General features: G+C 44.5%; 1 protein-coding gene across 3 annotated transcripts; it reads right to left on the bottom strand.

The window, feature by feature from the left end:
* Positions 1-11,068: 11,068 nt before the first annotated feature.
* Positions 11,069-125,288, bottom strand: slc44a2 (solute carrier family 44 member 2). 3 transcript variants are annotated; one of them, XM_039772526.1, is made up of 22 exons: positions 125,121-125,285; positions 67,718-67,766; positions 63,901-63,974; positions 63,646-63,730; positions 63,418-63,502; positions 61,341-61,454; positions 59,031-59,091; positions 55,929-56,052; positions 55,665-55,748; positions 54,073-54,185; positions 51,821-51,952; positions 48,137-48,236; positions 47,940-48,032; positions 41,349-41,436; positions 40,738-41,000; positions 38,669-38,763; positions 37,797-37,900; positions 36,887-36,960; positions 32,533-32,603; positions 31,929-32,017; positions 30,916-31,000; positions 11,069-12,574 (listed from the first exon to the last, which is right to left on the bottom strand). In XM_039772526.1, the coding sequence occupies exons 1-22, from the start codon at positions 125,158-125,160 to the stop codon at positions 12,465-12,467; spliced, it is 2,133 nt and encodes a 710-aa protein (XP_039628460.1). In that variant the 5' UTR covers positions 125,161-125,285; the 3' UTR covers positions 11,069-12,464. The 3 variants fall into 3 exon arrangements, with proteins under 3 accessions (XP_039628460.1, XP_039628458.1, XP_039628459.1); XM_039772524.1 differs by lacking the exon at positions 11,069-12,574 and adding an exon at positions 25,582-25,721 and having other exon boundaries at positions 125,121-125,288; XM_039772525.1 differs by lacking the exons at positions 11,069-12,574; positions 125,121-125,285 and adding exons at positions 25,582-25,721; positions 87,897-88,224.
* Between the last annotated feature and the right edge of the window lie 2,698 nt (positions 125,289-127,986).

The raw sequence follows: 127,986 nt of genomic DNA, 5'->3' as shown, positions 1-127,986 counted from the left end.
CTCCGATGATTTTCGAACGAGCCAACCGTACTTTAGCTATGACCTTAATCACGGGTTGACTCCAACGGTTATGCTACCATAGGCGAAATTGTAAGTGGCGTCAGATTATCCCGTTTAGTTCGAGTAGAATCATCACTGCCAGAGCAGACACGAGGGGGGTGCCGGGGCTGGGGAGAGCAAAATAGGGAAGGTTTGGATACAAAACAGTGGATTGACGATGTGAGAATGTCGTGGATGGGGCATTTGATTACCTACAGCAATGTCTGTTCACAAGAATGTCTCAAAAAAAAATCTCTCTCTCTAGAGAGAGAGCAGTGGTCACGTTAGGAGAGGGGCTTTACATCCTCATCTCCGGGGTCCAGCACCTGATCACCTACCACTCTGCTCGCACGAAACCTCAAATGGGAGACCAAGCCCTTAGGTCGCATATACTGTCGTGGGCAAAAGTTTTGAGAATGACAAAAATATGAATTTGGAGGATCGTCGGGTAGACGGGCCCTTTCATCGGACTGGCTGGCTCATCTATGGAATGGCCAATAGGGGGAGGCATCATGATGGCCGCGGTCTCCAGGGACTATAAACAAATCCAAATCATAATATGTGATATCATCTACTGTTACATTCTGCTCTGTACTTGTAACATTTTTATTTTACTATCACTAGGGAGCTATGCCCTCTGCTCGCCAACTCCCGGGCGGATGCTACGTGCTACCCACTTCGCGGCTCTGCCACTCACATACGGGGAAGCGGACGTACAATTTAAACAGATTGTTATTTTCATGGGAATTGTTTCATATGCATAATAAAATTAACTATTTTACATTACAGCGAGTAATTAACCATATTAAAAAATAGTAAAACGTAATAAATTGAAAGCAAATTATGTTTCATGTTGCGTTGGAGGTATTCGTTGCGTAATATGTTTTCATTCTGTTTGGCTTTGAAATTAACATGCAAATACTTTTTAGACTGTAAAACTTCAGTAAAAACCATTTTATGGAATGAACATTTCGTCTGTCGCATTGAATTTTGATTCTGTGTTAGGAGTTACATCGTGACAACGCAACGTATGACTGCCCGCGAGTGGATTTCGTTTCTTTCTCTCTAATAAATAAAATGACTCTTTCGAATGTTTGTCCCCGAGATTTGTTAATTGCCATTGTAAAAGCTATTTTAACGGGAAACTGTAAACGTTTTAATACGAATGGCATATCGAGATCTCCTTTGGTGTCTCATGTTATCCCCCGAAGATGAACTACATGACCTTTCTTGTTAAAATTTTATATTTTAGAATTCTTCGACCAATTTTGAATCCTACTCATCTTGTCCAATTGCATAGCCCATCACTCAGACATAAATTACACAATAACATTACGATACGTCCTTCTATCAACAGTAATGGAAGACCAGAAGGTGTTAACAGTTGTCGATATTCTTCGTGACATTGTAAGTTGATGTTTTCATCTTCCTCACCATCACCACTAGCTGTGTCAGCAGAGTCTATTGATACGCATTTAACGAATCTGCCGTGTAACTGATCGACAATTTTCTCGTGACTTCATTTCACTCCATCGTTTCTCGCTGCTAGGATTGCCAGTGTACTCATTTCTTTTGTTGATGACCCTTCGGGATTAAATTCTTCAATAAGATTTGGACACAAAACGTCTTCTTTAATTGGGAACTTAAAGTGAGGAAAACGTAGAAATGTATAAGAGGTGAGAGCGCTGGAACTGAGTCTGGCAAAAGCATTCACACACCAATGAGAGGTTAGAGGACGGTGGGCGTGGCTGAGAGGAGGGCGGGACTTGAATAAAATCTCTTGGCAATAGTCTCGTCTGACGATTTTCTTTTATAACAGAGAGGTATTGTATTGAGGACCTGTGGTGGGCTGGCGCCCTGTGTTGGCTGGGATTGGCTCCAGCAGACAATACAATACAATTTATTTTTTGTGTAGCCCAAAATCACATAAGAAGTGCAGCAATGGGCTTTAACAAGCAATGGTCTTTTGACCGACTCTCTACGAAGACAAGAAAAAACTCCCAAAAAAGCCTAGTAGGGGGAAAAAAATGGAAGAATCCTTGGGAAAGGAAGTTAAAGAGAGACCCCTTTTCAGGTAGGTTGGGCGTGCAGTGGGTGTCAAAAAGAAGGAGAGTCAATACAATAAAACAGAATACACAGAACAGATCCTCAATACAGTATAAAGATAACAATGTTAGAATTACAGAGTAGAATTTAACAGTAGATGACATCCCATGATAGGATTTGGATTTGTTTAGAGTTCTGGAGACCTCATCCATCAAGCTGCCTCTCCCATTTGGCCATTCCACAGCTGAAACAGCGCTAATCCGATGAAAGGACCCCTCTTTCCCACGATTCCTGCGATCCTTCATCAGGGATGACATTACCTTAGGCAGGCAAAACAGCTTGGCAGGTGGGCTGTGGCACCAGACCCCCGTGACCGTGTAGTTAGGATATAGCGGGTTGGATAATGTATTGAGGATGACTTGTGTTCTCTTCTGTGTATTGTATTGTATTTATTTATTTTGAACCCCACTGCACACCAAACCTACCTGGAAAGGGGGTCTCTCTTTAAACTGCCTTTCCTGAGGTTTCTTCCATTTTTCTTTGGGAGTTTTTTTTTTCTTGTCTTCTTAAAGAGTCAAATCTGGGAGATGATTGTCAAAAGGCAGGGTCTGTTAAAGCCCATTGTGACCCTCTCCTTGTGTAACTTTGGGTTATACAGAAATAAATTGTATTGTATTGTATGAATTTTCACAAAGTTTGCTGCCTCAGTTTGGTAATCTGCATTGACTCCAGAATGTTATGCGAGTGATTAGATGGATTACAATTCACTGCTGAGTTCCTCTTTGCCATGAAAATGAACTTCACCCCCAAAAAAACAAACATTTCAACTGCTGTCAGAGTGCCCAAGAAAGTCCAGCAAGTGCCAGGAGTGCCTCCTAAAGCTGCGGGCACCGCCAGGGCAGAGCTTGCTCAGGAATGGCAGCAGGCAGATGTGAGTGAGGCAACGGACCTTTGGAGGCCTAGCTTGGTGGGTATCAAGAAGGGCAGCAAAGAACCCATTCGGGACAGACTGATATTCTGGGATTGGACTGCTGGGATCAAATCATCTTCTCTGATGAATCCCATTTCTGATTGTTTGGGGCATCCGGAAAAAAGAAAAGGTGAGTGGCGCTACCATTAACGTTCATGGGTGTCGGTAAAGGCAGGCGTCCCAATACTTTTGGCAGTGCCTTACACTGACGGTGACAGTCTAGTGATAATCTTACCAAAGCAGCTCCATAACATTCATAAATTAACATAATCAGAAAATTCAATGAAATTTGAGTATAATGATCATCTTTAAGCGGCTACTGTATGTTGTCAATGCCACACTGGCTGGAAAGGAAGCAGACCCGGAAGGAAGAACTGGACGGACAGCTCCTATAGATTAGAGATCGCTAGAGAACTGTTATTCCCCCAGTACACTAGATGGCACCAGTCCTCGATATCTCCACCCAGTGGGAAGCCAGCTGGGTATGCTGGGAAATGTAGTCTGGCAGGGCAGCCCTGCTTGAGTCCCGGGGTGTCGCAAGAGGGCATTCCAGGGAAACAAGCTTCCTATGCAAATAATAAAACTTCCATGTGACCCGGAAGTACTTCCGTCGGGCAATCACCCTGGCACCCATGGGCGCCGGCAGGGGGGTGCAAGTAGGTGCACGTGCACCCCCCTAGCTTTTGAATAAAAAGGAAATGGAGAAAAAAAATAAATCTTTCAATAATAAGAAAAAACGCGAAAAAATAGTTTTTATTTTAAATTTTTAAATTACAATTAGACGTTTACATTTTACAACTATACATAAACAATCATTCACTTTGTTTCTAAAAGAGCATCTCAAGCCTTCTTTTTTGTTGTCCAAACATGTCTACAACTTTGTCGATAAATTTTGGACAATTATTTATTCTTTTTTTGTGTACACTAAGCATACATAATCCACTTAATCTATTGTCACTCATTGTAGATCGGTTCCAAGTTTTGACGCGCCGTAATGTGCTAAAAGATCTTTCAATACTGCAGGTTGTTGCAGGAAGTGTCATGCCAATCTTGAGTGCCTCGGAAACAGCCGGATAAAACTTCGTAGCCTCTTATAGTGTACAGCTAGATCTCTTTTTACGCCGGTTAATAGTTCCGATTTATGGGAGAACAGTACGCTTTAGAGAAAATATTTATCATAAAAGTTGTAGAACTTATCAATGTCTACAATTTTTATTTGAAATATTTTTCTCTAAAGTGTACTGTTCTCCCAGAAATCGAACTATTAACCGCGTAAAAGAGGTCTAGCTGTATGTAAGTGCTTACAAAATTACATTAAAAACTTAAGGAAAAAAGCACTACCCATGCCACTGAATACATCAATAACATTTTTAACTATATTCCAGTGATCATATGATAACAAAAAAAAGTCGATGATTTTTTGTCAGAAAATTAAAAATTAGGTCATGCCTTAAGTGGTTAATCTATCTATGCAAAAACTGACTGCTCTGTACTGTTCAGAGATAGCGACTGTATTGGCAGGTATTTAATGGCACATACATATACAAAAAGTTTTTGTTGGGGAGCGTAGAAAGAAAAAAATCTCTTTATGCACCCCCCTGAATTAAATCCTGGCGGCGGTAATGCTGGCACCGGAAATACTCCTGGGTCTGTAATAAAAGGGACCGCACTCCCTTACTCAGGCGAGTCGGAGCTGGGAGGTAGAGAGGCAACACTTGACTGGAGGAGGGCAGTACGGTGGTGAGAGGAAAAGGACCAGTGTTTTGAGAGTACTGGTGATGTTTTTGGAGGTATTTAAATAAGATCTTCGTTTATTTTGTTTTTGGGGGTCACAGTCGCCCAGAGTTTATCACAACGTGTATGCAAACAATGCAATATCACCATCCCATCAGTGCACACCCTGTGAAACTGCTCTGCTGCGGGTGACCAATGACTTGCTTATGGCAGCAGACTCTGGACAGACCAGCATATTAATTCTGTTAGGCCTCAGTGCAGCATTTGACACTCGGGTCAGACATGACATTCCACTGTCCAGAATGGAGAACATGCTGGGTATCTCTGGCACTGCCCTCCTGTGGTTCAAGTCCTATCTGACTGATAGGCAACAGCAGGTCCAGCTCAGCGCCAGTCACACAAGGAGCTCCTCAGGGCTCTGTCCTCGGCCCTCTTCTCTTCTCTTCTGTATTTATATGCGTCCCCTCTGCCATATTCTTCGTAGCTATGGACTGGGTTATCATTTTTATGCAGATGACACTCAACTCTACTTCAATGTTAAAAGTGCAACTTCATCAGAACTCTCTCAGCTCACAACCTGCCTCAGTGAAATTAAAACCTGGATGGAGCAAAACTCTTTAAAAATGAAACTGCAACAAAACTGAACTCACTAAGTGCAACTTAATAAAATGAGCTCCTTCCCAGTCCATCGTGGCGGTGATCTCATCAGACCTGCCTCTACTGTAAAGAATCTCGGTGTCATCTTTGATTCCTCCCTTTCTTATTCCGCCGACATAAATCACATTAAGAAACTTTCTTACTTTCACCTCCGTCACGTATCCCGTGTTCGCTCCTTCCTCTCCTTTTCGCTTGTCTCTCTTTTATCACATCCCACATCGATTATTGTAACTCGCTGCTGGCAGGCGCCCCTTCTAATCTTACATCACAGCTCCAGCTTATTTAAAACTCGGCTGCAAGAGTCCTGACTCGAACCAACAGCAGCGAGCACATCACACCATCCTGCTCCACCTTCACTGGCTCCCCGTGTCTTACAGAATCGAATATCAAATCCTACTAATAACCTACAAGGCCTTAAATGAACTGCGCCAAACCACATCAGTGCCCTTCTCCATCACTATGTGCCCGTCCGCCCACTAAGGTCCTCTGGTTCTGTGCCCCACCCTAATCTATACTCCATGGGTGACAGCAGGGCCTTCAGCTGTTTAGCGCCCAGACCTCAGCTGACTCCATGAACTCCTTTAAAATAACAACTCAAACCTCATCTGTTCAGGAAGCTCTCAGCACTGCTCATCACTTGTCCAATACAGTCCCCACAGTGAAGCATGGCAGTGGCAGCATCATGCTGATGGGGTGTTTTTCAGCTGCAGGGACAGGACGACTGGTTGCAATCGAGGGAAAGATGAATGTGGCAAGTACAGGGATATCCTGGACAAAAACCTTCTCCAGAGTGCTAAGGACCTCAGACTGGGACCTTCCAACAAGACAATGACCCTAAGCACACAGCTAAAATAACGAAGGAGTGGCTTCACAACAACTCCAGGACTGTTCTTGAATGGCCCAGCCAGAGCCCTGACTTAAACCCAATTGAGCATCTCTGGAGAGACCTAAAAATGGCCGTCCACCAACGTTTACCATCCAACCTGACAGAACTGGAGAGGATCTGCAAGGAGGAATGGCAGAGGATCCCCAAATCCAGGTGTGAAAAACTTGTTGCATCTTTCCCAAGAAGACTCCTGGCTGTATGAGCTCAAAAGGGGGCTTCTACTAAATACTGAGGGTTCAAAGGGTCTGAATACTTAGGACCAGGTGAGATTTCAGTTTTTCTTTTTTAATAAATCGGCAACAATTTTAAAAATCTTTATTTTTTCGTCTGTCAATATGGGGTGCTGTGTGTACATTGATTAATTTAAATGATTTTAGCAAATGGCTGCAATATAACAAAGAGTGAAAAATTGAAGGGGGTCTGAATACTTTCTGTACCCACTGTATATCACGGATTTTTCGCTGGTTCGTGGATTTCTGCGGACAATGGGTCTTTTAATTTATGGTACATGCTTCCTCAGTTTGTTTGCCCAGTTGATTTCATACAAGGGACGCTATTGGCGGATGGCTTAGAAGCTACCCAATCAGAGCATGTATTACATATTAACTAAAACTCCCCAATGATATACGATATGCTCGATTGTTTGCTTGTCTCTGTCTCTCTCACCCTCTCTGACATTCTCTGCGCCTGACGGAGGGGCTGTTTGCACAGAGGCTGTTTGCTTAGAAGATATGGATGCTCCTCTAAAAAATGCCGCTTTGTCGTGGTGCTTCCACATACTTAAAAGCCCCAAAGCACATATTGATTTTTTGATTGTTTGCTTTTCTCTCTCTCTCTCCGACATTCTCCGCTCCTGACACACATTCTTTGAAGAGGAAGATACGTTTGCATTCTTTTAATTGTGAGAAAGAACTGCCATCTCTGTCTTGTCATGGAGCACAGTTTAAACTTTTGACTAAAGGGTGTTATTTCATGTCTAGAGGGCTCTAATAATGTTAACCGTGTGGGAGAGTTTATAAGGGCTTAAAATATATAAAAATAACCATACAAACATATGGTTTCTACTTCGCGGATTTTCACCTATCGCGGGGGGTTCTGGAACGTAACCCCTGTGATCGAGGAGGGATTACTGTAGTTCTAATTATTTAGGTGAATAACAACACAGAAATGGGCCTTTGATATTTAACGCTAACGTGTCCTAAAGCTTGGTCACTTCCATTTGATTGATTTATTGTAGGATTTGTGTGGGCCACTCCAGTGTCGTCTTGGTGGTATGCGTCACATTATTGAACTGGCACCCCAGGAGGCACACTGGGGCAAGTCTTCTCCAAGGACCTCCCTGTATTTGATGGCTTTTATCTGCGTCTCTACACCTCGCCGTTGCGTGACGCTGCCATCACCAAGCTTCACCATAGGGTTGGTATTAGGCAGGTGATGATAGTGTTAGGTCCTCAGCAGACATAATGCAAAGAGATCGAGGACCCTCACTGCCCCTGCGGCTTAAGGGCTCAGGGGAGAGGGGGTAGGAATTACCCGTTAAAGGTCAGCAGGGGGTCAGCGCCGTCTTCTCATACCATCTCTCTCTCTTCCTACCTCTGCAAAAAAAAACAACAGAAGATCGACGGCCATTTCACCGCTGCCATCAGAAGTATCCAAAAAAATGGACCCGCCCCTTCCTGCCTGGAAGCCACATGACCCGGAAGTTCGGCCATTTTGGAGTCCATTCACTTCTGTGCTCCCCTCTGAAGGGCCGCGTGTTTCTCGTTTCCTAATTTTAAAACGAGTCAGTGAGTCTGCTGACGTCACAATCACCAATGACGGGACACCTGGCCCTCCGTGAAAGTGGCTGAATTGAGTCATTAAAAAAAATCAATCAATCAATCAATCAATGAACTTGAGATTATTTCATGGATTAATTTAATGAGCTGCCTACCATGCAAAAGAAAAAAAAAAAACAAAAACTCAACATTAAGTGATAAAAATGAAAGTCCTCGTCAGAAAAACATGGCATCTACAAATCACGCTCATTGAACATTAAAAAACATGAAATATTAAAAACAAAAAGAGAGAGAGTCTCCTTGGTGGTCACAGCGAGATTAAATGAAACCAGATGACCAGAGAGGACAGGTGACAGTGCCATCAAGTCCACCAATTCCACTTTGGGTTCACTGGGGCGGAGCCAATGCCAGTCGCACACACACCCTGTACTGGGCACCAAGGGAATAAAGCTTGAAAAAGGATAAAAAGAGGCAAAAAGAAAGTAGAGGGCTTGTGAAAACGATGGAATTGACGAGAGTTCATGGGGTAAAGAGAGAGACTGAGGATGGCAGCAGGCGGAGCTCAAAAAGAGTCGAAGGCCTCGTTTATACTCGACGCTCAAAACGCATGCACATCATGGCTGCCACGTGTTCCTTTGACGCGTCCTCAGAAATGAACGCGAGTTGCAGTACCAACAAAAAGTCGGACTGTGACGTCAGAGTCTCTGTCTACTATCGACGTGTGACAGAAAGCCGCTTTGCGGATCCTACGAGATCGATGTGCTCGCTTCGAATTTTGATTAATGGTTCGATGTGGTGGAGCAAAATGACCAACATACAGATGGATTCGTGGTGCGTTTAATATTCAAGCGTCGCATATTCCCCATCATAATGACACGATACGTTTTAAAAGTCTCATATACCGTCTTCTGCGATGTCTTTTTTTTTTTTTGTTTGCACCTTCACAACAGCAACAGAACATACGGCAACGTATTTGAGCCACAGAGAAAAAAAAAATTAAGGACACGGTGAAAATTCTGTTTTGTGATTAAAGTGGAAATTTCAGGCTTATATCTCGAGATGTCCACTTAAACCTCGTAGTTTACTTCATCATTAAAAGCAGACCGTCGTAAACGTCATCCCAGTTGTTAATCGCTAGGAGCTTCCTCCTGACCGGACAGCAGTACATCACCACACAGAACACGTTACACGTCTGATATTCCAACTCCCTGCACATTTAGAATCCTTAGATTTATACTTGAAATGCATTAGCGTATGTATGTGACATTTTACAGATAAATCGATCATTTCAATTAAATAATGAATACCGTTAATAATTACACAGGGTGGCGGAGCGGTAGGGCTGCCGTCTCACAGGGAGTCACGTCGCTGGTGTTCCCTGCCGAGTTTCCACCATCTGCTCCGGTGTCCTTCCAAAGATATGCAGAGTTGCTGCCACTTAAATGACGCCAGTGTATGCGAGTGTGTGCTTGTATTCACCTTGCAATGAGCTGATGCCCGTCTAGGGATTATTTCACCTTGGTGCCCAATGCTTGCTGGAATGGACACATCCCTGCATTGATGGATTTAATCATTAAACATCCTATTCAGAGATATTGCGGTGAGGTGTTCTCAGAATTTATTGGATGTTCCAGGCAATTCACAACACAGTGAAGTCAAACCTGTTCTCACCATGATGATATCTCGCACTGACACCTGGTGGATTCTTCCAGATTGATGTAAAAGTACGTGCGCAAGTATAAGCAGTACAACGCTTGCATAGCAGGAGCGTCCGCTGGAACACGTGCCGTGTCGCGTGAAGTATAAACCTGGCCTAACAGAGCCGAGCAACCGGCAAAACAATGAAAAGAAAATTCTGCCATCAAAAGGGTGGACATCATGTAGACTCCCCGGTAAGAAGCAAACGAGAGGACAGTTACAAAGCAGTTTTGATTTTCTTCTCGAGTTGGCGCCACCTTCATCAGCGGTCGTTCCCGGAAGCCAAAGCTAGCGCTCCCTGCCTGTGACTTTATTAAAAAACTCTTCATATTTTGGATTGTGTTTCGTTTCTGCTCATCTTCTGGTATTCCTACTCCTGGTAGCTTCCCTGTTGCTTGGGGGTGTATCCAGGGTCGTGACCCACATGTATTTACAGCGTTGGCTTTGAAAGGTAACCCAGCTCACAACGTTCCTCATCCGAGCTGTAGGTAACAGACCTTCTTTCGTGCCTTTCCATAGAATATTCATTTTTTGATCTCCGGTTTTCCGACTCGAGCTACGTTCATGGACTCGTTCTCGTTTTGGCGTTTCGGTTTTCTCAATCTCCCCGTTCCGATCCTTTTTTTCTGTCTGGTCACGTTCCTGAGCATGTGGAGACAGCTTAGGGGCTCTGGTGATGGCACCGCGTTCGAATGCCTTCTCTCTCTTCCACCCCTTCATGCCTGGAACCCATATGACCTGAAAAGTTTGGCCATTTTTGAGTCTGTTCACGTCTGAGCTCCCGCCTTTAAGGATGTTATCTGCAACGCATGCCGTGTTTTTCCTCGTTTTCTTATTTTAGTTATAGGGTGGTGCCCCCAACAGTGTGACATTGTTAGTCTCCTCTTCGCAGTCCAATCTCCATTTTAAGAACGAGTCGACTTCCTGACATAACAATTACCAATTTAGAGAGAGCAGACCACCTGACCTGCATGTCCCTGGATTGGTGTGGGGAGGACATGCAAGGACACGGGACGTCCGGACGACTACGACTGCGCCTCCCCTCTAACAAGCCGTCAAACGAGTTAAGGATTGGTTTAAATTCAACACTCGGGTTTGGACTTGTAGAAGACCCCTGCTACAAAACTACAGCCTCTCTCCAAAGGAACGGAAACCAGATGAATGAGACAAGCGCCCATGTCAAGAGAGTTCTAGAAATTTAAAACAAACCCAACATACAATAATACAACTTTGCAACGAGTAACCCATTCCCTTTACATGTAATAATGAAATCTGGATCCCAAATTTGTACATTTTATTTCAGACATTACGAGAACCGGATTTTTTATTCTTCATACTAATATCGCAATTGGGCACTGGAGTGTCCTGAAATGGTAAAAACGCATTTTTTTAAAAAGAAAACAAGGATACACAGAAATTCTGCACAACAAAACATGGATGACGCGAAACGTCACTTAAAAAAAAAAAAAAAGAAAATGAAACCCAGCACAACATTCAGACTTTGTACCCCAGGAGTCGACGTTTTCCTTTAAACATGAAATGCTCAGAACTTTTAAAAGGATTTTTTTTTTTTTACCCAGCATTCACCACATCACAAAATGTTTACAGTTGTTTTTATGCCCACCCGCCATCTAAAGTGCCCAAACCAGTTTGTTTGCTTAGCTGCCGCTACCCTCGTCATCCCGTTTGGGCGGCTCCATCTTTAACGCTTGTGTTCCCATTTTCTCAAAAGTGGTCATTTGCTTGAAGCAAGCTAAGCCGTGTGGCTCCAAGTACGTTAAAGACATTTGAAATGTGCTAATTTACGCATATTCTGCACTAGACACAGTAAAACACAAAGTTAATTGGAAAAAAAAATAAAAATGAAAATTGCAGTACAGCAGAGTTATTCCCACCGACAAAGAAGAAGAGCAGAAAAACCCAAAGCTTCAGTGACACCAACACTGGGGGTACCCACCCTGACCCCCAATGCCCCCACCCACGGTCAAGGAGTCCGTCTCGGGCACAACCATCAAAAGCCCTTCCAGGGTGTAAACTGCCCGATAAAAGGTTTCCCAGTCTGAGGGTTGGGTTCACTTTGAACAGAATATTAGCAAAGTCTTGAAAAGTCAACAGAGTAGAAAACGGGCCATCGTAACAAAAACGTGGGCCAAACCTTCAAAAAGGCAGAAAATAAAGTACGTCAAAATGAAAAAAAAAAAAATATATATATAAGCTTCATGCTTGTGATATAATCCTCTAGGCTTTACTAGAAATATAGACGCCTCAAACAATTTGAAACTCTACACAAGGGGAGCAGGCCACGCCGTAACACGCGATCCTGAGCACATTTCTGCGAGCTTCATAGAATTTCTTTGGCTTGCTAGGAAGGAGATAAAAAAAACAAAATCAGAAGAGTCAAAAACGAGAACAGAAAATCATCTCCGCTTCTGAATCCTGCTGCCAAGATATGCGCGTCCTCATTCGGAGACAAAAAGGAGCACAGAATGACATTTTGGGAATGTCTCAGCTGTGCATTCATAACTTCTATTACGGCCAAAATGGAGTATGTGAGTGGTCATTCATTGGTCATGAACCCCCCCCCGTATTCATCCTGCGTGGTGCCGGGCCTCCCTGGCAGAGCAGTTGGGTCGTTGGGGGGAGATGTCGACGGGTCTTATTTGCTGGTCGCATTTCCTTCGTTTTTCTTTTTGAGGACGCGGAGGAGGGATTCGGGCATGAAGTAGGGTTTTTCAGATGAGCCGTCGTTCCGTTCAAGATCTTCCACTGTTGGGAGGAAATTGATAAAAAGAAGAAGAATTAACAAATTGGGCACAATAAAACATGAAAGAACAACATTTACTTCGAGGTCATTTGTTAGCCTCTGTTCCTATTCTCCCAAAACTACAGTGACAAGAAAGCGTTTGTGAACCCTTTGGAATGACCTGGTTTTGGTATCAACGGGTCATAAAATGAGATGTGATGTTCACGAAAGTCGCACTTACGCCAACGCGAGTAGCACACAATTCTAATCTCTCGTGTCTTTATTGAACACACCCATCAAACACTCACAATGTGCCACCCCTTGACTTTCACAACTGGCAGAACATCCTCGACCTCCAACAAGCAGATGAGATCTGCACAACGTTCAGGAGGAATTCTGGGCCGTTATTCTTTACAGAAGCGCTTCAGCTCAGCCATATTCTAAGGATGCCTGGTGTGAACAGCTCTCCTGAGGTGTTCTCCATTGAGTCTCGTATCTCCCACCCTTTCTGTTCGCCCTCAACACCAGCGCCAGACAATTCTCAGAGGACTCCTCCTCCATCATAGGCTGCATTCATAATGGGAGAGGAGTTGGAACACAGGAGGTCTTAATGATATGGAGTTGCAGTTGGTCCTCCCCGTTATCACAGGACAAAAAAAAGAGTTGGTGGCAGATGTCCTGCATGTCAAACAGCCGTTGAGACTGGTCACCATTCAGCAGGAGACCATGGAAGTGGTGCGGAGTTACAAGTACCTTCATGGGGGTCTCGCATAAACAGCAAACTGGACTGACCGGACAACACTGTGGCACTGCACAAAAGAGACTCGGGTCTTTTGATGTATCTGTAGCAAACTGCTGGGAATGTTCTACCAGTCCATAGTAGACAGTGTGGTATCTCTACTGGGGAAGCAGTCTGAGCTCCAAAGGCTCAAATAAAAAATGTATCAGGAAAGCCTCCTCCATCACAGGGTGAACGCTGTAGTTGCTGGGATGGGGGACAAAATCGGATGAAAATTCCCTTCCTTTCCCTCTAGGAGGCGCTCTCTTGGAGCACTTTTAGCTACGGCCCTTTTTCTGCCCACTGCTGTCAAGTAATTCAATGCTTCCTCCCGACGACCCAAACTAAATGCTGGCACTCAAAGTTTTTTGTAATTTCAGCTCAATACACATTTATTTGATTCAGGAATTGTACTACTTGTCTGGATCTTTGTTTTTCTGGTCTAATTTTCCCCTTGGGATTAATAAAGTTTATCTAATTCTTCATCGTAGCTCTTCTGAGGTCTCTTTCTTATGAGGGACGCTTCCCACCTGCTGATACTTCTTTTGAATAGAAAGCTCCAGATGTCCGAGTCTTCATTTATTGGTCAAAGTAGCTCTAAACCACACCCCCAATCTCGTTTCATTGGTTGGACTGGCGTTTTTGGGCAGTCATTGGCCGGGGGGTTCGCCTACAATGAAAGTGAATGTTTGACAAAAATACAAAACAGTGTCACGCATGTGCGAGGAGGAGGAGGAGGGTGTATGGACCAAGTGAAGGGAATTCCACGCCAGGCTAGGGGGTGACGGAGGGCACTAAACCTTCTCCTGTTGTCTCTGCAGACCAGCCGCGGGAAAACCTGTCTGACTCAGCGTTGAAGACGTCATTTCCGGTTTCCCGGCGCCCATTATGGCGTCAGAAGGAGGGTCACTTCCACTTTGAGCACTTAAAACCGCCATCTTGCCAAACCCTCAGCAGTTCATGTCCGGACTCCCAAGAGAGACACTTCTGCATAAAACCAAACCCACTGCAGCCAGGGATAACATACGGGTGGCTGCCCCAAATCTTTTTAAGTGTGTCGAGTCTGATCTTTTCACAACGGTGAATATTATTAGTTTAAACCAGACTGTGTGTGTGTGTGTTCGTTATTTTCATTTCGATGGAGATCAGAGCACACTTTAAGACCAATTTATCAAAACGCAGTCATTTCCAAAGGGCTCACACTCGCTGTAAGTGTCGCATCCATTCAGATATTAACTTGAGACAAAACAGGCTCTGATTAAATCAAAGAGCGATTCCGCCCAAATCCAGAAGGCCCTCCGAGTTTAGCAAATCCAAACCAATGAAGATCACGATAAAAGCCAACAGATGACCTGCGACGTACACCAGGTGCCATTAGAAACATGCAAAGTGGGAAAAGATGCAAGAGGACACTCGCTCAGATGGCCCTGGGGCAGGGTCCGGGTACAACACAATGCAGGAGGGTAGGGGGGTCCAGCAAACAAGTAAAATCAATATGTCTGGGCAGTTGTATGGAAAAATCTGAATACGTAACACTTGTGATGAAAGATTGCCTTAATAGCAACAGAAAATAAATGGATCCAATGAATGAAATAATAGACAATAAAATACAAAACAAAATAAAAAAAAGACACAAAAGCCGAATTCATAAAACAGACGGCAACGACTTGCAAAAAGGAGCAACACAAAATAAACACGACAGGAACTCCAATCCCAGGAGCGTCCGGCCCAACAGACTTACGATTCAAATGTCCGACAGTCTCCGCCATCCACAGGTCCCTGCAGTCGCTTCTTTCGAATGAAGAGCTCAAAAGGTTGGACTTGTCACCAAAGTCCCTTTTGCCACCAGCGGCGAAGTCAACAATGGCCTACCTTTGGACTCTCAGGTTTTTGCGAGGATGGACGAGGCAGCGAGGAAGTCTTTGAGTGAGTAAATGAGGCGGCCATTTACAGGCGGGATATCCCTTTGAGAGTGCGGCTGACCTGACCTGACCAGTCAGACATTGCATTTCCTGTATTCAGCGTCTAAAATAAAGTCTTCACCTCCTTGGAGGTTTTCACATTGGATTGTTATACTGCACTGATACCCAGTGCACTGAATTGGACATTAAAGAGTCGTTTTTTCTGTTGATCTGTTGTGCCAAAGTGAAAACATTGCTCTACAAAAGTGAATTACAAATATGAAACACGATACCATCGATTGTGTAAGTCTTCACCCCCCTTTAACAGGGCACCCTTAAAATCGTCACTGGTAGGGCCAGCTGGTTTTAGAAGTCCCTTCATTGATTAAATGGAGATCAACAGTCTGGGGTTTCAGTGGATTGTGTCTGAAGGTCCACCTTGTGGTCAGTTAGTGTGGTGGCCTAACCAACACAATGAGGGCAAAACAAAACACGCTAAGCAACTCCATGAAAAGCACAATTCTGGGGTGGAGACACAAAAATCTCCCAGTCATGAAGAAATGGAAAGAGTACGGCATAGTGGTAGATCTGCTAGAGCAGGCCGTCTACAAAAACCGAAGATAGAGAGGCCATCAAGAGACCTCTGAAGGTGTCACAAGCTACGGTGGCGGACATTGGAGAGACCGTGTAGACAGCAGCTGCGCCCGGGTGCTTCACCAGTCACACTTTACAAGAGAGTGGCAAAGAGAAGAAACTCGCAGAACATCTCGGCAGAAAGCACATTGGAGACTCGGCTGAAGTCAACCTGAAGGAGATTCTGCGGTCTGAGGAGACCAAAACAGAGCTGCTTTATGGCCAGCAGACTAAAACGCCACATTAAACTGGAAGTCAACCTGATGAAGCCTGAAAGGACCCTACGCCCAGGCATAAAGACAATGTCCTGGAGTGGCCGAGTCAGGGGTCCAGATCTCAATCCGACTGAGCATGTGTGTGGCTGGACTGGACAATGGTGGCTGACCCGCCATCACTGTCACACCCGACAGAGTGAAAAAGAATGGGGAGAAATGGCCGAGATGATCGAGAGAAAGAGAGACCTGAGCATCCAGACTGAAACCGTCATGGCTGCCAGCCACTACATACTGACTTGAATACGTACGAGAGCAATTCTTTAGTGTTCCATCCATCATCCAACCCGCTATATCCTAACACAGGGTCTGCTGGAGCCAATCCCAGCCAACACAGGGTGCAAGGCAGGAACAAACCCGGGCAGCGTGCCAGCCCCACCACAGGGCACACGCACACAGCCAGCACACACTAGGGACAATTTAGGATCGCCAATGCACCTAACCTGCATGTCTTTGGACTGTGGGAAGAAACTCATGCAGACAAGGGGAGAACATGCAAACTCCACACAGGGAGGACCTGTGAAGTGAACCCGGGACTCCTTACTGCGAGGCAGCAGCGCCACCACTGCGCCACCATGCCACCCCTTTGTAATTCATTTAGACCACTTTGCAGTCATCCGTTTCCACTTTGGCTTTTTACCACTGAGCCGAGGAAGAAGACTCTTTAGTGTCAACTTCAAGCCACGGTGTTTCAATGTTGTAGAGCAATAAAATGTGAAAACTTCCAAGGCGGTGAGGACTTTTATCAAGCACTGCATTTTTGTGGGCATTGCTTTTTGTATCTCTGTCTTACTATCAGAGACGTTCAAAATGTTTCCGCCCTTTTATACTTTCATTGGAAATGGTGAAGGCGGGAGGGAGGAGCAGTGATTGGTCGTTTCTGGGAGTGTCATGTGACTAGTTCTGTCCAGCAAGCCGGCTGCCCTTGCAGTTTAGTATAAGAGTTGCCACCCTGTGGTGAAGATGGCTACAAAACTTAGAAATTCCACCACAGGGGAACTTGTTGTAGGCTTTTTGTGGGCAGAAGGTGTGCCAGGAGCAGAAATTCACCTCTGCATGTGTGCTCAGTATGGAGATCAAGTTCTCTCTTTTCTTTTCGAGTCATCCAGGAGTGGATTGAAATGTTTGAAAATGGCCGTACTGGTGTGACGGATGCAGAGAGAGATCCTGACGGGAAGAAGATTTTCATGTGATGATGATGATGATGTGAAAGCAGCGGTACATCAGTGGCTATGTGTTCAACCAAAAACATTTTTTTGCTGATGGCGTTAAAAAGTTGGTACGATGCTGAGAAAAATCGCACGGCAAAGAAAGGTGACCATGAAGGAAAGTGACATCATGGAGTTAAAAAAAAGTGCGGAAACTTTGAGCGTCCCTCGTACTGCGTTTATAAATATTGTATCATGAGCAGAGCTATAATCCAATCCAGCTTATTCTCAATAAACTCATTCATGCTTACAAACCCAGCGTGTATATGCATTATTTACAAATATGAAAAATGAAATTCAAAATAAAATCCAAATTTTATAATTAACACCGTGCAATATATTCAAAATATACACACACACATTAGTGCAAATGTGCTCAATGAAAATAAACTGAAGTGAAGAAGGACGAGCCGTAGCCCTTTTATTGCCAGCGCTCTGTCCATTAGGATGAAAGTGCAGCTGCCACACCACACGTCTTCACCGTCTCCTTTCATCTCGCTGTCCCCTTTGGTTTTTTTTTGCTGCTATTTTATCCACACAGTTGTTTCTAATTCTAGTTATCCCAGGGGTATAAGAAATGCGATTTGTGTTTTATTCTTTAAAAATAGTCACACACATCAAGAAATAAAGTTCTACATGGAAAACACTAAGATTAATGAGAGAAATTTTACTGGAAATTAAGGACAGAGGTCACCGTCTCAGAAGTGCCACACGCTTGGCGCCCATCTGTAGACCAAAGCTAACTTGTAAGAAGAACGGAAACCCCAACAACCTCTAAGAAGGATCCGGATGAGATTTTAGGACATCACAATTAGGAAAACAACCTTGATGGACTGAATGGAGTCCTCATTTGTCAAAAAAATGTATGTTCTTAAGGTTATGCAGTCTAAAAATGAAAAAATATAAAAATCGCTGGAAAATTTGTGTAATGTGACATGGCCTTCACTTAAACATTCTGTGTTAACACTGTAGAAATGCGGGAGCAATAATGGCTAATGGCCACTGCAAGTCAGGTCAATAAATATCAATAAATACAACCGATAAAAATGGGAATGACCAGGCTTCCAGTATTTCTCTCTGTCCCCCATTCAGCCATGTTCACATTGGCTTGTTCTCCTGAACAATTCGACATCACAGCTTTGCATTTCAGCTACTTTATACATCTTGCTGTTAGTATGGTTGGTGGTCTTTTTACTAATACTGGAATGAACTGTGGTGCATAGATAGATAGATAGATAGATAGATAGATAGATAGATAGATAGATAGATAGATAGATAGATAGATAGATAGATAGATAGATAATGATTGGCAGGATTAGATATTTTAGTGTAGTCCGCAGGATCACACAATTACATAGATAGTTTTGGTATAGTTGGCAGGATTAGATAGATATTTTAGTATACAGTAGACCCCCGCGAAGTCGCGGTTCAGAGTTTGCGGCCTCAGTCATTTGCAGATTTTTCCTTAGAGCTAATAATTGTTAGCGGAAACTGCAAATATCCTCCGCAATTTTTATGGCTTTTTTCGTGGCAATACTGTACTGTAGTGAGAACAGGAAGCAACTGTAGAGAAAACCGCGACTTGGAATGGTGAAAATAGCCAATAGAATTTCAAACTGCAACTCCCAGCATTCCTTGCAGTTGGTCTTCTGCTGAGGGTGCTGGGGCTGTTGAGGTCAAAGGGCTGGTGACCAAAAGCAAAAAAAAAAAAAAAGGTTTTTGTAATTTGTGTTTCAAGTTCCTGTCTGCCTGCCTTCTGTTGGGTTACCTGTACCTGATCGTTTCGTACGTCTGGCTTGTCTGCCGTCTGCCTGTATACATGAGGACTGTAAATGGATTAATGGCCATCCTGTAGAGGAGTGCTCCTGAACCCATCCACCCAGCTTCACCATTTCAGGAACTACCGGTAGGCCTAAGCGGTACATTCCCATTCAATGTGCGGATCTCTGGACTTTTTAATTTTCATCATTACATGTCATCCGTTGCCGTTTTTCATGACTTACTGTGTGTGTTTTGTTTGTGCTTTGCTGTATTTAATGTGTAGTTGCCGTAAGGGTGATATCGTTGTTTTCTTATTTCATTTGTTTTCATTACATTCTTTATTTGCGGTTTGATTACCGGTTTGCTTTGTCTTTGTCCCTGTTTGTGAGTGTGTGCGGGTTGGGCCAAGGCTGTGTGCGTCCCTGGAATCTCCACCATAAAAATAAATCAACGGTGTGAAATCTTAGCGGCAGCCCCTTGTGAGCAGAGGGGCTGAACGCACCCCTAGAAGACAGACGCTCCTCAAAAACCCCCTCTTAAACAACGCTGATTGATTACTTTCACATTGCTCCCTTACTTGTGGTTTCTCACGCGACACAACAGCACCTGTCCTTTTTGGCCGATTGCTTTGTTTCTCTCTCCTCCCCCAGACATACTCTGCTCCTGTTAGGGGTCCCGCTCCCCTATGAGGTTTGTCTATTCTTTAAATCGATAACTAACTGCATACGGAGCTCCTTTTAAGTCTGAAAGTGACGTGTTTGTTTGAATAAAGTTCCTGTCTCTACAACCTCCTGTGTCTCTGTGCAATTCTGTGACCCAAGTGTCACACCCTGCAGCCGCATTGTCCTTGGGATTGAGCCGCTGCACTAAGACTAGCCTGGTAAGCATCAGCGTTGGCCTGTGTGTGCTTGAGTGCAGCCAGTTCAAGCGCAGTCGAGTTTCATGCATGGCGTCAGTTGCACCTTCTACATATTGTTCCAGTAGTTTTTTTTGTTTTTTAAATCGTTTTTACAGTCTCATTAGCAGTGTGTATAACGATTAGTGTTACAGTAATTGTGATGCTCTTTGCATGAAAAAAAAAAAAAATGTGTTCCATTAAACTTTCACTTTCTTTTTGTTAATTGTGATGTTTACTTAAAGTGCAGGAAAAAAGTATGCGGCGTCCAGGGATGCATTAACCCCCAAGTATGTGGCAGTTTAAGGGTTAAAGCCCCCAAGATGCCGCAGAAACCCCCTGCACCTTCTAAGGCATTCTGGCAATGAAAATGCGCTTGCGTGAATTACAGTACATATAACGGGAACATCGGTGTTTTACAGTCTAGCACTGTGGGACACATAGCAGTACAGTATACAGGTTTACCTTTCATTTCAAACTCACCTTAATACATTACCTAAAAATAAAGAATGTAAAGTGTTTTGGGGGCGGGCGGCACGGTGGCGCAGTGGGTAGTGATGCTGCCTCACATTTAGGAGTTTGCATGTTCTCCCCGTGTCTGCGTGGGTTTCCTCCCACAGTCTAATGACATGCAGGTCAGGTGCGTTGGCGATTCGAAATTGTGCTTGGCGTGTGCGCCCTGCAGTGGACTGGCGCCCTGCCCGGGGTTTGTTTCCTGCCTTGTGCCCTGTGTTGGCTGGGATTGGCTCCAGCAGACCCCCCGTGACCCTGTAGTTAGGACATAGCAGGTTGGATACTGGATGGATGGATGTTTTGGGGACATATTTAGGGTTTAAACTATGACAATAGGAATTTATTTTTTAACCACAAACAAAATTCACGGGTGTTCTAGGAACACAAGCCCTGCAAATTTTGGGGGTGTGCTGTAGTCGGCAGGATAACAAAATTAGATACACAGACAGGAAAGGCACAGTATTATAGATATACAGTATATTTTACATATATATATATATATATATGCAGATTAACAGTTTGATAATAAAAAAACACCATATAATAGAATGAGGACACTGTCGGATGTCTGTCTGTCTATCTACCAATTCCCCAGCCTACCTTTCAATAGAAGTGCGCACAATTCAGAGAGATGCATAATCTTGCATATCAAATCCTGGTACAAAGACACAATGTTGACCCCTTCAGCCTCGAGGAGGGCAAGTCGGACTGAAGGGGCTGCAGCAGCGTTATTGGGCAGATGGGTGGCTGAACCGCTGCTGGACCGCTGGACTCTACCCTTACAGGTCTTTCTCTGGGTTTTCTTAGATAAGAAACGTCATTACAGCAATCTTCCAAGCATTACGTAGACAAATAGAAATTCTTTCTCCATCTTGTATCTGATATAATGGTAACAAACTTCATTAAAGTATCCAATGAATTCACAAAGCATTCAGATGCGGTCGCTTTTTTCGCATTTTGTGATGTTGCAGCGTTTTGGAGTTTATAAATAACGATTTTAGCACAAGGTGACAACATCACAAAGGGTGGAAAGAGTGACGGGGTCCGAATGCTCTCGGAGCCCACTGTATATTGTAAAATGCGATGGTCTCAGTGAGGAGGTAAAGGATCGGAGTGAACACAGAAGCAGTTTACTCGTAAGACGAAACCAAATCCACATGGAGGCCGTTTACATTGTCTTGGCAGGCACAGGAGCAGGTACAGGAGCAGGCCGGGTTTGGATTACAGCAAACGACGCAGAAGAGGTAGTTCGACTGTACAGTTCTAACACTGTGACAGAGTGCAGAGTGGTACGGTCAGAATTAGGCACATTTGAAAGTTGCATAAACGCAGTTCAGTGTTCTTTTTTATTTTATAAAGGGAATCTTCCCAAATGCTGGACATTATAGTGGCCTTCAGAGTGTAAAACAAACTTGTAAGTAGGAAACCTACATTAAGAGGCATAGTGGCAAACTGTGGGACGGAAATCCCAAGAGAAGACATCAACCAAAAGCAGCAGAACCGCCACTCGAGGCATTCAAACGGCCATTTTGGTGTTGTATTTTAGATCACGACCACCGTTAATACGCAGTCTGGCTGAGCAGCGAGCACAACTCTCCTCTTCTCTGCTCCCTCATTGTCACCACTGGTTTGGTTTCAAAATGACCCAGAAGCAGATTAACAACAATGGTCCATTATCACGGTGCCACCATCCTTCTACTCGTGTCGTCTACTAGGGTTTGCTCGGTTGGTTTTTAACTAAATGGCCAACAATGTAATCACAAAAAGAATCCCAAGGGGAGTCGACCAATCAGACAAAACACGACCTGCGTTGTGAAATCAAATAGTGGGAAACCACAAATTCAAAAATATCATGAAATGGAGTCGTTCTTTAGTTTTATTTGTACCGTGGGCCTGCTTTCTTTCTGAAATCTGTTTCCCCTGGAGAACGTTTGATGACAAAACCTGCAGTTTTATTATTGATGGACGCCATTTTCGGGGCTTGGCACAGGTGTAGCATTTGGATTGCATTTACCCAGAATGCACTTTTCACTGGATTTGGATTCTTGTCCCATGCCTGCTTGTTCGTGTGGTTTTCGCCCGGCTTGGGGGTCTTCACTGAACAGGCCAATCTCACCATACTGAACTTCTCGGGATGCTGCTCAACGAGTACACGTCACCCACCCATCCTTGGATCTGTAAGCGTTCATGGTTTATTGCCTGGCGATTTCTCCGTTCTCTTTGGTATTTGTATCTATTTAATTGTCACTGTCTGGGTTTATTCAGGTGGGTTTCTAGATGCACGTTATTTGTTTGCTTCTGCCTTCATTTATTTATTTAATGCATTCTTTATCAGGATTTATTTAACTGCTGCGTTACAGGTCTCTGTGTGTGAGCCGAATCAATGTGGGGGGCACTCTGGACGTCCCTGAAATACAATAAACCGTGAGAATCGGAGCACGTCGTGCCCACTACACGGGTAAGCAAAGTCGCTCCTCACAGTGGGTTCAGTCAGTGAAAATTTGGTTCGGAGAAAGAGGAGTTTGTTTAGCGACCTCGCCTGCACTTTATTCCACCCCAGAGAGCACCAAGGTACCCCCGTTAGTAAAATAAATGGAAATTAAAATGACAGGGAATCCAGACCTGGAGTGAATATTGTAAAAGATCCAAAAAGGGCTGACCTCAATAATATAGTGCCCTACAAATACGAAATCAGTCCGCACTTACTCAACCCCACACCGTAACCCCCTGTGGCTGTAAGCGCCAACATAATTCAGATATTTAAAATGAGACTAAAATGGGCTGAAAGGTTAAAAAAAAAACCCAACGCTGTGGTCCTTGCATTTTGAGACACGGCCATTACTGCTTGATTGTCCATATGGATACACTAAAGTATTGGGACCCCCCCCCAAATCATTGAATTCAGGAGTTCCAATCACTTCCATGGTGTGTAACATCGAGCACCTCGGCATGCAGACTGCTGGCTTCTACACACATTTGTGACAGAACGGGTCGCTCTCAGGAGCTCAGTGATTCAAGCCTGGCACCGTGATAGGATGCCACCTGTGCAGTAAGTCCATTCATGCTGGCTACTAAATACTCCCCAGTCAACTGTCAGTGGTCTTATAACAAAGAGGACGCAATTGGGAACAACAAAGTGGTAGGCCACGTCAAGTCACAGAGCGGGGACAGCACATGCTGAGGTGAGCAGAACTCGCCAACTTTCTGCAAGGTCCATAGCTACAGAGCACCAAAAGCTCAAGAACAGTGCGGCGTAGAGAGAGAGCTTCATGGAATGAATGAGTCTTCATGGCCGAGCAGCTCACGTCACCAAGTGCAGTGCGTCCGATGCAGCGGTGTAAAGCCCACCAGGCGCCACTGGACTCGAGAGCAGTGCAGACGTGACGAATCACACAATCCGATGGACGAGTCCGGCCAGGAGAACGGGACTCACCTGACGGCATTGTAAAGTTTGGTGGAGGGGGGATTATGGTGTGGGGTTGGGCCCCTTAGTTCCAGTGAAAGGACCTCTTAATGCTTCAGCATACAAAGCCATTTTGGACAATTTCATGCTCCCAACTTTGTGGGGATGGCAACATGACCTGCGCACACACACACACACACACCAGGGCACAAATCAAGGTCTATAAAGAAATGGAGGAACCCTGACCTCCACCTGATAGGACTGCGAGCGAGTGAGCCAGCCAGGCCTTCTCGTCCACCCTCGGTGCCTGACCTCCCAGAGGCTCTCCTGGTCCAACATTCCCATCAACACACTCAGTCCTACACCTCGTGGAGAGCCTTCCCAGAAGCTGTTAGAGCTGTAAAGGGTGGGCCGACTCCATATTGAGGGGCCTTTGTAGTTCTAGCAACAATAGTTATGGAATGCTCTGCCAACTGAAATTAGGTTAGCGTCATCAACTCAAATGTTTAAATCAAGACTTAACACACTCTTGGTTTCGATTGCTTTAAACTGTTGGTGAGTAACTCAGGTATCAATTCATTAATCTTTTCATATCCATTGTTTTTCTGTAAATTGTTTATCCTCGAGGCGGCATGGTGGCGCAGTGGGTAGCGCTGCTACCCGGGTTCGCTTCCCTGCATGTTCTCCCAGTGTCTGTGTGGGGTTTCCTCCCACAGTCTAAAGACTGCATTGGCGATCCTAAATTGTCCCTAGTGTGTGCCCTGTGGTGGGCTGGCGCCCTGCCCAGGGATTTGTTCCTGCCTTGCGCCCTGTGTTGGCTGGGATTGACTCCAGCAGACCCCCCCGTGACCCTGTAGTTAGGATATAGCGTGCTGGATAATGGATGGATGGATGTTTATCCACTAACTCAGTTCCTTTGACTTATTTTAGTGTTTATGTAATTTTTGTTCTTTGTTTAATGATTATTGATATTTGTTTGATTTTATTGTACAGCACATTGGTTTACACCTATGGTGTGTTTAAATTGTGCTTTACAAATACATTTGGACTTGATTAGATATTAAAGCCAGTGTTTGAAGAATGGGATGTCATTGAAGTTCACGTGTGTGTAAAGGCAGGCGTCCCAATACTTTTGGCAGTAGAGTGCATCTTGGGAGAAGCGTCCTCAGATCAGCGACTTCATGAGTGCGTTGTGTTAAACCTCGAGCCACAAGTGATGTCAGACAAGGCAAACTCAAGAGAAATATTATTCACTACAGGCTGCTATAAAGCCCACGTTTCAGTCTGGTTAGATTTAGGGGACCGCGGCCTGTCGCGATTCATACCGAGGCTTATGATCCTAAATGGCCGGTGGACTTTCAGAATAATCTGTCTGGCCTCCGTTATCCTTCTCTTTTTAAATTTGTTTTCACATCAGAGCTGTGACTTACTGGTCTCAGGTAACGAGTGGGTGCCCAAGCTCTTAATGGCCTTCTGCCACTCAAGGTGTACGCTTAGGCGACATCAAACGTTCAGAACACAGTCCTTGATCAGTTACATAGCGAGAGAGGAAGCGAGGGTGGCAAACCCTGAACCAGTCGTCAAAAACAGTAAAAGGACACAAATATGGCTTTCTCTTCTCAACAGAGCATTCGGCCTTCTCCACACTGCGCCCACACCCCACAAATGCCCCTCTCCCTTATTCTTCAATTGGCTCGTTCTTTTCCTCTGGTTCCTCAGATGGATTCTTCAGCAGGATTTCACGAAGTTCAGGAGTTATATAGTAGGGTCTTTCTGGAGAGCCGTCATTCCGCTCTAGATCCTCGCCTTTTGTCAAGCACATCAACATCGCAAAGACAGAGCGGGGGTGCCGCGAAAAACAAACCAGAAGGTGGCCCACCATGATGGACGCAAAAGGCAATTAAAATGAGTTTTGGGAGTGGAGTAACAAAAATTGAGTGGGAAAGGGGGGGGAAGAGAGAAAAAAAAGAGACAGAAAAAGAGAAAATGTTAAGAGAGAATAAGTGAACATCATGTTATATAATATTCCATACTTGCACATTAAAAACAGGAAGAACATAGCAAGGCCTAGAAATTACAGACAGAAAGCAAGAGAAAGCATTTTGTCAAAGAAAAACCATCGCCATGGCGGACGGGATGTCCATCAATGTCAGAACTGCACATGCAGCCGAGCGCTCCTGAACGCCGACACCGTCCACCAGTCGTCGGGGCTCAGCCCACCAGAGTGTAGTGGCAGACCGCAGTACCTACGCCCCAACATTACAAGATGCCCTTGACGTCAGTCACGTTACACCCGTCGCAGTTAACATTAGGGCCCCGTTACACGGTGGTTAAGATTAGGGTTGTATGGGGGTATCAGAGTCAAAAGGTACTGCAGGCTGCAGCTAGACCCTTCTCGTGGGGCTCCTTCCTGGGCTTCTCTTTAAAATTCTTTGCTCTGTTCATTCTTCATTCCATTCTCCATTTTCTATCATTTCTGATAATGAGGGACGTTCAAAGTTTCCGTCCTTTTATATTTTCGTTGGACAACGGTGAAGGCGGGAGGGAGCAGTAGTAATTGGCTGTGTCCGTGAGTGTCATGTGACTTCGTAGAAAAGGGACAGGATTTGTTTTTGAAATTCTTATCAAACAGAGTTAGGGAGGAAACTTTTTGAACGTCCCTCTTCTTATTATTATTAAATCAATTTATTATTTGTCTGATTGTGTTTTGTGTGCATTTCATTCTAATTGGTTATTATGAACCGTCTCGCTCTCTCTGTGCGTTTTGTTGTGCTCTTATTTTGTGAGTGGATTCCCAAGGGGCGGGGCCATCCATACATCAAGCAACATTAAGGGACCGCCTCCAGCTAAAAACGGCAGGCTGGGAAGTGAAGTCCCTTCGCAGGAGAAAGGAGGTTAAACCTAATAGAGCAGGTATCTTCACAGACTCGTGATCATCTTGGAGAGCCACAGATTTGGGAAGAACTTCAGATGGACAGAATCTTTTATTGGAAGGAAAATTGCCTTGGATATGAATATTAAGTGTGAAATTTTCAGGGAGTTCTGCACAAAAAGCAGAGTATGGAAATGAAAGAGCAGATAAGTTAGTTAGACAAACATTGTAAAAGAATGAAAGAGACTTTGAGGACGAGAGAGAGAGAGAGAGAGAGGGGGAGATAGAGAGAAGGAGAGAGGAAGAGAGAGGGAGAGAGAAAGGGGGATAGAGAGAAGGAGAGAGAGAGAGAGAGAGAGAGAGAGAGAGAGAGAGAGAGATTCATAGCATTTGTAGTCCAAGTCCCGATCTGATTGTATCGGTGGTTACCTATCAGGTAACGCATGTACTTGGTCTGCAAGTCGGCAAACATCTGCCACGCCCTCTCAGTCGCGAGAAGCAGATCATAGAAGGTTATATAGTTTTACTGTCAAATAATGCAAAAAGTACGCGACACGTGTTTCGCCCTTACTTGGGCTCATTAGGCGCACACACTCACTGCACCCCTCGCAGGGATCGAACCTTGGACGTCAGTGTCAGAGGCGAATGCTATGAATGTACTCCGATCTCCAGGCTGGTTATATATATATATAACTCATCACAAAATCTACCGGACCATGAGCACTTGAGACTTGAAATTTAGAATGTAGGTTACCCATAGGTGTTCGCTAAGAAACCGTTTTAAAAATGTTGTGGTCCAGGTGCGAAATTTCTTGTAGTTTTTTTAGACCCGTTTGTATGTCTGTCCGCTTTCCACGAGAGAACTACTTCACGGATTTACAGTACAGGCCAAAAGTTTGGACACACCTCCTCATTCAATGTGTTTTCTTTATTTTCATGGTAGATTCTCACTGAAGTCATCAAAACTATGAATGAACACATGTGGAGTTATGGACTTAACAAAAAAAGGTGAAATAACTGAAAACATGTTTTATATTCTAGTTTCTTCAAAATAGCCACCCTTTGCACACTCTTGGCATTCTCTCGATGAGCTTCAACAGGTAGTCACCTGAAATGGTTTTCACTTCACGGGTGTGCCTTATCAGGTTATTTAGTGGAATTTCTTGCTTTATCAATGGGGTTGGGACCAGCAGTTGTGTTGTGCAGAAGTCAGGTTAGTTGGACGATCATTTATTTTTCAACAGAACAATGACCCCAAACACACCTCCAGGCTGTGTAAGGGCTATTTGACCAAGAAGGAGAGTGATGGAGTGCTGGAAATGGTCATGAAAATAAAGAAAACACGTTGAATGAGGAGGTGTCTCCAAACTTTTGGCCTGTACTGTAGATTTTTTTCTCCAATTTGCTTGAACATTCCGGTTGATTTTGCAACTTCTCTCATCACGCTAAGAATCAAGAGTTCGCTTGTGGTACCGATTTATTAGCACAAATCCGAGAGAGACTCATTGGGCTGCGGGACCCTCCTCACTCACACATCTGCCTTGGGGCGTAACCTTAACTCCGCTTAGTTGGCGAACGATTGAATTACTTGGTGGATTTAAATCGATCATTTGCTTGAACATTCTGGTTGATTTTGCGACTTCTCTCATCGCGCCAAGTGTCAGAGTTCGCTTGCAGGAGCGATATATTCGCGCTAATCCGAGAGAGAGGCCGCGGGCTGAGGGGGAAGCGTGACGTCAGAAGTAGAGAGCTGGGCGGGGCCTCCTCACTGTCCTGTTTCACTAATACGCGGGGGGGTGGTTAGTCTTATATATAAATGTCTATGCGTGGAAGTGTGTGTGTGTGCGCGCGTGTGTCTGTTTGTCTGTCCGGCCCGGAACTGAGGCTACAGCCTGAAGCTCAAAGAGCCAGCAAGGTGGCCGCAAGTTAACAAGTCGAAAGAAGAAAGAAGTGCGAGGTTACAGCATGAAGCTGAAAGAAAGCGACTGTCGCCAAAGAGAAACCGGCGAGGAAAGACAAAACGAGAGAGAAACTCGCTTAGTCACCGATAGGCAAGGAGAGGCGAGCACGTCCGCAAAAACGTAAGTGCCGACCCTGCGTTTCACGATTTCAATAGTTTCTAGGAGCCTGGGCTTTTTACAGCATAGCCAGTGTGAATATAAATGTTTATTTGAAAATGTAGGTTTTTAGAGAATGGCAAAACATGTAGAAGCCTGGCGATAAAGGAAGATGGTTGTTTCGGTTAAAGCCTCTAGTATGGGGTAAGAATATATGGGATCCTTGAGTTAGAAAGGAGGAAAATTTTTTTTTTAATAGATTAAGACTTGGGCGTGGAGGTCTGAAGCAACGTTGTCATACTGGAAAAGCATAAAACAGGGACATGTGAACAACGTGCTACTAAAGGAACAGTAGAACACTTGATGGACTGCTGCTAATTGAAAATATAGAAGGGCAAGACAAAAGTGAATTGGAAAATTTAAACAAAAGCTAATTAAAATATTTAAATTAAATGAGCCCCCTTTAGTAGCTTGAATAAGCTAATAATGTAAATCAGGATTAGGAGTCTTTTTAAAGTGTTTACTACATATTTAAAGATACTTCAACGCATCAAATTCTAGTAGTAACTCGTATCGATAAAGGTAGCGTCTCCAATCCAGCAGATGGCAGCCTTGGACGATTACTGGATTTCCTGGCTTTTGACCCCCCGCTCACATTTGCGGATTTCTTAGGATTTGTTTGCTTTTAGGCTGCTCCCTCTCGCTCCCGTTTTATTTTACGATTCTCTTTACGATATTTTTCAGAGGCAAATGGCCTGGTATGCCAAGTTCGGTTAGAAGTCTGTGAATTATCTGGAATGTACCGTTTGGCGAGTGCAGGTTGAGCAAACAGACACACACGGGCACACTGCATGGTGAAAATGTCACCTTAAGAGAAGAAGTCATGCCCCCCCATTCTAACGGGTGCCCCTAGGCCAGGATCTCTGGCGGGCCCTTCACCTAAGGTTAAGGAAGACGCGATACCCAATAGGACTTCAATGTGGGTCTACAATTTAGTTGAAGTTTTTCCATGTACTCCAGCATTTTTGATATACTTTTCTAATGGAGGGTTTCCTATAGGAAATTTTCTGACTAAAATAATGGCGGTTGTCGCAGGCCTCAATTTTCTTGCAAAAAGCCGGAAATTACGTCCTTTTGAAAATGGCGGCAATTTTGAAAAAAATCAAAACTAACTCTTTATATCTGCAGAAATACGTGATGTAAATGTTTAATTTTTTTTGTGTAGTATTTCTTATTTAATTGTGTTTAAAGCCAAGTTTACGGTTTATAATATTTATAAATAAAGAATATATAAAACTATATTATACCAAATCGGCAATTAATATCAAACTTTTTGACCAGTGGAGAGGTCTACGTTTTATGTGGAATCGTAAAATGTCAAAGCGAGAAAGTTGTAGAAAAATGTATGTAGAAATTTTTTTTTTTATCTGAAACTTTTTTTGATATTGTTTTTAGTTTTCAAAATATTTTATGCTGAAGTTGACACTCAACACTGTAGGATCAATTCTTGCGTTTTGTTTGTGCATAATATCTACTCATCCCACGCTGGGCCCTGTGATCCCGGGACCCCTGGCTAGAGCCCTGTCAGCCCCTTGTGGGAGTCATGAGTGAAGTCCCTCTTTATTAAATATGGACAAAATGGGGGGGGGGTCTAAGAAATACCCAAGATCTTTCTACTTGGATTTGAAGTTTTTGTAAAAGGAAAAAAGTAAGCATAAGCTCCAAAACCTACATGAGAGGGACGAGGGAAGCGTGCGGGGCACAGAGCTGAACCTCCGATTGCTGTGACCACAGGAGGAATGGGACACACACCTATGCAGGTTTCCATCATGTAGTCGTAGCTTTGAAAGAGATTTCCACAAAAAGATCCGACTTGGTCTTCAGAAGTAAATGAAACGGGTGCGCCCAACGATAAACCGGACTACGTAACCCGTCATTTACCACTGTGTGCCAGTGTCACTGCGATTCACCAGTCACTTTTTGTCACACACAAAGAGCTCCTTCTCAAACATCGAATATAAAGTACAGAAAATGTTCACATTTAAAATATGTAATGAAAACAGAAACTTACAGAAGCAAAGGAACAGGGTGTCAATACACATTCCATAGACGCTGAAGAAGCCGTGAGCAATGAAGTAGGATGCCACGATTACGGTCTGCACAGAACAAAAAAACAAAATCAAGTTAAGAGTGGGATCATGGGGAGACCCCGAAACAAACAATCCAGCACACCAACACTTCCTCAAGCAGGCAGTTAGGGTAACAAAGCCACGTGTCCTGTAAGAAAAAGAACAGTCTTCTCCAAGTCAGTCTGACTCAATTGTAATTCTTGTTTGTTATTCAGGTCTCATTAACCCAAATTAATGTGACATTAAACAGAAGTCTCCCTGGTCACGTATCATCCCTGCCAGTGCAGTGCGTTGGTCTGCTCACGTCCGCACTAAACTCGCAGAGCCGTGGCAGAAGATGGCCATATTAACACTCCCCTGACCCAGAAAGTGTCCACTAGAGTCGAAACCACGGGGGTTCATTTGGTTACAGAAACACTTCTACCCTGTAAGACAGCAGGCACCGACTGGCATCCTGGCCGGGTAAGTTTATTGGAAGGAATTCCCAATACACTAGGTGGCAGCCTTATTAGGCTAGGATCCCCAACACAGACACCTGCAGTGCATGCTGGGAACTGTAGTCCCATGAGGCAGCCCTGCTGGGTTCCATGGGAGCGACCATGAGGAGCCGATGAGATTTCCAATCCCTACATTTTGAGACTTCCAATTGACCTGGAAGCTATGCCCGCCCTAGCACCACAAGTACTGCAGGGTCCAAGATAAAGAGAGAGACCCCTCAAACTCAAGCAGGCGAGTGGAGGTCGGGTAGAAGAGGAGAGGGGACAAAGGAGAAGAATTGTGTTGATTTATGTCACTTTTGAAGCCTGTGTAGAAGGCATTTGGTGATAGGAAACCTTTTATTTATACCAGAACTGGCACCTGTGAGGTTGTGTCCGAGGTTTGGGGTCGGGGTGGGGGTGTTGCTAAAAAAAAAAAACAAACACATCTAAGATGACATTCATGAAAGAAAACTCACCAGAATTGGGACCCAGTAATAATTAAGCTGGGGTGCTGTATCCTTGACCAAAGATATCCGTCCGGAGAAGAAGAAGAAAGACAGCACTCCTGGAAGACAAGTTTAACAAGATTTGTAAGAAACAACAGGATTACAATTACTGAACACATCCCTCAGTGTGAGTTGTACAAAGAAGATGGATACACTTTCTGAATACGTTTACCATACGAGGTACACCTCTCAAAGTCTGTCCGATCTCCTGATTCAAATTAATAAGCTTACAGAGAGAGAGAGAGGTTACATCCATCACGTTGGAAAAAACTGTGAGCACGACCAAGCGGTAAAGCAGCTGTGCTGAATACTCAACGCCAGCACAGAGTGCTCGACATATGCAGTACAACGATTTACGTATTTCTACAATACGAGCACAGAGAGGAGACGGCGCTCATGGAAGGTAACACTGGCAAGTCAGAAAAAGAATAGGAACTCGCCATGCAGGAAGTTCAGGTCCATCTCCTTCCTGGCAAGTGCTCGTCCACTAGGACTTTGCTTTAGAGTTCACAAGGTAAGTGTGCTGCAGGATGAGCCTTAAATAAAAATGCAACCCGTTCTCAGGTGAACCTACCCACACTTCCAACGATAAGCAACTTCCCCAAGAAGAACAGGAAGTCTGTGACTTTATCGAGAACCACCACCCTGCAAAGACAGAGAAAACAAAATTCTGATGAGTTCAGCACTTGACTTGCTCTACATAAAGCACTGAGACTATTGCAGGCCAATGTGAACAAAGACGACAAAGTCCTTATTGTCCCTGCGGAGCAAATCCAGTGGAGCAATAAAATCGCTCACAATCAACAGGCGTCCTGCATTTTACAAAGCCCATAACCGCTTCAGGTTTCATTTGGAATGAGGGATTCTATTCTGAGCTGCCATATCCGATATGCAGCCATCACTCCAAAGTGGTCCCATTGTACCCCAGGATACCTAAAAAACGTGCCGTCAAAAGTTTCGACCAGATCATAATGAATTTCACATTTTTAATGTTCTGTATATGTATATAAACATAGGTCTGTGCACACATATCTGATCCATGTCATTCTCCCTGTAGGTGGAGTCTGTTGATGGACTTACCATTTTAGTTTGTTGCGTCAGTCTGCACCAGATTTAAGTGGCCGTGGCGTTTATTGGAGTGATCACATCCTGACATGCACACACCACTCTACACGTTGTCCAACCAGTGCTCTGCAAATCTCACAGTCCAAGTTCTGAGCCTGTCACAATACTTTCCCCACACGTATACATAGATAGACAGAGAAAGTAAGATTCGATCTCTCTATATTATATTATATCTATACTAATAAAAGGCAAAGCCCTCACTCACTCACTCACTCACTGACTCACTCATCACTAATTCTCCAACTTCCCGTGTAGGTAGAAGGCTGAAATTTGGCAGGCTCATTCCTTTAACTTTTGTAAGTAAGCTGTGACAGGTTTCATTTTGAAATTCTACGCGTAACGGTCAAAACTGGAACCTACTTATGTACATATATACGGCCATAGCCTGCAGCTCGGTCGCCATGTCAGGTGGAGTCGCGTCCCTCATCGTCGCGCCTCCTACATAATTGAGTGCCTGCCCATATAAGGCCGTCCGTCAGCGGAAATCCAAGAGAAACACTCTGCCGCTAAATATTCGCGGGTGAAGGACTGTGCTTATGCAGACGAAGATGAGATGGTCAGGGTGGTGTTTGGCACAAACTCGGCGAAACTGCGGAAGAAACGTTTAAGTGCCCGCCCGGTCTTAGCTAACATTAAATAAAGCCGTGGACATCGCAAGATCACACAAGAAAGTGGCTCGCGTGACCTGACTGTGAACGCAGTACGTAGAGAACAAGGAAGAGCTCCAAGGAACGCTGAACAGAAAAACGCATTACACAATTGAGAAGGCGGCAAAAGAATATGAAGCGAGTGACGCATACAAGCATATTCATAAGTGCAGATACTGCGGAAACAAAGCACACGGTGTAAACCGCAAGTTTAAATTAAGTTTATAGACACGCTGCCACTGGCGTTTCTACGACGAATAGAAGTTTAATGAGAAGACACGAGGTATAAACGAGACTTTGGATCACTTTGTATCAGAGTTAAACTTGCGGGTGAACGACTGTACTTATGCAAATGAATAGAAAAGCAAGGGGTAAAGCTTAACTTTAAGTTCCTAGACACGCTGCCGATTGCGTTTGTCATGCCGAAGACGAATACGATATTCACGAGATACAAGTTTACTGAGAGGACCCCAGGGTATAAATGAGACTTTGGATCACTTTGTAACTGCGTTAAAATTGCTGGTGAAGGACTGTGCTTATTGCAAACGAAAATGAGATGGTCAGGGATAGACTAGTGTTTGGCACAAACTCCGCAAAAGTGCGAGAGAAACTTTTAAAGTGCCGGGTCTGAGCCAACATTAAATAATTGCGGGTGAAGGACTGTGCTTATGCAAACGAATAGAAAGCAAATGTTACGTTATTTTTAAAATGTTTCCTTTTCCTTTTCAGAACTTCAACACACTTCTCCGCTGCGAAGCGCGGGTATTTTGCTAGTTGTGTATATATATATATATATATATATACATATATGTCTGTCTGTCCGCTTTTCACGAGAGAACTACTTCACGGCTTTACTGTAAATTGGGTTTGTTTCTATGATTTACTTGAAAATTCCAGTTAATTTTGCGACTTCTCTCGCAGTGTCTAAGTGTCATAGTTCGCTTGCAGGAGCGATTTCTTCGCGCTAATCTGAGAGAGAGGCTGCTGCAGGCCGAGGGGAGGGCGAAGTAAGGTGTCAGGAGTGTGTTGAGGCGCACCCTGCCTGCACTTCAGCTAGCAAAACTGGCTTATTGATTCTTTTGTCCTCTTTCACTACTACATGGCTGGAGCCGCAGCAGACAGCTAGTATTTTATACACATTAATATTTGCGAGTATGCAAGTAAGAATTTATTCTTCTATTTTTTTTTTATTAATTATTGTATCACTAGGGGGCTCAGCCCCCGTGGTCGCTTTGCTCGTCAGCCCCCTACGCGCTAGTCACTTTCCGGATCTGGCACTGTGCTTTTGGATAAACACGAATATCAACTCTGTCTTTGATATCTCCGTCCTTCGAAACGATTATCGCTGACAATTTGTCACATGTTGTATTATTATATACGTATGCAAGCGTGATCTTTCAGATTCATATAGAAATCCAAGAAAAATTCTTTGTGCGTGTTTTTCAGATCAATTTTGTGTAAAGTGCGACACTTTTGGACGTATGGATTTGTATCCATTATTAGCTGTAGAATTTCTAATATGTCCAACTCTTTCGATTGTATGTAAACCTGACCGAATTGCGGTTTCTTTGAAATTAAACCGGTCGTAGCTTTAACTGATGCGGGGCCACAGATTCTCATAGCGTAGGGTCCTGAATCGTGTAAATCGCGTTCACATCATTCAATGCTCAAAATGTCGAACAGATTATTGTAGATGCGGATATTTTGCCTGTAGTGTTTGTGGATTTCACTTTCACCAAATAACAAATCTTTTAATTCTCATGGATACGCCCCTTCATTGGGAGGAAACCCCACTTTTCCCTGATGGGAACATGAATTAGACGATCTACATGTCCCCGACTTAAACTTTAAAGCCAAACGATATTGTGGTAGCAGCAGTGCTAGTATTGTTACACGGAGAGTGCGTCTGACAAACAGGCAACACGCTGTCACAATCTGGCACAGATTCATTTTTGTGGTTCTTTGATAACGCGCTCAGAACCGCATGTTTTTAAGGATCAGGTAAAGTCATCCTGAAAAGGAACAAAAGCTTTAGTTGGCTTCAGTCGAAAGGCATTTTACAACCTCAGGGAGAGCTGGGATGTTCAGCGTGAAAGCCAATGCCACCTTACGGGACTTCTAGTCATTGGGCATATCAGACAAATGCGGATCTCGTCACCGGACCGTGTCGATTTAAAAGACTGAAACTCGCCGGCCATGTTACATGTGGAAGGAATCCCCCGAGGAAGACAGGAAAAGTTCAATCAATCAATTCGATTTTTATTCAGTCACAGATGAGTACATGGATTCTACATTACAAGGCAGAAGAGCAAAGTTCCATTTTTCGATCCACTTTTTATATTTTCTTCTTTCTCCCCGTTCCCCTTAATTTATAAAAAAAAAAAAAAAGTAACATTGTTTAATTAAGCATTCGATTTTATTATGCAAATTTGACATCTGTCCTTCTTATTTATTTTTTTTACTTGTCAGATCGACCCTAAAGAAGGAAAGGTCATCTTTCCTGTGTCAAATAGACCAGGCGTTCCTTAAAGAAACTGGTCAGCTTACTGCACCGTGTCTTATGACAGACGCCTGTATGGATCCTGCCATTTCAGCAGAACGGCTTTGTCAGCCATTAGCCCCAAGTAGCTTGCAAGCAGTTCATTTTTCTTTCACACACATTTAGTGGCTGAGCGCTGATCTTCCAGTAGAGTCCGGCCTGCTCCGTTTTGTGCTTCCTGATGGAGCTTGTGCCGTACGAAGGGCTAACAGGTACGGCAAGCTCGCTAACAATATTCTCCATTGTGTCTGGATACGTAAGACATGAGACATCAGACAGACCGGTTTAGTGAGGCCTACAATGCCCACACTCCTTATTCCTCATCGCTGTAATGCATGCATCAGATTTCTGGATTGAGCACTCATTGGTTGTCAGCTCTCACGCACACCGTGCTTACCCTGTGACCCCCATTTACGAGTCGTGGACTAGTCAGAGAGAGTCATGGGGACATCAGACGACACAAACGGCCTTCAAAAAGGAGCCACCGACTGCCTTCAGCTCCCTGACGTTAAGTAAATAAAGGCAATGACTGAAAAGGTCACCGAACGTGGCATGGCCTGCACACACACACACACACACACGCGCACACTCCATGGTTACTTTAACTTGCGACTCACCTGATAATGTTCCTCATCAGAAGGAAAAAGGCATCTTTGGCAGCAGTGCAAAAATTCTTTCCGTAGATTGCAATCTAAAGTAAAAAAAGGGCAAAACAGGACGTTAAGACAGAAAGATTAGGAACCATTCATAAAACTCTCTCAGCCATTACCGTCTAGTATGTGGAGGTGTGAAGATCTAAGAGCTTATCTGGATGAATGTACTGCAGTGACACACAGTGTGTTACGCTGGGCATCTCACCAAAACCAGGCCCGTAAAATAATCGTGTTCAAAGTGGTGGGTGCGAACATTATGGAGGTTGAAGCTCACAGTGCGAGTGTCACCCTGGAATGTTCTTTATAGAGCCACCGAACAAAAGCAAAGTGACGCTGAACAAATCAGAAGCACCCCCACTAAAATAAATACCTCCATCTGGGCCCTTCACAATGGGACTCCAGCCGGGCTTGAGAATGTATGTGTGATTTCAGTGGAGTGGTGGCCCCGAGGTTAGGGATCTGTGCCGGTAATGGGTTCGAATCCCGTAAAATGCCAGAAGTGACTCCATCCTGGGTATGACGTTAATCTGCATGCAGGTCCTCCGATTTACAGGGAGAACTTGGGGGTTGGTGGCAGTAAAAACCTCAGTGTCCCAAGTGTGGTGCTGAGGTGCCACCCACTGCACTCGGGGTCCCAACCCAGGTGGTTCAGCAACGTGCCATCAGCATGTGCTCCCAAACCTCTCTTTCTCTCTCTCCTCTTCTCAGGCCCACTTGGTCCTATACATAATCACTGTGGGGGCTGGCAGCCTATCCTGGCAGCACTGGGCACAAAGCAGGTAGCAAGCCTGCAGAGGGCACTAGTCTATCTCAGGGGGGCTTTTGAAATTCATGAACTGAAGGCAGGTGTACGTGGCATTTGATAGATCCTTACCATGATGTAAGCGTTTCTGTTCAGGAACTTAATAAACTTCTCCAGACACCAGAAACAGCACTTAAGACATGCCAGGAGGAACTTGGTAAATTTGTTTTGGGTACCTGGGAGTAACAAAAAACAAAACAGAAAGTCTTGTAAGACGTGACAAATGGAAGTCTATTAATTAGACAATGACTGCATCACATGGTTTCTTTTACAGAGATAAGCCACCATAAGGCACATTACAGAGCAACTATGCATAAAAATGAGAGGAAGTCACTATGGTTATACGAGTCTTCATAGTGGAGAAGGGCACTCGCTTCAAAATGTCACGGGAGGTTCGCCATGTGTGGCATAAAACTGCTTCTTCAACAGCAGAAGTGATGCCTTTGGCACAGCATTGGCCATGTCATAAAAACAGTCATATATCTCCATCTATAGCACCACTGAAAACCCTTTAATGTTTGGCAATTCCTCTCATTTTAAATTTGCTTTCAAAATTTTAAACAGGGACACAAGTGGTGCAGATGGCAGTCAAAGGGCATCCGAGAGGATCGGGCCGCAAAGTATCGTGACCGTTTCTCTTTTAATTTTTGTGGTAATGCGAAATCCCCAGTGAATCAAGTCGCAGACACGACTGAGATGTCACACCGGGACTGGCAATGCCAATTGGGTCGTGGGGCTCTTTATTCAGATCAGAACCAAAAAGTTTGTTCTTGGATTATAAATTGGCTGCTTGTTAAATATGTACAAGGAAGACAGATGACACAGTATGGCAGTGGCTACCTTACAGATCCTGTGCCCTGGGTGCCCACTTGTTGAAGGTGTTTACTGTGCATGTGACCCCCCATGTCTCCAGTTCTGCTGTGCCCAACCAACACCACTCATACCTTTGAGCTTGTGGTCCAGGTATTCCAGCAACACTCGGATGGTCTGCACGATAGCCAGAATGAGGGAGCCAAATGCCAAGGAGCCTGTGTGATACCTGAAAAGACAAATTAACAAAGGACACCCACTCAAGTTTCTTCAGACAGCTTCTCATGCTAGGCATACTCATGTTTGAAAGACGTAAAAACCTTAATGAAAATGAGCCATACTCGTCTTCAGGTTGGACCCAAAACAGAACCCATTGAAATTGTTAATTGTCTGTAGATTTAAACTCAATTATGTGTCACGGAGCAAATTCTAAAGACCAGCTAATTAAATATACGTCACTATCATACATAACACACACTGAATTACTAGGAAAACTCGCTGTGCTACCCGTCTAAGTGGTCAACATTGGCATTCGGGTTAATACAGTATATGCAGTGCACCACCTATTGAACGTATGTATGGTATAAGGCATGTTAATTAATAAAATACATTACTACAAATGCTGCGGTGGGTTGGCACCCTGCCCAGGATTGGTTTATGCCTTGTGCCCTGTGTTGGCTGGGATTGGCTCCAGCAGACCCCCGTGACCCTGTATTCGGATTCAGCGGGATAGAAAATGGATGGCTGGCATTACTACAAATGTTTGTTATGCGCCATCTGTTGAAATGGCACACAGACACATCGCAGCTGGATTGGCACACAGATACACAAACATTTATCCTTTAATTGAGTTGAACTAGCTGTGCTACCAGTCTAAGTCGGGTTGAAATCAAAGTAATCAACATGGACCTCCATTAACGCTTGCAGTGCACCATGCAAGCCATAGGTTTCTGTTATATGCCATTTGGTATGGGGTTCATAAAAGCAGTGTGGATGTTTGTAGCACGTCGCCTGTAGGAATGACAAATGTAATGGATTTTACTACTACAAATCTTTGTGAAGTGCCATCTGTGGGAATGATAAATGAAATGCATAGGTCTCTGTTATATGTCATTTGTTATGGGAATCATAAAAGCAATGTTATTGGCTTATGGATGTGCCACCTGTTGGAATGATAAATGTAATGGAGGTTATTCCTTCAAATGTGTGTGATGCATCATCTGTTGGAATGATAAATGCAATGCATACACGGTTCTGCTATATGTCATTTGGTTTGGGAATTGTAGAAGCAGTGTTAGTGTTTGTGATGCGCCACCTGTTGGAATGACAAATACAATGCATTTTATTACTAAAAAGGCGTGTGATGCGCCACCGTTCAGAATGACAGAGAAATAGTAACCGGACAGATACAGAGACACTGGATATTTATCTGGTGGTCTTATTCTTATTCAAAATTTGTAGAGGCAACCTTGTTGGGTCATTGTGGTACGGCAACACTACTGCTATGGACCACAAACACCTGCCGAGAAGATCACCAGGACTCCACTGCCCTCTCTGCAGAGTCCAAAGGAGAACTGCCTCGATCCTCAGGGACCCCCAACACATGCTGTAGATACAGATGATAGGTATAGAGTATGAAATGCAGGACTTCCAGGCTAAAGAACTCTTTCCTCCAAGGCCATTAGACTCGTAAATAGCTTCATTCTATTGAGCTCACACAACTAACTCTACTTGACTTGCCCATCACATTACACTTTATACTTCTGTTCTGTTTTTATACTTTATGCTGCCTTTGTTGCTTATTATTATCTATTTGCTTCTTATTATTTAGGTTTATCTTTATACGTTGGTTTTGCTGCGGTTGGCTGGCGTCCTGCCCGGGGTTTGTTTCCTGCCTTGCGCCCCGTGTTGGCTGGGATTGGCTCCAGCAGACCCCCTGTGACCCTGTACTTAGGATAATGGATGGATTTATAGGTTGGTCATTTGGTGCGGACAGCAAAGAAAGAATGTCAAGGTACAGGGAAACGCGTATCCTTACTGTGCACATGACAGATTTTGAACGATCGTTCCACGCCGTGTAGATTTGTAAAATCGAATACGATCTGAGAAGGAGTTTGAACCGTTCTACCAGGGTGCATTTGATGCGTGTCACACGTGTGTCATCGTGCTGTTCCTTTTAGAGATATTTTTCGTTTTTTGGTACCTCAAAGCTCTTCCCATCGAGGAGAAGATTGGGGTCGAGGGGAGGTCATCGGGTTTCTTGAACGCCCAGTAGTAAGACGCAAAGGCTCCTGCCAGAGTCACCTGTCCAAGTGCAATGACAAAGTTGCAGCACCAAAAGAACATGAAGACATTGTAGAATTGGAAGAAGATGAGAAATCTGTGGTAAGGCGTCTCGCCACCGTAGAATGCAAACAAACACTGTGCCAGGGGACACTGCTTGCTAATGTCAGAGGTGTTGAAGGTCTATAAAATAAAACAAAAAGAAAAAGAAAAAGGGAGTGAAAAATAAAGAGATTTAAAGGCCTGCAAATTGATTGCCCCCCCGAGCTCAGCACTGGCTCCTGCTTTGTGTCCGATGCTGCTGGAATTGGCACTTTCCACCGAAGTCCATTTAATAGATAAAAATAATAAATAATAACTTTTCAGCAGATTGCGGCCAACAGAAATAATGATTTTGACACTTTTGTGCACACAATGTTTGACAGTTTCATGTTGGGAGAGCAATCTGCTGGACAGGCTGTAGAAGACGTTAATAGGACACGTTCCTCAAATCACATTTCGTACGTCATTCGGGTGTTTGCCTCTACTCACCTCGGGATCACAGGTGGTCCGGGTGTAGTTGCACAGAGTCTCGTTGTCAAACACTTTGTAGACGGCTTCATTTGAGGTGGACAGAAAGCTGGCAAAGAAAAGGTCAAGGACGGTGGCACAAAACGGTCATTTCACCAAAGCCCACATTTTACTTCGAAGTTTGCTACGTTTGCACGGGAACGATATCCGAGAAGCAATCAAAAACGTTTTGATCCGGACCATTTAAGAGACACGGCCAGTAAAACCAAGCTGGTTCGTCAAGATAATCCCAGTAAAAGCGAACTCGCTTGTTAGGACGGCCGCACATTCAATTAAATGCTTTACCTTTAACTCTTTGGGGGCTGAATATTTTTTCCAGTCTTCTGAAAAGCACACAGAGCAATGGTTTCACACCGAAAATCGATATAAAGCGTGTCGTGGCTGGGGTCGGCGCCCGCCTGGCGATTCTGGCAGCAGCTCATTGACCAGCAGGGATACGCGACGGACCGGCTGCCTTCACGTAGCGGTGGGACACAATCTGGCTTGTCGTCGTAAGAGGGGGTCCTCCCGGGTGAGCGTTGGCATAGGCGCATTGGCCACACGGACACGTTCAGCACCACAATCGCCGGACGCTGGTCCATTCACTTTCGATCTCCGGATCTCTTACATCAAAATCCGACAACTCAGAGTCCGACTCGGCGATACGATATGCCAATTACAATTGTTACTAGTCCGTAGATTTAAACTCAATTATGTGTCCCGGAGCAAATTCATAAAGACCAGCTAATTAAATATACGTCACTATCATGCATAACACACACTGAATTACTAGGAAAACTCGCTGTGCTACCCGTCTACCCGTCAACATTGGCATTCGGGTTAATACAGTATATGCAGGGCACCACCTATTGAACGTATGTATGGTATAAGGCATGTTAATTAATAAAATACATTACTACAAATGTGTGTTATGCGCCATCTGTTGAAATGGCACACAGACACATCGCAGCTGGATTGGCACACAGATACACAAACATTTATCCTTTAATTGAGTTGAACCAGCTGTGCTACCAGTCTAAGTCGGGTTGAAATCAAAGTAATCAACATGGACCTCCATTAACGCTTGCAGTGCACCATGCAAGCCATAGGTTTGTGTTATATGCCATTTGGTATGGGGTTCATAAAAGCAGTGTGGATGTTTGTAGCACGTCGCCTGTAGGAATGACAAATGTAATGGATTTTACTACTACAAATCTTTAAGCTGCGTCATCAGTGGGAATGATAAATGAAATGCATAGGTCTCTGTTATATGTCATTTGTTATGGGAATCATAAAAGCAATGTTATTGGTTTATGGATGTGCCACCTGTTGGAATGATAAATGTAATGGAGGTTATTCCTTCAAATGTGTGTGATGCATCATCTGTTGGAATGATAAATGCAATGCATACACGGTTCTGCTATATGTCATTTGGTTTGGGAATTGTAGAAGCAGTGTTAGTGTTTGTGATGCGCCACCTGTTGGAATGACAAATACAATGCATTTTATTACTAAAAAGGCGTGTGATGCGCCACCGTTCAGAATGACACAGAAATAGCAACCAGACAGATACAGAGAGAGAGATTTAAAGGCCTGCAATCGGCGGACGCTGGTCCCCTCACTTTCGTTTTCGATCGATCTCCGGATCACTTACATCAAAATCCGACAACTCAGAGTCCGACTCGGCGCCATGATATGCCAACGGAGTATTTTGCTTTGTGCATTCGCTTTGGTCTCTCGTCAGATGTCGGCGCCACGTGAAGGGGTCGTTTGCTCTTTGCTACTCACACAGGAGCAAGAAATCGCGATCAAAATCAACAAAGCGAACTTTACAGAGAGTCGAACTAAAACAGAACGGCGAGATTTGTCACAGTTTACAGCCGATTGCCGTCCTCTACGCCTGAATTTCGACAAAAGTCAAGATCCGCCCTGAAAGAGCTCATGTAACTTCACCCTGCAGTAGCAAACCCAAAACCCTCATCATCAGCAACGCGCAGCCAATCAGAATGGTAGTCACATGGGGTGCGGGCTGGAGGGCAGGCCAAGCGTGGCATCTCCTTGAACCTTCAGAGCCCAAAGTCGTGAAGCAGGGGGGCGATGGCCGACCGTTACGGTTAAGCCAGGATTCCTCCCCTGGGCCCTGTTTAACCCTTAAACTGCCACATACGTGTGGTTTAATGAACCACAATTCTTTTTTTGCTGCACTTTTTAAGTAAACGTCACAATTCACAAAGAAAAAGTGAAATTTTAATGGAACCCTTTTTTTTTTTTTCTCCATGCAAAGAGCATCACGATTACTGCAACACGGATTGTTTTACACACTGCCAATGAACTGTAAAAACTATTAAACTACTGGAACAATATGTACAAAGTGCAACCGCCACCATTGATGAAATTCAGTAAATCACCGAGCCAACTGCGCTTGAATTGGCTGCACGCAAACACACAGAGGTAAGCGCTGATGCCAGCAGGCGAGTCTAGTGCAGCGGCTCAATCCCAGGGACACGGAGGCTGCAGTTCTGCCAGGGCTGGCAGCGCTCATGAGCTGGTTGCTCAACGAATGTATGGCATGGAGTTATGGGCCCTGGCATGCTGGCAAATTACACTGGGAAGCGACTATAGCCGGTTCAAGAGTTAAAATGCTTCTTTCATTTGTGTTCATTTATTACGATTTCTCTCATTATGCATTCTATTAAGTTAGGCTGTAGTACCTGTGTGTGCGTTTTGCTGTTCTCCCATGTTCCTTGTATTTTGTGGGCAGATAACCCAAGAAGTGGGGCGCCTGTCCGTCACCATCTCCAGCCCTATAAAAGGGAGCTGGAAATTGACATTTTTGAATGTGGAGGGGGTTTCTGATGGCCAGTTGTGTTTTCCTTTTTGTACTTCTGGCTGAAGGGCATCACGAGTGGTAGCACTGCTGCCTTGCAGTAAGGAGACCAGGTTTCAAGTTCCGGGTCCTCCCTGCGTGGGGTTTGCATGTTCTCCCCGTGTCTGCGTGGGTTTCCTCAAACTGTCCAAAGACATGCAGGTCAGGTGCATTGGTGATCCTAAATTGTCCCCAGTGTGTGCTTGGTGTGTGTGTGTGTGCCCTGTGGTAGGCTGGCGCCCTGCCCAGGGTTTGTTTCCTGCCTTGCACTCGGTGTTGGCTGGAATTGGCTCCAGCAGACCCACCGTGACCCTGTGTTAGGATATAGCGGGTTGGACAATCACTGACTGACTGACTGATCTTAATTATCTGTTTGTTGGCTTCGTCCGCCACTCAAAGGCTCAATTAAGATGGGTGGCGTTTAGTGAGCTCTACTGCCCTCCTGTGGTATCATTTAGGTACTGCACCTGTAATCAGTTGTAGTAATAACGCTGACCGTTTTCATCCAAAGTCGGGACTTTTAACCCTAGGTGGTCCGAGGAAATAAAATAATTAAAAATGACAGAGTGGACCCCGGCAGGACCTCGTATTCGACTTAATTGGATGGATTCCTAATTTATGTATTTTTTTTGTTTTTTTTTTTTGTTTTTTTTTAACACCACCATAGAAAATTTTTGAATAATGGGAACATTTAATCCTAAATATTAGAAAGCCGAAAAGTAACAAACAACAATACTCTGCCTACACCGTCTTGATTTTCTACCGAACATTATTCATGTTTTAAACAAGCAAACAAATAAATAAGTCATTATAATAAAATGAATAAAAAGAAAAACAATAATTTTAATTTCAAAATTGCACTGTGTAATAACGATAGCACTGCTGACTCACAATGAGGGGACTGGGGTTCACAATCGGGTCCTCCCTGTGTGGAGTTTGCATGTTCTCCCCTTGGCTGCGTGGGCTTCCTCAAACACTCCAAAGACATGCAGGTTGGGTGGATTGGTGATCCTAAATTGTCCCCAGTGTGTGCTATGCGTGTGTTTTCACCCTGTGATTGACTGGCACCTTCTCCAGGGTTTGTTCCTGCCTTCTGCCCTATGCTGGTTGGGATTGCCTCTATTCAGGACTAAGTGGGTTAGACAATGGTGGACTCTGACCGGTCTCAGAATGAAGGATTTCATTTAAGAAGTGACATTCTGGATTTGGTGTTTATTAAATTGCCAGTTTTGAAAGTAGTAATCAGTCCACCTATGTCCATATATTCGATCTCTTTTCACTCTTCCGTTATTTCACCGAGTAATAACTTCCAGTTTGTTTGTGATAATGCGATCTTTACTATCGTTTTTTAGAGACTTTAGAATTTTCATACTTTCATAATCTCTGACCTGCTCCGTATGTGTATCGTGCGAACATCTTTGAACCTCTTCACGACGTTCTACTTTGTCTTCTACTCGATAGATAGATAGATAGATAGATAGATAGATAGATAGATAGATAGATAGATAGATAGATAGATAGGATAGATAGATAGGATAGATAGATAGGATAGATAGATAGATATTATTAATCCCAAGGAGAAATTCACAGACTCCAGCAGCAGCATACTGATAAAAAACAATTTTAAATTAAAGAGTAATGCTTTGAATAATGTTAGCAATCTCCTCAGTCTGTCAGTGGAGCAGGACGGTGACAGCAGTCTGTCACTGAAGAGTCTCCTCTGCCTGGAGATGATCCTGTTCAGTGGATGCAGTGGATTCTCCATGACTGACAGGAGTTTGCTTAGTTTTTTTTTTATTTCTGACCCCGCTTGGACCTACGAGGTTTTCAATTCCACGGTTCACCGACAAAAGGCGACAGACATATGCGCCCCGACAAAACCGCGACGGACAATTGAGCGCCGACAAAATCGCGAGAGGGGCCAAGAGAGTGGGACGCCCTTGCTGCAATTCTTCCTACATATGCAGGATGTGATCTTAAGGACTATCTGCGTGTCGTGCTGATGGCATGCCGCGTCTCATAATATTGACTTCTAAAATAAACATTATTACATATGCTTTAAAACTAGTAATTCATATTTAATGAAACTTTCGCGATTTTGACGGCGCGATTATATGTCTATCGCGCAAATGTCCAACAGCATCTGGCTGCAGCCACTGTAAGGTGTTGAGCGCCACAGTAAGCGGAAACACGTGACCGCCACAGTAGACGGAAAACGCCCCTTCCCGACTATCTTAAGCTTAGGCGTGTTAGTTCCCTTTTGCTGCTTTGCCCAGTGATTTTTAAGGGTAGGATTGTTGATTGGGTAGGTCCTATATTAGTTAGTCCCGTTTAGTCTTTTTAATTGCATCCTGCTTTGTACGTCCGGTTGTTTGGGTTGGCTTCATTTAGTTAAAAGAAACCGTTTTCATTGTACTCTTTTCTGGAAAGGTGTTCATCCATGTGTGGTTTTAGAAGGATTTTTTAGTTTGCGGAAGAAATAGCTTTTTAAGTTGGATCCTGTCCTGCCTCGTGTTACTTGTTGTCCGGGATGGACATTTCCGCGAACGGTTATTTTATACGCTAAAGAAGGAATATGCCCCCTTTCCCCCTGTCTTAAGCTTAGGCGTGCTATTTCACTGTGGCTGCCTTCCCCAGTGTTTTTAAGGTTAGGGCTGGTGATTGGGTTGGTCCAATAATCATTCGCCTACTGTGGAGGTCACGTGTTTCCGCTGACTGTGGAGCTCAACAGCTTACGGTGGCTGCAGCCAAACCCTTCTCCAAATGTCGGGTCGCACAGTTCTACTTGGTTCGGGCAGATTATTACTTTCCTTAAATTATCAGAATTTAGATTATTGTTCTTTTTTGCATTCTTTTCTCTCCAACACTTTTGAGGAAAAGTTAATTCCTAATATTGTTTTTACTGAAGTTTTAAAGTAAAAGTGAAAATAATGCATATGTAACAATTCCCATGAAAATAACAAATCTCTTTAAATTGTTTATCCGGTTAACCAAACCTGGGGGTGGGCGAGCGAAGCCATCAGGGGGCTCCACCCCCCCGAGTGCTTTAAGAAAATTAAAAAATGAAAAACGTGCACATTTAGGATGCTGGCCGGTGCCTGAAGGGTCTTATTGTCTTCGTAAGAACTCCTTCTGAATGCTTTCAAATCATTTTCGCTTTTCATTTCTTCTGTCCAGCACCTCCTGGACCTCACATGGTCTACCATTTGACTCGTATGGATGTCTGGTTAAGGGCAGCATGGTGGCGCAGTGGGTAGCGTGGAGTTTGCATGTCCTCCCCGTGTCTGCGTGAATTTCCTCCCACAGTCCAAAGACATGCATTGGCAATCCTAAATCGTCCCTAGATTGTGCTTGGTGGGTGTGTGTGGGTGAGCTGGCACCCTGCCCGGGGGTTTGTTCCTGCCTTGCACCCTATGCTGGCTGGCTGGCTGGCTGGCTGGTTATGGAAGACCGCGACCCTGTTGGAGTCCCTGCTCTTTAGACCCACAAAACCCTAATTTGTAGGACATTTCTAGATGTGTAGTACTGTATTTCAAATATCTGATGCAACTCTTCTCCTGTATTATGTACTTCTACCTCATGACGTCAATCATTCCATTTCTTATGAATAACAGAATTTTGGGTGGCTTATGCCAATTCAGATTTTTTAAAAATGTATTATTATTAGTTTGTCTACTTAGGACGCTGACACACAAGCAAAAGGATACACAGCAGTGATGGCCCAGTAGGCAACGACCAGTGACAGGAGGGCAAAGGTCAAGAGTGGATAAAATAAGGAGGACATGATGTGTCCAATCGCCCTGCAAAAGATGTTAAAAAGAGAGAGAGACGGTCAACCCGGAGATGGCCATGTGGTATCACGCACATCAGCAGCACCACCACCAGGATATCAAACTTTCACAACCTGCTGGCTTCCTTGATCAAAGCAATAGCAATGCAGATCCGCTTGCGCAGGAAAATCAGAAGCAAGATGATGACCACCTCCACAATGCATAGGATAATCACTGCAAAGCAAGAAGGAGACGTATTAAAAATGGCTAGAGATGACCAAGCGGCAGACTACATAGAGCAGCACGGAACGCACAGGAGCGATGGCATCTTTAGTTAATATTGAATCTTTAAACACAATGCTGTAACAGTGAATTATTAAAACAAAAGGAAAAGGACTGAAGGGAACTAAAAGCTTAGGCACGCAAGGCTTTTGCCTCATTTTAGAGGAGCCACTCACATGAATAATTACGAAGGTTAAAATGAAGTCAATGAGTGATAAACACCCCCTTCAAAAGGGAGGACAAACTAATGGGAGAGCCTGAACACCCCCAAGATCAATGGGAAAACTCGGAGGACAGCCCTATTCACAAAGAGCGGCTTAGAATAATGGGATTGCTGGCGGCCGCAGCTGATTGGTCAAGAGGATACAACTCTGCATATTCCAAGTTAGATGACAGGATGTATTAGAGAAGGTAATGATAATAGAAAAGTATGAAAGAGAATGAATGGTTGAATGAATCGCTCACTCCACGGACTGAGACATTTGGGAGTATCTGTGTAGAAAGAAAGAAAGAATTGTTCAGCATTCTCTTCTGGACCGGGGTGAAGAACGTCTTCGAAAACGGAGGAAAGGGTTTTCCACAACAGGGCAGCTGTGGCAAATTCACCACAGAGAACCTTCACCAGTAGCTGAAAATTTCCAACACAACTAAATCTCCAAAGCAGTCCGGCCCATCTGATCATGAAGACCATTTCAGGTAGGACACACTCCCCCCCAGTGCCTCCTCGGAGGACCTCAGACTGGGTTCAAAATTAAGAGTTTTACAACGTCCTACAGTTTCATCCAGAGCTCCTTTTCAACTGCTGTGACTTCCACTCTCAGGGGAGGATTATAAAGCTGGCATCTACCAGGTGGGCTCGCTCACCCAAACACTCATTAGTCCAAATTAAAGACGCGCCATTGGCACCCAGCATCATTTTAACATTCTACTGATCAGTCTTACGGGACGCCATGCATCTAGAAATACTTTAAGGGTTTCATCCATCTACACTCACTTACCTGCTCATACATTTTAAAGGACTGGTGCCCATCCTAGAGTCAGGGGGTCCGTCTTGAGCGGACAACACTGCATTGAGGAGCATCCCAACTTAAAAATGCAAAGTGGGGAAGGCGACAAACCCATCAGCAAAGTCTGTAGGCCCAAGTGCCAACCACCAAGTCATCCGAATAAGAAAGAAAGAAAAAGATCGGGAGCGTGCGACCCTCGGCTTTCTCGTATACTTGTATAGCCGCTTCCAGTTGCATAACATTTCTCAAATATCATCTCTCTTTGATTCTCATCTTAACTAATTGATAATATCAATACACAATCATTTCTCTCTCTCTTTATATAGAAATATTCTCACACTTTGGGAGGTCGAAAACGGTGGTGGAATTTTGCACGTAATCTAGATAATGCATATGTAATCATGACAAAGTAAACGAGTTATAGGTCACCTAAAAACATATATACAGTAATTCCTCGCTATATATCGCGCTTCGACTTTCGCGCCTTCACTCTATCGCGGATTTTAAACGTAAGCATATCTAAATATATATCACGGATTTTTCGCTGGTTCGCGGATTTCTGCAGACAGTGGGTCTTTTAATTTATGCTACACGCTTCCTCAGTTTGTTTGCCCAGTTGATTTCATACAAGGGACGCTATTGGCGGATGGCTTAGAAGCTACCCAATCAGAGCATGTATTTCATATTAACTAAAACTCCTCAATGCTATAAGATATGCGTCCTGCGCGGAGCTCGATTGTTTGCTTGTCTCTGCCTCTCTCTCACCCTCTCTGACATTCTCTGCGCCTGACGGAGGGGCTGTGAGCAGAGGGGCTGTTTGCTTAGAAGATACTGACGCTCCTCTAAAAAATGCCGCGGCAAACTTAAAAGCACACGTATTGATTTTTTGATTGTTTGCTTTTCTCTCTCTCTCTCTCCCTCTGAAATTCTCTGCTCCTGAAGAGAAGATGATCTATTTGCATTCTTTTAATTGTGAGAAAGAACTGTCATCTCTGTCTTGTCATGGAGCACAGTTTAAACGCTTGACTAAAGGGTGTTATTTCATGTCTAGAGGGCTCTAATAATGTTAAACAGTGTGGGAGAGTTTATAAGGGCTTAAAATATATAAAAATAACCATACAAACATATGGTTTCTACTTCGCGGATTTTCATCTATCGCAAGGGGTTCTGGAATGCAACCCCCGCGATCGAGGAGGGATTACTGTAATACTAAATACGTTTTAATAAATTGCGATAGGTAAAACTGCATTTAGCTACAGTTACTAATGACGGTGGAAATAAAATAAAATCTATACATATAAAGGAGAGTTGGGATCCGAGAGACTGTTTGTGGAGGGGTGGAGAGTTAAGGCGGGTGGAGGTCACGTGATCATCTCCCCTCCCATTCACGTCATTGCGCTCCGCAGCGGACGCGGTCTTGCCGTTCTTTTTCCTTTACTAATTTACTGTTTGCTAGACGCAGTACTTACTGAATGGTATTTTTTCCTTTAGCATTTCTACTTCGTGTTTAGTAGACGTGGTGTGCCGGGGTTCCCGGCGGTGTTGCGGTTTACTCTTACTTTCTACTTCATTTTTGTACTTTAGTGTTTAGTAGAGTTTTACTACCTAAAATGTTGGATATAAAGAAGCTCTACAAGTCGTGTGTAGATACAGAATTATTCAAACTACAGCGACTGCCACGAAGCGCACGTGGTCTGCTAGTAAATAAACTTTATCACCAGAAAGACGATGGGGTCGTAGCAACTTATCGCTCCCATTGCATCTTTATATTTACATGGCACGTTTAATGTTTACACGTTATTGTTAAACTGATAATGTATAAAATTTAAATAAAATTAATAGCTCTTATTATACAGTTTTTAATATCATGTACACATTTATATTTCCATGATACAAAAAATTGGGATGGTTGTTTAAATAAACTGCTACGTACGATTGAGTAATTTTTCTCAAATTTTTATATCTGTTTGCTTTTTATCATTACAAACAACAACAATTAGTTTTCTCCGATTTAATACTTAGTCTTTTTTCTCTTTCTTCATCACGTAAAGCACTTTGAGCTACATTTGTATGAACATGTGCGACAGAAATGGATGATGTTGTTGTTACAAATATCCATCATATCTGTAATTCTAACCATAGTTTAGTTGGAAATTCACAAAAGTATTCTGTTCAAGTACCGGAAGTGGCCCAAAACTTGATAGGATTCCATATTTTTGATACAAAGCTGGTGTACAAAATCTCATTGACCGAAGACAAAGTGTTTGAGTTATCGCATTCACAGACAGAATTTCAAAAAACGGTATTTTTGGACTTGGGAAGGTCTAAACCGTCAAGATTCATCAAAATTTCAAGGTTGAATTTGTTTCATGATTCCTATATGTTCTCTAGACTACATATACGAGAAAGTTAAAAAAAGAAGAGAAGTGGGAACAGAAATGCATACGGATAACATCTCATACCTCACCACAGTGGGTCACAAAGAAATATTCAGAAAGAGAGAAGGCGGCCGGATGAGGTGCAACTCACAAAAAGCCAACCAGGTCTGGCGCAGCTGCAGGTAAACAGCAAAGTCCGTCTGCAGGCCGAGGTCCTTAATGCTGACATCCGCTCCCGGAGTGCCTTTCAGAGCCGCGTACTCCATGTAGCAGTGGAATATGGCTGAAATGACAGGACGGGAAATTGAGCAGACGACATTCCATCGATACGAACTTCAAGCAGATCAGGGCGCAAATGAACCCAGCAACTGCTGGCTTGTCGAAAATTCTGAGTGGGTCACTCGCCCAAGATAAAGAATGTGACGGCTACATCATGCCCAAGGGAGGGTTCACTTTAAAAGGGCTAGACAACAAAGATGGACTTACAAGGCTGTTGAAGAGCAAATGCCATGCAAACAAAAAGGATCAGGTCATGAGCTGCTTAATACAAGCCAGGGTCACGGGGGGTGCTGGGGTCTTTCCCAGTTAGCATAGGGTACAAGGCAGGAACACATCCTGGACAGGGCACCAGTCTACCACAGTAAATAGGACTTTACAAATGATCATTTTAACTGAAGCATCTAGTGCAACGTCTTCTACCGTTCTCTCGCGGATAAGTCAGGACTTGGTTTCACCGTACATGTTCCGGTATTTTAGAATGTCGGTTGTATAAGTCGAATGCAGAAAACTCACGCGGTTGGTCCAAGAGATTACGATATGCTAACTAAAGTCCACCTGAGAGAGTAACCACGGAGCACACGGCCTTTCTTTTCTATGTATTGTGCCAACGTGACCACATGGTAACGCCCGAACTACTCCAAAGTGACGTGTGCATCTCACGCCCTCATACACCTTTATCGTTAGAGCATCATTTATCTACGATGGAGCGTTCGATCAGAAGAAAATCATGAAGCCGGTATTACATTGAAAGTCGTTGAAGTTGCGAAAGAAATTGGGAACAAAATTCGATGTGTCGAGGAGGCAAGATGATTGAAAAAAAAAAAAATTACTTGTTGTATTGTTGAACGGGTGTATAAGTCGGGGTCGGATTTTATGATCGATTTTTCGGGTTTCAAGACGCGACGTATACGCGAGTATATACGGTAATCGGACGCCTCTCGAGTAAATAACGTGGTGCCCCCTCTCTGTCACACGTGATCTCTGGACAGGAATTCAAATGCAATACACTTTTGAATTACATTTTAAAACGGACATAAACCAACGACCGATTGGCTGATATTTTAAATTACGACCTGATATAAAAACTGTGCCAAAATGAAATGCACCACCACGTACGTACACATGCATCGCAACGCAGTCAACACGTTTTAATGTTAATGTGAATAATCTGCCGTCGAGTAATGAGGGAACCACACTGCTGGCACAGCATACTCATTTCTGTTTAAAATAAAAAAAATACACGTGCATTTGCTTGGCCGTGTAAAAACAAAGCAAACATCCATCCATCATCCAACCCGCTATATCCTAACTACAGGGTGACGGGGGTCTGCTGGAGCCAATCCCAGCCAACACAGGGTGCTAGGCAGGATCAAATCCAGCCCACCGCAGGGCACACACACACACACACACACCAAGGACAATTTAGGATCGCCAATGCACCTCACCTGCATGTCTTTGGACTGTGAGAGGAAACCCACGCAGACACGGGGAGAAGAACATCCAAACTCCACGCAGGGCGGACCCAGGAAGCGAACCCAGACGGGTCTCCTAACTGCGAGGTGGCAGCGCTACCCACTGCGCCACCCACAAAGCAAACACTTTTTAAAATTCAAACAAACAGAGCACCGTGTGAGAACACTTAGGAGTGTGCCATAAAAATCAGCAGTCACGACGACACGAGGGAAGAGCTGAAGAAGAAGGAACCCAAAGTCGATTTTCTACATGTACTAACCGGAGTACCCAGATGTTGCCTGGGGTGAAGTAAAGCGGATATACGGTCAATAAATGGGGGGCATGGGGAGGGGCAGGGATTAACCCAAATCTAAATTTTACTGGCTAAACCCACTTTCTGTACCCGTGTCAAGGACCAACAGTTCCTCCAATGGCCACTTTCCCTAAAGCAGCACAGGTGTGGTCACTAAATAAAAAAAAATACTCCAAGGGGAACAATTTCAGGATTATTTATATTCCTTTTCGTTTTAAAAAAAAAAAAAAAACTAAATAAAAAAAACACAAGATGATATTTAACAAAACAAGCAACATAAAGTAATGGCTGAGGTGAAGAAGCACAACAGGCATAAGGAGGAGCCGACGAGTGTTAAAAACGTCCCTACAAGTACATACCGTAGCCCACAACAGCAATGACAAGGACGATCATAATCCCGACCATGACCCCAGCCAGGAAGCGCATCAGCACAATGAAGAGGAGGCTGGTGAGCATTGCAATAAGAAGAGCACTGCGGAGAGAGAAAAGTCACTTCATACACAAACAGGAAAGGACCTTCCCCGGACTTTCTTTTATTCAAATCACTGCTAAATCAAGAAAGGCTAGCTCATAAAAGTTATCTGCTTTATGTCTCATGTGGAAACCTGGTGCGTCTGCGGTCACAGCGGTAACGTGTCGACCTTCATCAGTCAGTTTCTCGTTTTCGAAGACTTAAAAATATGGCTGCTCCATTCTCGGTTTACACCAAACAAGAACAGACGTTTTCTTCTTAGGGCATAAACATCTGGGACGCTGGACCGAGTGCATTCAAAAGCAAGGCAGGCGACAATGTTGAAAGAGGAGAGACCTTCCTATGCTCTACCGTAATTAATGACTTACACTGGTAAAGTGGGAAAAAAGAAAGTCTAAAAAGTTAGAACGCAGCCTAATCTGACCCAAGACGTCGTGTCTGCTGATCTTCTAGACCAGGGATCTCCAACTCGGGTCCTGGAGGGCCGCAGGTTTTCAATTCTCACCCTTTTCTTATTGAGTGCCCTGCTAATTAACTTCTTTTGAATTCATTTTAATTGACTCGCTCTTGAAGACTCAGACTCATTAAATATTGTCCATCATACAATATATGAAAATAAAGAAAGGTGAGGATCTCAGGAATGTCGATCTGCTCAGGTCCCCAAAACATTTTAACAGAGCTGCTCTTAGAAAAGAGAAAAAAAAAAAAAATCGACAATTTTGGAAATGTCTGCTAATGAACTACGAGCACAGCAACAAGCCGTGGAGTTAAAGAACGAGTTTCACTAACGACGAGACTCGGCGCCTAATGAAGCAACTGGTTGGAGTTTGAGGCGCCGACTTCTGTTGGTCACACACTTCACATTTCATTTCTGTTTAAGAAAAAATAAAATGAAGCAATTCAGAGTTTCTTCATCGTTCCTCTGGGGAACAAATCTTAAAAAAAAAAAAAAAATACAAGTCAATTAAAATTAAATTCAAAAGAAGTTAATTAGCACCAAAAACAGGTCACGAATCAAGAAAAGGATTACAATGAAAACCTGCAGCCACTGCGGCCCTCCAGGACCAGAGTTTGAGATTTTTCTTTTTGAGAGTTTTGTTTAGCATTGCATTTTTTAATTTATGTTAAGTATACAGGGAGTGTCACCGATCCTCTGAGGTCAGAAGGAAGGACTCTACCCTGGCCAGAGCACCAGACCACCCACACGCCAAGTCACACATGTAATTGTCAATCATCAATGAACTTTAATATGCAGGGCACTAGAGTAGGAGAAGAAAACGTATGTAGACGGGGCGAGAATGGGCATCTCCACACAATCAGCAAGAGGATTCAAACCCAGGATGTTGCACTGATGAGACTGGGCTGGTCACTATGCCACCATGCCACCCCAGTTAATAAAACATTGTTCTTTAAATGTTTAAATGTTAACCCCATATGCTGGCACATTAAGGGCACTGCTGGCAATAAGGCAATACTCACAGGAGAATCCAGTACCAGGACTTGGTATAATCCTGAAAGATCTTCATAGCAACTTGTCGGGCATCCTGCACAATATTTGCTTTTCTATTACAAACAGAAAAGAGCCAAGCTTACAAAAAACGTAACAAAACACAATGAAATCCACCAAAACAAAAGGCTGAAGCATCATCCCCATTGTCAGAAGATATTCTCAGGGATTCTAAACCTTACCTACAGTACGTGGACTCCACTACCTCCACACCCCGCCTTACCCACTTAACTTACCTGGCCCCTTCTAGAAGATCAGTGACATTGCGGGTCTTCCCAAGGCCATCATCAAAAGTGGTGTTACTTCCAACGACGACGCTGCCTTTTGTGATATTCAGCGCTGGGAAGCATCGTTGGGAGACTTCAGAAAAAGAGAGGAGACAAAGGCACATAAAAAAAAGAGGAGGCCCGTGAACCTAAACTGGAATTACCCGAGAATAAGGAATTCATTTCACATTATACATACACACACACACACATATATATATGTATATTTATAGCCGAGTCATATTTTATATATATATATATATATATAACACACGGACACATATGCATTATATGTTTAAATTGGGCTTATTTTAAAACCTACATATACTGTATATGTTTGCTATCATTCTTTTCAGAATTTATCGAGCTTTAATGTGATGATGTTGTTACATTTTCTGATTCTTATTCAGTTTTTTAAATTCTAAACTAAAAAAAATATCAGGGGGCCAAGACCTGTCCAAGGGGCTGGGACCACCTGGAGGAGCTGGCACACAAAGCAGCTCTATGACTGGCGTTACGAAGGGTGCAGACGTGGCACTTAGAGGGCACCTCACCCGGCTGCTTGAGTCCATCAGCTGCGATGCCCACCTCTGGAGAGTCTCACACCAACCCGTGTCGTTACAGTTTTAGCCAAGCAGGCAAATGTGACCTATAGCTGGAATGGAGAAGTTGCTTGAACATGGATTAAAAGGACCAGAACAAGAAGTGTTTGCCCCACCATGATGAACACAGCAAAGGCACAGAGATTGTTTAACGTGCTTAAGTAAAAAGCAGGGCCTGCGTGGAAGTATATTTGACCTCTCCCCTACAATTAGAGTTATACCCATACTGACTTGTGCCCCCAGTTCAGGAACATACAGTAAGTGGATGGGTATCCATATATGGCCCTGGAGAACGTTTTCAAAAAGTCTCCATTTTTGGGAGTTTAAAAATGGTGAGCTAGTGAGGAAGAAATGCAAAAAGAGAGACTAAGATGTACGTTTTCAAATCTACAGTCATTTGAAAAAGTTTGGGATAACCCTCTTAATTCTTTGGATTTTTGTTTCTCGTTGACAGTAGGATTTCAGCAGTGACATGAAGTTTATTGAATAAACAGTAAATTTGCAATAAGCATCCTAACAAAATTAGACAGGTGCATAAATGTGGGCCCCCAACAGATATGACATCAGTACTTAGCTGAGCCTCCTTTTGCTCCTTTGGTCCTCCAGATGCTGTCCTCCTATGGCCTGTGATGAGCGTCTGGACTCTTGATGTTGGGATTTCTGACCCCATTCTTCATACCAAATCTCTCCAGTTCAGTTCAATTTGATGGACAGCCTGCTTCAAATCATCCCCTAGATTGTCAATGATATTCAAGTCAGGGGACTGTGACGGCCATTCCAGAACATTGGACTTCTCCCTCTGCATGAATGCCTTTGTAGATTTCCAACTGTGTTTTGGGTCGTTGTCTTGTTGGAATATCCAACCCCTGCATAAGTAACGTCAGCTTTGTGACTGATGCGTGAACATTATCCTGAAGAATTTGTTGAAATTGGGTTGAATTCATCCGACCCTCGACTTTAACAAGGGCCCCAGTCCCTGAACTGGCCACACAGCATGATGGGACGTCCACCAAATGTGACAGGAGGTAGCAGGTGTTTTTCTTGGAATGCAGTGTTCTTCCTTCGCCATGCAAAGCACTTTTTGTTCTGACCAAATAACTCATTTGTGTCTCATCAGTCCAAAGCACTTTGTTCCCAAATGAATCTGACTTGTCTTAATGAGCATTTGATACAACAAGCGACTCTGTTTGTGTCGTGAGTGCAGAAAGGGCTTCTCTCTCCTCACCCTGCCATACTGATGTGCTGAATTGTAGAACGATGTCCAGATACACCATCTGCAGCGAGATGTTCTTGCAGGTCTTTGGAGGTGATCTGTGGTTGTCTGTCACCATTCTCACAATCCTGCCTCTCCTTGTATTTTTCTTGGCCTGCCAGACCTGCTGGGTTGGTTTAACAGCAACTGTGCCTGTGGCCTTCCATTTCCTGATTCCATTCCTTACAGTTGAAGCTGACAGTTTAAACTTCTGAGATGGCTTTTTGTCGCCTTCCCCTACACCAGGAGACTCAATGATCTTTGTTTTCAGATCTTTGGAGAGTTGCTTTGAGGATCCCATGCTGTCTGTCACTCTTCAGAGGAGAGTCAAAGGGAAGGAAGCACAACTTGTGATTGACCACCTTAAATACCTTTGACCACTCATGACTGGACACTCCGGTCTGTGAAGTTCAAGGCTTGACGAGCTCATCATACCAAGTAGTCAGCATTGAGCAGTGACAGCCATTCAAATCAGCACAATGACAAGGGGACCCACATTTGTGCACAGCCAGTTTTTCACATTTGATTTAATTTCATAACTAAATACTGCGTCACTAAATATCTTTGTTCGGAAAAAACCGCAGTACTCCGATGTTCCTAGGACATTAAAGTCATACCACTGGTATCTTTACTGTTGAAAGGAGAGTCCATTATTGTGCAGGCTGAGAGGGGGTCCCAAACTTTCTCATTTGACTGTATGTATCCTTAATAGTGGACTGTAAGCAAACAAAGAAAATGGTGTCTAAACACACGCGCGCACACACACACGTCTCTGAGCTCAAGTAAGGTCCCACCACAGTCAGGAGGTAACCTGACCCATTGTGCCATGGTGCCCAGCACAAATACGCACCAAAACAAATATCAAAACTAACAACGTCCACCTTCAAAGGAGCCACTACAGATTTTATCAACCAGCTAGAAAAGACTTCGGAAAAACCACAGAATTCTCAGTCGAGTGTCAGCGTAACTCTAATTACAGCAAATATCTTCAGTAATCAAATTAAAAAGATTCCCTTGTACACCTTGTATGACTTCAGCTCCTCTTTCAGGCCAAAAGATAAAATGGTTACATAGTGATAGCAGAGTACTTACTATGAAAGGCACTATATAGAAAACAGACTGGTAGACTTGCAAAATGAAAAATAAATTGCCAATTACAGATTAAAATTCTGACCGCAAGGGAAAAAAAAAAAAGGCGGCTTTAAGAAGATGACTTACAGGGCCTGCTGGGCGTGATCATGGCGGGACAGACTCGGTCCTTCAGCAGCTGTGGTATGTTCTGAAACAACAGAATTGTCACATCAGTTATCGGCATGCCCACTTCCCGGTTCATTCAGACTCTTTTGGCTTTTGCGCCCTCCCCACCAGAACCGATCGTCTATGGGAGAGAAGCAAAAGTTTTAGATTTGTCAAAAATTTCAATCTCGGTTTTTGACAGGTCAACATTTTAGGGACCCCCAACCCAGGCCCCCCCCCGCCCCCGATACCAAAACCATTGACATCTCGATGCTGGGTGTGTGTCTGTCTGTGGAGCTGAAGTCTAGAGCTAACACTTCAGTCAGGTCTCCTCTTCATCGCCTTAAGGCTCAGCTCTTTTAATTTTCCTCCTAACTCATCCCCTGTAGCCCTGAATCAGCCGAGCCGCTCTTCTCTGGACCTTCTCTTGTGCTGTTATGTCCTTTTTGTAGCCTGGAGACCCAAACTGCACACAAGGCTCCAGATGAGGCCTCGCCAGTGCGTTATAAAGTTTGAAATCTCCCTTTATACTTTTATTGTTGGGAAACCTCTGCCTCCTCTTCATCACTGTGTGTTTATTTCTTATGCATATGTGACTAGAACAATTCTCAATGATGTAACTTTTTGGTTTGCTTACTTTAGTACGGGCATTTCAGTGTTCTTATGATATACTGTGGTACCTCGGTGTACGTCCGCTTTGGAAGAAGTCCAGCTTGGTATACGTCCTGTATGGAGGTGAAAACGTTTGCTCGGTATACGACGTTTGTTTGGAATACAAGTCACGTGCTAGAACACCGGGCGCTACTTCTCTCAAGACAAAGCCACGACTCCCCTCGGTACGCCAGTTGCTACCATTCACTGAACAACCCGCGCTATAACTCTCGGTGAATTTTCACACGATTGTGTTTTTTCGCGTAAATTTGAATTGATTGTTGAAAAAAGTATGAAGGTGGCATGCGTATCCGGGACGTGGCTGCTGCATACGTAATTCCAACGACGACGGTATCTACGATTGTGAAAAACAAAGATGTTATTAAAAAGTAAAGCAAGGTTAAATTTTCATTTATTTCATCTAATTGCTTTTGTATTTTAGTATTAAGCAGTGTTTAAATTATTTTTACACAACCCCATCAATGTATAATATGCCAATAACAATAGGATTTTTTTTTCCCCATGGGAACGGATTAATCGTTTTCCCTTTATTTCTTAGCAGAAAAATTTGTTTGGTATATGTCCGGTTTGGTAGAAGTCAAAGGATCTGAAACGGATTAAGGACATATACCGAGGTACCACTGTACTAGCTGTGTAGGTCCTAGAAACTATTGAAATCGTCAGAAGAAAAAGCTGAAAATGTCGAGATGTCAGGTAATTGAAAGGAACGGGCGTCTCTCTCCCAGGAGGATTCGTTTTGCGGACGTGCTCGCCTCGCCCGTGTTATTAGCGGCGGGAGGAAAAGTAAAAGGGATACCGTTGTGCTTCTGTATTAGCAGGCTTAACGAGTGTCTCTTTCTTCGGAGGTTTCGTTTTGCTGACCTGCTGGCCTCGCTTGTGTTATTAGCGGCTAAGCGAGTTTTCCGTTTCCTCAGAGGCGGAGCTCTCACCACGACTCCGCCTCCCACTTCCGAGCCAGACAGATAGACAGACACTTCCACGTGTAGACGCTTATATTACAATAGAGCGTTAGCAAAACAATATGTGGGGAATGATGCTTGTCACGTGTGACTAACGGAGACCGCGTCACGGTCCTTACAGATGAACAAGAGCGGCCGGACTGTAGCCTCGCCATCTCACAAGCATCTCCTAGAAAGTGAGGCAAGGCTGCCGGGAGGTCCATCGTGTGGAGGCTGGCACTGTAAGTTACGGCCTTTTAAGACCCCATTCGAAGGGAGTGTGTGTGTGTGTGTGTGTGTGTGTGTGTGCACACTTGGTGACCGAACACCTCACACAAGGTACAGCACAGGAATAGGAGGAGCAGAAGAATCTCGCATAGAGAGACTCTTTTCCTTCAGCAGAAATGACATCTTGAAACTGAAAAGTTGAAACCAAAATTTCGCTGCCTCAGTGCAGACCTTTGCCCGCTCAAAGTCGCTTCCAGAGCAACACTCACATACTCGCTCGATTCAAATTTGTCTATGCGATCTTTTGGCTTTTATCCATCAGTCTTCACAGGGTCCCTTTCTCCTGAGCAGGCTTGCCAGAAGGATGAGCAGAGGATGACATCTCTGAAGCGCACGTTCACAGTATTTACATCAAGAGACATTGCAGCACTCGTCTTCACCACCTTCTACTTACCGGCTGGGTGAACGAAAAAGGTTTGCAGAACTGTTTGTAGTACGAGAAGTCCTTGGGATTGCTGAAGGCCTTGACCAGAGTCAGAAAGCGGTCTGGACAGGTCTCCACGCAGATCTGTAGAAGTGACACACAAGGACACAGAACTTTAAAAACGGCTCTTTTGAAGGTGGACACACAAACTCTGCAGAGCCTCACATCCTTTCAAGCAACGCGATTAAAACTAAAAGCAACTACAGGGAGGGATGGGCACTGCCAACACATTTTTGACCCTTTGATTGGTGGAAACCATACGTGCACAGCCAACTGAAATCTTACTCATGTTGTGCATTTGGGAACGACGACATCGTGCCTGCGCAACATTAAACTTTATCGTCATTGTGTCACTGAAGGGCAGCAAACAATGGAGATTACAATGGTGCTCAGCTTAAAATAACATACAGCTAAATACATTTTAAAAGTCGACTCAACTTGAGGCACACTATCTAATATCCATCCATCCATCCATTATCCAACCCGCTATATCCTAACTACAGGGTCACAGGGGTCTGCTGGAGCCAATCCCAGCCAACACAGGGTGCAAGGCAGGAAAAACCCCGGGCAGGGCGCCAGCCCACCGCATCTACCGAATATATAAAAGTCAATGTGTGTGTGTGTGTGTGTGTTCCTGTATCACGTCTGAACGGCTGGAGTGATTTTCATGAAACTTGGCACACGGGTTTCTCATTGGTCAACTAAAAACACCGTAGGGTGAAATCAACCCTAACCCACCCCCTTCTGGGTAGCGTGGGGGGTGATCTTGCGGTCTTGAATGCATGTTGTCATCCAGCTAACCATCAGAGGGCAAACTGGAGGCGACTACCTGCATTCTTTATGTCTGAGCCCCACCGCCCGGTGCTTTTGAAATTAAATGGCCGGTTCAGAGTGTCAACTGGATGATGACATCCATACATACAAGACCATAAGACAAGCACATTAGGGAGTCTTAATTTATTTTTAAAAGTTGTGTTGTTTTTAATTACATTTTTCTCAAACTATTAAAAAAATAAAACACTTTATTTCCCTCCCAGGCAGTGCTGGGTATTTCAGCTAGTCGACATGAAGTGCTGCGCACACACACACGAGACGTTCATCAAGGTCCAGCTGCAGACCTCCAAAGCTCTCCGATTCAGTTGCTCAGCTGGACAGCCAATGGGATTGCAGGTTTTGGTCACCTGGTTTACTTGAGTCTGACCGCCCCAAATCTTAACTACAGTGTACCCAGGCGTTATAAAGGACATTATAAGAGACAGCAGGCAGCTTTTTCAAGGACACTGCATTCCCCAAAATGCTAGATGGTAGCTCCCCTGAACCGCAGCGGTGCCCCGGATACCTGCAGGGCACTATGGGACATGGACTTCGGTAACACAGCCCTGCTGGGTACCATGGGTGCCGCCAGGAGATGCTGCAAAACAACCAGACGAGTCCCGTCTCATCCATAGCCCGGAAGTACTCCCAAGTCACGAGGACGGAAGCCCCCCCAAATACTTCCGGGCTGAAGGAAGGTCAAGTTCTCCATCTGATCTGGAAGTGCTGGCAAGTCATGTGGATGGAAGGACAGAAGCACTTCCAGGGTCAAGGACTATTTAGAGGACTGCTGTGAACCCAGCAAGCGTGCCAGAGCAACTTGGCACGGATCAATCAGTATAAAAAGATCACAATCTGTACGATTCGTTTGAAAATTAGACTGTGGACGTCCAAGATCGATCGCAATCTAAAATCGTCAGATCGCACCCCGCGTCTTGGGTCCCAGAATGGTCTCAATTTTCTTATTTTCGATCCTCAGATTATAAACGTTTAAGAACCCCCAGTCTGGGGCACACCACGGGTACATAGAACAAACCTGAGATTTTAATACAAGGAGGTCACCCCCATGCATCGCGAAAGGACAAAATTCCACAATTAGCGGGTATACTTGTGACACAACCACGAGATTAAAAACCATACAACGCTTTTTAAAATTCTAACAAACGTGATTTTAAGGCAAAATAAAACGAGACACAGAAGTCACGGTACAAATGGCCACAGGGGGCCTTCCCACCTGGGGTGTTGGACACTGAAACTCCAGCAAGACAAGGGGACTGGCACACTTCATAATGTTGAAGTAGAACAAGAAGGGCATCTTCCTGTTTAACAAAACAAAACAAAACAGTAGGCATTAGGTCACAAAGGTGTGGCAAAGAGTAACAGTTTAGGCTTTTATAAAAGCAACATGGATACAGAGGACTGAGCACAAGTCTGTAGAAGGGGATAATCAAGATGTACTCACTCCAGGGGAGTGCCAACCTGGCCACAGAACTTCCCCTCGCTGTTGGTTGGGTAGATCACCTTCCTGGGATCGCCATGGGACCACGCTAACACAGACACAGATTGTTACAGACTTTTAGAGAAATGAAGATCCCAAAACCGCACACAGTACATGTAGGAAGGCTGACCGATTCGCAGACGCGTGCAAAGCTTTGCAGGTTTGTTTCTAATAAACAAGAAAACTCTTCTTATCAAAAATAAAGAGACAGCGACTTACCCACAAGGCCCACGGCAAAGTACCCAATGATGGCAAGGATGAAGATGATGCAGCAAATGATGTCTGTGCAGCCCCTTAGAACAAAGCAAAAAAGAAAGAAAGAAAGAAAAATAAGGCAACACTGAGGCTCCACCCACATTTATACATTTTCACTTCAACTACGGGGCACTGCCCCCTCCTCGCTTCGCTTGCCAATCCCCGGATGGGCATTACACGCTAGCCACTTCGTGGATCTGTCGCTCGCATACGGGGAAGCGGATGTACAATTTAATCAGATTGTTGTTTTCATGGGAATTGTTACATATGCATAACAGACGAACGATTTTACATTACAGCGAGTAATTAACCGTTGTGATAGACCACCAGGAACTCTGCCCTGCCGGGATGCCTGGAAGAAGGAGGCACCGGGAAAATGGCACTTCTTTTCCCTGGGTACCTGGCCGGTCCTTGATCCCTGGGGAACAGCTGACAGACGGACGGTTTATGCCCGGAGCACTTCCGCCACACTGGGGAGTGCTGTGGGAAGTCCGTCATCAGGCACCTGGAGCACATCTGGGGCGTTATAAAAAGGGGCCAATCAAGGAGCCGGAGTCGGGTGGAAGAAGGACGGAGCTCGCGGGACAGTGGAGGCGGCCAAAGGAGCCAAGGACTGAACTGTAAATATTGTATGTAATTGGTGTGTGGTGGACACTGCGTTGTCGTGTCTGTCGGGTGCCAGGCTATTTCTTACACCATTGTAAAAAAAAATAGTAAAACGTAATAAATTGGAAGAAAATTGTTTCATTGGGTTGCATTAGAGGTATAGAGGGGCGGAGTGGTGGCTCTGAGGCGAAGGATCTGCGCTGGCATCCCGAAGGTTGCCGGTTCAAATCCCCATCACTGCCAAAAGAGATGCCACTCTGCGAGGCCCTTAACCTTCAATTGCTCCAGGGGCGCTTGCTGTAAAATGGCTGATCCTGCGCTCCGACCCCAAGGGGTATGCGAAAAAGATGCATTTCACCGCGCGTTGTCCTGTACAACTAACTATGTATGTGACAAATAAAGAATATATTATTTGTTTGTTTCGTTTGGCTTTGAAATTAACACGCAAATACTTTCTAAAACTTTCACTTTTACAGTAGAACCGCCGATCACGAACGTTTCCGAACACGTACAAAAATCGGGTTACGATCAAAAAGTTTGCCAAAAATTTTGCATCTGTTCACGACCACACGCTGTGCCGACGAACAAAAACACTGGCGGCCAGTTTCCCTACACACGTTTGTACGCGCCAGAGATCTCCCGTTTTCTGTCGTTTGCGTATACAGGGCCTAACAAAGCAGCCGATGTTGCAAAAGGAGTTACAATGTTAGGCAAACGAGCAGAGAGGCCTCAAGTGCTGGAAGAGGCGGAAAAACTGCTGCTAGTGTGGCAGGGCGAGAGGCAACTTGCTTGGGGGGGGGAATAGCGTGAGCGAGGCGATCGTAAGCGAGAAAGCCAGGAAGAGTCGAGACGATTTGCTGAAACAAAATCCTTCTTTGAGTGGCGAAGGTGAGGAATTTAAAGCCAGTAGAGCAGGGGTCCTCAATCACGTCCTGGAGGGTCCAGTTGCTTAATGAGAAGCACTTATTGCTCAAGTAACACTTCTGCTTCACTTCGGTGGTCTCACTCGCTAAGATTCTGAACCCCGATTGCGTATTTTATTTTTTAACAGCTGCATTCTTGCTTTTTAATGGCTCCTAATTAGCAATGGCATGCAAATGACAAAAGAGACCAGCATTTCTCCATTGAGCTTGTTACGATTGACGCCTGTGTGTATTTATCATGCACTATTGGGGTTCATTAAATACTTGGAAGGAAAGTGAAGGACTGAGAATTGCTCGTCCATTTTAGCCTTCAGATCATTTGGTTGATATCCTTAGACAGGGGAAGAAAATCGAGGATATGAGAATGAGCCGACATGGCAGAGTTAAAGCACAAACAAGCCACGAAATTAAATTATTGGAAAGGATTGCTCTCTAATTAAGCAACCGGGTGAGAACAAAAACCTGCAGCCACTGCGGCCCTCCAGGACTGGGACTGAGGACCCCTGCAGTAGAGGATGGTTTGAAACGTTTCGTAAGACAAGCGGCATTTCATTTTTTTCTTCCCTGTGCTTAAAACTCATAAAAAAAAAAGAAGTGTTTACAGCGAGCGGTTTGTAAGGGTCTCGCGCAAACTCTTACAATGTTGGTTTTCTCCGTTATTCAAGGTTTTTACATTTAGTTTACTATTACACTGTGAATTCTATGGTATACAGTAATTAACTATTTTTGGGTTTAAAAAAAAATTACGTCCTTAATCCACTCCAGATCCTTTGACGTATACCAAACTAATTTTTCCATAAGAAATAAAGGGAAAATGATTAATCCGTTCCCATGAGAAAAATAAAATCCTATTGTTATTGGTATATTATACATTGATGGGGTTGTATAAAATAATTTAAAACACTGCTTAATACTAAAATACATAAACACAAAAGCAATTGGATGAAAGAAATGAAAATGTAACCTCACTTTACTTTTTAATAACGTCTTTCTGTTTAACAATCGTAGATACCGTCGTTCTCGGCATAAGGTATGCAGCAGCCAAGTCCCGGATACGCATCCCACCTTCATACTTTTCAATAATCAATTCAAATTTACGTGAAAAAACACAATCGCGTGAAAATTCACCGAGCGTTATAGCGCAGGTTGTTCAGTGAATGGTAGCAACTGGCGTACTGACGCGCGTGGGCAGCCGTGGCTTTGTCTTGAGAGAGGTGGCGCCCGGTGTTCTAGCACGTGACTTGTATTCCAAACAAAGGTCGTATACCAAGCAAACTTTTTCGCCTCCATACAGGACGTATACCAAGCTGGACTTATTCCAAAGCGGACGTATACCGAGGTACCAAAAATCACGAAAATTCATATAAAGAGTAATATTGCGGGTTGTTCACTGAATGCTAGCAACTGGCGTACTGACGCGCGTGGGCAGCCGTGGCTTTGTCTCGAGAGAGGTAGCGCGCGGTGTTCTAGCACGCGAGTCGTATTCCAAACATTTTTCGCGTCCAAACAGGACGTATACCAAGTTGGACTTATTCCAAAGCGGACGTATACCGAGGTACCACTGTATCTATTTACATACCGTTCGTACAGTCTGTAACGGATCAGTTGTATTTACATACAATCGTACAGGGAAATTACCTTCGGGTCGCACCCATACTCCAGAGTTTCGGATTGAATTACGGTCGCGACCAGAGGTACCACTGTACTGTAGAATTTCAGTTAAAAACAATTGTTTGAATTACCTTTTCGTCAATATCTCATTGAATTGTGATTCCGTGTTCGGACTTGCATCGTGACAACGCAACGTACAACCGCCAGGCCCGTTGTAACCGGTGTACCGACGTGCTGCGCCCCCCTCCACCACAATGTGGGTGTAACCTGCTCTCTCATCTCTCCCGCTATATCCCCAATTCTGGGATCTTTGACTGCCCCTTGCATAGCAGAGACGATCTTGTTACCGAAAACGTCGTCATCGGTACAAACAGAGGAATGTGGACACCGATAACGGTTCTAAAAAATCCCACACATATGAATGTGACCTACACGATTCCTCAATTTCAATCTTTCATCCGAGCACACAGGCATCCGACGTTAGAATATCGGAGTGCGATCAATCGCAGAGCGTCCACAACACGCTAAAAGTAGCGAGAAGGTGTGTGCGGAGTCCATTCAAGAACCAAAAAGACCACAGCGGTCACTCTCGCTGTCCGACCACAACACGCAGCCCCCACTTATATAATAAAACCACCTACCTGTTCTGAATGGGGCCCTTAAATGACGGATCAAATTTACTTGGCTCTCCTAAAAAGAAAAACAAAAAAAAAAAAAATACGATCATTAGAAGGGAAAAACAAAATAAAACGTCCAGTTAAGAACAAAAATCAACAACGCATTTTAGGACCAGGAATGACTGCTGCTTGCTAGCACACGTGGTCTGGCGTCACACAAGCTTGTGTATTCGTCCCTCTCGTGCCGCCAACTCAAAATCCCCCCCAACCCAATCGGGTGTGACAAACGCACATCTGGTAACCCCGACGGCGCGGCTTCGTCAAGGGTGAAGGTGGCGTGGACCCCACAGCAGTCCGTGCAGGCGCACAGATTCTGTCCTCCATGCGCGTCTTGTCCTCCTCTCATTTCTTTTCAGGACTGTACCAGAGTGTCGATTTGGGCGCCCATAAAATTTTAGGTCTCTCTCTGAGAGGGTCTTTTTTAAAAATCACCCTAATAATGGCCTCCTTCACTTACATCAACACCTCTGTGGACCTCATGTGGAGTTCTAGCAGACCTTTCATCTAACAGGTCCCACCTGGCCGTGGCACTGCTGCTCAGTCACATGTCCAATTACTTTGGAGCCTCTGAACATGAAGGGACTCCGAGAAATGGCGATCATTTCTGAAAGTTGAATGCCATACTTGGGTTAAAACCTGAGATAGACGGCCAGGATGCCCACAGAATGGAAGGGCGGGAGAAGGCAACCTCTTTGTGACATTACTTTCTCCAAGGCATTAGATGGCAGCTTCCCTGCAGTGTAGCGATGCCCCATATTCCCGCAGGGCACCGCGGGACGTGGTTTTATATCACAGCCCTGCTGGGTACCGTGGGTGCCACCAGCGGACGCTGCGATAGGACCTGGGGAGTCAGGTCTTCCCCATAGTCCAGAAATACGAAGTCACGAGGACGGAAGCCCCAAAGTACTTCTGGGCTGATTAAAGAACTTGAGGTCTCCTTCTGACCCGGAAGTGCTGGCAAGTCACGAGAGAGGAAGGGAGGACTATTGAAAAGACTGCTGAAGACCCGGGTGGAGAGATGTTGAAGAGTCGGGTGGAGGTGGACAAGGCTTGCTGGGAGGTGCGGAGGAGACAACAGAATTGTACTGATTAGTGTAATTACTTGCCGGTTTATTGTGGCTGCGGTGCTTGGGGAGCACAGTTACAAAGAAGAAAATAATGAATGAAAGGATCTTCTTGGTGCTTTTATCTGCTGTCCTAACGGTCTGTCTGTTGGGCTTAAAGGGGCAATAGTGTCACTTAGGGGTCCACAACCCCTTAAAGCTTAACGTCTATACTTCTGTCACATCTTCATTGCTTAATTTCAAATCCACTTTGGTGGTATACAGAGAGAACTTTACAAAAATTGCATTCTTCTTCTTTCAGCTGCTCCCGTTAGGTGTCACCACAGCAGATCATCTTGGTCCATCTCTTTCTGTCATCTCGCTCTGTCACCCCCAGCATGTCCTCTCTCACCACATCCATAAACCTTCTCTTAGGCCTTCCTCTTCCCTGGCAGATCTATCCTTAGCCCCCTTCTCCCATTATACCCAGCATCTCTCCAAACCAACACAATCTCGCTTCTCTGACTTTGTCTCCTAACCGTCCCACCTGAGCTGACCCTCTAATGTCCTCATTTCTAATCCTGTCCATCCTCGTCACACCCAATGCCAATCTTAACATCTTTAGCTCTGCCACCTCCAGCTCTGTCTCCTGTGCCACCGTTTCCAGCCCATATAAGATAGCTGGTCTCACTACTGTCCTGTAGACCTTCCCTGTCACTCTTGCTGATACCCGTCTGTCACCAATCACTCCTGACACTCTTCTCCACCCTGCCTGCACTCTTCTTCACTTCTCTTCCACAGTCCCCGTTACTCTGTACTGTTGATCCCAGATATTTAAACTCACCCACCTTCACCAACTCTACTCCCTCATCCTCTGCTCTCCACTGCCCTCCCTCTCATTCACACACATGTATTCTGTCGTGGTGGTCCTACTGACCTTCATTCCGCTCCTCTCATATCTCCACCTCTCCATGTCTAAATACTTATGGACCTAACAGTACGTATATACAGGAAGTGTCGGAGAGGACAGACAGGCCTTACAGCCAATTTGGTTGCTGGTACCTTTTCCCGGCTGGTAGAGATGCTGCTCCTAGGGCCATATATTCCCCCTGTACACAGGGTGGCAGCATCTCTCTGGTGGACCTCCCATTTGTAACCCCACAGGGCATATTGGGGTATCTCCATCGGGCCCAAAAGTACTTCCAATATGCAATGCTTGGACCCCAGAAGTACTCTCAGCTCTGGCGTGGAAGACACCACCTCATCTGCACCAGAGGATCAGAGTCGGGAGGCAGCAGACGACACTCGTGGAGGAGAAAGATGGAAGGCGACTAACTGTGTGTTATTGACTGAGCTGGACCGACTTCACATGTGGAGAAGTTAATATATGATAATCCATCCATTATCCAACCCGCTATATCCGAACTACAGGGTCACGAGGGTCTGCTGGAGCCAATCCGAGCCAACACAGGGCGCAAGGCAGGAAACAAACCCCGGGCAGGACACCAGCCCACCGCAGTAATCCTTCTATATAAAAGCGGTCGGGATTGTCCTTCCGTCCTGTGAGTGCTACGCAGGCGCGGAGTTTCACACATGCCAGGTCCCATTTTGCAATGCATGATGGGAAATGTAGTTTCGTTTTTCCAGGTAAAAGATGATTTTCTACTCCAGACTGTGCGATATCTTCTTCTTCTTTCTTACTATATAAAAGCGGTCGGGATTGTCCTTCCGTCCCGTTAGTGGAAAGCGTAGCGGTATTCCGCTTATCACAGACTTACTACTTGCAGCTTGATGCGGCGCGTGATGTGAGCAGAGTTCTGGTGCTCCTATCGTTCCCTTGCTTTTGTGTGCGATGCGCTGGAAAAATAGACAAAAATTATGTCTCTGGAAATAATTCATGTTGATGGAGTACAAATGCCTCACCGCGTAGTAAATATCAGGGGGGTTCAAAAGGGCGACCTCAATATAGGAAAAAAGTTTACATTTCATCACAAAAATAACAGAAACTACGAGTATTAAAGTAATACCGCTCAAATGCAATATAACCAAATTAATGAGTTTGTATAAAATATCAAAATTGATCGACATACTGAATTGCCTTAAGTGGTCAACTTAAAAGTCGGTCGCCTTAAAAGGCGGGTCAGCCTAGTATATCATAAACTCCGTTTTATTTCACCTGAAATTGTGTCTGGTGTTTGGGGATGTGGGGCACCCCCTGGTAGTCAAAACACACACACCAATAAATCTGAACCCAAACTTGTAAAGCAGGTACAGTTAAGGTAGGCAAGGCACACAGACAGCTCTCCTGACAAGAAAATTCATACAATGCAACGCGGCTGAAAGTCAAACAGCTCGGTTAACTTCGACAAAAGCGCTGAAAGAGGAGCCGGTGTTCATTTTCACAATTGCAGGACTCGAATTGGCCACCAGGTGGTGCACAAAGCACAGGCAAACACAAGCAGAGCGAAAAATGGGAGACCCAAAACATGGCGACCTCAGACTTGACAAAAAAAAAGGCACTTCCACTGTAAACCATTGAAAAACCTCCAGCTTGAGCAAAGAAACGTCCTCCAAGAACCTTTACAAATACAAAAAATACGTACTGACCAGAAAAAACACAAGGCTCAAAAAAAAAAAAAAAAAAAAAGAGCAAAAGGGTTTGAGAAGAAGGCAGTCCAACGAAACCAAATCGGATCCTAAAATGTGCAAATCGTAATCCAGAAACAACAGCTTAAAAACATAAATAAAAAGAAGATCCTTCAGGTGTCTCCACACGTTGTCTTATATGCCGGGCCACTCAAACCCTTCTCTCTGATCCCACAATGTCTCGGCTGTACGTTTCAGGTCGTCGTCGGTGCTGAAAGGTAAACCGGCGCTCCGGTCTGAGGTGGGGTGCGCTCTGGAGCTGCTTTGAATCCCTCAAGTCTGACCAGTCTCCCTGGACCCCCATAGCTTGGTGCTGCCACCTCCATGCCTCATCACAGGGCTGGTATTAGGCAGGCAGGTGATGAGCCGGGCACGGTCTTCTCCAGAAACACTGTTTGGAGTTCTGCCCACACAGTTCAATTTTTGTCTCATCAGACCAGACAACTGGCAAGTGAAGCCCCCTAGTATTGTAATACACACACACACACACACACACATAATATAGGCCTACATATGTTATATTAGCGGGCTTTGCCCCCTGCTTGCTTTACTAGCTAACTGCCACCCGGCCACCGCTACGCACCAGCCATTTTGCGTCTTTGCCGCTCGCGTATGAGGAGCGAATGTACAATTTACACAGATTGTTATTATGCATATGTAACCATTCCAATTAAAATAGACCTAACTATTTTACATTACAGTGAGTAATTAACCAGAGTAAAAAAAGCAGTAAAACTTGATACATTTGAAAGAAAATTGTTTCATGTTGCATTAGAGGTATTCGTTGCGTTATACATTTTCATTCGGTTTGGCTTTGAAATTAACACGCAAATAGTTTTTAAACTTCTGTCCATCTCTGCCGCTCGCGTATGTGGATTTCACTTTCACCAAACAACAAATCTTTGAATTCTCGCGGATACGCCTCTTAATTGGGAAGGCGCACATCTTTTCTCAGATGGCAACACGAATTGGACGATCTACAAATCTCTGACTGAAAGTTTAAATACAACAATACAATATATTCAATCTTTTCGCTGTTCCGTTATTTCACCGCGTAATTTCCGTTTGTTTGCGCGTATCCAATCTTTACTACCATTTTTTTGATACTTTTGAATTTTCATACTTTCATAATCTCTAACCTGCGCTGCATGTGTATGGCACCAACGTTTCTGAACCTCTTTACAACGTTCTACTTTGTCTTCTACTCTTTGTCTTTTATTTCCAGCCCCAGGCCTGGTTAAATCTCTTGGCCTAAAGACTCGTCTCACGTCATCTCTCTGAAAAAGTCACATCTCATCCCAAGATTTTATATATAAATATATCTCTTAATATTTATATAATATATAAATGAATAAATGGGGGCGGCACGGTGGCGCAGTGGTAGCGCTGCCGCCTCACAGCAAGGTCCTCCCTGCGTGGAGTTTGCATGTTCTCCCCGTGTCTGCATGGGTTTCCTCCCACAATCCAAAGACACGCAGTTTAGTTGCATTGGTGGTCCTAAATTGTCCCTGGGGTGTCTGTGTGTGCCCTGCCAGGGGTTTGTCTTGCACCCGGTGTGGGCTCCAGCAGAACCTCGTGACCCTGTAGTTAGGATATAGCAGGTTGGATAATGGATGAAAGAGAGAGAGGAGGTTAGGGGCACACGCTGATATCACCCCTCCAAATACAACAGGACCATCTAAATGGTATTTCAGCCTCAGTAGATTATATATTTTTACGTTCTTCTATACAAAGTATAGGGCAAATATTGGAATCCTCCAAAAATTCAATTTTGTGATTTTGATTTATTGTTTTAGACCTCCCAGAGTCCAAAGATACAGACAGACAGACAGAATTCTAAAACCTGGTGTGTGTGTCTGTGTGTATAGACACGATAGCCTGAGTTCCCTTTCACTTCGGTCAACCAAATTTTGCATACAAGTATTAGGTAGGCAAAGCAGATTTCTATCACGTTTTGAGAGATCTCCGCTAACCAGAGGTGGTACTTTACCTGAAACGTTTCCCCAAAAATATTAAAAATTTGATAATTTCACATCGACAGGTTGTGGAGGGGGAGAACGTAAAGCAAAAAAAAACCAAAAGGGTCAAAACTCGTGGCCGATTGCTGGAGCGATTAGCCTTTAGTAGAGCAGCAGCAGCAGCAGCAGCATCAGGCAGCACAGGGGCTGTGGACCTCACCAACGTGTCTGTCTGAGGCCTTGTATTTAACAAACCATAATAGAATGGGAAAAAATTGAAGGTGTAAAGCGCTTGCGTTCCTTATAGTTTGTCGCTGTATTCTATGCATTGCACTTTTGGATGAACATTCATGGATTGTCAGCTGTCATGTGCACAGAGCCGTCCCGACAACTTAAGAGGAACGAAAATCAAACAAGACAGAAATCAGGACAACAACTAAAGACAAAATGAAGTGAGCCACAGAGTCGCTGGGTTTGTCACATTACATGACTGGCTTCATGGAGCCCACGCCGCCGCTCACCGCCAACAACTCACTAAGGTGAAGTAAAGGAGAGGAAACTTAAACACACACACACACACACACACACACACACACAGACACACAGAGACATGGCCTAATGTCACCTTCCTTTAAAGAACTTAATCACTCCTGAAAAGGAACAAAAAAAAAAATAAATTATGAACACAGGGAAGGGAAAAAAAAAAAAGTGGGACATAAACCAGTATGGTACAAAGAGGGAGCCACAAACATGCAAGGCCTCCCAGTTACAGCTATGGCCGCAGGGTGTACACAACATGCGAGTCTCAATCACATTGTGATAAGTCAGCAGTGGATAAAAAGAAAATGTCGGGACTCCTGTCACTTCTGCAGGATGTGTGGTGTCGGAGTTCACTCGACTCGCCCTTGGTACTACCAATACACGTGAACCTCGGGTCACGAACGCCTCTGAACACGTACAAATCGGGTTACGACCAAAAAGTTTGCCAAAAAACTTTTGCATCTGTTCACGACCGCACACTCGGGTGACGAACAGGCCAGTTTCCCTTCCGGTTTGTACGCACCGGTGATTTGCGCACGTGTTCAGTCTCTCCCTCGTTCTCGGTCAGACGTGCGTCGCGCAGGGAGACTCTCCCTCAAAACTGAAGCTTCCTGCTCACTTCCTTCATACCAGAACTCGACTCGTGCAAGGTTGGTTTTCTTGGTTGTTTATGGTTAGTTTCTGTATAAATTAAGGTCATAAGTAAATTAATTTCAAGTTTTCATTTTTTTCCCTGTGCCTAAAACTCGTTAAAAAAAAAAGTGTTTACAGCGAGCAGATCGTAAGGCCGTAGCGTGAAGTCCTGCAGTGTTAGTTTTCTCTGTTCAAGATTTTCTCAGTGTTATTCAATATTTTTACATTTAGTTTACTATTACACTGTGCATTCTATGGTATAATTAACTATTTTTGTGCTTAAAAATCTTGAAAAAAAAAAATATTTACATACAATCTTATGAAGAAATTACTTCAGGTCACGGCCAAATTGGGTTGCAACCTGAGTTTTGGAACGAATTTCAGTTGTGACCTGAGGTTCCACTGTACTGTATAAAAATTAAAATAAAAGGTGAGTGCCGTTATATTTTCGGCATTATGTTATCAACCAGACACGGACATATACTGCTCAAAAGAATTAAAGGAACACTTTTTAATCGGAGTATAGCATCAAGTCAATGAAACTTATGGGATGTTAATCTGGTCAGTTAAGTAGCAGAGGGGGTTGTTAATCAGTTTCAGCTGCTGTGGTGTTAATGAAATTAACAACAGATGCACTAGAGGGGCAACAATGAGATGACCCCCAAAACAGGAATGGTTTAACAGGTGGAGGCCACTGACATTTTTCCCTCCTCATCTTTTCTGACTGTTTCTTCACTAGTTTTGCATTTGGCTACAGTCAGTGTCACTACTGGTAGCATGAGGCGATACCTGGACCCTACAGAGGTTGCACAGGTAGTCCAACTTCTCCAGGATGGCACATCAATACGTGTCATTGCCAGAAGGTTTGCTGTGTCTCCCTGCACAGTCTCAAGGGCATGGAGGAGATTCTAGGAGACAAGCAGTTACTCTAGGAGAGCTGGAGAGGGCCATAGAAGGTCCATAACCCATCAGCAGGACCAGTATCTGCTCCTTTGGGCAAGGAGGAACAGGATGAGCACTGCCAGAGCCCAACAAAATGACCTCCAGCAGGCCACTGGTGTGAATGTCTCTGACCAAACAACCAGAAAGACTTCATGAGGGTGACCCAAGGGCCCCATGTCCTCTAATGGGCCCTGAGCTCACTGCCCAGCAGCATGCAGCTCGATTGGCATTCGCCATAGAATACCAGAATTGGCAGATGCACCACTGGTGCCCTGTGCTTTTTACAGATGAGAGCAGGTTCACCCTGAGCACGTGACAGAAGTGAAAGGGTCTGGAGAAGCCATGGAGAACATTATGCTGCCTGTAACATCATTCAGCATGAGCAGTTTGGTGGTGGGTTAATGATTGTCTGGGGAGGCATATCCATGGAGGGTCACACAGACCGCTACAGGCTTGACAAAGGCACCTTGGCTGCCATTAGGTATCAGGATGAAATCCTTGGACCCATTGTCAGACCCTATGCTGGTACAGTGGCTCCTGGTGCACGACAATTCCTGGCCTCATGTGGTGAGAGTATGCAGGCAGTTCCTGGAGGATGAAGGAATTGATACCATTGACTGGCCACCACACTTTTCTGACCTAAATCCAAAAGAACACCTCTGGGACATTATGTTTTGGTCCATCCAATGCCACCAGGTTGCACCTCAGACTGTCCAGGAGCTCAGTGATGCCCTGGTCCAGATCTGGGAGGAGATCCCCACAACACCATCTGTCATCTCATTAGAAGCATGCACCGATGTTGTCAGGCATGTATACAAGAACACAGGGGCCATACAAAGTGCTGCGTACAATTTTGAGTTGCTGCAATTAAATTTGGGCAAAATGGACTAGCCTGCCACATCATTTTTTCACTCTGATTTTTGGAGCGTCTTTGAATTCAGGGCTCTGTAGGTTGATCATTTTCATTTCCATCAAACGATGTGGCATCCTTTCGTTCCTAACACATTACCCAGTCTATACCAGTATAGATATCCAGGAGGATTTCTTTTTCCCATTGTTTTCAAAGTGTTCCTTTAATTTTTTTGAGCAGTTTATTTGGTTTACTTGGTTCTCTGACATCCCTGCACTACAGACCGAGATATGAAAGGCACTATATAATGATTGACATCTTGATCTGGATAGATAGGAAAGGCGCCATTATAATGATACAGTAGATTCATTCACTATAAACTTGGGTAGATATCGTCACATGTGCAAAACCCGTTGAAATGGTCCATTATAATAATACGTTTTATTTATGTAGCGCCTTTCATACACTCAAGGACACTTTACAATTCAATACACACATTAACAAGAAAATACATACACGAAAAAGAATAATACTCATTGAAGAGATGCGTTTTTAACAAAAGTTTGAAATGAATAATTCATTTTTCCTTGCGAAGGCCGAGCTTTCCAAATTTTAGACGCCGAGTGCTCTGCCCCCCCGTAGTTACTAAGCTGTATTTAGGTACGGCGAGAGTGTAAGGAAGCAGCGACTCCGACAGATAACGAGCGGCTAAACCATGAAGGGCTTTAAAGGTGAGGAGAATAATTTGATGTTGGATTCTTGAAAGGACTGGCGACCAATGCAAAGCATAGAGGAGGGCAGTGATGTGAGCAGACGTTTTAATGTGTGTAAGGAGACGAGCAGCAGAGTTCTGAACATACTGTAATCTACGGATATATTTAGTCGGGAGGCTATAAAACAAAAGCATTGCAACAGTCCAGACGGGTAGGGAGGATGAGAGCGTGAATCGGTGTCCTTCACACGGAGGGCAGAATGCAGAAGATGAAGAAAAGCCGTCTGTACGATTGAGCCGACGTGCGATTGAAAAGTAAGAAGCTGATCAAAGATGACACCCAAATTACGGACTGATGCTGAAGGTTCAACCAGGATCCCAGCGACGTCACAAAGGGTAGAGAGGACAGATTTGCCACCAGCTCATGAGACTTCGGTTTTATCAGGATTGCGTTCTGTCATCCAATGGTTGATTTCCCAAATGCAGTCAGTCAGTCAGTGCGTCAGGTGAAGACGTTGCAGTTGCCTCAACACTTCTATAAAGTTGTGTGCCATCGACATAGCAGTGTAAGCTCAGACCATACAGATGAATAATCTCACCTAATGGGGGCGCAGAGATGTTAAAGACCGAGAACTGACCCTTGACGGCTACCTTGTGCAAGTGAAGTAGACGCAGATTTGTGTTCCCTAATGAAGACCTGATACTGGCGATCACCGAGGTGTGATGTGAACCGAGAAAGAGCAGAACCAGGAGATACCAAGAGCTGAAAGTCGGGACAGCAAAATGGAGAACTAGAAGAGCGGCCATCCCAGAATCTGCGGTTAATAAGGAAGTCATTGGCTACACTCAAGTAGAGCAGTTTCAGTGCATTGTGGGGCTCCGAGCAGGTTATATAAATTTAAATAATCATTGAGTTGAGCAGCAACAACCTTTTCTAAGATCTTAGTCATAAATGGAAGATTAGAAATTAGGCGAGAACATTTGAGCTGTAAGGGGGCCGAGCCAGGTTATTTTTTAAAGCAGCAGCGTCGGTTTTTAAAATCACTTGGAACAACACGGGCGCGGAAACTTCAGTTGATAAAGTGAGAAATGGGGGCACAAAGTGTGTCAGTGCAAGCCTTCATCAGTAAGGTAGGGGCAGGCAGATCGATTTAATTTAGACTAGGGGGCTCTGCCGCCTGCTCGCTTCGCTCGACCACCCCCGGGTTTGGTTTACCGGATATACAATTTAAAGAGATTGTTATTTTCATGGGAATTGTTACATATTACTTTAAAAACTTTTGTAAAAACGATACTTATTTCTGTCCCCGGGCACAGTGTTGTGAAGAGCTGGGCGGTTGAACACACGCCAAGGAGATGCCGTCGGATCATCTGCTGGCGAGCTGCCTGTCCTGCTTGTCGTCGTTTTAAGAGCTGGGAGCACACACTGCGTGTCTGCCGAAAGCAATCCAACAACTGCGAGGCAAGATGTCCGTGGACTTGTTTTAAATGATGGCTCACGGCCTTGTCTCGCGTGACGTTGTACAAACAAACACTTGTCCTTTATTTCCGGCCCCGGGCGCGGTTACATCTCTTTCTCGCAGGACGTATAACGCTGCTCGTGTTGTGAGGGGGGTGGCGGCTGCCCGTCAAACATTTTAAAGCCGGTCCAGCCGCTGTCCTTTTTGCCACTTTGTGTCTCTGCTGCTCGACTTGTGAAGAGGGGAGGTTAGGGTGGCTGAACGTACACAAGGAGAAGAGGTCGGATCATCTGCTGCTGGCGAGCTGCGTGTTTTGCTTGTCATTGTTTTAAGAGCCTGCGGTGGGTTGGCACCCTGCCCAGGATTGGTTCCTGCCTTGTGCCCTGTGTTGGCTGGGATTGGCTCCAGCAGACCCCCCATGACCCTGTATTCGGATTCAGCGGGTTAGAAAAATGGATGGATGGATGGATGTTTTAAGAGCTGGGAGCAAGTTAAAGTGTCTCTCGCGGGACTTCAGATTGTCTTCGTCTCCATAGTCTGCCTCCCCAAGATTTTTTTTTTTTTTTAAGTAATAGAGAGATATTACGTCAGCAATATAAGTTGGTGTAGTGGAGTCAAATTTAGATAAATAAACTGGAGATTTTTTTTTTTGCTCTTTATTTCACCTTATACAATTTCTTGTATTAGGAATTTGTTAGTTTTCGCATACCCCATGTGGTCAGAGGACAGGGTCGGCCATTGTACAGCACACCCTTGGAGCAATTACAGATTAAGGGTCCTGCTCAAGGGCCCAGCAGAGTAGGATCTCTTTTGGCAGTGACAGGGATTCGAACCGGCAACCTTCGGGATACCAGCGCAGACCCTTAGCCTCAGAGCCACCACTCCACCCTACAAGTACGAGTATTTACAAGTATAATCAGTCGACAGAGATGAGGAATGGTTAGTAGAGAAACTTTGATATATGGTCATACATTGTTGATTACAGTGCTCAACAGAGGAATAAGGATTTTAACAGCAGGTTGACAAAGTCTCTTAACTGTATTAAAAAGAGATCTAGGGCGACAATACCAAAGTCGACAAGAGTCTGAACGGGCCGCCGATAAGACGCATCTGTGTTCCTTCAGGTGTTCGGTGTATGGCAGGGTCGTGAACAGCCGCACCAGTCTTCTTCCAGAGCCTTTCCAAGCGGCGACCACATTGTTTCATGGTACGCAATTCTGCTGTAAACCATGGAGATGACCGGATGTCCATTTCATGCGAGAGTCAACACGTAACACATCACCAATCCAACCCCGGCATCCTGCGCATGCAAACATCCATCCATCATCCAACCCGCTATATCCTAACACAGGGTCACGGGGGTCTGCTGGAGCCAATCCCAGCCAACACAGGGCGCAAGGCAGGAAACAAACCCCGGGCAGGGCACACACACACGGGACAATTCAGGATTGCCAGCGCACCTAACCTGCATGTCTTTGGGAGCAAACCCAGGTCTCCGTACTGCGAGGCAGCAGCGCTACCCACAGCGCCACCGTGCCGCCCCTGCCAACATTCATTTCAATCAAAGTGACCGATGGAGACGCTCACAGCAAGGAGACCCAGGTTTGCATCCCAGGTCCTCTCTGCACGTTTTGTATGCTCTCCCCGTGTCAGCGTGGGTTTCCTCAGGGAGCTCCAGTGTCCTCCCACAATCCATAGGCGTGCAGGTCAGGTGGACTGGCGAGGAGTGTGTGTCTGGCACCCTGTCCAGGGGTCTCCTCCTGCCTTGCACCCCTATGCCAACTGTAATTGGCAAAAGCCCCGTTCCCCCATGACCCCCTGCTCAAGAATACGCAAGTTAGAAAATGACAGGAAATCCACAAAAGGTTGCGTTTACAATAAAATCTGCCATTGACTTTTTCTGATTTGTCCTCATGAGTAAGAGGAGAACACTCTGCGGTTTCCACTTCATTACGAGTTGAATTACTGAAATCCCATTTGCTTTGGGGACGAGGAGGAAGGAATCCGGTTGTCCTCAAATCAAACTTTCAAGGACTTGGAGACGGGAGTCCCGTCACGCCTCGCCTCAGCCACTGGGGCCGTCACGGCAGTTGTGTGACTAATCACAAAATTATTTCCGAGTTTTCACGCCGACTTTCAAGGCTCATGTTGCTTTGCGCAAGACGAAGATGATTTTGGCAGCCATTCAACATAAATCAAAGCCAGAATATGAACAGGAACGGCCAGTGAAAAACTTAAACATGACAGACCCCGGCAGCGCTGGGTTGCCCCCCTCCAGAAATGAGCAGGGATTTGATAAATTCATCAAATTTGCTTTACGACCGGGTGACATAATGGGCCCTTTACTCCCCCACTGTGGGTCACAGGGTGGGTGGGGAGTGACTGAGATTACCAGGCAGGCAGCCCCCCATTAAATTTTAAATGGTGTATGGGACACTGGTTATTGATACTAAGCTGGAACCCGAGATCAGCCTTCAGGCTTATAAACGACTAGCCGTCCCCCGTGGCTCTGCCCGTGTAATAGTGAAACGGGACAAACTTTAAAAATCAATAAAAATAAAAGAAAAATGTCATTCTGGCCAAGTGGAAGGTAGCTATGCTCTAATGTCAAACGTTGGCACTGTACCTGATGGCATTCAGCTCTGACGGGACAGTTACAACCGTGATATCTGTGCCAATCAGCAACTACCCTCTAAAACACACGTAGCTCTGATCTCTCCCTCTCAAAAGCGTCAGACGTTACTCCTTAACCGTCTGTAGATGATAAAGTCTGCTGAACAAACAGGTAGCGCTAGCTAAGCGGAAGCGAGGTGCGCTCCAACACGTGGCGACAGGGAGAGCAACTCAAATGGAGGCTGGCGTGTGACGGAGGAGGGCCCTGCGCGGCTCCCCACTCCTGACATCACACGTCCCCCTCCCCTCCCCTCGGCCTCAGATCTGCACAAATAAATCGGTGCCGCAGGCGAACTGTGAGGTTTAGTGCGATAAGAGAAGTCGCAAAATCAACCGGAATGTTCAAGCAAATTCTAGCAAAAAAAAAAGCCTATCTAAATCTGTGAAGTAGTTCTCTTAAGACAAACAGACATGAAAGGCACTATATAACAGATAGGACAGACTCTACTCCACTGCCAAAAGTATTGGGACGCCTGCCTTTACACACACATGAACTTTAATGACCTCCCATTCCTATTAGTATGGAGTCGGCCCACCCTTTACAGCTCTAACAGCTTCTGGGAAGGCTCTCCATGAGGTGCAGGACGGAGTGTGTTGATGGGAATGTTGGACCAGGAGACCCTCTGGGAGGTCAGGCACCGAGGGTGGATGAGAAGGCCTGGCTGGCTCACTCACTCGCAGTCCTATCAGGTGGAGGTCAGGGTTCCTCCATTTCTTTATAGACCTTGATTTGTGCCCTGGTGTGTGTGTGTGTGTGTGTGTGTGTGTGTGTGCAGGTCATGTTGCCATCCCCACAAAGTTGGGAGCATGAAATTGTCCAAAATGGCTTTGTATGCTGAAGCATTAAGAGGTCCTTTCACTGGAACTAAGGGGCCCAACCCCACACCATAATCCCCCCCTCCACCAAACTTTACAATGCCGTCAGGCGAGTCCCGTTCTCCTGGCCGGACTCGTCCATCGGATTGTGTGATTCGTCACGTCTGCACTGCTCTCAAGTCCAGTTGGGTCTGGTGGGCTTTACACCGCTGCATCGGACGCACTGCACTTGGTGACGTGAGCTGCTCGGCCATGAAGACCCATTCATTCCATGAAGCTCTCTCTCTACGCCGCACTCTTTTTGAGCTTTCGGAGGTCTGTAGCTATGGACTCTTCAGAAAGTTGGCAACTTCTGCCCACCTCAGCATGTGCTGTCCCTGCTCTGTGACTTGACATGGCCTACCACTTTGTTGTTCCCAATTGCGTCCTCTTTGTTATAAGGCCACTGACAGTTGACCGGGGAGTATTTAGTAGCCAGGACATGTCATGAATGGACTTACTGCACAGGTGGCATCCTATCACGGTGCCACACTTGAATTCACCAAGAGCGACCCGCTCTGTCACAAATGTGTTGAAGCCAGCAGTCTGCATGCCAAGGGGCTCGATGTTACACACCTGTGACCATGGAAGGGTTTGGGACACCTGACTTCAGTGATTTGGAAAGGGGGGAGTGGGGGGTCCTGATACTTTAGTGTATCCATATGGAGAATCAAGCAGTTCTTTTTATGGTGTGCAGGCAAACAATCAAGAAAATGACAATGCGGTGGGCTCAGTGATCAATTTGTATTTTACACCAGGACCGCTGGTATGAGGGCTGGCACAGAAGTGCAGTGCTGGTGCTGCCACTGCTTGATCAGGAGACCAGGGTCCACGGCGTTTGTTTCTTATCAACACTCTGGCTTTGCAAAAATAGTGAAAGGTGAGACCTTCCACAAACACAGGTCTCCAATTCCGAATGGCAAGCCCAAGTCAAAATGGACAATAAGGAGAACCATCAAAACTCTTGACAAGTCCACGATATATATTATTGGACGAGCTCTGCTGCAAATGTTCCGGGGGAGCCACCATGGACAGCTCAATACCTCCCCCAGGACGCTTGGTGGCAGCCTCCCTGGCCGATGTTCATTTCCCAGTCTCCCGCGTGGCTCCATGGGACATGGAGTTCTCCACAGCCTGGTTGGGAGATGGTGTGGCCGCTAGGGGGTGCTGCCAAGACTCAACACCATGGCTGGACGAGTCATCAGCCCCACCCGGAGGTGCAATTGGGACCAGGCGGTCAAGCACCTGGAACACGTCTGGGTGGGCTATAAAACGGGCCGGCCTCCACCACTAAAGGGCCAGAATCGGGCGGAGGAGAACAAGGCTGCCGGAGAGGAGTGGTGGTGCAAGGTGAAGAGTTGTTGCTGTTGGGACTGTGCTGGGCCTGTGGGACACGGGGGAGACGTGCCCCACGGCTGAAGAAAAATAAAAAGACTGTTGATTTTACATGTGTCTCTACGTCAGTCTGTGCTGGGTCGGGCGCTATATAGTGCCCCATCACAATATTTTTTATATATATATATAAAAAAAGAACGATTATAATCACAAGAGAGCGAAAAAAAAAAGTTAGAAAAAGACAAAAGTCCAAAACAATTCACAGGAATGGCAGAAAAGGTCAAACGTTGCAAAACAAAAGCTATCAGAAAACACTAAACTTTCAAGCCCACCCGAGTGCATTCAAATGAGTCAAAAAGGGCGTCGACTTCCCTGGCTACGTTTATTGTTCATGGCAATGGATTTGGAGTTTGGCTCCGCCTCTTGGTCACCCACCCACAAACAATTTTCAGTTGTCGCCTTCATTTAACACAACGTTAGCGAATCTGAGGCGGCCATCTAGTTGGACGCCCACAGTGACTGAAGTCCAGCTAGTCTGCAGCTCGCCCCTCAGACAGGTAGGTTTGATTTGGTTTTTAGTTTGGGGGGGGGGAGCTCTGTGACCCCAAAGCGCCAACCAATGAATGCAGTGATGAGGAATAAGCAAACGCAGCGGTTTTAGACTTCTTCGGTCTGCCATCTTGTGTTTTACGCGTTACAACCTAATAGTACAAAGAAAAGAAAGGGGCGCCGACCGCGGCTGAACTCGCCATACCTGTGAACTCTTCAGACAGAATCGGCGCCATAAGACAGACAGCACACTGTTGTCACTAAAACGACTGCGCTGAAAAGTCAGTGCACAGTCAATAAATGTGATGTGCCCAGCAACCTTCAATTACGTAAATGGACACGGTCAGGCAATGAGATCAGCAAGAGCCTACAACTAGACGTCATACAGTGGTGTGAAAAACTATTTGCCCCCTTCCTGATTTCTTATTCTTTTGCAGGTTTGTCACACAAAATGTTTCTGATCATCAAACACATTTAACCATTAGTCAAATATAACACAAGTAAACACAAAATGCAGTTTTTAAATGATGGTTTTTATTATTTAGAGAGAAAAAAATCCAAACCTACATGGCCCTGTGTGAAAAAGTAATTGCCCCCTTGTTCAAAAATCACCTAACTGTGGTGTATCACACCTGAGTTCAATTTCCGTAGCCACCCCCAGGCCTGATTACTGCCACACCTGTTTCAATCAAGAAATCACTTAAATAGGAGCTGCCTGACACAGAGAAGTAGACCAAAAGCACCTCAAAAGCTAGACATCATGCCAAGATCCAAAGAAATTCAGGAACAAATGAGAACAGAAGTCATTGAGATCTATCAGTCTGGTAAAGGTTATAAAGCCATTTCTAAAGCTTTGGGACTCCAGCGAACCACAGTGAGAGCCATTATCCACAAATGGCAAAAACATGGAACAGTGGTGAACCTTCCCAGGAGTGGCCGGCCGACCAAAATTACCCCAAGAGCGCTGAGACGACTCATCCGAGAGGTCACAAAAGACCCCAGGACAACGTCTAAAGAACTGCAGGCCTCAATTAAGGTCAGTGTTCACGACTCCACCATAAGAAAGAGACTGGGCAAAAACGGCCTGCATGGCAGATTTCCAAGACGCAAACCACTGTTAAGCAAAAAGAACATTAGGGCTCGTCTCAGTTTTGCTAAGAAACATCTCAATGATTGCCAAGACTTTTGGGAAAATACCTTGTGGACTGATGAGACAAAAGTTGAACTTTTAGGAAGGCAAATGTCCCGTTACATCTGGCGTAAAAGGAACACGCATTTCAGAAAAAGAACATCATACCAACAGTAAAATATGGTGGTGGTAGTGTGATGGTCTGGGGTTGTTTTGCTGCTTCAGGACCTGGAAGGCTTGCTGTGATAGATGGAACCATGAATTCTACTGTCTACCAAAAAATCCTAAAGGAGAATGTCCGGCCATCTGTTCGTCAACTCAAGCTGAAGCGATCTTGGGTGCTGCCACAGGACAATGACCCAAAACACACCAGCAAATCCACCTCTGAATAGCTGAAGAAAAACAAAATGAAGACTTTGGAGTGGCCTAGTCAAAGTCCTGACCTGAATCCAATTGAGATGCTATGGCATGACCTTAAAAAGGCGGTTCATGCTAGAAAACCCTCAAATAAAGCTGAATTACAACAATTCTGCAAAGATGAGTGGGCCAAAATTCCTCCAGAGCGCTGTAAAAGACTCATTGCAAGTTATCGCAAACGCTTGATTGCAGTTATTGCTGCTAAGGGTGGCCCAACCAGTTATTAGGTTCAGGGGGCAATTACTTTTTCACACAGGGCCATGTAGGTTTGGATTTTTTTTCTCCTAAATAATAAAAACCATCATTTAAAAACTGCATTTTGTGTTTACTTGTGTTATATTTGACTAATGGTTAAATGTGTTTGATGATCAGAATCATTTTGTGTGACAAACATGCAAAAGAATAAGAAATCAGGAAGGGGGCAAATAGTTTTTCACACCACTGTAATTGTTGTGATCTTGGAGGTCCTAAAGCACACAAGTAAAAAAAAAAAAAAGCCTACTAGAGGGGGATATCACTAGAAATAACAGCTAGCACCGAATCTTCAGAAAACAAGTTTGCTCTTCGGTAACGAACACAAGGAGCAAAAAGGAATTGCCCACAAAAAACACAAAGGCAGACCACCGCAAATAAAGTAATCCAGAGATGAAGTCAAACACACAGAGCGTATACCAAAGGCACAAGCACAGCCAAAACTCACAAGCAACTCACCCGACTCCTGAGCGCATTCACAAAGAGCCGCCAGGAACGGTGGGAGACCCCCCGGCTTTAAAGGGCAGGGGTTGGCAGGTGGCGCCACCCACAGAACAAGGAGCGCTCATCGGCAGAGACAAAGCCTAAAATAAAGAGCGACTCACATGAATTCAGACACGAGCGTCGGTACACTTTGCGCCTCGGGATCCAAGTGACCTGAACTGTTCTAGAACATTTCAGTCAGCGATTCTTTCGCGAGCGGATGCTGATCTTTCCGATTATCAAATAGGTCTTTACGACAGCAGAATTCATTCATTGCAGAATTCCGGTGTTTGGAGGCCTCTTCCTCCTGCACAATTTGGCTCAAAACGTAATTGGCACGTCATCACCTCCTGACAGGCTTCAGTTTCGAGTCTGCCGTTTTTCTGTCAAGTCGTTTTTAGCTCCAGACCGTCCTCAAAAAACGGACACTTATCAGAAACCCTAAATCATCGGAAATCGACATTTTTGACAAATCTAAAGCTTTCGTTCCTCCCCTCATAGACGAGAGATTATGGTGGCGGAGGGCGCAAAGGAAAAAATGAACACAAAACAAGCACGAGCCATGAATTTGGAGTGGAGCCTTCATCACGACATGCCAGTAACGGGACAGGAGCTTTAGGTGAGCTGGCGTCATTTAGGTGGCCCTATGTGTGTGTGTGTGTTCACGGTGTGACAGACAGGCGCCCTCTACAGGTGTTGCCCCTGCCTCACACCTGATGATTGCCAGCCTGTGACCCAATGCTGGATAAGCGGGTTAAGAAAATGGACCCTCGGTACGGGCACTTCTTAAAACGCAGCCAATTAAAAGGAAAGGGTAATTTGTACTTGATGTGGCTCCTCTCACCACAAGGACAGCTACACGGGCATAATAAAGTGCAGTTCAGGAGTGCCATCATGACAAATGACAGACGAGCCAACAGCCACGGGGTGCGACAGGCTGGAGTTTGAACATCAGAACTAAACTTTCAAACCGCGACTACCAAAATCATTGCTCTTTTCATTTCATCTTAATAGGATTGTCACAAGTGAGCCTGCTCGGACGAGAGGGGGCGCCACTGCCAACTCCGTCATCGCCTCTCCCACCGCCGTGCCAAGAAGCCATTTCGCCCTGCCCCTTCCGGTCCAGCCAGGCGGTCCCAAAAGGAGGCGTCATTCCGACCGCCTCCCTGCATTCATTTTTGAAGGGACGCACGCCTATCGGGCGGTAGTTCGGTTCGATTCCGGACGATAAAATGGGAACAACCCGGTTGGCACCCCAAAATTTCTTTGCTGGGGGTCCTGAGCTGTCCATTTCCAGAAATGGTCACATGATGAACCAATAAGGCACTATATAACTTGGTAGGATACAGAAGTATGTAAAGGGCCAGCACTTTGCACCCCAAGTGGAAATTTAAATTGTTAAAATAAGCAGCTTGAAGCATAAAGTGCACAATAAAACAATCACATCTTATAAAGAAATAAATGGTCTAAAATGTGGAGCACTACAATGCTAAATGTTTACCCCTTGGTTAATTGCTGCAGTGCCCGACTTGTAGGTTCCATGCCCTCCTCCTCCTCCCTGCAGTTTAAAATTAGCCTGCCCACCTCCCAGTTGCCTCTTTCTGCCCAGACACACGCAGCCACCCCCGGTGCCAGATCCCCCATGGCAGCTCCACTCCTCACTCACCATGTTTGCCATAGTAGTTCTCGTCGTCCTCCCTCATGCTTTCTCAGAGTTGGGCTGCCCAGCTGTCTGCTCGGAGTTTCTCCGTCCGTCACTCCCTCTCACACGCACATAAACACACACACACACACACACACACACACTTACAGACCGCCTGGCACACCTCACTTCCTCTTCCTGTTTTGCAGCTGTAAGGGAACCAGTTTGACTGGACTGGAGTGGGAGCCCTGATAGCCGCAGCCTCCCTGCGCTGATAACTTCGGAGGAGACGCCCTCTGGGGATTAGGAAGGCAGACGAGGGAGGGCTTTTATGTGGGCCTCTCCCTCCACACCCCCTTCTGCCTTTTCACGCCCATCTGCTTTAACCGCCCCCCCCTTCCCCTCTTAGGGTCTTCCACGCTCGCTGCTGTGCTGCTTGTCTCAATTGAACTCCAACCCTGACTGACGTCACCTCGTTTACACGCCGTGTCCTGCCAGGTGCTCTCTGTCTCCCCGCCCACATTCGGTATTTAATGATTTTTCTTTTTTGTTTTAATTTGCATTGAATTCTTATTTATTTATTTTTGCCTGTATTGCAGGGGTCCCCAACTCAAGTCCTGGAGGGCTGCAGTGGCTGCAGGTTTTCATTCTAACCCTTTTCTTAATTAGTGACCAGGTTTTTGCTGCTAATTAACTTCTTTTGTCTTAGCTTTAATTAACTTGAGTCAGACCCCTTAGTTCAGGGGTGTCAGACTCCGGGCCTGGTGGGCCACAGCGGCTGCAGGTTTTCATTCTCAGCTTTTTCCAGTTTTCACTGCTAATTAACTTCTTTTTTCCCTTCATTTCCCTGTTTTTAAGGATTCAGCCCTCTGAATTGATTTGTTTCTCCATTAAATGGCAGCCAATCAGAAATGAGACGTGAAACGAGCCGACAGGTGAGCAGCTAAACCGGGATTTCAATTTCACTCCAATCATTTTATTTCTTTCAATTCTTGCTGTTAATTAAACTCGTTATTTAATTCCACGGCTTGTTGCTGCTCTCATTCTTCCAAAACTGTTGATTTTTCTGTTTTTTTTCTAAAGAAGACCCTCACAACGTTTTGGTGAGCTGAGAGATCAACCTTCACTTTTCTTTATGCAGCACTCGGAGGAAATGCAGACGGACACGGCAACAACATGCAGACGCCTGTCATTCTAACACAGGGGTCCCTAACTCCGGTCCTGGTGGGCCGCAGTGGCTGCAGGTTTTCATTCTAACCCTTTTCTTAATAAGTGACCTGCTTTTGCTCCTAATTAACTTCTTTTGAATTCATTTTAACTGACTTGCTATTGAAGACTCGGACCCCTTAAGTGTTTCTTTTTCCTTATTTAGCAGCCAAACAATAAAGAGATCCCAAATGAGCCAAAAACAACTGGTGTCCATCACACAATATCTGAAAATAAAGAAAGGTGAAGGTCTCAGGAATGCTGATCTGCTCTTAGAAAAGAGAAAACCCACAATTTTAGAACTGTCTGCTATGGCACAGCGACAGCAACAACAAGCCACGGAATTAAAGAGCGAGTTTAATTAACAACAAGACTCGGCGCCTCATTAAGCAGCTGGTTGGAGTTTGAGGCCCTGACTTAGGTGGTCTTCTGTCGGCTCCCTAATTTCACATTTCATTTCTGTTTGGGTGCCATTTAAGGAAAGAAATGAAGAAATTCAGAGGAACATTTCCTAAAAACAAAGTTAACTAAAATGAATTCAAAAGAAGTTAATTAGCAGCAAAAACAGATCACTAATTAAGAAAAGGGTTAGAATGAAAACCTGCAGCCACTGCGGCCCTCCAGGACTGGAGTTGAGCACCCCTGTTCTAACAGATGGCGCATCACAAACAGTAACACTGCTTTAACAAACCCCATACCAAATGGCATATATCAGAGACATAGTCATTGCATTTGTCATTCCAACAGATGGTGCCTCACAAAGATTTGTAGTAATGCATTGAGTAAAAGAAATCGATGCGGACACGGCAAAACCATGCAAAGTCCACACAGGGGACACCCAGAGTTAAGTATTTAAAGCTGTAGCAGAAACACAAATACTTCTTAATGTCTTATGTACCGTAACAAGAGGACAAGAGTCTGTGCGTCTGTTTGGTTGCTATGTCTCGGTTGCTCCAACAGATGGCGCAGCACAAACCTTTGTAGTAATGAATTTTCTTACTGCAAATGTTTCTGAAGCACCACCTGTTGGAATGACAACATGCTCACAATGTCTTGGTGAGCTGAGAGATCAAACATACTGAGGCCTTCACCTTTCTTTATTTTCAGATATTGTGTGATGGGCACAGGTGAGCTGCTCATGGGGCGGCTCGTTTTGTGTCTCATTATTGTTTGGCTGCTAATTAAGTAATAAGAGACAACAAAGGGGCCTGAGTTTATTAAAAATGAGACAAAAGAAGTTAATTAGCGGCACAAACTTAAGAAGATGGCTAGAATGAAAACCTACAGCCACTGCGGCCCTCCCGGACTGGAGTTCGACACCCCTGTCTCAGTCTTGTTCCTTAATGAGCAGCCAAACAAAACGAGTCGCCACGTGACCAGCTCACCGGTGCCCATCGCACAATAGGTAAAAATAAAGAGCGGTGACGGTCTCAGGACGGCTGATCTGTTCAGGTCTCAGAAAAAAAAAAAACAGAAAATCAACAGTTCTGGGAACGTATCAAGTCATGGAATTAAATAACGCGAATCGGCTTCACATTAAGAGATTGGTTGGAGTGAAACTGGTTGGAGTTTGAAGCCCCAGTTTAGCTGGTCGTCTGTCGGCTCGTTTCACGTCTCATTTCTGTTTGGCTGCCATTTAATGAAGAAACGAATCAATTCAGAGGACTGAATCCTTAAAAAACAGGGCTATTAAAATGAAGGGAAAAGGAGTGAGTTAGCAGTGAAAACTGGGCACCGATTGAGCAAAGGGTGAGAATGAAAACCTGCAGCCGCTGCGGCCCACCAGGCCCCGAGTTCAACATCCCTGCTTACTGCTTTTCTTTCTCGCCTACTTCAGGGGGTGTTCAGCTCCAGTCCTGGAGGGCCAGAGTGGCTGCAGGTTTTCCTTGCCACCCTTTTCTCAATCAGTGCCCAGTTTCTGCTGTTAATTGACTTCCACCCCCTTTAATTGCCATGTGTGTGGTTTTGTTTTTTAAGGACTCGGCCCTCTGGTTTGCTTTTTTGTTTTTTTTTCTTTTCTTTCAATGGCAGCCAAACAAAAAAAAATGAGATGTGAAGTCACTCAGTTTAGACTCCGTATTTAGGGAATAAGCTGACATTATAGGCTAGTGTGACACGCTGTACCCTCTGTGCCACTCGCAGTCTCCCCACCTGTGGGCACAGGGGTTTGTCACCCTCAAGCTTTACAAAGCACACGTCCCACCGCCGGTGTGCCCCCTCTTCTATACAACCTCACTTCTGTATGGTGCCTCACACTGTAAATTAACACGCCAAAGCACGTTATACCCCACCAGTGGCTCCTCTCTAAGCTGTGCCACTTTCTTGGGTGCACGGAGTGCTGATGTGCTTCTAAAATGCCAGCAATTTCCCTTTTAAAGAAGCCAAAGCAGAGAGGGAGTGCCGACTGCACAATATTTCCATTTTTGAATCCTGGCATTGGGGAAAAAAGCAAAAAAATGAAAAAAAAAAAAATCAATTTTGGTTTTGTCCAAATGCCAGAGGCTGGTGCCAAGGAGAGGCCTGCCGAAAAGCAGATCCAGGGATCCAAGAAATGGAAACCAGCAGACGGAGTGGATTTGCACAAATTGTAAGTAAGAGACAAGACTGCTGTCCATTTCCAACACAAGGCCTCCTAATGACAACATATTGATTACTTCCACACTGCCTGACCTAAACCAAAATTATTATTATAAGTCAGGCTAACACCTGTATCCTGATCCAGGACTTTTAACAACCATTCACAGCTGTGTTTTTAACAGTCAAGCGATTTGCTCAGGGTCATACAGGGAATCACAAGGCACAGCTGAAGCAGCACCCTTCTGCTCTGAAGTCCACGGTGTTATGGATGGGACGCCAGTCCGTCACAGAGCACACTCGCTCTCATTGGGCCAACTTCATCCACCGATTGTCCAACCCGCTATATCCTAACTACAGGGTCACGGGGGTCTGCTGGAGCCAATCCCAGCCAACACAGGGCACAAGGCAGGAAACAAACCCCGGGCAGGGCACACAAACACACGCTAGGGACAATTTAGGATCGCCAATGCACTCAACCTGCATGTCTTTGGACTGTGGGAGGAAACCCACGCAGACACGGGGAGAACATGCAGACTCCACGCAGGGAGGACCCGGGAAGCGAACCCTTAAGGGTCTCCTAACTGTGAGGCAGCAGTGCTACCCACTGTGCCACCGTGCCGCCCTTAGGCCAACAGAATCTAACTTACAGATCTGCAGGGGGGCCTCACAGTAAGGAGACTGGGGTTCATATCCTGGGTTCTCCCTTGCATAGAGTTCTCCCCCTGTCTGCATGGGATTCCTCCCACCGTCCGACGACATGAAGGAAGGGTTGATGGGCATCACTACGTTGGCCAGGGTGCATGAGTGTGCGTGTGACTGGTGTGTCCAGGAGACGTTCCTGCCTTGTGCCCTGAGCTTGCTGGGTTAGGTTCTGACAACCACCGCGATCCTGCCCTCTGATAAGCAGGTAAGAAAACAGAGAAAGGAAAGATACATAATAATAATAAGAATTATTATTTGCATTTATATACCATAGAATGGAAAGGCACTATATAATAGATATGAAAGGCATTATACAAAAGATAGATAGTGTCACAAACGTGCAATTAGGAGACTGTTTAGTGGTCCGAATAAGTGTGATTATCCGCCGGAGCTCTCAGATTATACAGTACTTTCTCTCTGTCCTCCTCTGCAGATAAAGATAACAGATAAGAATGATATTTTTTTTTAATATCCATTGTTTTTCTGTAAATTGTTTATCTTCTAATCAGTTCTTTTAACTTATTTGTTTTAGCATTTATGTAATTTTTGTACTTTGTTTGTTAACTGATTTATTACTGATATTTTTTGATTTTATTGTACAGCACATTGGTTTACACTTATTGTGTTTTAAAATTGTGCTTTATAAATAAATTTTGATTTGATCTAATTTGATAATTTTGGTATAGTAGGCAGGATGATTGATAGATAGATAGATAGATAGAGAGCACTATATGATAGATAGATAGATAGATAGATCAATATGAAAGGCACTATATAATAGATAGATAGATAGATAGAAGTGAAAGGCACTATATGATAGATAGATAGATAGATCAATATGAAAGGCACTATATAACAGATAGATAGATAGATAGATAGAGAGCACTATATGATAGATAGACAGATAGATGAACATTGTGAGCATGTCCACACCGCACACGGATTTGAACCCAGGACTCCAGCAGAAGGCCGTCTTGCTGATTTGCTGGACAGGGTCTCGTGCTTTGGCAGGCTGATGCTCGTTTCCACTTGAATGGCTGCCATCACATCCTGACATCACCAACCCCACAGTTCGGGGCTCCAACAAGTAACCCGAGGTCAGCAGTATGAGCCTGGCCTTCTTCTAATGGCCCCGGTGGAAGCGCCTGCCTTGTCATTACTGGCGCACACTGGGCACCGTTCCAGCCGGTCTTTCTCTCTCTCTGACTGACACAAGCAGATGTGAATTGCCCTGACGTTCCTCTGCCAATGAGCAGCAATAGCTGAGCAGCGCGGGACCTCTGGCCTGCTCTCGGTTTCCCCTCCTGAGCTAAAATGAACAGCTGTGTCTCTAAATGAAAGGGACTGCCGAAAGCCACAGTGCTGGGCTCCTCTCACTAACGCCATACGGGCGGCTCATAGAGCATTCAGACCCTTCACCTCCGGCACACTTTACCGAGTTTCATTTTAAAAAGATGAATTGGGCATTTTTATCAGTCGACACTCAACAGCCTAGACTGACAAAGTGAAAACACGTCAGAAAGGTTTGAAAATGTATTCAAATTCCAAACCTGAGATCTCTCATTGCTAGGAGTTCTCAGACCCTTTGCTGTGTCTCTCCTGTTTCCTTGAGGTCTCCTTGAGATGTTCCTAGGAGTTGACCGGAGTTCACCTGAGCGAAACTCAATTAACTGGACAACAGTTAGAAAGGCACACGTGCGTATCTGCGTATGGAAGGTCCCACAATTCCCACTGCATGGCAAGACAAAAAACCATAAAGTCCAAGGAAGTCTCAGTAGACCACCACCTGTGGTGAGGCAAAGATCAGGGCAGAGGGGGTCAAAGCATTTCTAAACCTCTAAAGCGATCTTCTGGAGTGGTTGTGAGACGTGGACGCTATCCAGTGACCTGAAACAAAGACTGGACTCCTTCATTTGTGTCTCTTCAGAGGGTCCTTGGGTGCCGCTGGTTTGACTTTGTGTTGCTCACAGAGCCCCGAATGAGGCACATGACCTGCACTGTGAGGGAGCGTCAGTTGCGGCACTATGGCCATGTAGTGCGATTGATTACCTGAGGGTGATCCACTTGAAGGATCGGTTGGACCAGGCCAAGGGGTAATCCACATAACACCTGGCTGCGGCAGATAGAGGGTCATTTCTGGGGGGGTGAGTCTGCCTAGGGGGGTTGCCAACCAGGATCCCGAGCTGTTTCCTCGTGTGGTGGGTGTGGCAACACGCTGTACCCGTGCATTCCCACCAAGCTGACCTGACCTAAAATGTTCTCAGGAGCAAAGTGGGAAATTGGGAGCAGTTTGGAGCCACCAGGACTCTTCCAGGAGTTGGGCCAGTCCACTGAGAGGGGTCAGCACCCGTTATGCTGCCAGCGCTGCCCTGTCATTAAGGAATGAGAGAGACACCAAGAGGGAGGCTGGCAGGATCTGTGATTAAAGGAGCCACGGTGACCTCATGCCAGGCTCAGATGACATCTCCTTACTGTAAACACAGCCGCTGCTCACTACCTCGACTCACTTGACACGACTCTGACAAAGACAAAGGCGGCTTTACAGGGTGGGCAGGCAGCGGTATCTGGGGGGGGCCCGAGCAGCCGACGTGCTTCCTAAAGTTTGACACTCCAACCTCAGCAGCTGATCAGCAGCAAAGGAGGGTGAAATTCTACCATGCAACACAATGCCACCTTGACAACTGTCATGTGACGCGATGTCTCCGAGGAGTATAGTGAGAAGAAGAAGAAAACGTGGGACAAGGAATTTTAGTTTGAGACGGGCCAGGTCAACACCAAAAGGGAAACGAAGGATCAAGCAAACAAAGCACGAGAAGAAAAGCGGAGTGTGTAGTCAAAGGATGAAAAGAAGTTCGGGAAACCAAAATGAAACCTGCCCGCTCAAATAATTAACTACCAATAAAGAGCTCTGGTAGTTAGGACAATGTGCGATGGAGCTACGGCCACAACCATCCATCCATTCCTCTTCCTAATGTTTTTATCCCGGGCAGTGTTACCGGGTACCTGGAGCTTAACCCAGCGATCACTGGGCATGAGGGAGGAAGGATTCGCAGACAGCCCATCACAGATTGAACACACACACACACACACACACACACACACAAGGGTGAACTGAGTGCGGAGGACATGGGGAGAACATTCAGACTCCACACAGGGAACACCAGGGACACGAACCCCAGTCTCCTTACTGCGAGGCCACCATGCCACTGTGTCACCCTCCGCCGCCATATTTATTCTATAACTTCCAGTTCTGTCAGAGATGCGACAATCAAAGTCACGTGACACGTCTGCCACGTCGCATGCACAAATAACGGGACGAACAAAAATGACGATGCCTTCCATCCAAAAATAAATAAATAAATAAAAGGGTTATAAAGATTTGAAAATCATTTCTTCATAATAAAAAAAACATACCAATAAGCACACTGGTCATATATTTTTTTATTTTTAAAGTTGTTAAAATGTAATTACACTTTGAGTTTTTCATTTTTTTTTTTCTTATATAACGAACGTTTGTACTCAAATATCGAAAAACAGAGGCGTATTTGTCTTAGGAACTTTCAAGTAGCCTGCAGATACCGAAAATGTGTTACAAAATCCAAATAATATTACACAACACGCCATGTGTGAGTTTCTGATTCTTTTCCATCAGTGTAGGCCTAACGTTTACGGCTGGCATTGGTTGCTCCACCATTTGCTGTGCTCTTCTCACACAAACTTATCGAAATAAGAGAAAAATACCAACAGTATATTATCACATGGAAGGTACTATGGGGTCCATTTGACCGCAAAACGCAAATAAACATAAATAAAAAATAAACCGAAAGACACAAAAACTAGCAAACGTATGTCACATTGTTAGGAAGGCCTTACGAAAAAATAGGTGAAAGGTGAGGTCACTAATTGTGATAGTTTAAAAAAAAAAAAAGGGTCAAAGAGGAGTGGGGTCACAGAGACCCCAGGGTACCACACAGCAGGGTTAAAATAAAATCTACAACACAATAAAGGGGGCCGAAAGTGGTGGGGTCCAAATACGTCCCGAACCCTTCCTTTGTCCCACTCGCCTCCCCCTTGGCACTGTCTCCCTGATGCTCTCAGTAATGAACAAACTTTAAATAAATAAACGGTAGAAGGATCTCAGGTCCCCTTCCCAGCTTCACTATCTCACACCTAAATTACATTTTAAAAGTTGTTTCACTGGCCAACACATCTCACAACACAATAGACAATATATGGCGTTGTAATAAACAGATACAACGAGTAAAAGGCAGCGGCAGCCCCTTCACGATTGAGGAGATCTTCCCTCTTATGCAAAAGTCTACTCGCTTCTCTCGGAATGTGGCATCTTGGGTGGGCAGGTCGATTTTTTCTCCTATAGTACTGTTTTTACGTTTTTCCATAATATTTAGACGAGAGGATTGTAAAAAGTTGTGTCAGTCTCTGATTTGTTTGAATTTACTACGGGTATTATCGCTCTCTTCCTTTCTTTCTTTCTTTCTTATTTCTCAGCCTGACTTCCACAACCTCCGGCAGCCTCCCTACACGCAGAGACCTGTAATTTACAGCAATCCGCCTCCACTGGCCTGTCATTATAGTATGAGGTTACAAAGCCCGTGGGTGTGATACGAGGCAAGGCGTTGTCCATCCCGACAGGCTCTTGCAAATCAAGGCCGGCTAATGTAAAACAAGCTACGCTGAAAAGGCGGAAGCTCCTGGAAACAGTTGCAAGATAACGATATGAGGCAAGTAACCCAATAGTATCACCTGGGAATTAAAGGGAATACTTCTGAAGGAGACAATAGGCCACAAGAAAAACAGGAGGGACGGGAAGTCCAAATTCAGGAATGTTTGAGCCTCAGCCGCCATCACCATTTGCTCCATTTATACCATTCAGTTAAGTCATCTGGCATAGCTAACATCGTGTATATCACTATTAAAGATTAAATAATACTAAATATCTGCATTTAGCAGGCATCACAAATTCCAAATGTGGAAAATATTATTGGAATGTGTTTTCTTTATGACATCAATACTTTGCCTTGCGTTGTTTTTCACATTTGACACAACATGCCATTACTGTCCAGCGGAGACCTTCTCCTTCCCACCATTCCCATCACACCACACCACAGACATGAAAAACAAGCAGACGAACAAGTAAGACAACGGAATAAGAAGGCTGATGGTACCTTGGGGGGGGGCTGACCCTCCATACATGGTACCTAACTGGGGCTAAAAACCTCTTCTGGTCGCAAACAAGAGGTGGGCAGGAGAAAAGGACTAACTGGTGGGAAGGAAGAAGAAGGAAGGGCGAGTCAGGAGGTGAAAGGAAGTGCTTTACTTTTTGTCACGGGCAAGTGGGCAAGCCACCCCATCAGATAGGCACGGCTCAAGAATCTGCATAGGACGAGCCGGAGAGGCGTCAGGATTTTCAGTTCTGTTGATTTTTGCACACTGTATTTGATCTTCATTTTTCCAATAGATTTATTTTTGTGTACAATAAATCTTTATATTTGCAACATTTCTGCTATATATTTATATATATATATATATTGTCAGGGATGCCAGGGGCCATGACCCGGCGTCATGAGGGACCGGATGTGGGTCTGTGCCCACCCTGGATCACGTGGGGGTTGCCTTCCGGGTTGCTTTGGGGGCCACGGGTACAGGGCATGGAAGCTCCACCCTGTAGGGGCCCGTGGTCACTGCCAGGAGGCGCCCCAATGCCTTGGGGACCTGTTACCCCAGCACTTCCTGCTGGGGGGAAGATTTATGACGGCGCCGGGAGAGCAGCCGGGAGGACAGCCGGCACTTCCGCCACGCTGGGGCGTGGCCAGAGGAGGCATGCCGGGAACACCTGGTGCTCATCCCGGAACCATATAAAAGGGGCCGTCTCCATTCATTTGAGGCTGGAGTCGGGTGGAAGCAGGACGAGGCAAGAAGAGAGTGTGGAGGCGGCCTGAAAAGGCATTCTGGCCAGGACTGTGTTTGGGGTTTGTGCACTTTATGGACATTGGACTGGGTCTGAGTGACCAATTGTTGTAAATATATTGTAAATAAACGTGTTTGTGGGTGACATGAACGTGTCTGCCTGTCTGTGTCCGGGTCAACTTCCACTATATATATATATATATATATATATACATACATATATACTGTGATAGATGGCTAGGGATCTTGCCCGGCCGAGACGCCCTTTTAAAGAGAAGACCAGGTAAAGCGACAAATGACCAGCAGTACCTCCCCCAGGACACGAGAGGGCAGCCCCCCTGGTTTACATTGGAGCTTGGAAGCTCAACCCGGCAGGTATCCATAGAGTCCGGGCATGAAGCACTTCCATCATGCCCGTAAGTGCCTGCCGGATGTCAGTCAGGAGACACCTGGAGCCCTTCTGGGTGCAGTATAAAGGAGGCCGCCTCACTCCTTTCGGGAGCTTGAGTCGGGAGGAGGTGGACAACGCTTAGAGGAGTGGAGTGGAGGAGGCAGAACAAAGAGAAGATGAAGAAGAAGAAGTCGAAGAGAACTCTGTATGGTGGTGACTGAGGCACTGCGTTGTGTGTAGAACCTAAGAGGGAGAATAAACGCATCTGTCTTGAGACATTTGGTGTCCATGTCTGTCTGTGTCTGGGTTTCAAGTTCACAACACGCACATACATACATACATATATATGTGTGTGTATATTGTGGTGGAAAACCAGGGCCCTGATTATGGAAGGACCAGGGGAGAGAGTATTTTCAAGACTGTTTCTCCCCCGGGCTGACAAAGGGCAGCCATCTTGGTTTCCAGTGGGGCATAGAAGCATAGAAGCTCAACCCTGCTGGGGCCTGTGGCCAACACCAGGGGGCGCATGGACATTTGCGGGGCTCTATTTGGCATCACTTTCACACCCGGAAATGCTGCTGGAAGAAGCTTGTTGGGCACCTGGAGTCCTTCCGGGTGCCCTATAAAAAGAGGCCGGTCACCAGAAGTTGATGGCCACAGCTGAGAGGAAGAGGACAAAGCCTGAGGAGGAGTAAAGGCAGAAGGACTGGTGGCAGTAGGGACTGTGTTGGGCTCTGCGTCTTGTGTGCTGTGGAAGACAACAGTGATAATAAAATGTGTGCTGTGTCCTGCCTGTCTGTGTCAGGGTTAGGGCGGCTGTACGTGCCCTGGGCTTCACAATACATATGTGTGTGTGTGTGTGTGTGTGTGTGTGTGTGTAGGTGTGTAGGTGTGTAGGTGTACACAAACACTAAGGCAGCACCTTCAAGGCTCAGATTAGAGAAAGGGACAGTAACCACTTCTTCTTTCTTGCCTACAGAGAGGAGAACAATACCTGAGAAGATGCCTGACGTCACCTTTGGTGCCAGTGTGGATGCCCCGACATTCTCCCTGGGATGACAATACAAGCCCGGAAGATAGTGTTCACTCAGTGAAGGATCGTGTTCCTCAGAAGCAACTTAAACTTGTTTCTCCAGGACCAATTCTCTCATCTCAATTGTATTTTGTGCTCTAGCTAAGCATAACTGAGCAGGGTAATGTACAGTACGGAGACCCCCAGGCTTAATGTAGTGTTGATCATTCTTTGACAATACATGCAGTATAGTGAAACCCTTTGGTTGGACCTCATATTGCTAGAAGTAAAGTGGTGTGAGGCTTCTAAAAGACCCATAAACAAGTCCAGGGAAGTTCTTCACGTAAACCACAAAACAAAAGCAAAAAAATCTGGAATTGTAAGCAAAAAATACGCTCAATGATGTCCACTCCTCAAACGTAAATGAACTGCTGACGGATTTGCTCTCTAGCCTCGTGCTACATACAGGCTGTGGGAGGACCTTGAGGTTAGGGTGGTCTGCCTCTTACAGTTCTACCCACAAAACACACAAAACACAAAGTACACAGGAGAATAGAAATAAATACCTGGTGAATAATAAAAAACAAGTAAGAAATGAACAGAACAATAGTTAGGAAAAACACATCAAGCAGTATGCCTGTGGCTGTACGTGTATGTGTGGGTCTATGTGTATAATTATACAGTATCTATAAACACACACACACACACACACACACACATATATATATATATATATATATATATATATATATATTTGTCACACACGCGCATGGGAGGCAGCTAAAGGGCTTGAGTGACGGCAGTTTTGAGACAGGCCGGGCTGTGGCAGAGTGCACTGACTCTTTTTTTCACTTCCCTATAGACCATCCCTGGGAGACTCCACCTGGCTCTCGTGACATCACTTCCGGGACCGAACCAATGGAGACAGAACTAACCGGCCCCCCTGATGTCACGTCCGGGCCTGATCCAATGAGTGACGAACACGTCCCCGATTCCCATGACCTCACTTCCTGTCTTCCCCTTTAAAAGCCTGCCCTTTTCCCTTTACCCTCAGTCTTGTCTTGGACTCGTTTGTATGCACATCAGTGCTGTTGTTGTGATAAAAAACGACTTTGCAGCCAGGATACCAAAATATACGGGTGGCTGCCCCAAAACTTCTTTTGAGTATGTCTCAGCTTTGTGACAATATATATATATATATATATATATATATATATATATATATATACAGAAAGAGAGAAAAAGTCAAGCACATGGGCCTAAGGGGAACCTTCAGGACTGAAGAGTCGATAGGTGGCACTGTTACTAACACATTCTCCTTTTCATCGGCATTCATAAAGGACGCCAGCCTCTTACATGGGGATGGTAGGGGAGTGGAACAGTTATTGATTTGCTTTATCTTTCCCTCTATGGAATGGAAAAAGTGTGGTGCCACTTCCATCTCGCCTCTGGCTCGGCCACAACTGGCTGGGAGGAATACATGTGGCACAACTCATTAGGGCCCTGCTGAACGACAAACAGACAATGGAGAGAACAGACAGCGCTTTTGAAGCCTCTGATGTTTCCATGCAATACAAGAGACGCTGTAGTGCTGTACCAAGGTCGCTTTGTCTATTCCTGCCAATACAAGATTAAATGAGACATCCCGGCCTATCTATCTATCTATCTCTATCATATAGTGCCTTCTATCTATCTATCTATCTATCTATCTATCTATCTATCTATCTATCTCTATCATATAGTGCCTTCTATCTATCTATCTATCTATCTATCTATCTATCTATCTATCTCTATCATATAGTGCCTTCTATCTATCTATCTATCTATCTATCTATCTATCTATCTATCTCTATCATATAGTGCCTTCTATCTATCTATCTATCTATCTATCTATCTATCTATCTATCTATCTATCTATCTATCTATCTATCTATCTATCTATCTATCTATCAGCTCCTTTCCTAAATATCTATATACGCATGTTTCACACAAATTAAATGTGTGACCTTAGCTGGTTTACTGCACTATCCATGGCTTACATTACAGAAATGTGAAAACTACGTGCAATTTCAACTTCTTCAAAAATGGGAAGACTACAGACAAATGCAAATATAAGATAACAAAGTCTAACGCTCGTACTTTTAAGTTGGAGTCATGGCGCCTGTATCAGCAGCATCAAGCACAAAGCAGGAAGCAGCTATGGATGGGATGCTCGCCCACCGCAGTGCCCATTAATGCACATATCCACTCTAACAGTGCCAAGTTAGGACCTCCAATGAGCCTATCACCCACGTCTTTTTTGGGATGTGGCAGGATAACTCAACCGCACAGAGAGAACGTGTAAACTCCAAACAGACGGCAATCAGGCAACAGATGGATGAACCCAGGATGCCAGGTCCATGACACAGCAGCTCTAACCACAGTGCCAGCATGTCACCCATAAGGCACATGTCTTTGTTTAATTTTATTTGTAACCATTGTCAACCAGACATATGCTGAATAATTCATCCCACTCTGTAAGAAGACAGAACAATCCAGTCTATTGCCAGCTTGCCTCCGAATGGCATTTTTGAATGTGGGCCAGCTAAAATCAACATTTACATTACAGCATTACAGCAGGTATTTACATTTTCCTCAATGTTTGTCTGCCTTTGGCAACAGAGAAGGTGTCATGATGCCAGATGAAGCTGTTCTTAAACTTGGAAACAAAGACAGAATTAAAGATGTCAAACTGAACTTTCATGTACCAAATTCGGATCTCACAACGAGACATTTCTCAGCTTTCGGATATTTCCATTTCTCTGTTTTCTAAGCCAGCATTTCCTGCTTCCGTTCACAAACTAACAACATAAAGCACAGGCCGAGAACCTGCCCCGGAGATGGTGCCAGTCTAACTCCTTAATACAGAGACTCCAAAATGGCTGCCGTAAGCAGACTCAAGAATTCCAAAGCAAAATGGTAAGAGACGCTTAGCTAAATCCTGACCAAATTTAGAGCAGTAGACAAGGGAGTAGAAAACAAGCTCATCGTTGTAGCTGGTGGACAGCGGGGTAAACAGTTTAGTATGTAAGTTCTGCTCAATTCAAAGTAAAGGGGCGAAAACGTGCAAATGGCCACTTTCAGCAAGTTGCCAATGGAGCAGAGTGGATGTAGGGGTGGACGATACGTATACGCAGAATTATGGATCATTAATTCATTCGTTCATTTTTTTTCCTCCTTCTATATGTAAAGTGTGATGGATGGCCGGCGTTTCATTCTGGCCGGGCTGTCCCTCAACTAAAAGAAAGTGAAAAAATAGCCTTTTCAGGGCACTACATCCCCCGGGACGCTAGATGGCAGGTCCCCTGGACAGAAATGGTTCACCGGATTCCTGCAGGGCAGCATGGGACATGGAGTCCGTTTCTTCAGCCCTGTTGGGTGCCATGGGTGCCTCCAGGGGGAGCTCACCAAGAACCTGGGGACTATTATTGTTATGCCAACCCGGAAGTATTTCGGACTCACGAGAACGGAAGCCTGCAGTACTTCCGGGACACTTGGGAAAGGACGATGTGGAGTTTGACCCGGAGAAGGAGTACTTCCGGGTCATGGACTTTAAAAGGACTGTGGAAAACCCAGCAGATTGAACCGGAGTTGGGTGGTAGAGGAATGGAGCTGCTGGGAGTGGCGGATTGGTTGTTATCCATCCATTTTCTAACCCGCTGAATCCGAACACAGGGTCACGGGGGTCTGCTGGAGCCAATCCCAGCCAACACAGGGCACAAGGCAGGAAACAAACCCCGGGCAGGGTGCCAGTCCACCGAAGGACACACACACACACACCAAGCACACACTAGGGACAATTTAGAATCGCCAATCCACCTAGCTGGCATGTCTTTGGACTGTGGGAGGAAACCCACGCAGACACGGGGAGAGCATGCAAACTCCACGCAGGGAGGACCTGGGAAGCGAACCCAGAACCCAGACCACAGCGTTACCACTGCACCACCGTGCCACCCTTGTTTATTATTATTCTGATTATTGATTTATTGGAGAATTGTGGAGTGTGCGGTGCTTTGTGCACATTTTTGCAAGAGAATATTAAAGAAATGATTCTTGGTGTTTTGAGCGTGTGTCCTGGACGACCCCTAACGTCCACAACAGTGACCTCGGGTTTGTGAAAGGCGCTCTATAAATGCAACTTTATTATTTCTAAATATTTATTATTATTAATAATTATTACATTTAAATCTTTTGGACAGTACAGTAACAGAATATATACAGTATAGACCTAAAAGTTGTAAAATGAAGTCCTACTCACGTAATTTATATTAGGACAATTATTGGGGTCTTTTTTAAACTTGACATCAGACAAAATGTATTGTTTTACTATATCTGAACAGTCACGGAAACTGCAATTAATGTAATCAAAGAGAACAAATTTACCAAACAATAAAAGCTCTTTTTGAATGAAACTTGTCTGGCAGAAGTACAGAAATGTCCTAAGCACAAAGCCCGCAAGGCGCCACACATCTTGGGATACAAAACTCGGCAGCCAACATCAAGGAGTGCCTGAGAGGAGCAAAGCTGCCAGCGTATGAAGTGGACAGAGAGCTCCAGTCTGACGCGGGGAAAGGTGAGTGGACAAGATGGCACATGGTGGGCACGTTCAGAGCACAGCGCACAGGAAACTGAAGTGGCCACTGAGTTTGTGTTCCAAGGGCTGTGGAAAAATTACACCTTGTGGGGAAAAAATGGAAGAAACCTCAGGAAAGGCAGTTCAAAGAGAGACCCCTTTCCAGGTAGGTTGTGCGTGCAGTGGGTGTCAAAAGAAAAAGGGGGTCAATACAATACAATACAATACACAGAACAGAACAAATCCTCAATACAGTATAAAAATAAACATTTTAGAAGTACGCAGATGATATCACATAGTAGGATTTGGATTTGTTTAGAGTCCTGGAGACCTCATCCATCAAGCTGCCTCTCCCATTTGGCCATTCCACTGCTGAAACAGCGCTAATCCGATGAAAGGACCCCTCTTTCCCACAATTCCTGTGATCCTCCATCAGAGATGACTTTAACTTAGGCAGGCAATACAACTTACCAGGTGGGCCGTGGCACCAAGTGCCACATTTGAGTACAGAGAAGAGAAACAGAATAGTTGAGGGTTAGTATTAAATTATAACTCTCATGTTACTTACAGTATGTTTTAGTGCTAATGACTAACAACAGAGATGCAGTCTGTACAGTTAATCAGCAGCTCTAGTCAGGGTGTGCTAAACTGAAGTCGTGAGTCTTCAGCCGGGATTTAAAAGCTGAGACCAAAGAAGGGGCATCTCTTATAGTAGCAGGCAGACCACCACACAGTTTAGGGGGCCCTGTAACTAAAAGCTCAACCTCCCACTGTTATTTTATTAATCCTTGGAATCCTAAGCAGACCGGCATCTTGAGATCTTAATGTGCGCTCAGGTTTGTAAGTCATGAGAAGTTCAGACAAGTAAGCCGGACCTCAGCCATTTAGTGCTTTATACGTTAAAAGGAGGATTTTGAAATCTGCCCTAAACTTAACCGGGCGCCGGTATAAGGACATGAGGACTGGAGTTATGTGTTCGAATTTTCTTGTTCTTGTAATAATTCTTGCAGCAGCATTTTGGATTAACTGGAGGCTGAATAAAGAACAGTTTGAACAGCCAGTGAACACCGCATTGCAGCAGTCAATCCTAATAGAAATAAATGCATGAAATAATTTCTCAGAATCCTGTTTATTTAGAAAGTGCCTTTATTTCCTAACATTTTTAAGATGGGAGAAACCTGATTTGGACAACTTTGTAATAGGAACTTTAAATGCTAGAGTCAAGGATATCTCCGAGATTGTGGGCTGATTCAGTGAAATTAATGGGGATTCCAACTGAGTTAAATGACGACAGAATATTGTTGTGATCAGCGTCATTCCCTCCAATAATTAACATCTCTGTTTTATCGGTGTTTAAAGACAAGTCATTCTCAACCATCCACTCCTTTAATTCACTAACACAACTAATTAAAGACAACATTGGAGAAACTTCATTTGATCTAAAAGAAAGGTATAACTGGGTGTCATCTGCATACGAGTGAAAATTAACTTTATGTTCCCTAATGAGAGATCCCAGTGGAAGCCTGTAAAGTGAAAACAGTGACGGTCCGAGTACTGAGCCCTGCAGGACATCATATTGAACTTCTGTGTATAATGATGGAGTCCTGTCAGCACATTTCTCTACGTATTGGAATTGATTTGATAAATAAGAACTAAACCAAGCGAACTCATTCACTGCCTGTAAGTCCAACATCGTTTTCTAGCCTGTGCAGTAAGACAGAATGGTCAATGGTGTCAAATGCTGCACTTAAGTCCAACAACAGAATTACAGTGGAGTTTCCTTCATCAGAGGATATCAAAATGTCGTGTTTGTGCCATTTCTGTACTATGACCAGTGCGGAAACTAGACTGGAATTTCACAAATAAATTGTAATGCGTAGGGTGTGACTGAAGCTGATTGGCGACCACTTTAGACACAATGGTTTCACATCTGCCCCCAATACCATTTGTTAAGGTGAAGCTTGGCAGCCAGGTAGTTGGCCTCCATGCGGGGGGGTTGATTGAGGGAGTCCTGCAGAGAATCACTGGCCATACTGGTTTTAGGCTCTTCCCCTGACTCTGTCATAAAAGGACTCAGTCCTACAGACACGTATGGTTCTTAACCATCAAACCATTGCTTTTCTTATCAATAATGTAACACTAATATGACATTGCTTTGTCTAGGTTACAAATAAATACATACAAAATATTTATCAACTTATATACAAAATTTCACACCACACCACACTATAGATACCCAGTTTAAAAATAAGAAATAAGATCATTATCCTGTACACGCATGGCATGGCCATTACAAATAACATGCAAATGCGATCTGCCAGTTTTGTTGTGGGTTATTAATAGCAGGTCCTTGGACAATTCGGCTATTTATAACATTTTTCGAGTGCTACGATCGTGTCGTGCCAAGTCAGTAGCAGACGACAAAACGCCTGGCTTCCTTTCCGTTCCTTTCCTTTCCATGGGATGTATGGAGTTGGGTTTCACCAAGCGCTTCAAAGCCTGGAGCCCCTCCGCCCACCGCTGGTGTAGTCCTGCTTTAGGTGCCATGCCCCAAAAAATGCCAGGGTTGGCTTATACAGTGGCTGACAATGCAAATGAGACGAAAAAGTCGCAGCAATAAATTCAACAACATAACACAACAGTGTCAGGGCTGTCTAATCCAAATTGAGGCTTCAGGGCTTTTCTTTAGGTTTGAATTTAAATGGCTGTGCACAAACAGAAAGCACAGCCTACAGACGCAGACAGCAGATTCCCACTTGGTGGTGTTTTCCAGTTACTCCTTCAAAAGTGCCCGTTTTTTTAAACTTAACTGCATCCAGCAGATGGGCAATTCAAGGGGTGAGTCGAACCCCAACTACGTCACTCGGTCCTTTCCTGATATTCCCTAAATTCAGACTCATGAGGAGATAAAGTCTATTTCTACAAGGCACCCTGTAACATAATGCAAGATTGTCAAAGCTGTTTAAATCCAAATCAGGGTCATAGGAGGCTGACGTCCATCCCAGAAGCACTGGGCAAAAGGCAGGAAGCAGCCCATGGATAAGAAAGACAGCAGTCCAACCTGAGCCCACATATAAACATGGGCACCGATTGAGAGTCACCTAACACGCATGTTGTTGTGGGGTCCAAAATCTGTACATTTTGGTTTATATTTCCATTCTATCTTGCTCAAGACAAGACAACAGATAAACTACATTCAGGACAAATCAAAGCAGGTCTTCTACCCAGTTATACCTCACTTTTAAAACAGCTGTTCTAACAAAGAAAGGAAGACATGCTGGTGGCTCAGTTACTTTATAACCTGAGAAAGGATGGACATCTAATTATTTTACAGCCTGGGAAAGGAAGACCTGCCGATACCTCAGAGAACATCAAAAAAAAGTTTTATCGGTTGGGAAAACGGACAGTGAATTCATTCGTCATACTGACAGCCAGCCAATCACAATATCTAACAATCACATCTTGCAAAACCTCCCAGTAGAAATTTAGAATTAATATGCCACATTTGAGGAGCGACATAATGAGTAAGTGAGTGAGTAAGGAAGTAAGGAAGGAGGGAGGAAGAAGAAGGGACGAAGACGTCACTGCTCGTCAGAAAAGCATCATGAGCAACTACGAGTGCGCGATCACAAGCCGCCTGCAACACTCATCCTTGTCATCTGTAACTTTTTCGTAAGCTTTTTCTAAAGACTATATATATATCCAGACTTTTCTATCAGTCCTATTTTTTATTATTCTTTGTTCCAGTGGTATTATTATTATCTATACTAATAAAAGGCAAAGCCCTCACTGACTCACTCACTGACTCACTTATCACTAATTCTCCAACTTCCCGTGTAGGTAGAAGGCTGAAATTTGGCAGGCTCATTCCTTACAGCATACTTACAAAAGTTAAGCAGGTTTCATTTCGAAATTCTACACGTAACGGTCATAACGGTCGATAACGGTCGACAACGTCCGCCATGTTGAACTTTCTTATTTATGGCCCCATCTTCACGAAATTTGGTAGGCGGCTTCCCTGCGCTAACCAAAACTGATGTACATACTTATTTCGTTGGTATGACGCCAGTGTCGGCCGCCATATTGAATTTTCCACACGTCACTAATTCTCCAACTTCCCGTGTAGGTAGAAGGCTGAAATTTGGCAGGCCCATTCCTTACAGCTTACTTACAAAAGTTAAGCAGGTTTCATTTTGAAATTCTACACGTAATGGTCATAACTGGAAGCTGTTTTTCTCCATTTACTGTAATGGAGTTGAGCCCGAAAGCCGTGGGGGGGGGCGGAGTTTTCACGCATAATCACGCAGTACGTAGAAAACCAGGAAGAGTTCCAAAAAGCGCTGAAGAAAACATGCATTATATAATTGAGAAGGCACCGAAACAATAAGAAGCGAGCGAGTGACATATACAACCATATTCATAAGTGCTGCTACTTTGGAAACAAAGCACAGTATAAACCTAAAGTTTAAATTAAGTTCATAGACAGGCTGCCGCTGGCGTTTGTAATTTAGTGCCTGCCCATATAAGGCCATCCGTCAGCGGCAATCCAATAGAAACACTGCCGCTAAATATTCATGGGTGAAGGGCTGTGCTTATGCAAACGAAGATGAGATGGTCAGGGATACACTAGTGTTTGGCACAAACTCAGCGAAAGTGCGAGAAAAATGTTTAAGTGCCGGGTCGCGGAAGACATGCACAGGAGCAGAGGAGCGACAGTGCCATCCGGTTAATGTCAGGGCTGTATCTCCAATCTACACAAGACCCGCCGCGATGCTCCCCAAAAGGCACTCATATCGTCAGCGAAGACGTCTCTCTACACATTGTAAAAGAAAAAGGCAAGTTTCCTTTCTTTACACCTTTTTTATTTTATCCCAAAATACAGCCTCTCTCTCTTAACACTGCAGAGGACACAAAACTAATTTTCCTTAATTGCTGGTAATGCCGGTAAGGCAGATTATCACAGGCAGAAATGTGGACGTTCACATAGAAAATGTAATTTCTATATCGCAGCCGTTGCGTAGCGCCTTTCAAAAGGGATCTACTACCGAGAGATGATCCATATACATTTTAGCTGCTGTTAGTACTACTTGCCTGTTCTGTTACACCGTCTTTAAAATGTTGTTTACCCGAAACCACTCCAGTAGTGCTCAATGTATCTTTACTTCTCAAAACGTTAATGTTTTACTGTTTAATAACTTATAGACTACATTTTATTTTTTTTCCCTTCCACTCCTTCCCCTGAGCTATATCCCAGACAACTGCAAACACGGGATCCCTTTTCTAGACCACGGCAAGCTAATATTATTACCACAGGCAGAAATTTGGACTTTCACATAGAAAATGTAATTTCTATACCACAGCCGTCGTGTAGCCTTTCAAAAGGGATCTACTACCGAGAGATGATCCATATACATTTTAGCTGCTGTTAGTACTACTTACCTGTTGTGTTATACCGTCTTTAAAATGTATTTTAGCCGAAACCACTCCAGTAGTGCACAATGTATCTTTACTTCTTAAAACGTTAATGTTTTACTGTTTAATAACTTATAGACTACATTTTATTTTTTTCCCTTGCATTTAGTGAGCGAAGCCAATCGGTAATCAGCTATTATATATATATGACAGCAACACTCATAACAGTGACAAGACAATTACATTGACAATCATGTTACGTTATTTTTTAAATGTTTCCTTTTCTTTTTCATAACTTCTTTAACACACTACTTCTCCGCTGCGAAGCGCGGGTATTTTGCTATTCCTGTAATAAATACCATGCTGCTTTTAATGTCTATAGAGTAACTGAAGTAATAAGGTCGATTTCTTTGAGCACCTGGTGCAGCTGGAGGTTTGCTTATACGCTTTGTGCTGTGAGATTTATTAAGGCTGAGGGTGTGCGCTCCACCCAATAGTAGGGAACAGGACGTCAAGTAAGGCATTTGTGGCTGATAAATGGCCGATAGTCAAGGATGCTGGGCCTTTGTATGTTTAAATGTATTCTTATAGAGCAAGAGTAATATTTAGGTCTGAGATATTAAAACATGATATGTTGTTTGTGCCGATAATAAGTAAGTCTCTTGAAGTGCTGAGAGAGTGACAGGCTGTGCTATTCCTAAGGCACTTGTGTGGTTTAAAGTGCTAAAGGTGAATCAGCGTGTGTGTGTCATTCATGGGGCACTGTTGTAGTTAGGGTCTGTGTGTGTATACGTATAGCTGTGTATGTGTGTGTTCATCTTAAAGTGCAACAGTAGACCAACCCGATAATGAACTTGATGAGTACACTTACCCTTGAAGAAAAACAGGTAAAGGGTAAGTAGAGGGAAATACTACAATGCTACACATGTCTTTGGCTCTGTGGATGGAAAACTGGCTCTGACATGAAGACTATGTGAAAATGCCACATGGATAAGAAGTTGGTACAGGACTTGAACCCAGGACTCTGAGGAGGCAGCGCCACTAAGCTATAATTATTATTCAACTGATGCCTTTATTAAAGGCAGATGACCACATCTGGGCTCCAAATGGTTCCATTTGTTTTTTGCTTTTCCACTTGGAACACCAGAAAGTGAAGTGACTTGCAAACGTCACACAGAATTAGTAAGCCTCAGGGTTTGAAGTCCAAAGTCTTAACCGCTGCTTTGAGAAGTGAGAAAGTCAAGTCAAATCAACTTGGGGAGCATGCACTGGTACAACTCAGGATCCTAGTTGGCAACCCCCCAGGCAGACACATGGTCCAGTTCCACCCTCCGGAAATGACCCTCCATCTGCCATAGCCAGGTGTTATGTGGGCGACTCCTTGGCCTGATCTTACGAGCCGGATCACCCTCAGGGAAACACGCAACATGACTGTAGTGCCGTAACTGACGCTCCCTCACAATGCAGGCTATGTGCCTCATTTGGGACTCCATGAGCAACACAAAGTCAAACTAGTGGTACCCAAGGACCCTCTAATGAGACGCACATGAAGGAGTCCAGTCTTCGTCTCAGGTCTCTGGATAGCGTCCATGTCTCACAACCATATAGCAAGACAGGAAGCACCAGGACTCTAAAGGCTTGGACCTTCGTCCTTTTGCACTGATATTGGGAGCGCCACACACCCCACTCCAGCGACCTCATGACCCCCCTCATGCTCTCCCAATCCATCTACTGACTTCATAGGAATTGTCACCAGAGACATGAATGTCACTGCCAAGGTAAGTAAACCACTTGACGAGGTCGACACTCTCTCCGCAGACAGACACACTGCTGATGGTCGTGCCCAAGAGGTCATTATAGGCCAGGCTCTTGGTTTTTATCAGGACCTTCACAAGCCCAGACACTCAGACCCCTCACTCAGTCTCTCGAGAGCCCTGATCAGAGCCTCCATTGAAGATCACAGCATCGTCAGCAAAGTTAAGATTAGTGAAACTGTCTTCACCAACAGGTGCCCCCCAGCCGCTGGACCCCACTACCTTGCCCACCATCCAGTCCATGCAAGAACTAAACAGAGTAGGAGGAGAACAGACCCCTGACGGACCCCAGAATCAACTGGTAAAAACGCTGAGGGGTCTGCCTGCACACACAGAACTCCTAGTACCAGTGGACAGGCCGGCCATGATATCCATCAACTTTGAGGGGATCCCACGAAGTCTCAGAATGTCCCACAGGGCGGCTCGATCAACCGAGTGGAATGCTTTACAAAAATCGACAAAGACTGCAAAGAAACTCTGATGATATCTGAATTTTTTTCTGGAAACCTTCTCTTAAAATAACCCGGCAACTTCAACAAGTTTTGGTTAAGAGCGAAACTGAAAGAAGTTGAGCGCAGAACAAAATTTCCTGTTTTGTTTATTTATTACAGAAGAACTCTGTGCCCTTTAGGGAGATGCGTTGACTTCTTTAACCTTGGCACATAAATTGTGCCCTGCTTCCAAGAAGCCCATGCCATGTCAGGTGGCCAAAGTCACGTAGTAGACAGCAATAATGAATTTAAGGGTAGCAAACAACCTTTTATTACTAATCGCACATTAAACGCCTTCCCAAGACCCTCTAGTGTTGCAGAGTGACTAATTTACACCAACTATTATTTAGAACTGACCCACAAAGTGAAAACAGGATTTCAATTTATTACAAATAAAAAAACTGAAATATCCTACTGATACAAGTACTCAGTAACCCTTTGCTTTGATACTTGAAATTCAGCTCAGAGAAGTTCGGAGTTCACCTGCGGCCAATTCAGTTGATTGGACTGACCAGGAAAGGCACGCGCCTGTCTACAGAAGGTCCCACAGCTGAGCCGAAACCAAACCTCGAGGTCAAAGGAATTGTCTGCAGAGCTGTTGTGTCGAGGAGCAGATCTGGAAAAGGATGCCAGGGCATAGTGGCCTCCATGATTTGTAAATGAAAAACATCTGGAACAACCACAAGTCTTCCTAGAGCTAGCTGTCCAGCCAAAGTGAACAACTGGGAGAAAAGGGTCTTGGTCAGAGTGACCAACAACCCAACGGACCCTCTGCCTGAGAATCTGTGTGGAGATCACACACTTAAACATAAACTTGAAAAATAACTCACCTGAACCAACCACTGAGACTGACTGGCACTGACCAGTGAGAGTGACACTGGCACTGACCACTGAGACTGACTGGCACTGACCACTGAGACTGACACTGGCACTGACCACTGAGACTGACACTGGCACTGACCAGTGAGAGTGACACTGGTACTGATCACTGAGACTGATGCTGACCACTGAGAATGACTGACACTGGCACTGACCACTGAGACTGACTGGCAACTTTATTCTTAGGATTCAAAGAGTTAAAGACTAAAATTGCATTTCTGTTTCTGGTTGCCCATATATTACCTCTAACCACCCAAAGCAAGGATGACAGCTGCCAATCACAGAGCCCCCTTCCTTCAACAGCTGCCTTGTCAGCAGACTTGCCGTGAGTGTCAATGGGCTGTCAGCAGATGCTGAGGGCAGCCGCTCTCTTCTGACAAGGCTAACTATGCTCATTGGATCTATCTAATCCTGGCTATTACGCCAAATACTATCATCTATCTATCTATCTATCTATCTATCTATCTATTATATAGTGCCTTTCACTTATCTATCTATCTATCGATCTATCTGTCTATCTATCTATCTATCATATAGTGCCTTTCTATCTATCTATCTATTATATAGTGCCTTTCACTTATCTGTCTGTCTGTCTGTCTCTCTTTTTAATTACATCTGATTAGAAGCAGCTATCTAAATGGGAAGCCCAGCAGTCTCAACTGTGTTAATATTATTGTCGTCTTTTAACACTAATGCTCGGCGTTCAGGGCTCTTCCCGGCATTGTCTCATGGAGTTGAATTTCCAGCAGTGTATTCAGCATTGGCCCACGAGGGACCAGGCTTCACGTGTCGCTGGCGTTCATAGGCCATTCACGCACCACTGCAAGGCCTTTTTTAAGAGTTCACTGCAATGTGAAACAGAAAGAGTATGAAAGCCACATCCTCCTCAAAGGCATCAGCTGCAGAATTTTTGTTAACTGAAGAAAACGAATCTTATAAGGCTGCCCGCTGGTTTGCCCATATGACGCTCTCATGGCACACACGATTATGTTCCCAGTACCCCTGTAAGCTTGAATTTGCTATGTTAGGGTCCTCTTTTGTAAACTGAGGTTCAATTATTGCAGACCCCTTGAAAATCTGTCACCATGAAAATGTAGGTTGTGAAATCCCCAACTTGTTACAACCACATAGTCTCCTGCCACCCAGATGTCTCAGTCATTTCCTGTTGTAACATCACAGTCTATACAATCCTCCATAGTCACTACTTTTGTAACATTAAAAATGGTCTTTTATCGTGCTGTATGGCACGTTGCCTCATCATCATACTAAGCGAAATATTACAAGAAATGTATTCAAGGACAGGAAGCTCCATAAGACTTAACAAACCCAGACATTATTTAAGAGATATTTCATAAAATCTACACTTTCCTTAACCCTTTGAGCCCTGCCCTCCCCGGCATATTGCAACTATAGCCATGACCTCCACAGCAATTATCAGCAGTTTTTTTATATGATGATAAGCCACCATGTTAAAACAACAGATTGATACTACAGAACAGCGTTTCCAGACCTCGAAACTCCAGCCCCAAAACTGCGCCGAAGATCACCCTCAACTCACAGCGACCTTCCCAACTCCCTCTCTGACAAACGATTCACCAAGCAGGAGAAGCTTCAACGACCGCGTTTCACTCATCTAACTACTCTTGTGGTCATGTTCGATTCAGAGGGTCGGACCACTCCACTCTCCCCGTCCAGAAGATCGTGCTAAATTCCCGAAGGGGGACCTTTGGGTTTCCGAGCAGAGCAGCAGTCGTGACACCACAAAGTTTGGGAAACAATTCCACCTTTGACCAACAGTGTGGACCGTCCATAACTGAAGACCAAGCAAGGAGACCAAAAAGAGGAAAAGCTGCGAGGACCAGATGGTGGAAATAAAAGACAAAGAGTAGAAGAAGAAAGACACAAAGAGAAGAAGAAAAAGTAGAATGAGGTTCAAGAACGTTGGCGCGGTAAACATGCAGAACAGGTTAGAGATAATGGAAGTACTAAAATTCGAAAGTCTTAAAAAACTGATGGTAAAGATGGCATTAGTGCTAACAAATGGAAATTACTACTCAGTGACATAACGGAACAGCAAAAAGAGATCAAATGTATGGACACAGATGATATGACAGAGCTACGACAAGTTTCATTTCAAAGAAATCACAGTTCGCTCAGGCTTATATTTATGATCACGGAGAAGGGATACAACATACAATTGAAAGAGTTAAACAATCGGATGTATTAGAAATTCTACAGCCAATAATGGATAAAAAATCCATACGTCCACAAGTACCGCACTTTACACGAAATGAATCTGAAAAACAGGGAAAAAGAAGTTTTCTTGGATTTCTGTATGAACCGAAAAGATCACGCTCATATATCTCTCTATTATAAAAAAAAATCCTGGAGAGAAACAGACGTGATGTTCACGGAAGGCACTAAAAAGACCCGCGAGACTAAAGAGATTGGCCACAGAGCGTCTCGCGGGGACCTTAAACATGAGACTTTGTGCCAAGAGGTTGACCGAGGACCGTCTTGCGATGACGTAGAACATGAGATTCTTGCAAGACACACCCGACTTACGACCCAATATCAAATAAGAGCACTCAGTCGTGTTTTGGCTTTGAGCACACGCAGATCCAGGGCTCTCAGCGTACATAAAGCGTATAAGGATAATATGTTATAAATGAAACGTCGACGACTAAGCGAAGAAGAAAGCAGCGTGGAGAAAAGAGACTCAATAGCGTTGGAGAGACAAAAAAGGAAAATCTAAGTGCAAATTCAGAAAATAAGGAAAGTAATTATCAGCCCGGAAAAAGTGGAACTGAAAAAAAAAAGCTGGTCCGATCTGGGCGTTGGCGCTATACACAGGCAGAGCAGGTTAGAGATTATGAAGGAAATGGAGTTGGAAAGGCTCAAAAAAAAAAAACGTTGGCGCGATACACATGTGGAGAATCAGAAAGTATAAAAAAAAGAAAGTAAAGATCGCAGTAGTGCAAACAAACAGAAATGATTACCTTAAAAAAGGAAAATAATCGCCACGGACCAGGTGTCATTGAAACAAAAGCAGGACAAAGCGGGGTCAGAAATAAAAGAGAAAGAGTAGAAAACAAAGTAAAACGTCATCAAGAGGTTAAAAAACAAGGGGAGGTTAGAGAAAATGAAAACTGGAATTCAAAAGACTCGAAAGAAACGTAGGCGCGAAACACATGAAGAGCAAGATACATGAAAGTGACAAAAAAAGAAAGTAAAGGTCGCATTAGCGCAAAGAAAGAGAAATTATTACTCGGAGAAATAACGAAAAGGTGAACAGAGGTCGAATATATGGACACAGGTGATATGTCAGAAGTATGGAAATGCTTTGAAGTTTAAGTCAGAGAATTTCAACAACGGAGTTTACCTCACAAGCACTTATTGGTTATTTTGCAAAAAAAAATGATGAACTGCTGATGATGAAGATCGCTGGTCTGTGCTGAAAGTCCAAACAGAGAAACCGATCCTGAATTAGGGTACAAAGTCATTCAACACGCGTCTCACGGACCTCATTTAAAAGATTCAGCACGTTGGGACTCCAATGATTCCATCCATCCATCCATTTATTTTCCAACCCGCTGAATCCGAAAACAGGGTCACGGGGATCTGCCGGAGCCAATCCCAGCCAACACAGGGCACAAGGCTGGAGCCAGTCCCGGGCAGGGTGCCAACCCACCAAGATTCCAAATATTGTTTTTACAGAAGTTCAGAAATAAAAGTGACACTAATGAAAAAAAAAACTTAAAAGTGTGCATCCGGACAAACAAAAACGGGGTTTGGCGAGCGACGCCCCCCTAGTATAATAAACCAACACGTGACGAATTGTCAGCGATGATAGTTTCGAAAGACTGGGATATCAAAGACAGAGTTGATGTTCGTGTTTATCCAAAGGCACAGCGCGAGTCGTCGCAAGCGGCAGATCCGGGAAATGACTAAGTGTGTAAGGGGGTTTGTAGAGCAAAGTGAGCGGGGGGGGGGCAAAGCCCCCTAGTCATTCAGATAAAAGAGTCCTAATAGGCCTTACTCAACTAGACACATAATTTAGAATCTCGAGGATATCAGACAAACACAAAAGCCTGAAATGGTTGTTTAGTATCTACGGCTGTGCACCAAACACACAGGACTCCTCTACTGGATGGCACAGGGCACCGCTGGTCACCCCGTGAGAGATTATCAGCTCCTCACTTGTGAGACATTCAGTCTTACGACACCATCAGCGTTTTACTCACACGTAATGACTGACACCCAATGACTCTGACATGCAACGATCCACTGAGCGACGCTGACGTCTAATAACTCACCACACGAATCACACATTAAATGACGTAACGGGCACCGATGCAGTGCTTCGTGATTCTGATCGTCCTTTCTAGGACCCTTATGAAATGTCCCAAATCGTCACAAATGTCGTGATCAGGGTGTTGACATTCTTTCACTCCTTTTGTTCATTTCAATCCTTTTTGCGCCCGTGCATATTGTGTCAAGCCGACAAAAAAAAAAGACACCACTAATGATGGCCGCGTACAGCCTGGCAGACTTTAGTAGCAATCAGGACTCTCTGCAAGTTAAAAGAAAAAAAAAACATTCAGGAGATTGAGAGTTAAGGAAAAATAAATTAACAGGAAGGCAGAAGCCACATAAACGTCTGCATGCGGCTGAGCTAACGGCTCTGCATGTGTCAGCGTTCGGCCGCTTATCCACCATCACTCAGTGATGTCAGAAGAGAGTTTAACGAAACTAAAGGTGGGGCTGTGATGGGCACAAACAGCACAATGACGCCAAAGAAGACAAAGTAGTCAGAAATGGCACACAAGCACAACATTCTCTAATCTGCTGAATGCAATTATGGGTTTCTGGTGGCTGGAGTCCATCTGAGCAGCGTCAGGCTCAAAGCAGGATGCCACTCTGGACAGGGCATGAGGCCGTCACAGTGCCCATCATAAAACGTCTGTTGCTGCATGCTGTGGCTGCCAGTTTGCCAAGAATGTGCAGCAGGCTTGCTGCCAGGCTGTCCTCGTGTGGCCGGGGCAGCAGAAGTAATCACAGTCACAGTGCATGACAATGTGCTTTCTACCTCTTATCATTGTTAAGTGGCAGTTCTACCTGGCGAACATTGTCAGTACCACGATTAGCTGGGGACCAATCAGCTGAAGATGGAACCTCACATTCGCTTTCGATCACTTGTATCAAAATCGGAGTCTGACAAGTCATAGTCCAGTTCAGAGAGAATAGGCAAAATGTCGTCTGCCGAGTATTTTGCTTTACATGTCCGCTTTCATCTCTTACTCGCGTGAGTGCAGGAAATCTCGGTCAAACCAATGAAGCTAACTTTCCTTCAGGCAACGAGAGTCCAACTAAAACATGACAGTTGGTTTTTGTCACAGTTTACAGTGGATTACCACCATCAAGTTCTCCTTTTGACAAAAGTCGACATCCGCCGTGAAAGAGTTAACCAAACTAAGCCCACATTTATGAAGTAGCAGCTGTAGCAGCCCGTGCTGTAAAATGCTGAGGGTCCGAGAAACTATTGAAATCATCAGAAAAAAAAATTGAAATGTAGAGACGTCAGGTAATTGAAAGGAACTCCTAGGAGGGTTCGTCTTGCCGATGTGCTCGCCTCGCTTGTGTTATTAGCGGCTAAGAGAGTTTGTCTTTTGTCGGTGGTTTCACTTTGGCGGCGGAGTCGCTTTCTTTCAGATTCCTTGTACTTCTTTCTTTTTCTGATTCATTAACTTGGGGCCGTCTTGCTGTAGCCTCGCACTTCCGGGCCGGACAGACAGACACACACACAGTTCCACACATAGACGTTTATATATAAAAAAACTATTGAAATCGTCCGAGAAAAAACTGAAATGTAGAGACATCGAACTCCTCTGGGCGTCTCTCTCCTAGGAGGATTCGTCGTGCCGATGTGCTCACCTCGCTTGTGTTATTAGCGACTAAGCGAGTTTTCTGTTTCCTTGGAGGCGAAGCCCTCAGCCCGACTCCACCTCTCACTTCCGTGACAGACAGACAGACAGACAGACAGACTTCCACACGAAGACGTTTATATATAAGACTAACTGAAATACCCAGCGTTGCCTGGGAGGAAAATAAAGTTGTTTTTTTTAAATTGTTTGAGAAACATATAATTTAAAAAAACAAATCACATCTTGACAGATTCATTTTTATTTTGTGGTGTAGTGATACGTTTTTACATGCAGAATTTTTAATTGAAACTCAATTAAATTAATATTATTATTAGGTTGATTTAATTCTATTACCACTACAACATTATTACAATAAGAACAATACAAGATAGAAATACAGTTAACAAAAACAAATATTAAATGACAAACAAATAATACTACAGATTTTTTCATGAATAATCTGTCGGTTGCTTTTACGAGGAACACACCAGAAACGTTCCAAGAGGCAACCGGATAATAACATACATACCAGACCGCAAGATTGTTACAGTCTGCTTTAAATATAATTTAAGGTTGTGACTAATTGTTGGAGATTTGCTCATTGGAAGATGCTTTGTGGAATAAAACCTCTTTATTGTATTTATACTCTCCCACACCTCTAGTTTTCTTTGTAAAGCTTGGCCAGTCCAGTCTTTGTGCAGCCGAAACTGATCCTTGCTTAATAAGTGGGACTCCTGCACAAATACTATTTTAGCGTTTAGACCTGTTAGGTGACAGAATACTTTCTTTCTCTTTAATTCATGATTCGGACCTTTAACATTCCAGCTCACACAGCTAACTGTCCGGTCATATTTCTATTCTTATATTGCAGACTGTATTGCAATGTCTGGGGCTCTCTGACGCCCCCTTGTGGTTACTAACATAAATACACGACCATAGAGTGCTACAGTCTGCTTTATATATAAGACTAGCCATTCCCTGTGGCTCCGCCCAAGTATTAGTGAAACAGAACAGTGAGGAGGCCCCGCCCAGCTCTCTATTCCTGACGTCACTCTTCCCCCTCCCCTCGGCCCGCAGCCTCTCTCTCAGATTGGCGTTAATAAATCGCTCCTGCAAGGGAACTATGATTCTTAGCGCAGTGAGAGAAGTCGCGAAATCAACCGGAATGTTCAAGCATGTTATAGAAAAAAAAAAAGATCTAAATCCATTAAATAGTTAAGGTTACACCCCGAGGCAGACACGTGAGTGAGGCGGGCAAACCCCCCCAACCGACGAGTCTCTCTCGGATTTGCACTAATAAATCGGTACCGCAAGTGAACTCTGATACTTAGCACGATGAGAAAAGTCGCAAAATCAATGGAATGTTCAAGCAAATTCTAGAAAAAAACTCGACCTAAATCCGTGAAGTAGTTAGACATACAAACAGGTCTAAAAAACTGTAAGGAATTTCGTGCTTGGACCAGGACATTTTTAAAACCGTTTCTTAGCGAGCGCCTATGGGCCAAGGGTAACCTACATTCCAAATTTCAAGTCCCAAGTCCTCGCGGTCCGGGAGATTTAGTGATGAGTGAGTCAGTGGTATTTGGCTTTTATATACTTAGATTATTTAGCACACAGAAGAAGACTGTTGACTGACAGGCAGTGCTGTCTCTTGTTTTCATTGTCACATTATGTGACTTCTAGCCGTAGGTTATGTCATGATGATGACTGATGTTACTGATCCCATCGCTGGACCCTGCTAATTTACTTGACCCTCAGCACATTCACGCCCGACCCTTTTTCTGACAGCTAACTGTGTGCTGCCTGACGGAGCTGCTGCTGTATAAAGGGTTAACAGGTACTGTCATTTCAGCAGCAACACACAAGCAACCCCAACAACTTAAGAAAACGACTTTTCTAAACCAAATCAGTTCAGTTTGGAACTCAATGAGAACACGTCTCAACCTATTTCTGTACCCTTTTGCGGCCAGCGACAATACATGGGTGGGCTGCCCCAAACCTTTTTCATGTGTTGAGACTGATTCTTTCGCAACTGTTACATTGAAGAGTCACTAGGGGGTCCTGTAACTTGTCCACACCTGTGATTCCTAGTCGTTTACTCTCTTAAGGCGGAACAATCCAGCGGCCGCAGACATCAAGTCCGCCAGCCCCTCCGTCTGGAAGGCACATGCCGCTAACGTTTTCCAACCTCTGCAAACCGACTCACATCACCTGCTGCTTGAAGGTGCGCCAGAGCAGTTCAGTGATCTTTTACAACCGTAAAAGTAAAAAAATAAATGCAAGCAAGGAAAGCAAAATGTCACTTAATTAATCTACACAATTAACTGAAGGGGAAACAGACTCTTATTATGGATTGATCTGTAAAGGAATATCTGCAGATTACAACGATTCAATGTTTCATTGACACTACAAGTTATTGGCAAACCACCACAGTGCCCTGCCATCCACTGCAGTCTTTTATTTTGAAATTTCAACACTGATTTTCATTCTTCAGTGGGTCATTCAAAAATGTTGAAGAAAGTTTAATAAATATGAACTGCAGTTAGCCACAGAACGAGAGATAGATAGATAGATAGATAGATAGATAGATAGATAGATAGATAGATAGATAGATAGATAGATGTGAAAGGCACTATATAATAGATAGATAGATAGATAGATAGATAGATAGATAGATAGATGTGAAAGGCACTATATAATAGATAGATAGATAGATAGATAGATAGATAGATAGATAGATAGATAGATACTTTATTAAATAATCTCAAGGGGAAATTCCCATACTCCAGCAGCAGCATACTGATAATAACAATATTAAATTAAAGCGTGATAACAATGCAGGTATAACAGACAGTAACTTTGTATAACATTAACGTTTACCCCCCGAGACACATAGTGTGGGGTCTCCTCAGTCTGTCAGTGGAGCAGGACGGTGACAGCAGTCTGTCGCTGAAGCTGCTCCTCTGTCTGGAGATGATCCTGCTCAGTGGATTCTCCATGACTGTCAGGAGTCTGCTCAGCGCCTGTCGCTCCGGATTATGGTACTTTACAAAAAGTTCATTTGATTTCAGATCTAACGTGTTTAATGAGTGTCATGATGGAGGTGGAGGTGTGTGCCTCGGCCTGATGGGTGTTCAGGGGTTCTTGTCTTTTGTTCAAACTGGCCAAGACGGTAGAGAGTCGGCTTCCTAGCCGGTAGTTCTGTGTTTAAATGACGTGTGTGTTGCCTTCCTTCAATCAACATGGAAAGTACATCAGCATATTAAATACAGAGGAGTCGGAGTCTGGAGTACCGGAGTCGAAGGATTTATCTACCGACTCCACTGCCATGGTAATAACTGGACAGAAAAATGCAGTTTTAAATCACCCGAGTTAGGCTCTCTGTGAGAGCTGTTTTAGCCACCCCGACGCTATTTAGGCTCAGCTTTTAGCCACATAACAGTACTGAGGTATCGGCCAATGCCCGAGTCACCTCACGTATAGATTACTGTCATGCTATTCTATCTGGCATCCCACAAAAACCTAACTCACAACTCACAACTCACCACTCACCGTACCTAAATACAGCTCAGTAACTATGGGTGGCAGAGCTTTCAGTGTGATGGCCCCTAAAATTTGGATCGCTCTTCCTCTCAGACTTTCGCGTGGAAAACTCGATTACTCATTTCAAACTCCTGTTAAAAATGCGTCTTTTCAAGGAGCATTATTCATTTTCTTGTATGTGATTTCTATCCATCCATCCACCTTCCAACCCGCTGAATCCGAACACAGGGTAACGGGGGTCTGCTGGAGCCAATCCCAGCCAGCACAGGGTGCAAAGCAGGAACAAACCCTGGCAGGGTGCCAGCCTACCACAGGGCACACACACACAGCCGCACTAGGGACAATTTAGAATCGCCATTGCACCTAACCTGCATGTCTTTGGACTGGGTACATAAATAAAACTTATTATTATTATTATTATTATTATTAGAAACGTATCCATCGCTTACAACTTATTCGAAATTCGGCTGCCAGGATAATAACCTGCTGTTCTAAATCCACTGAACCAGCGTTTCTCAACCTTTAAGTATTTGCGACCCGAGTTTTCATAACAGTTTTAATTGCACCCCCCCAAGTTATTTTGAAACCCTAATAAAATGTATTCCTATATTTGTTGCTGCCGATACACCGCTACAAGTTTTATCATACCTACTGTACTTAACTTTTATCGACGTTTATCTAACTCTACATTTATCTGTCTAGTATTAGAATGTAGTTTAAGTTCATTTGTTTTGGTTTCAATAGATGTATTTTTCATATTTTCGATTCTTGTTTTCGTTTTTTCACATCTTCGCGCCCCCTTTTTTGTTAGAGGGGGGCCCGCCGCACTGAACACATCACACCGATTCTCTCTCAGCGTCACTGGCTCCCTGTTAACTACCGAATACGATACCAAATGCCACTCTTAACATTTCGAGGTCCCCACAACCTCACTGATCTCCTCCAGACTGACTCTCCCCTCTCGCTCCCTCAGACCCTCATCTGCAGCTCGACTTTCTGTGCCACACGTCAGACTCTGTGCTATGGGGGCTCCAGTGTCCTCTCCTGGTGCTCCTCAACTCGGGAATTCTCTTCCCTCTCATATTCGTCAGCTCGATTTGATGACACATCTTTTCAAACTGGCATACCAATTGTGAATGTTTCACTGTTACTGCCTGTTATCTTTGTTTGTTTGCTACTTACTGCTTTTTGATGTATCAATCTTTTCATTTTAATTTTATTAGTATTGCTTAATTTCATTGTAAGGCGACCTTGAGTGTTAAGATTAAATAAAATATATTATTATTACTATAATACTGTCACATTTTGATAAAACACTCTACTAATGCATTACATTTTTACTCAGTCAGTCAGTGTCCATCCCACTATATCCTAACAAAGGGTCATGGGGGTCTGCTGGAGCCAATCCCAGCCAACAAAGGGCACAAGGCAGGAACAAACCCCAGGCAGGGTGCCAGCCCACCACCGGGCACAATTTAGGATCGCCAATGCACCTGACCTGCATTTTGGATTGTGGGAGGCAACCCACACAGAGAACATGCAAACTCCATGCAGGGAGGACCTGGGAAGCGAACCCGGGTCTCCTTACTGCGAGGCAGCAGCGCTACCACTGCGCCACCCTATATTATTAGTGATATTTTACATTTTTAGTAACAAAAATATCTCTTTCATGACGAAAATACAAAAAAAGATTAACAGTGCGCCAACTTTCAAACATAACATTGGCATAACAAACATGTATGTTTGGTGACTTGGGGACTTAGCCCTACTCGTACCTGAATGTGATTTTTTAAATTTCTTTCGTAGATGCATGCTGACCCAGCCCTTTTCTGACTGCTTCCACTATGCTACACACTAAAGCCCTGGATGCAGTTTGGCAGATGTCACACCCCTCTTCAGTTTCCGAGTCCCCAGATAGCATCACTCACCACACTTAACAATGAGATCTGACAAACGTCACGTCACATCAGTTATACACACACTCACACAGATTAACAAACATGTGTCTGTTAGGTCTGCACTGGCCCATGCGTTTCGATTCTTATCCTGTGATGGCCTGGTGCCCTGCCCAGGGCGGTTCTTGCCTTGCACCCCAGTGCTGCTGTGGTAGGCAGCAGTAACCCAAAATTGAATTAAGCAGGTTTAAGAATGAGATGAGACCGTGCAACCTGTTTGGTGATTTATTTTTGCATCAGTGTGTTCAAATCTCGAGTAATTTTTTAACAACACTCATATGTTTCAAAAGGCCCGAATTATCCATGCCTGTGGCTTCACTTCAGATGTCTCTCGTGTTTTTCATATCCCACATTCGTCGGCTCTAAAACAATCACATGCGTTTTGATGGTCCTGAGCCCAGTTTGATAATGTCCACATCTCACGGTACTGTCATCCAGCACTAGGATTTCTTTGTTACACAACGAAGAATTGAAGTTCAAGCTCAGGAGACTGAAAAGTGTGCCACTACAATGAACACAAACGGCGGAGGAGTAAGGGGGTACCCCAGTTGTGGGGGGTCGAGCCGTCCAGCTTCGGAATTACCATCTCCGTAAACAAAGACCCAGGCTTGCTAACTTCCACGACCCTTTGGGCCATTAAGGCTCCCAGGCGCTTGTCCTCAGTTATGAAGACGTCCATTGCTTCGAGTCGCTAGACTTTTCGTCAACACTGCAGCCCACACCCAGTTTCTTCTATAATTTACGAGACGTGCTTCGCCTCATCTTCTGCTCACACGTACGCACGAATTCGCATCCCTCTTACCGTATTTGCCTTCCTGCTCGTCAGACTCCAGCTTCTGCATGCTTCTTTTCCTCCAAAACACACAAAGAAAAACGTAAACCCCAGTGGAAACAATAACAGCAAAGAATAAGGAAGCTCACAAGAGTAACGGCATCCGAAGCCTAAAAGCTGCTACTGTTGGCCGAGAGCTACTGTTAAACAGACCGAGGCAATAAGAGGTGGGGCCAACGCCCACGGAGAACCCGAAAGCCAATAGACGACGAGATTTTTCATGACGGATGGCGCCATACACCAGTCGCGGGGTAAGAAGGCAAGGCTTCACCGAGAGGAGCCCCGCCCACACACCATTGACCGCTATTCTCTTGGAATGCGGAGCTCGCCTCGACTTGTGCTCGAGCCTGAGAACGCGAGGCAGACGATGAGAAAGTCGCGTTAAAATAAAAATATTATCACCTGAATGGAAACTAAAATATTTTAGGTTGCGTTAAAAATAAATTCATTGTATTGTTATAGTACGTCATACATTAGCCTTAGTAACAGCTGTACATTGGAAGCGGCGCACAGGATTCCAGCATGTCGGTTTCGATTCCCACGAGTGGTCGTTGTCTATGAGGGGCTGGCAGGCTTTCTCCTTAGCCGTGTAGGATTTCCTCCAGGTGGTCTTGTTTTCTCCAGGTTCCAATTTCGAGAATGTGTGCGCGTGAGTTTTTGTTTCGTTGTTGATTTCAGACAGGGTTGTTTTCTGCTTTGTGTCCATGGCTTCTCAGGGTAAGCCCTGACCCATCAAAATATTCAGTTAGACAATGTTAAGTTTAGGTTTGTATTACTAAAAAAAAATGAAAATATGAGATGAAAAAGACTAAAAAAGGAGACATGGAGCACATTGATACCACTCCCTCCCTCACAAAAAAAAAAACGACAAAATAGTTGTGTGAGTTTCACATTCATGCACTACATTTTACAGTGTACGTGTTACATTCACAGCACTCCATCTGTTTAGCCAGTTCTGAGCTGCAGATGTTGTTAGTAAATTTTATTATAGTAAATAATATATAACAAATGTAAAATCTAACCAATTCATTAGCCTAGTTTTCAAATACTTGGTGGATGGTACATGCCTTGGAGAATTGGCATGCAGAGGCTAGAAGATGCCGAGGCGAAAACTCTTTGATTGTACCCCCTCTAAGATGAGGTGCTGTCAAAGTGAATGGTAAAGAAGGCATTTGACTATGATAAAGAAATGCATATTAAATAAGAAATAAACACTTTATTCAAATTAAATATTAATTTAAGTTCCTTTCTCCAAATTAGATCTCCTCTCCGAAAACAATTGTACTGCTTCATTTTTACATCATCTGTGAGGAATTCTTTTTCAATGCTGATTAAAGCTGAGTTGGTCAGATGTTCTTGTGACATGGAAGATCTGAAAGGTCAAGAACCCCGACTGAACTCCTGAACATGCAAGAATTATAACATCACTCAGATTTAGAGTCTCTGGCTACACAGACTGCATATTCTTCTGACTTACCTTACTGGATTAGCTAGAAAAAGAACATGAGAGATGAAATAAGTGAGTGCACCACCAGGGTTAGACAAACAACCCTCAACACGTCCATCCATCATCCAACCCGCTATATCCTAACTACATGGTCATGGGGGTCTGCTGGAGCCAATCCCAGCCAACACAGGATGCAAGGCAGGAAACAAACCCCGGGCAGGGCGGCAGCCCACCGCAGGGCACACACACACCAAGCACAATTTTGAATCGCTAATACACCTAACCTGCATGTCTTTGGACTATGGGAGGAAACTGGGGTACCTGGAGGAAACCCACGCAGACACGGGGAGAACATGCAAACTCCACGCAGGGAGGACCTGGGAAGCAAACCCGGGTCTCCTAACTGTGAGGCAGCAGCACTACCCACTGCGCCACCATGCCGCCACCCTCAACACTTTCACCACACATTTGGGACTGAGGGACGGGGAGGGAGCAGTGCGAGCAGCTCTAGACGTTATAGTGCTTCACTGGGAATGAGCTGTAGTCAGTTACATTTGTTCACATTAAAGTATTTTCAAAACAGGGCTCTCCTAGAGAGCAGCACTCTTTGGATTGGGTTGGGTTTTATTTTATAAAGTTACAGCAACCTATAGGTTTTATTTTATTTAAAAATGTCCATGTAATCAGGTTATGTATTTATTTGTCTTATAGAAAAAAATGTGATGGGCACTATCTATCTATCTATCTATCTATCTATCTATCTATCTATCTATCTATCTATCTATCTATCTATCTATCTATTATATAGCACCTTACATCTATCTATCTATCTATCTATCTATCTATCTATCTATCTATCTATCTATCTATCTATCTATTATATAGCACCTTTCATATTATCTATCTATCTATCTATCTATCTATTAAATAGTGCCTTTCACTCTATCTATCTATCTATCTATCTATCTATCTTTTCAGTAATAATAATAACAAGACAGACCTGAAGTGAATTGCAGTGTCCATTCCTTCAGTCGCAGAGCCTCATAATCCATTGCAGAGCCCGCGTACTCCTGAGTCATTCGATCAGACAGGGTGTTGCTTTTCTTTGCCCACAGTTGCATGTGGTACTGATAGTATTAGTGGTGATGATACTTGCATGGTCATATGTACGGAGTGAATCTCTGAATTGATAATACAACAAATGCATCCATTGCACTGCAGTAATGCTGGGCTCTCATGATGTGACTCTAATCAGATTATTGCGCAGTTGTCTGTGTGAGTGGCTCAGTAGTAGAGCACCAGGCACAGAATACGAGCCTGTAATAATGTCCTGTACTGAGGCAAAGATAATTACTTACGTTAACTTCCATTTTCATGTAAATCGTTTTT

This window comes from Polypterus senegalus, chromosome 12 (assembly GCF_016835505.1).
Source record: "Polypterus senegalus isolate Bchr_013 chromosome 12, ASM1683550v1, whole genome shotgun sequence".
In the NCBI taxonomy this organism is placed as follows: domain Eukaryota; kingdom Metazoa; phylum Chordata; class Cladistia; order Polypteriformes; family Polypteridae; genus Polypterus; species Polypterus senegalus.
This window is presented reverse-complemented; position numbering and strand designations above follow the sequence as displayed.

Excerpts from the sequence above, each read along its gene's own strand:
- slc44a2 (XM_039772524.1), bottom strand. The coding sequence starts at position 125,160 with ATGCAGAAGCTGGAGTCTGACGAGCAGGAAGGCAAATACG. Across the intron at positions 67,767-125,120 it reads CGAGCAGGAAGGCAAATACG|GAGAGCCAAGTAAATTTGAT; the intron begins GTAAGAGGGATG and ends TTTTCTTTTTAG. Across the intron at positions 41,001-41,348 it reads GGACCACCTGTGATCCCGAG|ACCTTCAACACCTCTGACAT; the intron begins GTGAGTAGAGGC and ends TTTATTTTATAG.